The sequence below is a fragment of the Callorhinchus milii genome, unplaced genomic scaffold (genome assembly GCF_018977255.1).
Source record: "Callorhinchus milii isolate IMCB2004 unplaced genomic scaffold, IMCB_Cmil_1.0 Scaffold2, whole genome shotgun sequence".
Taxonomy (NCBI): Eukaryota; Metazoa; Chordata; class Chondrichthyes; order Chimaeriformes; family Callorhinchidae; genus Callorhinchus; species Callorhinchus milii.
Window position 1 is genome coordinate 108,897,824 of NW_024704743.1, and position 123,465 is coordinate 109,021,288.

General features: G+C 39.9%; 3 protein-coding genes across 9 annotated transcripts; 1 reads left to right on the forward strand and 2 right to left on the reverse strand.

The window, feature by feature from the left end:
* Positions 1–39,615: 39,615 nt before the first annotated feature.
* On the reverse strand, positions 39,616–59,315 carry armc1 (armadillo repeat containing 1). 2 transcript variants are annotated; one of them, XM_007896736.2, is made up of 7 exons: positions 58,979–59,315; positions 57,430–57,642; positions 49,296–49,387; positions 44,361–44,550; positions 43,886–44,002; positions 43,125–43,199; positions 39,616–40,765 (listed from the first exon to the last, which is right to left on the reverse strand). In XM_007896736.2, the coding sequence occupies exons 2-7, from the start codon at positions 57,589–57,591 to the stop codon at positions 40,574–40,576; spliced, it is 828 nt and encodes a 275-aa protein (XP_007894927.1). In that variant the 5' UTR covers positions 57,592–57,642; positions 58,979–59,315; the 3' UTR covers positions 39,616–40,573. The 2 variants fall into 2 exon arrangements, with proteins under 2 accessions (XP_007894927.1, XP_007894929.1); XM_007896738.2 differs by lacking the exon at positions 58,979–59,315 and adding an exon at positions 51,166–51,224 and having other exon boundaries at positions 57,430–57,490.
* Positions 59,316–59,518: 203 nt separating this feature from the next.
* Positions 59,519–71,650, forward strand: mtfr1 (mitochondrial fission regulator 1). Of its 4 annotated transcripts, none has more exon segments than NM_001292770.1 (8): positions 59,519–59,573; positions 60,080–60,230; positions 62,313–62,417; positions 66,965–67,095; positions 67,962–68,194; positions 68,849–69,089; positions 70,340–70,508; positions 71,197–71,632. In NM_001292770.1, coding segments are annotated over 7 exon segments (1,005 nt in total). In that variant the 5' UTR covers positions 59,519–59,573; positions 60,080–60,164; the 3' UTR covers positions 71,257–71,632.
* A 4,026-nt stretch (positions 71,651–75,676) lies between these two features.
* On the reverse strand, positions 75,677–121,500 carry pde7a (phosphodiesterase 7A). Of its 3 annotated transcripts, XM_007896744.2 has the most exons (14): positions 121,303–121,500; positions 103,886–103,948; positions 94,079–94,139; positions 91,894–91,977; positions 88,428–88,579; positions 87,400–87,463; positions 86,742–86,837; positions 85,981–86,081; positions 84,782–84,913; positions 81,543–81,634; positions 80,347–80,491; positions 79,367–79,463; positions 78,207–78,287; positions 75,677–77,500 (listed from the first exon to the last, which is right to left on the reverse strand). In XM_007896744.2, exons 1-14 carry the CDS (start codon positions 121,444–121,446, stop codon positions 77,322–77,324), a joined length of 1,491 nt encoding a protein of 496 aa, XP_007894935.1. In that variant the 5' UTR covers positions 121,447–121,500; the 3' UTR covers positions 75,677–77,321. The 3 variants fall into 3 exon arrangements, with proteins under 3 accessions (XP_007894935.1, XP_007894936.1, XP_042187869.1); XM_007896745.2 differs by lacking the exon at positions 103,886–103,948; XM_042331935.1 differs by lacking the exon at positions 121,303–121,500 and having other exon boundaries at positions 103,872–103,903.
* Between the last annotated feature and the right edge of the window lie 1,965 nt (positions 121,501–123,465).

Below are 123,465 nucleotides of genomic sequence, written 5' to 3' on the forward strand. Positions count from 1 at the left end.
ATATCTCACAAACCTGTGTACTGTGAGAATGGACACCTCTCGTATTGTCCTCACTGTCTGACGCAGCAGCAGACAATGCAGATTTGTGGGCCATTCAGTTTTTATGGTGAATAAAAAATTAAAGTACAAGTACAATGAGGTATGGAGGCCTTCAGGGAAAGTTCTTTGTAGGTTCCACATTTTAACATTGCTAGGTTTATTTTGTTTTTCATCCCTGTTGTACGCCCCTCGAAAATCCAAGGGAACATTATAAGATGTGTTGAGATGTTATATTCCTATATTTAAATCAACTGGGACTCTTAGAAGGGTTTAACGACACTGATGAAGGAGGTAGTTCAGTTCTATAAGACAATTTAAAAATACTGGAGTTCGTGAAGTATCTCCTCTACAGGACTTCTGACATCTTTCATCTAAGTTTGTTTTAATGTTCCTTTCAGTTTACGTAACACGGGTGAGAAAATATATTTTTTTAAAAAGCCAAGAATAGTCCGAGATTGTTGCAGTGTTGTTAGGCTAGTAAAATGCATTTCAGTGGTGTCCCTTTAATAGGGACTTTATTCTATCTTTCTTATCAAGGGCTTAGTTTCACATTTAGAGGTGGATTCAGGGATTGTAGGCGCTGTATAATATAGCAAACACACCTCTGTTTCATCTTCAAAGCCCCATTTGTAATGGTTGTGCTCTTAAGTTTTATGCTGAGGCACGTATTACTTCTACAAGGTAATTTTAAAGCAAGTTAAGCCATAACAAATAGGGACAGCTAGCCTAATTGAATCATTTGAGCCAAGACAGCTCAACTAGGTTATCCGCACTCCAGCCCACACTGATGTTACTGAGAGAAGCACAAAACCATGAAATTGTGTCTGCTTTTGAATTCAGTGTTCTTGACATGGCAGTGAGCACAGCCTGTCTTTACATTATAACACCAGAGTTCTTTCAACATCTACAAAAAGTTTGCCACACAGGTTACAGTTACCTGGGAATGTTGTAATATATTGAACAATTGTAAATAGTCTCCCAAAACTGTGGATTTTTTTCCTCTTCTTGCTTTTCCTTTAGTATTCTTCTACCTTTCTTTTATTCTTCCTGTACTAAACTGGATTTATATTACTGTGGGCAACAGCGGTACTCTGGCAACTTGTCCAAGCAGCTATTTTGCTGTCAGTCTAGCTCAGCTGGTAGCATTTTCTCTTCTGAGTCAGAAGGTTGAGGGTTCAAATCCTACATCGGGACTTAGAGCTCACAATATCGATCCGGAGCAGCATTGCATTGTCACAAGTGTCATCCTTTGGATAAGATGTTAAACCGAGGTCCCTTCTACTTGTTTAGATACACGTTAAAGATCCCATGGCACTAATTTCTGCTGTGTTCTGGCAACAATTCTCCACTCCATTCATTCACTCCATGACTGTTTGTGGGATATTGAATGATGTGTTCACTTACAAGATAAAGTCACTACTCTTCACAGTAAAATCATTTGAAAGTGAAAATCTACCTGCTTGCCCTGCCTGCCTGCCTGCAGCTGATAAAGATGACAGCTGTTAACCCCTGCAGAGTACTGAGTCTTTTGTGAAGCTTGCTATATGGATATATTTCATGAAGGAAAATACAGGATAAGCTTCATATCACTGGGACCTGCAAACCACACATACTTTTCATTTCACCCACAAAATACACTTTACAGTATATCCTGTGAAGCACTTTGAGACGTCTCAACAATGTGATAAGGAGCTATATCAAACGCAAAGATTTAGTTTTTGGTTATATTTGAAGGATTATAGCTTTTGATCCTAGAACTGTTTCTGGTAATACTTCTCTCATGAGCTCAGAAACACCACTGTATCTTAGCATGTATTCAATTGTAAAGAAGGTTGTAGCTACTGACCATACATTTCGGAAACCGTCACAGTGGGGTGCACACAATTAGCTGTCTACGACCTGACAAACATCCACCAGGAATACACAATCAGCTAATAATGACTTAACAACAATCATGATGGATTTGCTTGAACCAGGAGTCAACAGCCACAGGGGGAACCCTCCAGTGACCAGTGACATCCAGTTAGGTGGGGTAATGGAATACGTTTTGAACAATGAACTTTCCTTAGCCGCCAATCTCTGTGCAAATGCCCGGGTGTACACAGAATGTAGCAATGGTAGCAAAATACTGTATACCCATGCTGAAAGCAGTGATTAGTAAAGGAGTCCCAAGGGTATAGATGACAGCTGATTGAGATGACGGTTGTTAACCCTGCAGAGCATTGAGTCTTCTGTGGAACTCGTTACATTATAAAGTAAAATATAAGATAGGCTTCGTCCACTGGGACTTGTATGTTTACAAGATTATAGTTTTAGACCCTAAAACTGGTTTTGGTAATACTTCTATCCTGAGCTCAGAAACATCATTGTAAAACCGAGGTCCCTTAGTATGTATTCAGTTTTAGGTCAGCATTGCACACTCATATTGTACACCAAGGGATATTGGAAGAGGGTGGAATTTGGGGAAGTTGTAGTATGCAGGCCAAGGGAATGGTTTGGGGCAACCTTTTGATCGTAACTGGCTATGGACAAGAAAAATTGCTTTCAAGTTAAGGCAAGAATTTTACAATGTCTTGAATCACAGAAAAAAAATCATTGTACAGCTTCCACTCCACTACCTCACTGTTGGATTGCTTGGAGATTCTATGCTACGTGAAAGGCCCTATATAAATGCAAGTTGTTATTGTTAAAATTTCAGAAAAGCCCCCAAAAGCTCTGTGACTTGTGTGCCACATTTTATGGTAGTAATTTGAGAGCATTTTTCAATGTATTGGTCCTTGATATGGTTTACCTTTTGTCAAAATAAAGTAAAATGTATTTCAGCACTCTGATGCAGCGTTGAGGTGCTGCATTGTCAGAGGTGCCATCTCAGATGAGACATTAAAACTGAAGTCCCATCTGCCTACTCAGGTAGATGTTAAAAATCATTCACTTGTGGGATGTTTCTGGGTACAAATTGATTGCTGTGTTCCCCTACAAATACATAGTCATGAAAACAACAAATTTACACATACTTACACTTTTCACGTCAGCAGCATGTTTCAAAGTGCTATATCAAATGCAAGGATCATTATGCTTTAATGCATCATAATACATCATCCGATCCGGACAATTTATTAAATCCCTTTAATTCTTAAATACCAGACACACTGGCTTTAAGAAATAACTTGCAAAGATTTTCCATTTTTAAAGCACCTTACATCAAAATGTCTAAAAAATCTTTCACAATTAATTACTGTCAAGGGTAGTGAAGCATGGTTGTTGGGTCAAATGGCTTCTTTCCTCTTCTTAACATTTTTCAAGCTCAAAAGTTGCTGTGTGAGCAGTCAGTCACACATGAGTCACAATAAGCCACAACACAGACTTTGTTTTAATGAATCACAGAAACAGACAATTGACACCAGCGTGACAGTTTCAAGTCAGCTCACATGTACCTGTGCAGCATGACTCTCTCCTGCTGTATCTGTCAATATGCAGTGACCCTTAGACAATTTCAAGAGTTAATAAGATCGCTTTGTATAGCATGTGTGTTTCCTGTTGTGTTTGATGAGCATCAAAACCAAAGCCAATCGAAAAAAAATTAAAGAGACACCACTGTGCCCATGACAAAGTGACTGGGAAACCTTTTTGGCCTGGAAGAGAAGAGGGGTTGAAGAATAGGTGCATTGATTTTAACTAATGAGATCACAAGTAATCGATTCAACGCTGTGTCCCAAACTGATCTACAGCTTTGCAGCATTCGTGAATCAAACAAAAGACAAAGTTTGACAGAAAATAAAACATTTTCAAGGAAAATAGGGGCAGCTGCTGCATTCACCACACAACGCAGAGTTATTGCACTTTACAGAGCACTTTCCTGTGAAGTGCGATGATACATCCTTCTGACATGAAAAGCGCTATACCAAATGTAAGGATTATTATTGTCATCCTTGTCAGGATTGTGAATATTGCATCTTGTTAATAACTGAGCTTAAAAAGATGAACTCCATTTGGAGCAAGAGAGCATTGCGTCAGAGCTGAGTCCCACAGGTCAACGTGAAAAATATCCAGCTAGCAACATAATTCAATATTTACGGACCTTTGAAAATTCTCTGTGACTCCTGCCTTTGAGGTTCCTTTAAATGCTTCAGCGCTGATAATGAAGTCGATGCTCCCTTAAGACTTTTTTTTTGTTCTCTGAGGAATCGAAGCATCCACACAGTAAACCACAAAGAGAAATTGATTCAACAAATTGGGCAATGGTTTGTTAATAATTAATAGTTTGTTTCTAAACGTCATCCTACTTGGTTATAACAACTCAGATCCATTACAACCTGTCTTATGTACGGCCAGCACTTATTTTTTGGTCTTTATTAGAGAGGTGTAAACCAGATCCATCTAATCTGTAATGATGAAAAGCTTTTCAGAATTGAAATAAGCTGAAGAAAGCGAAGATATGCAGAAAAGAATGCTGATCAAAAAAGCAAAAGAGGTGATTTTATTTGTTTGAGGTGTTATCCTAAAGGAGAAAAGAGGACTTGGAATGTGAAGCATCATAAAAGATTCATGTGAATAACTACATTAGCAATAAAGATAACGTACAGTGGCTGCTGCTGGATGATTGCACAGAGGAAATTGAAATCTCAGTGGTTTATAGATTATAATCATTAAATATGCTTTCTACAAAGGTTGTTGTCTAACAACCTCTCAGTAAATATTATGGAAAATATTCTCATGGAAAGAAAATTTACTCAAAAGAATAAATTTTGCAAGAACGTAATTACAACAAGAGGAGATAGGCTGAGTGATAGCAATGCTGAAACCATGGTGTGCAAGACACATTGCTTCTGAACACATTGCTTATCAGTTTGTATTCTACATTTATTTACTAGGTGCAAAATGTGTGGCTGCTGCAAGGTCAACGGCAAAGTTGGATATCAGTGAAAGTTCTTTGTCGTCAGCCAGCGGGCCTGGTTGTCATCCCTGCTTGGGGTACATTTAGCTTCACTTAACCCACCAAACGTTATCCGGAGGTGAAGCCCTCTCCCCAAAACCATTTTCAATGTTGACCCGTGAAGCATTGGAAATCTGTCATAGACTCAAAGTTGTTTCAGATGAAGAAGGTCCTTCGGCCCATCTAATCTCATTCTTCCAGAACACCCACCCCACTGTTCTCCCATTACAGCTTCTTTTCAAAATGAAATCAGTGTCCATGCTTCAGCTACCCTTCCCAGCAAGCTGTTCCAGTTGTTAGTTGCTCTCCAGGTAAAGAAAAACGTCTTGATGGCTTGCAGACGTCTAGTGTTTTGCATGATACCAGATGTTCGGTTACACTGGCCTTCATAGGATATCATATCATGTCAGAGGGTTCCATATAGAAATAATCACTGTGCTTTTTAGTACAATCGTGGCTTCAAATGTTTGTGTAAGCAGGTTTGATACAGCTACAAACTTTCACAAATCCAGCTTTGGTTATGACGCAGTGTAAGCATCGTCCTGGATTAAGGTGGGAGCCTACCTTTGATTTGTGTTAGTGTCTCTTAACAATATACAACAACAACAAGATTCCATTTATAGAGCACCTTTCACAAAAGGAGGACGTCCCAAGGCGCTGTACAGTTGGGTCAGGACCCGAGCAAGGGGGAAATGGTCATGGTGAGGGGAGGGAAGGGAGGGAGCGAGGAGGGGGGAGAGAGTCGAGAGGGGAGCTAAAGGCATGGTCAAAGAGAAAGGTCTTGAGACGGCCTTGAAGGAGGAAAGGGAGGAGGCGGCGAAGGCACTGGGGGATATAGGAATCAGTGCAGTGGCACCAGCATGCTTTAATAAACCGAGTGTAAATAAACAGTGGGGTCAGCTCCATGTTTACCCAATGCTAAAGGCAACCTCTGCAAAGTCCGCAGTCATTAAGACTCCGAGTGACTAATTCTACCAGAGTCAAGATGAGTATACAGATAGACAAACTCAATTGCTTTTGTCTGATCAACTTTGTTTTCTTGAAACCTACATTTTACTTTTTCTGGATCTCTGCTGTCAGATATGTTCTAGGGAACAACAGAGAAGGGCAAATAGTTATAGCTTTGTATTTGTTCTGATGGCTTCTGAAAAATGTGTTTAATGAGCATTGCTCCTGTAATTCCAAAAAGCCTTGGATGGCAAATTCAGATTAGCAGCAAGAGCTGCCGTATAATCCAGCTCCATCCAGGCTGCAAGAGATCTAATTAAAACCGATGTACCAATTTAGTCATGTCTTCATCACAGGTGGGTCTGAATTAATGGGAAAATGGAAGTAAATTACCTACATTTGGCATGTCCAGATTGGTGGGCTAATCTGTCAGCACTGACATGCGATAAACACTGCAAGGTAACCTTCTTATTTTTTTTCCAAAAGTAGCTCGTGTTTGGACCAAATTTCTTTGCCACTTTGGAGCAGAGCAGCAAATGCAAGCTTAACCAAGCAAATCTATAAACTCTCTGTCAGCTGTCTTCAATTTAGGCAATGAAACTGGCCCTCATATTTTTCATAGTACATTCAGACATTGAGGTTGGAAAAACATTTTGAATGGTGTTACTGCAAGAAAAACACTACATTAAATAAATTATGTTTTCTGCAAGGAACACCCCTCCCTCATACGTCACTTCATGTAGAATTACACAGAATGACACTTCACAGAAACAGGCTATTCAGCCCAACCAGTCCATTGTGGTGTTTATACTCCACACAAACCTCCCACTCCCCTCTTCTATAACCCTCTATTCCCTTCTCCCTCACGTACGCATCAAGTTCCCTTAAATTCATTGATGCTTTTTGCTTCAACCACAGCTTCCAGTAGTTAGTCCCACACTCATCACCCTCTGCATGAAGACATTCCTCCTAAATTCCCTATTAGATTTAAGTCTAGCTATCTTACATTTATGCTCCCTTGTTTTGGACTCACTTCAACCCAGAAGACTGTGGGGTTCCTGATAGTTGGCATCACAGATTGCAGTAAGAAATCCATTAATAAATACTGCAAAATTGGTTCCAATTGGCTACTGGTATGATTTTGGACATTTTAATAACCTTGTGATTTAAAGATGTAGATTTAAACCTTTGAAAGGAGTCCAACAATTTTCTGTTTATGCCAGTGGGCCACAACTGATTTATTCCTCCTGTTTAAGTTTATTTTCAACCAAATCAGGATTCAGTACGTTCACTTCCTGTCCGATACACCACATATGAAATACAGAAACTTTGTTATTGAACTTATAAAGATGGAGTTTGTTTACTCACATGACCTATGCCCAGTTTATACTGCTGGAAGTGATTTGTTTCAGTGCTTCAGCAGCAATGCAATTAGGAGTGGGAGGCCCGATACATATGAACTGCTCCCTTTGCTCTCGCCAGCGTATGTGAATGTGCACCATGAAGAAAGCTCCTCTAACCAGCGCCAAACATGAATCAATTGTAATGCTATTAAGAAACCCATTGAGGCCTGAAATCTCTTGTGGTCTTAGCCCAAAGACAATTACCTTCAAATTATTTTAAAATGTAACATTTTTACTCCAAAATAATAACATCAAAATAGTCCATTGTAAAAAGTTCATTTGTGGTCCAAATCGAAGCCCACAAATTGTACTTATACTGAATCGTGGCCTGCAAGAAACATTTCCTCGAGGTGCTCTGAGCAGCCTGGCTCAGCACAAACCACCGCACCTCAAACTCGATTTAGGCTGCGTGGTTGACATTGATTCAATATGAAAAGCTCGGTATACGCTAGGCATCACTGGTCACTTATTAATTTGCCGCCTGAATCTGAACCTTTTCACTGACTGTACCATTACAATCTGACGGTGCAGAGAAACATCACTGCTATACTTTTCTTTCATTAGTGGTCGGTAAATGGGATATTTAAACTACCTCGTGAGGTTGCACCAGCAGATTTGCTTACCACAGAGTGCATTGAATTAAGGAATGTTCTTTGTTTATGGAGAGTTTTACGAGCCTCTTTAGACTGTTAAAACAATTTTGTAGATATTTGTAGATATGAAAACAAATGTGAACAAAGCTACAACCATCTTAATACTTAACAGATTAAGAGGGCAGTAAAATGTATTGTATGTTTAAATAATAAGGTGTTTCAAGTTGCAGTTGTGTGTTATTCAACCCTTATGATGCTAAACAACACATGCTTTGAATTTAACAATCTGATAATATTCAACACATCAATTGATCAATTGGCTCCTGGTATATTAGCGATGGATCTCCTCTACCCCCACCCATCTCCTTCATTGTCCTTCACAATCACAAAATTGACTTGAGTAAAGATACTCCTTCGATCCATTCAATCTCATCCTTCTGGGAAATTTATCCTGCATCAAAGTATCACAATGGTTGCACCAAGAAACTGACTCCGCCATACATTGGTCTTGCTGTCAGTCACCATTATAACAGTACATTCAGTGATTTAGATATTCAATGAAAAACAACAAAATTACATTTGTATTGAACCTTTCACATCAGGAGGATGTCCCAAGGCACTGGACAGTCAGAGTTTCAGACCCAAAAAGGGGGTCGGGATTGGGGAGGGTGGAGGGCAGAAGGGGAAGCAGGATTGAAAGCACGGTCAAAGAGAAGGGTCCTGAGATGGGTTTTGAAGGAGGCAAGTGAGGGGGCGAGGTGGAGGGACTGGGGAATGGAGTTCCAATGGTGGGGCAGAGTGGCAGAAGGCCTGCCCGCCAATGGTGAGGCGGGGGAGGCGGGGGACGTGAAGCAGGCTGGAGCCCGCTGAGCGGAGGGAGCGGGTTGGATGATAGGGGTTAGGAGGTTGCAGAGGTAGGGGGGAGCAAGGCCATGGAGGGCTTTGAAGGTGAGGACCAGGAACCAGGTTCTTGAACTGTATCCTCTGTGTGATAGGAAGCCAGTGGAGTCAGGCGAGGAAGGGGCTGATAGGGTCCTGGAGCCTGGTGAGGGACAGGACACAGGCTGCAGAGTTCTGGATGATCTGCAACCTACGGATGGAGGAGTTGAGGAGGCCAACAAGCAAGGAGTTTGCATAGTCTCGATGTTATGAATGCGCGTATGAGGGTTTCGGCGCTGCAGTGATAGACAGTGGTGGAGCCGGGCAATGTTGCACGGGTGGGGGAAGACAGAGTGGGTCATGGCATGGATGTGGGGTAGAAAGGATAGTTGAGGATGAAACAAGAGGCCAAGGATCCGGACTGGCTTAGTAAGGTGGAATGTGCATCCATGGATGGTGATGCTGTCAGGGGCTGAGGTGTGGAGGCGCTGACAGGAGCAAATCAGGAGAGCCTCAGTCTTATTGACGTTCAACTGTAGAAAGTTAGCTCTCATCCAGGACTTCATGTCTGACAGATATTCTGTCAGGACAGCAGTGGTCCTGGAGTCAAGGGTGGAGGCAGAGAGATAGAGTTGACCCCATGTCTGTGGATGATGTCAGCAAGAGGGAGCACATAAATATTGAAGAGGAGGGGACCAAGGACAGAGCGCTGAGGAACGCCAGCGCGGGGGCTAGAGGAGAAAAGGTTTGTGGAGATGAAGTGGAGGTGGTGTGAGAGGTATGATCTGAAACATTCAAGGACAGAACCATGAAGGTTGAGGTGAGAGGAGAGGCGTTGGATGAGGATAGAGTGGTCAACGGTGACGAAGGCAGCAAAGAGGTCAAGGAGGACGAGAAAGCAGAGGGAGCCCTGGGTGGAGATGGAGATAGTCATTTGTCACTTTGACCAGGGCTGTTTCTATGGTGTGGGAGTAAGTAAGGAGGCTATCATCTTACTAATATGAACTGCAGTTTCAAATCCAAGTCTAAGAGGTAAACCCAGCGTAGGATCCAACCATTTCCATACCAGTCCCACCCTCTCTATAAGGCGTGTTTGAGGAGTTCTACAAAAAACAGTTTCAGTAAAGGATTTGGAAGAAGTCTAATGTCTAGAATTAGACATAATTCTATTATTCACCCATTCGATATAAGAAAGAGTCATTCCTGATATTGTTCACGTAAGACACTTTTGATCTAGCAAATGTAAACAATTCATTTAAGATAGAATAGCATAAAATCTGCAGCATCAGAACAAGCCATTCGACCAAACTTGATATTCTTTTCTTTAAAAGGGTGCAGTCATTTATTAATCCAAACTGTATATACTGTATTTCTCTCATGTTAAATCTATTGCCTTGACAGTATATCACAGCAGCAATCTCTCTTGCTAATTTGAAGCTGGTTGGAATCTAACCAGTCGCTTTCTTCTTGTAGCGGACCGATTCTCTAAGATACTGGCAAATGTCAAATTATATATTGTACTCTACCTGCACATTACATAGTCACTACAATGAGACATGAATGATGAAATGTCATGGTGTACAGTAGTATTCTGCTAATTGACTGAAAATTCCATCTGTTAAAAATTTGTAATTAAATTAGATATCTAACGTCGCTGACCTCCATATTTAACATATAAATCACACGTTTTCCTTGTATTTGCATCCTTTTAAAGTTTAGCTGTTGCATATCTTCAAACTCAGAGTGTTGCAATGTCACGCTGAATTCAAGACACTTTGGGTCCACAAATTGTTTTCTTCTCAGCAATTGATGGGATTCAAATCGGCTGTGTGAAGCTCCGTTGAGAAACTTCCATGTATGCCAAATCAAAAGTAACCATCACATTTTATGAATATTTAACACTATAGTCATGACAAATAAAGCAACTAATTAGTACTTACCATAAATTTGCAAAGCATTACTTTTATGTGAATCTGATCCTCTTTCATATGAATTATTCAGTATGTTATTATAGGTTGCTAATTTAAATTGGTAAATATTAAATTGTAATTGTCTTGATTTGCCTTTCTATGGTTTGTGCTGCTGATATTGTAAAAATAGACTGCTTCCCTTTTTTTTCTGTCTTTAACCAGTTCCCTGCTGACCCTATTAGAATTTTGCTATTAATCCTTACATTTAAGTAAGAGTAAAGTTGAGTGGTTCTGAATTGAACCAATTATTCAATATAGTCCACATTTGCAAATTACTGCTATACTGACACTTCCTAGAGCATTGCTGGTGACAGAAGATTAAAAGGAAATGGTTAAGCTTTGCTGTTAGTTTCCTTAAGACGAAAAGGTAAGAAACCTCATTGTCAGGTTTATTTTCATCTGTATCACACTGCTGCAATTGTGAAATGGACAGGGGTGCTCCATTCAGAAGGGAGTTTCTCCCAGTCTCCTGGCCAACAATTCTCCAGATAAAAATTGGTAATTCACTTCATAGATGTTTTTGGGGCATTGCTGTACCCTGGGATTTTGAAGTGGTATTCCTTATAGATCCATTGTTACAGCCTCACGTATGATTATCAGAGATAGAGGGGAAACGAATGGTAGAAACATACACAGTAATATAGGGGCACATTTTGTGGTCATCCTTAATCCATTCCTTGTGTTAATACAATACCGCTTAACCTATTCCTTGTGTTAACCTTATGTAAGTTACCTTACTCCACATGCCTCTGTTTAACTAACAATAAGTAGGAACATGGTTGTTAGGCGTTTCGCGGATGGCTTTCCGGGGGTAATAATCCCTTCAAGAAAAAGTGATATGGTCACTCAATCCATGACTGTTTGTGGGACACTGCTGTGTACAATAGGCTGCCACGTTTCACCCACAGTCAGTTCACTTTACAGTATATTCTGTGAAGTGTTGTGAGATGTCTCAACGACTTGATAAGACGCTATATCAAAAATTCTTTAATCGATTCCTTGTGTTGGCATGATGTTGCTTAACCTGTTTCCTATGTTAACATAATATTACTTAACCTGTTATTCACAATGATCAGGTTAAGGAATATCATAAATAATACATGTAGTGAATGTGTGTAACATTGGTATATATTACTAGTGAGGATTGTCACTGGTGCAGATGAGCATTTCACACTTGCCTATTACCTATTGTAACACAAATGGTAATGTAATTGCATAGTGATTCTTAGCTACTGATGAGAGTTAAGATGCTTCCTGGCATTGCGAGGACCTTAAATTACAGTGCAGTAGTCGTTGTGAAATATTAACAAGCACCTCACTGATTAAACACCACCGCTTAAGTCATAAATACTAGGTTATTAGTTTGCCTATAATTTTGTTTCAGTGTGTGAGAGGAATACATTTACATATCATACACATGAAGCATTCTTCACTTCAAACTGAACTTCCTTACCGCCTCATCAAAGGTGTAATATAAAGCAGAACATGAAATCATTCCTCACTCAACAAATCTCTACATGGGGTCTGCCTGCTAATCTCAAAATATATTTAAAAATTATAATCAAAACCTCCAATTATGTATCTTTTTTTTAAAAAAATGTGCTGTCTGGGTAGCCGATGCTGCACTTAAATGGGTCTTGATTGTATCTCCCACAGGCCCTTGATGATGGACTGTATAACTTTTAAATGGCTCAGGTTTTTAACCATGATTTCACCAGATGGTTAGGTTTGCTTTTCCCCACCAACTACTCAGAGTCCTTCCTTTGTTTACACACTGCCAAGCATCTTGTTACCCTATTAAATAATAATAATCCTTCAGTTTGATATAGCACTTATCACATCATTCATTTAATTCAAATTTTATATGAAATAAAATTTCATATATTTTGAAATATCTCAAAACACTTCAAAGTGTAGTGATTGTATATTTGTAGATGATTGTGGCAGCCAATTTGCACACCGCAATGTCCCACAAACAGCCATGAAGTGAATAACCCATTTTATCTTTGAGAAGAAGATTGTTGCTCAGGGAATCAAGAGATGAACTATTGTCTCTTTTCAAATAGTGCTATGGAAACTTAAACAACCAGTTGAAATGGTAGACAGAACCTCAGTTAATATGTTATCCTCTGACAATGCAGCACATCTTCAATACTGTACTGGGTGTCAGCCTAGACTATGAGCTCAAAGTCCTGACTTGGGGGTTGAACCCATAGCCTTCTGACTCAGAGGTGAGAATATTACCAACTGAGGCAGACTGAAGCTTACTTTTCTTCATTGAGGAAATTACAATAGTTTCAATGGGGTTTAAAAGGTTCTCAGCAATTAAACGTAATCACTGATTGAATTGGTGTACTCACGGAACAGTGGAACGTACATGGAAGTTGCCTCTGGGAAATGCACTTCACATCCCAGAGCGTGTTTCCCATCATGAGGTGCCATTTATACTATGGTTTTCTCGTCGAGTGTTTTGTCAACCCTCAGTTAATGTTGGCCCATCACTTCCTCTGATTAACAATTTTTAAACGTCATTTTGCTGAGATACAGTCTATTTTAAAAATTATAAAAATAGGCAGTAGCGAATGGGTGTAAGGTTGTAATTTAGTCCCTGGGTTTGAAGGATGTTCATAAACAGCTCAGCTTCACATTTGTAGTTTATGGTGCCATCTGAATACTGCAATGTAGCTAGACTTATTATCAGTCTCCGTCGTGCATATGCCCATATTTTACTGTAAAGTCATTTTAATCACACTTTTTAGGTTGTTAAACCATAAAATATACAATTCAAAACTATTATATTCAAATTGATATTCTGAGTAGTTAAACATAGATACAGGAGCTGGAAACTTGTCCTCATTTTCTCTCAGGCTAAGGTTTCCTCTTATAGATTGGTCATTAATTGGTCAATAAGAGGAATTAATAAATTCAAGTTGCTGCTGTTATTGACTGCACTACACCATCAGTCTGGCTCAGTTGGTGGCACATTTTCCTCAAAGTCAGAAGGTTATGGGTTCAAGCCCCACTTCGGGACTCGGACTCTTATAGTCTAAAGTTGAGATGTCCTCCTGATGTGAAAGGCACGATATTAAATGGAAAGATTTTTTGTTTAGTACCTGTCAAATCTTAATAGCTCTGCTGATGAGAGTATAGATCGTCAGCCTTCATCCAGACCACTGTTAGAGATTAAGCACAGGCTGTGTGTTGCCTGCTTTCAGTGCAGAGTCTGCTATTGATCAATTTTAATCAATCCATAAATGCAATAATTAATAATTATTTAGCTGCATTCAATTAAATAGACCCATTTTGACACCTTGTTAAGTGTGCCATTGTTTCCAGCTTCTGCTTTTTCAGTCCACTATTGATCAATTTTAGTGAAAGATTAAACGCTACCATTGATAAAGCAATTGAGTCACATGAGATTGAAGTACATTTTGCACTTTGGAAACACTGCACATGAAACCAATTGAACTGTTCCACTTGAAAGACATTGTTCATGAGCTGAAAGAACATGAAACACCCAAAGATGCCTTGCTGGTTTGCTTTTTTAAATATGGTTCTGAATGACCTAAAGTGGGGTTGCTGATACTTGAGTTTTGCTCCTTGGTCAGCCTGATGTTCCTGAAGTTTCCTACATGAGACCCATGTTTTGTCCCCCAAGACCATTTTCCTATGGCACTTGTACGGTTTCTGTTATGGTTTTCTTGTTCAACTTAATCGTGGGAAATTCAGGGTGTCAGACTGGCTCAGTTGGTAACTCCTCTCACCTCTGAGTTAGAAATTAGTGGATTCAAGCCCACATTGGGTCTTTTAGACTTGTAAAATAAAGAAAATTTGACAATTTTTATAGTGTTTTATCACATCTAAATGCAATAATGACTTAAGTCCAGTAACTATTTTACAGGAAAATACCAAGTAATTCTGCTACCAGAATTCCACAGGCTGGAGGATTGTTATAGCCAAGACTGGAAGAAACTCACTTCTCTTTTCAAACAGGTGTTTTGGGATCTTTAACATCCACCTGAACATGCGGGTGGGACTTCATTTTAATATCTCATCTGAAAAATGACACCTCTATAATGCCACCCAAACCCCACTACTGTATTTAATAATATAGATTATTATGAGTTTCAGTACCAACCTGGAATGCATTATTGTATTAATAGTTATAAGGCAATTTGACATGATTAGGTACTTTGTTAAATATAAGGAGCAGGCAGGTCAGAGGACTACTGAACTTATCCCCTTCCTCCCCACTTTCAAAATCTGCCTTAAGACTTACCTCTTTGTCCGAGCTTTTGGTCATCTTTTTCTCCCCCCCCAGCTTCAGCTCCCACCTCCAGGCTCAGATGCACAGCCAGCTGTAAAAAGTGCTTTGCGATATTCCAATGACATGAATAAATGCAAACTGCATTGTACTACGTTGTGTATTTTGTTCTGCCATCGTATTTTGTGTTTATGAGAGATTTAAATTTGGACAGCTAAAAATAATTCTTACATTTAATATAGTAACTTTCACGTCAAGAGGATGTCTTCAAGTGCTTCATAGGATATGCCGTCCTGTATATTTTGTAGTCGATGCCCAGTGTTTGAAGTTTTAGTGGTGTTTCCTCTCTATAAAGGGGTGGGGCAAATCCAATCTGACCAATTACCATATTAGACACTTAACCTATAAGACTCCATCTGTTGCTCATCAGCTCAGTCACTTAATTGATCCAGGTCTCTTAGCATTTCATCAATCTCTTATGTACATCACTTGGCTGCATGGCTTGCTGTCGGCAGTGAAGTGTGTAACATTGCAGATGCACCTTTCGCTAAAAAGGCACAATATAAATGCAGTTTGTTGTTGTTATACATATGAACAATGAAACAGCAGGAGATGCAGAACAAGTTCCTGTGAAATGCTTTTGCTGTTTGTTATCATCTGTTTTCTTTGCTAATTTTCCATTACTTCATGTGCCTGAATCTTATTTTTAATAATAATAATCCTGGCATTTGGTAAAGTGCCTTTCACATCAAGAGGATGTCTCAAAGAACTTCACAGGAATTTACTGTAAAGGTGTAGTGACTACATGTTTTGAAAGCAAATACAACAATTTGAAACAGCAATGCCCCACAAACAGCAATGAAGCAAAATGATCAATTTTATCTGATCACTTTATAGAAGTGACTGTGTACTTTGTAGGCAAACTCAGCAACCATTTGCACAGAACCATCTCGCACAAGCAGCCATGAAATGATCAATTTTTCATTTGGGGGATTGTTGGCCGGGATACTGGAGAAACTCCCTTCTCATTTTCAAAATAGCGCTTGGCATCTTTACCATTCACCTGAATAGGCAGATGGGATCCCAGTTTAACCTCTCATCTGAAGAACAACATCTGCTGACAATGGAGTGCTCCAACTGCACTGGAGACAGCCTAGACTATGAGCTCAAAGTCCCGATTTGCGGCTTGAACCTACTATCTTCTGACTCAGTGGCGAGAGTGCTACCGCTGAGCCAGGCTGACATTCTGAAAGAATCTCAATAAAGTCATGATCTACTGTTCTAAATTCATGATGACTACTTAATGATCGAGTTTGTCTCCTCTCATGCAAGGTGATCATTCTGCTAGCACATTCACAAAACCACCAAGGATCTAATACGATGTCCACATACATTTGCTTGGGAAAACCGCACAGCATTATGAAGATCTGGAAGCAGTTTGACCATTGGCGGCCGGGCCTTCAGCCACTCTACCACCACCCTCTGGAACTCCATCCCGCAGTTCCTCCGCCTCGCCCCCTCCCTTATCTCCTTAAAAACCCATCTCAAGACCCTTCCTCTTCGGTGGAGTCCTGTAGCTCAGTGGTTAGAGCATTAGCTTTGCAAGCGAGAGACCTGAGTTCAATTCCAGGTAGGGCAAAACCTTGGGCAAGATTCCTTACTCCACACACCTAATAATAATCCCTCCAAAACCAAAAACAATAAATAAATAAAATAAATTGGTCATTTTCAATTTACGACTGTTTGTGCGATACTGCTGTGCGCAATTGACTGCCACGTTCACCCACAAATATACAGTTAATTCACTTTACAGTGTGTTCTGTGAAGCGCTTTGGGACGTCCTCCCGACGTGAAAAGTGCTATATCAAATGCAAGGATTATTATTCGACTGTGCCTTCAGTCACCCTGCTTCAAGCCCCTGCCTTTCATCCTCCCTAATCCCAAACTCTAGCTCAGGTCCAAAACACTGATTGTCCAATGCCTTGGGACGTCCTCCCGATGTGAAAAGCAATATACAAATGTAATTTTGCTATTGTTGTTGTCTGCCCACCCTCTGTGTTGGGAAATTGCCCATGGTACAAAGGAGCATAAAAGTGTGGAAGGAGGTAAGGAAATGGAATGGGATGAAAAAATCCACCCTCGTTATGCCTATGATTCCATTCACAATTCACATCCACAATTCCAGCCACAATTCACATCCACTCTAATGGAAAGATATTCATATCAGAGTTGTAAAAAAATATCTGCAGCTAACCATTTGTACAATTTTATTGTAAGTAACCAAAGGTGAAATAGATGATACTCCCTCACCTCCTCCATTACCTGATAATGAAGCATGAATACCTCCATCTGTACCCCATAAACTGCTTTCACTTTGAAGTCACTCACCTCCAAAGTCAGACACATTCAAAGATGACATTTTTAAATCTGAAGACAAAGACAGAGCTTTTAGCTTCCAATTTGATATGTAGATATTTGTGAATTTTCCCAAAATTATCCCTTTGGGTTTAGAATGTAAATTTGCTATGAGTCTAGTACATGCACTGCTAGTTACACTGAATTTGCCTGATACTGTCAATTTGAATGTTTTGGTTGTTGCCCAGTAACAATCCAGTTACCCAGTATTAGCTTTCTTTGACTTAACTATGATTAAGCCAATTCTTGCTTCACAGAAAACAACATAAAAATTACATTTATATTGCGCCTTTCACATTGGAAGAACATCCCAAGGCGGTGGCGAAATCAGCAGGCATTGGTGAATCCTTTATACTTGCAGCTCTCCAAATGTGGAGTTTCCATTGTATAATCTTGCCGGCGCGATAAGGCTCACTATCAAACACAAGGAATTATAATGCCCAATTTCACAAAAATCGTTGTGAAATTCCAATATCTGCAGCAGATTGTAAAAATATCTACAGCTTCAGTACAGAAGAAGTTGTCAGTTTTGTTTGTCTTGTTTCTCTTTAGCTGCTAGGCCCCTAATCTCTGGTAGTCCCTGCCTCAATCTGTCTGCCTCGTCCCTTCTTTTCCTATCTTACCTGAAAACCTACCTCTTCAACAAAGCCTAAAAAACACCATGCCCATTCTCCCTTGCTCTGCATCCAACCCCACCATTGTGCAGGGCTCTGATACGCTATCCTGTGAAAGGCACTATATAAATACAAGTTGTTGTTCTTTTTTACACAACAGTCCTAAATGTGTTAAAGTGATAGTTTGGAAAGTTGAATACTGATCAATACCGTCGACCAATTTATCAGGTTCCTTCTCTTTGTTAGAGGTCTTTAGATTGTTTCTTAGTTTGCCCCAAATTATAAAGTTCTGCATTGGCTGTGAGTCACTGTGCTATTTATCAACGTAGAGTGAGTGCAATGTACTACACACTGTGATAACTGATATATATTTTTGACAGCACCACTGAGCTTCAGCAAAAACAATTTTTGTTTTCTCTGTTCGTAATTGCAACCAATATGGGGCTGAAGAGGTTAATTTACATCTTGACAAAGCAGTGAGTTTGAAAACAAGTCGAAAAACAAATCCATGAGCTGGAACTTTGTGAGCACCCACTCAGAGTGGATTAATGAGGAGTACACTGCTGTGAAATTATGTGTCCTCTCAGTCAGTAAAATGGTCCTAGTGGTGCGTGACCTTGAAATGAGGTGAAGCAAATTTCACCTGATCCACAATTACCAAATCCTAATGGGGAAGGGAGAAACCGAAGAATTGTGAAATGCCCACAAAAATGCATGCAACGATACACACGCACAAACAACTACACGGTTAAAGATGAACAAATAAGACATTAGGTTAAGCAGTGTTACATGCCTGGAAATATGATGATGAAATTAACTTCTTTCAAAGACTATTGAAGTGCATTCAGAGTAGTGCAGGTAAATGAAAACCTCTTTACCGACGGAATTAGATCTTTGTGTTTCTTTTTCCAGTGTTAATAACATTTATCTGTGTGTAATTTTCTGCCCGATGAAATGTTTTCGAGAGATGATTTCCAGCCTTAGCTACCTTACATGACAGTATTACTAAGGATTCATCAAGGAGCCATCTGCTGTAGTTATGAAAGCAGGAAAGACTGGCCTCTGAGTATGGGAGAAGGCAATCTGCCTGCACCCTAAACATTCAGCAATTACTCTGCAGATGATGTCCCAATAGTACTTTCCTGAAAACAATTATTTTTCTATGTCTTGATTTTTTATTTCCAAGATTTTACAGCATTAAAAGCTTCGAGTCTATTTCAGATTATTATGGACATTCTACCTGTTAGCAGAACTCTGTTTCAAATCTGATAATCCTGACACAAATGAATATTTTCTTCAGTCCTTCAACAGAGTTCTAACTTTTCCTTACTCAATTATAGCATTGCTATCAGTTTAAATTATAGAGCAAGAAATATAGTGTTTAATATATGTACAGCCTACTCTGTGCCACTAATAACCTGTCATTTTTTAAAATTTGGATGTCATATCGTATTTCATTGCAGCAATACCAGACAGCATCATACAGACAAAATGTTTCAGCAAATTGTGAAGAATATTGCAGATCAAACCATCAGAAGGTTAATGCAGAGCCTTTCATATTTTCTGACCTCTTGATCCAGGATGTGACACCTGCAAAATGAACAGCTCGCGGACTTAAATTGTTTAACTGTGGGCTGATCAGTTTTATTATCTTGCTAATCCAGATATCAGCCATTTCATCAAAATAGAAGATATGCATATCATGAATTATTTTGACACGCAGACCTTTTAATTTTCGCCAGCAATATTTCACCGTACCAATCAGGACTCAAGTCAGGGACGCTGCTTTTTGCGGTGTCAGAGAAGAGTGCACTTGTGACAGGGCCAAATCATCAGGGAGCTATAATGAGCTATCTCTGCAATTATTATTCTTTCCCATATTCAGCCATTTAATTATAACTTTAGCAGGCCGAAATTTCACCATGGGCACAGCTACACATACGCAGTATTAAACTGATTTAATACCAAAGTCAACACCACACTGGATAGCATCCTAGACAGATATATATGAAGAGATTTCAACATCCATATATCAGTTAGGATGTTTCCCCCCTTCCCCCGAAATACATTGGACTGATTTCTTTCTACGTGTAATTACCATCTGCCTTGCCATTGCTATTAAAAACTCTGCTTAGCGTTGATAAGAACGTTTTGTACTTTTATATTTCTTTACTTTGCAAAGATCCGCCTGCTTGATTAAATGTGGAAGATTCCTAAACATGACAAACACATTTGTACAGCGCCTTTCACATCAGTCTCTTCACACAGCTGACTGGAAGCCCAAGCCGGCGGGAAGAGAAAAGATGACTGAAAGCGCAGGCAAAGAGATAGTACTTAAACCTATCTTGCATGCTAAGGACCCTTTTTATATCCAGTGTATCATAGACCCAATACATCTGATAAATGTGGAGGAGAGGTGCAATTCATCAATTGGTTTGGAGAATAATAACAAAAATCATTAATTGTCTTCTAGGACACTTGTCACATTAACACCACGTCTTATTTTTATTTTTTTTAATAAAGTAATTAATAATTTAGCTCTTATAATTCCTTCAATTCTTTAATGAAGTAATAATTGGACTCATTATTCGGTCATCTTTCCCCTCCCCATCTCCTCAGCTCCCATTCTGGGTGTCCATACAGCATTGTCAGGTGCCTTGAGACATCCACCCCATGTGAAAGGTGCTGTGTAAACGTATGGCCTTTAAACTGAGAATGAGGATTTTGAATTTGATCCTTTGAGGGATGGGGAGCCAGTGGAGTCAGGCGAGGGTGAGAGGGATGGGGTCACGGAGCCTGGTGCATGGGAGTACATGAGCTGCAGAGTTTTGGATGATCTGCAGCTTGTAAAGGGAAGAGTTGGGAAGGCCGATGAGGGAGGAATTTCCATAATCGAGCCTTGATATGATGAATGCATGGGGAAGAGTTTTGGCAGCCTGTGGGGTGAGACAGTGGCGGATAAATAAAGTAAATCATGATTTGGTTCTTTTATTACTCCAATTCCTTGGTGATATTTCTTTCAACACAGCACAATGCAAATTTACAATTATAGAGCAACTTTCACATCAGGACAATGTCCCAAGGTTCTTAACAATCCTGGCTTGGCATCTGAGCCAATGGAGGTTGGAAGAAATGGCCGAAAACACGGTGAAAAAGGTAGGTCTTGACATGGACCTAGAAAGAGCAAGTTTAAGAACAAAGTCTTAACAATAACAACATGGAGAGAGAGTAGTCCATTCAGCCCATCAAACCTGCCCTTCAACAAAGTACACAAAGTCTAGCCTATTGTGAACATTCTCTCCAGAGCAAAGTTCAGCATTGATAGGTCCTACTCACCAAACCCAATCAAGCGGATAAAACTGTGATTGTGCCATCAGCATTCTTTGACCTCACCCCATTAACTTGTCCTGCCCCTTCCAATGTAGCTAAGGGCACTGTTGCTAACATTACCTATAAAAGATCAACCTTGGAAGATGTTAACCATCTTAGGGTTGTCCTTTCACAGAATACTATCAATGTGGTGGTTCTGTTTTCCACTTTTGCATCTTGTTTCTACCCTTGGACATCGCTCTTTCTCTTTCAGGTAGTGATGCACACATATGCAGACACTGTATGAATATGGTATGTTGTCTCATTTTTGATATGTTGATTATATTTTATAGATGTTTTAGTCTATAATTAAAGGTTATTAGCGTTGGCTTCATAAGATTCTGGTCTCAGAAATGAGCCTGTCTTATTTTGGATGTTGCATAGCGTTACATAGAGTGATATGGTAGGGAAACAGGCCATTCAGCCCAACTCATCCATGCCAGTTTATACACTCAGCATGAGCTTATTCCCCTGTCCTTTACCCTCTATTCCTGAAATTCCTTTTTATATTGCATTTGGAAAAATGAAACTTTTTTTTAAAAAAAGTATAAATCAATTGTATTTGTGACAGCACTGAAATAAATAACAAAATAATCCTTGCTTTTGATATAGTGCATTATCACATCACTGAAACATCACAAAGCTCTCCAGAGTATTTACTGAAAACTAGAGTGACTGTGTATTCTGTAGGTGAAATTAACCTATGTCTCCATGCAGAATTAAGTGTCGTCAAAATGCTACAAGATAAACTAAACATCTTAAAACAGCAGAGAAGTCATTGTGGCCTTTGTTATTTGCTGTTTGATGTGTAATCAATTCAATAGCTCTCTGTTTATAAATGATTACATTTTCTGGTGCTTTAACCTCTTACAGATATGGTAATATTTGGGCAATCTATTAAAGAAAATACCACATGATGAAGTCCAATGATGGAGTTACCCATTTTGAATCAAATTATAGCAAATAAGGCACAAAAACTACAATGATTGTGTAGACTGCTGTAATCCTCGTTTCAAATACCCAGGATTACAATGTAACAAAGAAATCAATTTTCAGTTGTTAATATGCTTGTGTTTTTTACTCAAATAGCAAATCAGTTCCCAAAGATTTAAATCAAATAAAAATAGCTGTGTTTAAGAGTTGATCCAGACAGAATCTATTGAAAATTGATACATGCTTGTAATTACATGTTAGCTTTTTTTGGGTTCAGATGCCCCTGGCTTGGACTTTTTCTTTATCCAATCCATCCTTTTAAGCCAAAATGCAGAATGAACGTGGGATTGAATTGATGCCAGAGCAAATGCTCTCTTTAAGCAAACATTCCTGATGGCTGTAGTGCAGCGAGCAGTAACACAAGGATGTGAAAGGTGCTATATGAAATGCAAGGATTTGATAGATAATAATAATAATCACGTCTTTGAGACATCTCAAAATGCTTCACAGAATATACTGTAAAGTGAATTAACTGTATATTTTGTGAGCGAACATGGCAGCTAATTGCTCACAGCAGTGTCCCACAAACAGTCCTGGATTGAGTGACCAAAGTATTATAATTTTTTATTTTAGATATAATAAATAAATAAGTAATTTGTACAGTTGCATTCTGTCCCCACTGGAACTCCAACTCAATGTCCCTCCGCCTTAGCAGTCCCTTTCTCCTCACTTTCAAGACACCAGCAATAAAACGTATTGTTTCCACTGCACTTTTAGACACCTTTCCCCTCCCTCCTCAGGTCCCACCCTCCCCCCATATGCACACATAGCTCGGATTCCCAAGCAGATCTTGGGATGCTTTGACACATTCACCCGATGTGAAAGGTGCAATATAAATGTAAATTGTAATTTTGAAAGCTTCATCACATCTTCTAAAATACAGCAAAATGTAGGTACAAATCAGGGGTCAGCCTGGCTAAATTGGTAACAGTCTGGACACTAAGTCAGAAGATTGTGGGTTCAAGCCCCACTTACGACTGTGAACTCACATAGTTGCTGACACTTCAATAAAGTACTAGGAATGTGCTGCATTGGTGGAGGTGCTGTCCTTTCGATGAGATGTTTAATTGAGGTCGCTTCTACATGTTCACATGGACCTTAAGGAGCTCATGGCTCTATTCAAGAAGAGAAGGGAGTTTCTCTCTGTGTCCAAGGCAAAAATCCTCAAGATAAAATTCATCAGCACTTCCTGACTGTTTGTGGGATATTGCTTTGTGCAAATTCGCTGCTGTGTTCATTGACAAAATAAAAAAGTTTCTGAGAGATGGGGATCCAGTGAAGCTGGGCAAGAACAGGGGTGATTGGTTCACAGAGCCTGGTGCAGCAGGGAACACGAGCTGCAGAGCTCCGAATGATCTGCAGCTTGTGGAGGGGACAGTTGGGAAGTCCAGCGAGTAGGCAATTGGCGTAGTCAAGCCGGGACATGATGAAAGCGTGGATCAGGGTCTCGGCGGCCTAAGGTGAGAGGCAGTGATAGCGGAGCAGGTGGTGGGTTTCATATGGGAAATGATGAAGATGAGTGAAGAGGGGGAGACTGGGTTAAAAGTGTGAAGGGAGGGATGGGTGGGGGCTGGAAGGGGAGTGAGAAGTGGAGACAGTGTGGCGTTAGTGGGGGTCAAGGCGGCACAGCAGATCCCTTTGACTTTGGACACAAGGAAATCCATCATCTCCTCACATTTGGTGTTGGAGGAGAGGATGGCAGAGGCGTGGGAGGGTGGACGGAAGAGTTGGTTAATGGTTGAAAAGAGGATTGTGGGGTTGTCCTTAGCTTCCAAGATGATTTTGGAGACACTCTGCTGGACAGAAAAACAATGATATTCCATTGTTGTGGAGAATTCATTTTAAATGGAAATGTTGGAAATCTAAAATAAGTGATCACAGTTACTAGAAATAAAGTGGGTCAATGGTCTGAAAGAATAAAATATATTAACATTTCGGTTTTGACTGATCACCAGAAGAGTCATTAACTTTAAACTGTATGAACCTGAGTTCAAATCCCGGCAGGGGGCGAAACCTTGGGCAAGTTTCCTTACTCCTAATAATAATCCCTCCAAAACAAAACAATAATAAATTGGTCATTTTCAATCCACGACTGTTTGTGGAACACTGCTGTGCGCAATTGGCTGCCGCGTTCGCCCACAAATATACAGTCAATTCACTTTACAGTATACTCTGTGAAGTGCTTTGGGACGTCTAGAAGACGTGAAAAGTGCTATATCAAATGAAGGATTATTATTATTTTTATTACCTTAACTGAGTTGGTAGCATTCTTGTATTTCGGTCACATGCAGAAACCCATCATCATACTTAAGAGTATCCAAATCAGATAGAGTTCCATGTATGGCACCTACACATGGAAATGTCTGTATTTGGAATGCAATATGCACTCTCCTTGAGGGACGCACCTTGCTTACTTAATGTCGGACAGTATTAGGCACAGGTTGGCAAGAGCCAAAATTTGGGAACCGCAGAGTGTGCTTGGGTTATGGCTAGAGTTTAACCAGTTAAAATCACATAGCTTGCCATTATCAGATCAAATCTTTTATGAAACATCATGTACGCGTTCCAATTATTTAATAGTTGATATATTTAAAGACTTTTGCACGCTGTATATTTTTTCTGATACATTAGTCACTTAGAAATGGGAAAGTACATAGATATTAGCAAAATATTAAATAAACAAACATTAAAACAAATGTCATAATGCAACTGTTGGCTAAACATAATTTGACTTCAGAACAGATTTATCATAATCTGCCACACTTATAAAATGCCCATAGAGCACCCAGGATTATATTAAGACACACAGGCAAACCATCAATTAAGATAACCCTGCCTGCAGCACAATTTAAGTCTCAGTGAGGGTAACCAAGCTTCACTATCAACTGACCTTGATCAACTAGCTCAATAACTGCTATAAAAGATGATGCCAATTACTTTCTAAAAACACAGGAGAAGTGGCCAGGCAACACAACAATGATGTGATAATTGAATGACATTTAATACATTCAATCATGTTCCACATGTGCATGTCATCTACCATTTCCATGCAAAGGTGGCATGCATATGTGGAATTCTCGGTCTGGTTTGGATACTCTTAAGCATGGTGAGTGGTTTTTGGGTCAGACACCCAGCTGACCAAAAAAAAACAGTGCCCCAACTGGGATTATCAAACTAATTCTCTTTAAAATAAAAATAATTGACTTAATAATAATCCTTGCATTTGATATAGCACCTTTCTCAGATGGGAGGTGGAGGAAACATCTAAACACTTCGCAAGATTTTACTGTGAAGAATAAAAACTGCATATTTTTAGGTCAATACACAGCAACATCCCACAAACAGCCATGAAGTGAGTGAACAGTTTTATTTGGGGGATTGTTGGCCAGGACACCCGGAAAAACTCCTTTCTCTTTTAGAATAGTGACGTGGGTTCTTTAACGTCCACCTGAATAGGCAGACGGGGCCTCAGTTAATACATTCCACATCCTAATAATGACCATTACACATTGACTAAATTAATTAACAGCAGTTGTAAATTACAGGAGGGAAAGGCTTAATTATGAACTGAGTGGAATAAGTGCAGTGTTTGACCTCTGCGTAATTCTCACTGTAGATTGAGGTTTTATGGACAGACTATCATGGTAGACGTAGGGTTGAATCTTGCCAAATACATTCCTGATTCACAAAGTCATTATTATTGGAACAAATTGATGCTGGGGTTAATCCTTTTCTATGATGAAGGAGTGCTGCACTGTTCTCTATTTGAAATCAGGTACATCTTTGCCCAGGCATCATTGTGTAACTTTGTGATGCAAATAATCATTATTGTGAAATCACATACGCTCTATTCATCAAGTGCAATCAGAGTCTGTAGACATGAAATGAACTCGACAGAATTTTATCCCCTTTGTCCATCTAAGGAAAAAAATGGGAAACCTGATTTCTGCTCCATTCCCAGCAGCAACATTTGCTGTAAATGCTCAATTGGGTTATTTTCAGTAGAATTCTTTATACAATTAAACACAGCAGATCTTACTCATGCAGGGTGTGATGTGAGGTGATGGATTCAGAATTCAACGTCGAGACAACTGAATAATGTACACCATCCTGTTAAAACATTTTAATCCTCATAAGCATATCAGTTTATGTAATAAAAGTTATAATAATCCTGCCATTTGAAATAGTAGCCTTTCATGTCAGGAGGCTGTCTTGAAAGGCTTCACAGGATGTACTGTAAAGTGGAGCGACTGTGTACTTGTATGGAGCAGCCAATTGGTGCACAGCATTGCTCCACAAACAGATATGAAGTGAATGACTGATTTTGAGTTGTTTGGAAATTGGACGAAAGACAGACAACTTGTAGGAATTGGCAGAGGGGAAACATAATGGGTCATCGGATGGCTTTGGCCAGTTTAGCTACTCTGAATGAAAAGGTTAGAGGGAAAGACCTCTACAGAAACAGAAAAGGGAAGATAAAGCTTTATACAAAATCAATAATTATCAATGCAACAAAGGAAAATATAACTCACAACTCTCAAGGACTGAGAAAGAATAATAATAATCCTTACATTTTTCATGTTTGTGTGTTTTGTGGGCAAATGCTCCATACGTGCCATGGAAGTGTATGACATGTAAATGGAACATCGAAATGATGTTATGAATTGCTGCAACTTTGAGACTTCACTGCTGATGTGGTTGCCTTCTGGTTATACATGGTGGTGCATCAGATAAACAGAGAGAAAGACCTTATCATGAAGAGGTGTCATGAAAATTATATTGTCAGTATTACTGTTAAAACATGTAATATTAAAGCATGAAATGAAAAGCAAATTATGATGACACTGCATAGAAAGAGATAAAGAGGCATTTGGTAACTAATGGAAAGATTACTTACGCTGGATGGATGTTAGATTGTTGCCATCACTTGTTAGAGGCTATTTCAATTCTTTATCTTTTGTCAGTTATTTCCTATCATGGTGTCATTTAGTATGAACTCATTCTGCACCCTTCACCACTCGGTATGTTCTAGGATTTTATTTTTAGACTGACGAACGATTGCTTCTGTGGAGAGCCACGTAGTGTTCATTCTGACAGACAGCAAGCGCAGGCAAAGTAGTGAATAACTTGTTACATCAAAGAGCCTAAGGTGATCAAATATCCAGCTCTATAATAATGTATTCCTTACAATAAAAATATATTTGTTTTACATCCATAACTTCCTTTGCAAAAATCTTTTAAGAACAAATATTTTGTGTAAGGACAAAATATTCTTTATTACTACACAGAAGCTAAAGTAAGTATTGAAAGGATTGTGGTAAATTATATCTAAGTTATGGGGGATGAGGTGGTATGAAGCTTGAGGTTAAGATTGAATAATGCTTTCATTACGCCATCTACTGTAGGAATGAAATCTTGCATCTATGTTCATCATTATTTCAATAGGGTCCTGAATTTGAGAGCTGTAACCTGAATTCACGCAAGATTTGTATTGAATCGTGCTAATAGCTGGATACAATGAGAATTGTTCAATGTTCACAAGAATAGAGAAAGTTGAGAACTTTTGGAGGTGTTAAATTTTTAAAAGATTTAATGTAAACGGGGGGAAAAAAACTATATCAACTGGTCAGTAGTTAAACTAGAGGTTTAAGATCAGCACAAACATTTAATACAGGTGTTCAAAATTATGAGGGGTTTTGATAGAGTGGATAGGGAGAAACTATTTCCACTGGCTGGTGAGTAACCAGGGCATATAGATGTAAGATAATTGGCAAAAGCACCTGGGGGAAGATGAGGAGAATTTATTTTACACAGAAAGTAGTTATGGTGTGGAATGCACTGCCTGAAAAGGTGGTGGAAACAGATTCAATAACAACTTTCAATAGGGAAATTGATAGGTACTTGAAAAGAAAAAATGTGCAGGGGTATGGGAAAAGAGGGGAGGAGTGGGACTGTTTGGGTAGCTCTTCCAAAGAGCTGCCACAGGCACGATGGACCGAATGGCCTCCTTCTATGCTGTAGTAATATTCTATGATTCTATGAAAATATTAATTTGATCACTCAATCCACAACTGTTTGTAGGACTCTGCTGTGCGCAATTGGCTGCAACGTTTTGCTCACAAATATACAGTCAATTCACTTTACAGTATATTCTGAGACGTCTGGAAGATTTGAAAAGCACTATATCAAATGCAAGGATTATTATTAATAAAGGGAGAGAATATTAGGGACATGGAATTCCCGAGTAGGCTGAGGGCGAGTAGACTGAGCTTTGCTTGGAGTGTTAGTTGTTGACTGTGGGAGACTAAAGTAGAAACAGTATTCATTCTACAGCGTTTTTTTCTGTAGACCAGCAGCACCTGCCTACACAAAATGCAACCAATTGCAGCAATTCCTGTGCAGTGCCTTGAGACGTCGTCCCGACATAAAAGGCGCATTATCAAATGTAAGGATTATTTATTCAGGTTTGAAGTTCTCTGCTTTGATAGCATAAGGGAAGATTCTCCAATAATTACCAACATTATAATAAAAACTTGCTGAGCAGACAACACAGATATTCAGATACTGTGCTGATGCTGAGAGGTGTATGAACCCGTTCAGCCACAATGCAATAATGACTGACATACCCATAATAGAGAGTGGAAGAATTAAAAGCTTTCTGCGTTAAAGTTCATAATGTCAATAAACAGCATTGAAAATCCAGGTGTATTTTGTGGGGAGGTCTCAAATCCATTCTTCCCCAGTCTTGCTGGCTGGAAAATTCATCATCAAGTCTGTCTGTAAATAAGAGTCATTGCACAAATTGGACACTACTTTTTCCAGAAATTAGAGAATATTACTGCGGCGTGAGTGTTTGAGAGAGAGATTAAAGGAGAAAGAAAGGAGTGGCAGCCAGAGACTGTGAGGCAGACAAAGAGTCAAGCGTAGCAACTGTTTTAGAAGGAAAATAGTGAAAATGTTTCAACAAATTTTTATTCCCATCCACGATCAGGACTCACTATTTTAAGCAGGTGAACACACAACAGTGAGTTATTCTGCTCTATTCTCAAAGTGTCGCAAGTCTTAAATACAGCAAATTGATGGTCTTATACAATGGGAAATCTTAACGCAAACACATGTGGAAAGATTAATTTTCACTTAGTGTTTGGAGCATAATATGTCCCTGAGGATGGGTGTCGGGAAGAAGACCCAACGCTTGAATTTTTAAAATAAATTCTTACCTAATATTTTGCACACAGCAGGTGCCTGTGAATCTGAAGTTCTGAAAGGTGCTACCAAGTGTATGGATTATTATTATTGTCTCAAATTAATTGCAACCACCTCTGAAATTGCAACACTAGTCATTGCTGTCAAACAGAACTAAAACTGTCACTTGGAGTCTGACAACTGCTACAATTATAACAAACTAAACCTAAATCATGTCACTTTTTGTCCGGCCTCAGGAGTCTGGTCTGGATACTCTTAAGCATGCGAATGTTTAAGCTTGGAGATGGATATTCTTAAGTATGGAGATGGGTGTGGCACCTACACATAGAAATGGAATGAGGACTCTCTCCTGGAGGTACAGATCCTGCTTATCTAATTCATGGCCAACAATCCCCCAGACAGAATTGGTTCATTCACTTTGGATTGTTTGTGGGACATTGCTGTGTGCAAATTGGCTGCCATATCACTACACTGCACGCTCATTAGACTACAGTAAATCTTGTGAAGTGCCTTGAGACATTTTGACACCATAATGCAAGGATGATTATAAGGTTATGAGAGATAAAGCTCACAAATATTGTTTTATGCAATATAAAAGAATAGGTAAAAAACTGCAATATTATTTTATGAGGCATAAACAAGTAGCAAATGAAGATAGAATTATGTGCTTGCAGAAATCCAGAATAAATCAATGTTAAGAACTTACATATTAATAATAGATTACATTCCACAAGACCATGCAACATTTTGCACTGATGTAGGTTTAATTTGTGCATGCAATTTTTCTGTGAACCAGCCCCCTCTGGTGGAAGCACTTAATAATCTTTTAAGGTCAACACTTTATTCCCTTTACAAATGTTCCACTCTTTTTTAACATTTTAACTTTTGCATTTGTGTTTTGCATTAACTTTTGTGCAATCTAAGTGTTCTGTTATTTATTTTGTAGTTTTTTATGGTTTTTATTTTTGATGAATCTAATTGCATTATTTAGTGCACCTTGCATGCAAATACATCATATTCCTGTGAATCCCTGCAATTCTCAATAATGTATTCATGTCGCTCCCAAACAAATTCATTCTGAACATACACTGCACAGACTATTCAAGCAACATCAGCAACCATCTATGTAAAAATTGACATCATATATATAGAGAGAGAGAGGGGGGAGAGAGAATATTGAGTCTTCCCATTCCATTTCAGTTTTTGTTTTCTAAAACTCAATTTGAATTTTAGAACTTGAATTTTAGAACTTCTTGCTTTTTACATTCCCTGAAAATACTGCAACATAAGGTGTTTATATGGTGGATGGCAAATATGTCAACTTAAAAACTGTCACCAAGACACTGGCTAAGTCTGTCAAAGTAAATCATCCTTAAGTCTAAACCATTGCCCCTTTGGGATACTTTGATGGGTAGTGACATCATCTAAGGCAGGCCAGCATTTCCCTTCTGTCAAAGTATTAATGAGTATTTCAGAGTGTTAGTGCATTATCCAGCCCTGTATCAGGATTTTCACAAATCACTAATACTGTACTGCAAGATAAATCGAGGTTACCTGACATGCGTATCAATGCCAGACATGTCATCACCTCCACAGAAATATTTATGTAAATCGCCTATGGGACACTCTGTTGGAAAGCTGAAGCTAAACACATTACATTTATATTCATTCATCATGGAACAGGAAAAAGCCTCACACATGACAATCAGCCTTTAATAAAAATCTGCATTCGTCCATCTAAAAGCCACTCATCAAAAGAAAGCCAAAGAGGTTATGATCCGTTGTGATTACCAAAGATGTCTTTGAAAGAGATGGCAATCCCTAATGGGTGGAAAGCATTAAAATGGAGCATCTCCCTCTTTGGCCATCTGGGCATTTAGTTCTCGTTTTTCCCACAGAAATCCAAGCAGGTTAACTGCACCATCCATCCACCACTTTAGCCAGTACTAAGGAGCAATACATAGACAGAATGCTAATTCCATACTCATAAGTGAGGAAAAATCTATGGAGTCACCACAGATGAAGACATAGAACCAGTCTTTACTTAAATATCTTAGGAAGTCCTACAAATAAGAGAAAAAATGTGGATCCAAGATCAAGGCCCTCAAAAGCTTAAGAGCTAAAACGGCTAGTGAGGAGTTAGTTGAGAGGATCAGTGCAGCATTTCAAGTGTGTGACTTGCAAAGAGTGCAGAAAGATGTTGAGTTATATAGCACTGAAAGTGAAGCAGCTAAAATTTAAAGTCTTTTGACTGTATTGGAAGAAATGGTGATCTTTTTCTAAACCTAACCCTAAATTATTAATCCTTTTCTCACTTCCAAAAAAGTTTTCAACAGCTATTCTTTTGTTTAGCATTAAAATTAATCAATAGCCATACTAAGTAAATACATGATAAGAATGAGGCACTAACCAAAATAATAAAATAGTTATAGAGTTCTTATAATTGAATTTGTGATGATCCTTAAGGAAAGATTGTATCATAAGTCAAAACATATCTATTATATTGTAAAACATATACACTATGAGTCTGAGGATTTCTGAAAGGCAATCTGAATAGTTAAAGAGTAACAAATAGAATTGTGTAGAATTGTGAATTCTATGTCATGTTCATTGTTTCATTCTGTTCACTTCTCTCTGCACAGATGGTATGAATCCAGCAATGACCCCAACTGTCAATCCAATCCAAATTTCTTCCAATATATTGGTAAACAATTAATTCCATGCAGAAAAAGTCAATTATCCCTGGAGGAATTGAAACACTTAACAGCGGTGAAGGTTGATTTTGGCTTGGGGAGAGAGGGAAGGTGACCATAGGTGTGGTCAAAGAGGGATTTTTCAGGTGCGATCTGAAGACTGGCAAGGAGGGAGCCAAGGGCAGAGATTGAGGCAGAGAGTTCCAGAGTTTCAGGACATAGAGGCTGAAAAGCATGGACGCTGATGGTGGAGAGGAAGGGATGAGAGGGCTAGCTGAGCGAAGGTATTGGGGAGGGGACTGAGGTCTAAGCAGGCTGAGAGGTAGGGAGGTGCTACGATGTGAATTGATTCGTAAGTGTGAAGATCTTGAAATCGGACTGTTCTGCAATAGGGAACCAGTGGAGGCTGGCAAGGACTCAGGTGATAGCGATGCTGAATTTGATACTCTGTCAGATATTCTGTCCAGCAGATACTAAGAAATACACAGAAACATTTGGAAATATAGTTTTTTAATTATCTTGAATCTTGCCCAGTGCTTCTCCTGGATACTCTTTCCCTTTCCAGGTACCATTCCTCAGGTGCCACATCTCAATTAAAAATGAGTGAGAACAACTCTTCCTGTCTATTTTGCACACATAAACAAGGATCTATAACTGAAGCAGTAATACAACACTCTAGACATTCCCTACATGCAAACATCATTTCTAAGCAGACACTTAATTTGTCAATCTGTACACATTACTTTACAGTCTTCCACAAGGTCCCATCTTGACTGTGAGAGGGCTCAGCAGGTATTTAAATGTGATGTTTTATAGACCATATGATCATGACTGGAGGTTTACAGTTAGGCTTTGTATCCTCTGAATCACACATTACTGAAGAGCTTCACTTAAATTTCACAGCATCTAACTGCAGTGTTACCATGCATATATTAATGCTGGTTTTGATTGCTCTGTCATATTAAATTAGAGAGACGTGCTCCATAGTCCAGTCTGGTACTATACACTGATTCACCTCAAAGAGAAAGCCCATAGCCTGTTCAATTCTATCACTACGTCCAAGATATTTGATATAGTAAGTTTTCATTCAGCAGCCCATTCGTCCATCAGTCCACTGACACATGATAGATTGACATAACCTATATGGGAAATGGACGTATCTCACCAATAACATTTTTTTTATAAACCAGTTTTATAAATTGTCTATTTCTTTTGTAATGTGCTCCCTTCAGGTCTACATTGAAGATGTAGAACGGCTGAAAAATTTAAATGGCTCGTATACATTTTATTCCTAGATGTTCTTGACATTCTGTTTCATGCCTCATCATCACTCGCACATCTATGAAAGAGGCTGCAACCACTGCAGTGGGCCTTTCAACAAACCATTGCTTTAGGCACAATGAACACTATATTAACCCAGCCTGATGCACATTTATAGTGAAAGGCTTATTAAAGATAACAGAGATGGAGCAGGTTTAAAGAGTTTAAAAACGCTCGCCTGCTCGTGGATAATTATTATCATTATATAACAAAAGTTACTTTAGAAAAAATGGTGCTGTATTTATTTTTCCCAGATCAGTAAAACCAAAGTGTACTTAAATTGTCATTATTGAAACATACAAGGTCAATTCCTAGGAAAGTAATAATAATAATCCTTGCATTTGATATAGCGCTTTTCACGTCGGGAGGATGTCCCAAAGCGCTTCACAGAACACACTGTAAAGTGAATTGACTGTATATTTGTTGGCGAACGCGGCAGCCAATTGCGCACAGCAATGTCCCACAAACAGTCGTAGATTGAAAATGACCAATTTAATTATTGTTTTTTTTTTGTTTGTTTTTTGGAGGGATTATTATTAGGCGTGTGGAGTAAGGAAACTTGCCCAAGGTTTCGCCCTGCCGGGAATTGAACTCAGGTCTCTCACTGAGTACACCATAGATTTTGTACATTTAGAACCAGAACAATTTATAGCATAGGAGGCCATTCATATCATCATTCTTTATTCATCCATGGCTCTTTGAAAGAGCAATCCATTCAGTCTAGTACTTGCCTCCCCACCAATTCCCTCCAAGTTATTCATTTTTAGATATCTATCCAGTTCCCTCTTGAAAGCTAGTATAAATACTGCCTCCACCACTGCATCTGGCAGGTATTGCAAATCCTAATAATTCTCTATGTAAAAATACTACTCTCCCTCTCTCTGCTCCCTTGCTAAGTGTCTGAAATTGTTGCCTTCCAGTCACTGACTCACTCACCACCGAAGATGAAATTAAAAAATGCTGGATTTGAATTGTGAATCACAGGGAAGTTGACAAGGCATTGAGAAAAATAACATGAGTGGTTGATTTCTCAATTTAAATAGATTTATAAACAGTTAAATATACATAAGAAGTCCCCACATATTCTTTCCATACTTTTTCAATTCAACTATGACTACAATTTATTTATTAAAGATTGGCTGCAAGAGTTTTGTTGCAAGCTGTGGCATATATGGAACCTAAGAGTTTCTGAATTAATTAAGATGCTCTATGATCAAGAACAGTTGCAAAGTCCCGGTTAGCTGGCACGTTTTGTTAATATCGTTGGTCGAGCACTTCGCAGCAATACTCCGACATGTTCGTAGTGTGTTAGGATGTAGACTTGTGTCAATAATTCTTTACACAGCAAGTCCTGATCTCTACCATTCTCTCTGAGATGTCAAGATATTGCAGGGTTGAAGGGAAAATGGGTATGATACCCAGGCTGATTTTATATATCTTTTACAACACAAGAACAACAAATTTACATTTAATACAGCGCCTTTCATGTCAGGAGGACATCCCAAGGTGCTGAACAGTCCAGGTTTGCACCCGAACTGGATTGGGTGCCTAGGGGGTGTGGGAGCTGGTGGGGCTGAGAGCACAAAGATGACCAAGTGTGCTGCCAAAGAGGAAGGTTTTGAGGCAGACCTTGAAGGATGTGAGGGAAAGGGCGAGTCATAGAAACTCCTGGTTGGAGTCCCTGATAACAAGGACAGACAGGCTGAAAACTCAACCGCTGATGGTGAGGAGGGTAAGTGAAGCAGACTGGTATTCGCTGAGTGGAAGGAGTGGATGGGTTTGCCGGGTTTTACTGACCAGCTATAGGGTGGCATTGTCAGACAGGGAGAACATCTTACTGTGTAAATACAATTTTGTGCTTAAAAACAAATCTGCCTTTTCTAAAACTCTACAGAATTATTACTCCTAACTTTTACAAATGCTGCTATTTAACCAAGAGATTTAATTTCAAGCTGATTTCAAATCAATGCAAGAACCCTTCAGTCAGTTTTTTTTAAATCTTGAAATGTAGAAATCTTTCAATGTACAAATTATTCTTTTAATACCTAATAAAATAATCCTTGCATTTGTTACAGCACCTTTCACATCGACAGAATGTCTCAAAGTACATCACTGGATTTACTAAATCTGTGACTGTGTATTTGTAGCCAAATGAAACAGCCAATGAGTGCACAGCAATATCCCACAAACATCCATGAGTTGAATGACCAATTTTATTTGAGGGAATTACCACATTAAAACGGTTATGATCCACTACATTTATTCTTCCCATGCTTTACAGAAACAGATGAAGATAAGATTTTTCTTATTGTTTCTGTTTAGATACTTCAATGGTGTATTAAAGTCTCTTCACAATAAAGCTAATAAAAACAAACCAATAAAGTTTATGAAATATTCTCACAGGTTCCAATAATGGCATTTAAAAAGCACAATTTATTTTAATAATTATACACAACTTGCTCCTAAACATAATCAGGAACCTTGGTATTTGTAGTTTCTGAAAACAATTTTGATTTGTTCAGAATCCTGTCACATTCCCTAGGTTGTACTGACACGCAGTGAAGATTAGATGTGCAAGCAAAGCCCAAACCACTTTGTTTTTAATATCAGTTGATGGTTATAAACTAGCTGATAATGTAGACGTAAATACTTTATAGATTTACCAATAGTTAAAGTTGAGCATGTAGATTACTTCATGCACTACAAAAAATTATGTGCTTTGCAGAACCATTAAATCAGTATACAATCCACCATTAAAAAAAAGCATTCGTTTGATATAGCGCCTTTCACCTGAGAGGGTGTTTCAAAGTACTTCAAAGGATTTACTGTAAAGCGTAGTATTTATTGTAAAGTGTAGCGACTATTTCATAGGTAAACACGGCAGCCAATTTGCACACAACAATGCCCCACAAAACCTCAAACGTCTTTTCCCCATCTTATGAGGTATTGAATGTTGAAATCACTCAATAAAGTATCGTATTATGTTACTGCCTCTTACCCATCATGTATCAGTACTCAATGGATAGATTAAATTAGCATTTGGGAGTACCACATAATTCTTTTAAGATATCATTCAGATGTATATGCAATCATCATATGACCCATATGGAAGCTGCCTCATCAAAACATACAAATGACAAACTTAAAAACACAATAAAAGAATGTGTGTGTAATTATATCTAGCATTGCAGATATATACCTTTTAACAGACATGCATGTACAACATATACAAGTGTGCATGTGGTAGTGGATTAATGTACCTGTGTATATTGAGTCCTTCAAAATATATATTATTATATATTATATATATAATATATATAAAATATTATATATTTTATTATATGTATTATTATATATGTACATTAAAATATGCAACTTGGACAAGTGGACTTTGTAGACACCAAACACATGCACAGTACAAAGCTGTTTATAACTGATTAATAACTGACTTCAAGAGGATCAATGTGCTGAAAGGCCGCTTCATGTTCCAGTTTTCCTATCAACCAAAAATGCATTTCTCTGAAGGGGCATCACAATGCTATTTTTAAATACTACTGCAGCTCACCAATATCGTTGCTTTTACATTATTTACACCATAATATCATTTTGTTGCTTTTAATACAATGAGTTTCACTCAGTGTTTTTCCTTCCAGAAGACAGAGTGGCATCAATGTCACTTAGGCAGAATAGCTGCAACACTAATCTTCCTCTAGGAATTATTTGGGTGAGTGAACAGGAACTCCCCTCCTGAATACAGTGACTTGCCTGACAGAATTCCATGGGCACAGCTATACCTTTAGCACCTTGTCCCCTTCGCCATTTTTCGTGCCCAAACCACACAGTGAGGCTTGCCAGATTCTTCAACCAAACTGACATCCATAACAAGCCAAGTTGCAGACTTTCCACTACAGTTGCTGAATAGTGATTAGGAGTAAGAACCAAATCTGGATTTCCGCTCTCCCGAGCCCGGGCACAGTCCACAACACTAAGATATCCCTCTATGAAATCTGTATGATTAGAATTCAGTGAATACTACTGGAGATGTAATGAACATTTGGCACCGGTGCTACATCGGTGTCTTTTAATGTCAAACAATGACACCCGTCCAATTATCTCAGATTGGGGGGAGGGGAGGAAGAAAAGAATGAGGATCTGGGAGTCTTGTGTAACACTTTCTTCAGCACATTGATGGAATGAGAACATATTGCATAGTGCACTGCTGGGCAATTTCCTTGCAATCTTGCATTAGTTGCAGCATGAGTGCACAATCACCCCTTCCCAAGAGTTCTCATTATAACTCTGCCAATTTTGCAGTCATCTGAAAAAGGTACCATGAGTGAGCTCTTCACAGAAGAGTAGTTTTGTACCTCAAGCTGCATTGGTGTAAGATATATGAACATTCACGTGTACTGAAGCAGAGCATAGACAAAATGTAGTCAACTCACTGTACAGTACATTCTGTGAAGCGCTTTGAGACGTCTCGAAGACGTCATCAAGTGCTATATCAAATGCAAGGATTATTATTATTAAGACTCAAGAGAACAATCTTCTCACCCCCCTCTCTCCACTACCTCAGGAACTCCAAAGCAGGGCATGGCAACACCATTGCAACTCTGTCCCATTAACATGATTAGTTATTACACCTGCATTCTCAATAGAATTGCAACATAATGCAAAAACATCAAAATTAGCAAAGTTTTAAAAAATTGCAGATCGGGGCACAGCTGCAAAGCACTTAAAAGGGCAGTGGCAAGAATGTGGAGTTCACTGCCAGTACCAATGGTTGAAGCAAAAAGCAAAAAGAGAAAACTCGATGCAAACAGAAGGGAGAAAGTAATAGGAGAGAGGAATAGGTGGGGGGCATGTGTTGAGGATAAACACTGGTACAGACTGATTGGGCCAAATAGTCTGTTTCTGTGCCACATTGCTCTATGTAAGAGCACCACAAATTCTTTGCACCAAGGAATAATGTGGCATCAGTGTTAACCCGATTTTTCAGTTGACATTGGGCATTTGTGAATTCATGTGTACTGAAGCAAAGACTAAATGTACAATCAACTCACTGCACAGTATATTTCTGACAGAGTGGCGGAAGCCAATTCGATAATAACTTTTAAGAGAGTAATTTATTGGGGAGGACAAGTTTGCAGGACTATGGGGAGAATGCAGGATTGAATTGGATAGCTCTTTTCAAGAGCCAGTAGACATGATGGGCCAAATGGCCTCCTTCTGTGCTGTATAATTCTATGATCTATGATTTGGGCTGTGCCTTGGAGGGCACAGAGTAAAAAGTTCACAGACTGTTTGAGAGAGGAAAGGAAAACTTAAGGAGTGCTGCATCTTCCAGCAGCAGACTGTTATTGGACATAATACAGACAAAATTAAGTTATTAAATGATAATTTGCTGCATGTCACATGCCATTGTTTGTTTAGAAATACAAAGCAACTCAACAGAGCATAAAGGAATTACATTAATATTGCTGGCTTCAGGCCTCACTATAAACTGACACTAGAATGGTAAAATAGGATGTGGATTGGCAGCGCTGTTACCAGTGGAACAAAATCAATGCGTCAAAATAAAGGTTGTAGCTAGAGGTACAGGAAAGAAAACGCTGAGTAAAGTGCGTGTATTTTTTCACTTTCTACATCAATGCACATTTGTTAGTAATCTTCTGGAATTTTGACTACATGAATTAATTATTTTGTATGTAAAAGTTCTACTAAACCCAAATTACAAGCAACAATTGACAATACAATTTACAGAATTTGATTATTTCCCCTTCAGCATTGGAATGGACACTTCATACACTACCTCATCAATTGACCAAGAGATGCCGATATTGATTAACAATTCATTGTGTGCCTAATACAGTATGTTGTCTGAATTAATATCAGTTACAATCAGTTTGCATAGGACAACTCCAATATTGTTCTTGCAGTATAATGGAAAAAAGCCAAGTTTAAATTCAAATGTAGTCCATGTACAATAATTTTAATGGAAAATGTAGTTACAGTGATAAACATTTATGGAATATACAGGCTATTGATACAAACTAATTGTTAGTTACATGAATTGTTAGTAATAATGCAACTGTTTCTATGATGTATATTGTACATACCTATCACCCATGACACACATTCAAATGTCAAACCAGTTTTAATACATGTTCTGACAGGTAAATAAAATGAGGTGGTGGATTGCATGTGTATGGTCAAGACATTTTACTCAAAAGTGCAGTTAATGGGCTTTTGACAGATTCAACGCTATGAAACTCATTTAAAAGGAAACATTTCAGCTCACTTACTGTACACTAAGTAGGGCTCTACCTGTATATATAGAAATGGCTGAACAATAATAAATTACAAAGACATGTCAGTCAGACAGAAAGGGATAACAAATCTCAAATTTATAGAAACAAAAATAAAAAGGCATAAACATACAGGCTTCAGAATTATCAGAATAAGGCAAAATTAAGCAAACAGAAAATATTCAAACATGAAAATCAATAAAAAGGCATAATTCATGCAATATTCCTTATGGTAACATATCTGAGTGAGGCTTCTGTACAATAATCAAGTGATAGGTTCAAAATTGGGTACCTCGGCACAAGATGTTGCAGAAGGATCCATTCAAATGCAGGCTGCTAAAGTCTGATGTAGTTTGATACGTATGTGGACCCGTTTGAGGGAAAACAAAACATGATTGCGAGGCAATTTAACGATAAAGGCAGAATCAGAAGCAACCTCCTCTATCCCTGATGGCTTAACATCTTGCTTAAGTGAAAATGCAGCATACTTAAAGCCTCTATAAATTGTGACCATTGTTGCATTAATTGCAAATTGCACTTATCAGTTCACCACACCAATTGGAAAAACAGTCTCCCCCTTTCAACAGTCCCACTGATGTCAAGTTGTGGTTTAACTAAACCACCTGTCACCAATAAAATGACCTAGATAAAAAGTTTGTTGCTGTCCTGAACCAGCTGTAACTGCCATCCTGTGTGCTCCCAACACGAGACACAGCTTTGTCACCATTCTTACTGGGACTCTCGTCTTCAGGTAAGTAATCTGGTAAATCTGTGTTCTGTTCAACATCAACAGGGGTGTCTTGGAAATGAACCAGCACCTACAAAGAAATTGTTAAAAATATTAATAGTGATCTCAGTGAAGAGCACAGCACCTCTTTGCCAATAATCTAGAAACCATGCAAGTCTACTGCTGAGACTGTTCATGGTTTAAGAGTTAAAAAACTATTTTGTAATAAAATGACCACACAATAAAATGATTCAGCTTCATAAATCATTTTCTGCATTACATGCAGTCTGGTGCGAAGATGGGGCAGGACAAACAAAGTCTGGATTGAATCTGAATCATGACTGGCAGGTTTTTAAAAAAATCTGATTTAATTGAGTTGCCAATAATTAGATCCCTCTCCACCAAAAGATGTGCAATTCTTCAGACTATAACAAATGGCTGTCTGATCAAATCACTTATTGTATTTAAATTTCCAGGCTACAATTTTATAGGTTAAAATATCTTTGACTCCTTTTTTTTAAGTCAGGAAAACTTGTTGAAGATCCAGGATCTTTGTATTCAATTTTCATTCAATGTTGTTGTAGTACAGTATTTCAGCCATTAGGTGACACTGTTGAGAACCAATGATGCAGGAGGGACTGTGGTCAGCTCTAGATATGTGTAGTGTAGTAATAGTTAGGCTTCAAATGATGGATTTTCTACTTGTCCAACATGAATTGAAGGCAAAAGTGATAAGATATTTAAAGCAGAGAGCAAAAGAATGAAGCAAACGTTTGAAAACAAGTGGGAAGATGACTCAGCTTAATATTTCAATCACGTTAAACATTTCCGTGGAGGGAATCGAGAGCTTTTGAGTGCATTAGCTCCAAATTTATGTCCACAAGTTTTGTTCCTTTTAATCCCCCTCTCCCCAGTCACTTCTTACATTTCCTAAAGGTGTATTATCTTGCACTATTCCTCCCTAGTATAAAGTTATGTTTTGATCTGATCAATACAGTGCTCTGACTCCAAACTGCTTACAAAACACCAATAACGAGAGTGTAAGTGTAAAAGTAGATGGATTCACTTCTTTCAGCTCAATGAGCATTAGACTCTTCTTATTGTCAAGTGTAGTGGCTTTTAACAATATGCACCTGCAATAGAAAATCCCAGCACATTGTCAAGTTTGTTACACTAACAACATGAGGAATGTTTTGCCAATGTCCTACAGGACAGTTTTCTTATGGAAGAAACATTGAGTTATATTCTATAACGGAGACAAGGCAGAGTTTATTCCTAAGAGGCAAGACAATTAACATAACATTTACCACACCAAATTGAGCTGCTTTTCCAAATCTACACAGGAAATTTGAGTTGGCACAATTTTTTGAGAAATAAGTTTGATTCTCAAAAGGATTGAACAATTTTTACAATTAAAGGATTTTTTTAAGAAACTAGCAAAATACATTGACCTGTAACTGCATAAATGTTTCAATATTCTAAATTGTATGATTTGCCTTTGTGAATGCCATCTGTATTCATAGGGGCCAATACATTTTTAATAAGGCAATCTCAGTCCAAAAAAGGCCTGTAAAAATTACATTCAATGAATAAATCATGTAAAGCACTGATAATCTAAACATGAAAATGTATTATACAAATCTCTGTAAAGCAATATTAATGTGCCTGGAGAGCTTCATTAAAGTTTCACCTGCATCTTTACCTTATTCCAAGATTCCTATTTTACATCAAAGTAGCATTAAACATAATCTAACATTTCCCAGACAATGCTAGGAACAAACTGAATACTATTTTTGAGTTGATGAAAAGTATGGGTTATACAATTGTTGAATAAATACTATTGTGTCCTAAAGTATAAATCCAAATTATGTAATTCATTCAGTGAAGCTTCATGTTTAGAAGAGACTTGTTGGATTCACTAATGTGTGGAGCAAGGGATCAGTACAGCTTGGTTCATTCGCCTGGCTGTGTGAGACAAATCTCAGCCAAGCTGCTGTAGGGAAGCACAGAACAGGAGCCAAGCCAACGGGAGAGGGAAAATAAACCAGAATGAGTCACAAGTGTTATGTTCAATGCATCCTCCTGCAGCTGGTTCAGACTGACATTAGACAATGATGACTGCAGTTCTTAATAATAATCCTTTGGTATAGCGTCTTTCATATCAGGAGGACGTCTCTAAGTGCTTCTCAAGAATATACTGAAAAGTGTAATGAATATTTTTCAAGCCAACACATCAGACAATTTGTGCACAGCAAAGTTCAACAAAGAGGCATGAAGTGATGACCAATTTTATTTGGGAGAAACTCCCTTCTCTTTTCAAATAGTGTTGATCATAAACAATAACAAAAGTACATTAAAGTGCCTTGGTTGCAGTTAGTACGTGGACCTTGCAGAATAGGGTAAAAAAATTATTTGGTGTGTATATGTACAACAGTTAAGACCCATCTCACCTCTTCTCCAGTTTCATTTTTGATCACTTGCTGGGCTTTCAAAACTTTAGTTGCTGCAATAGCAGATGCCAGTGCCTACAACACAAAGAACAGCAGTGATTAAAACAAACCTTCCCATCTCTGCAGAATGTATTATTGGTTATACAACTGTTTAAAACCGCAGTCTACTGCAGACAGCAACATTAAAATGGCAGCACTGTCACTGTGAATCAAGTGACCTGGAGTTGAACTTCCTTGCAGCATGCCATCCCACCCCCCAAAAAAAATTGACTTGTGTTAGATAACTGGAGATCAGTTGTATTAAAGCAGCTACAGGGCAACCTCATGTTGAATCAATAGTCAGACCCTTTCTAGGAAGTTTCTAAAGGAAACTTGCTAGAAAATGGCCATAAGGGTGGTCGGGTTGGTAAGCTGAAGTCACCTGCACCACATTATAACCAGATCTGCCTATTTAACTTGAACTGAAATTGTTTTTGTCAGCATGCCATTGAGAGCACAGCACTGTCTGGTAGGCTTCCCACCACATGTCCAGCAAATGGTGGGACTCATTGGGGTTTTGGCTTTCAGGGTTAACAGTAACTGAGAGGGAAAAATCCCTGCTCCCAGTGACTAATAAATTGGTTGGAAAACTACCATGATTTCCAAATTGAGCATCTATACTGCACTCCAACCATAAATGTGGAAAAAGTGGTGAAGTATCAATTCCAACTCTTGCAATACGCCCCCACCACAACCCTTAAAAGTATTTACTGCTGACTTACCTCTGCTTTTAGATCGGATCGGATTCGCACAACACATCTTTTTACTCCCATTTGGAAGGTAAAACTGATAACACCTTTAATTTTCAAAAGGGCTTCTTCACACATATTTCTACGAGACTGAAAGACAACAAAACATTTAACTCAATGAAAGAAAAAGCATTTTACCCCATCACCTATTCTACGCAAATTGAATCCTTCCATCCTTCTATACATCTCCATTTTTCACCAGGGAGACCAGTGAACTACACACTATTAATATTACTGCACTTATTTCAGCATTCAAACATCTGACCTGAAATCTTAAAATCCAGAAAGCCCAAGTAAATAGCATCTCTAAATTCAACAAGATAATAAACAATCCTTTGAAAGCCCATGTTGGTGTTAGCGCCTTCATTAAAACTAACTGCAGTCATCTAATCCCAATTCTTTGATATTTCCCTGTACCCTTTTACATTAGGTAAATCAGGTTTCTTACCGCATCATCCAAACCATCTATCTGCAAGACAACGGTTTTTGCACGTTTGTTAGTGCTGCCCAGAAAGAACTGTGCTTTGCGCCTATGCGAGTTGTACTCATTTGTGTTTTCGGACTCTGGACTGCTGGATGACTGCAAGATTTCGTACACTTCGTTTGCCAAAAACTTGGTTTCGCCAGGTGTTGTAGTTCTGAAAATAAAAATTATAAATAGAAACTCAGGATCATTTTTACATAAATTTCAAAAAATATATACTCTGCAATAAAATACAAGACTTATTCTGTCTCCTGGACGGGAGGGGGGAGATTCTCAGCCAGTCTCTCTCTGTTTACCTTCACAAGTGCCACCATACATGGGAACTCCTGATCACAGTTGCAGAATTCTACTTTTAAAACTTATTGCTGCAATATCTATTCAAACATAGAACTTCATACAACACTCATATTCGCAGCACTAAACCGTTTTACACCAGATGCACAAGAACATTAATTTCACCAAACACTTTTTAAATAGAGCCGTGCAACTTAAATATTAGCGTGGTAAATATTTTAAGATCTGGTTAACAAATAATTTTAATGGAATTTACATTTTGTAAATAAGGAATACTGTTATGAGAACAGATTACTCGCTATCTATCTCAGCTTCCGTTCATTCAAAAACTTGTCTTACTGCACTGAAATTGGCATAAAACTAATTTCTCTATTATCATAATGACTTCTACATTTCTACTGTCCAATCCGCTTTGTGTTCTAAAAACCAAGTCAACTTGTCAAGAAAGGAGACACAAACGAGTTACTTAAAGTATTCGCGTTCCTGACAGGTGTATGGTCCAATGGGAGCATGTAATCACTATAGTCATTAAAAATTGCGGAAACTACAATAAGAACATAAGAATTTGCTATGCGAAAGATGACCAACAAGGTTCCATCTTGTTTGCCTTCCACCATCCTGACAGTCGCTTGACATGTCGTGTCCCAAACTGTATACTGTATCCTGAGATTATTTTCTAGCAGAAATCTATAATTTTTTCTGCTTCCACTGTCTCTTTAAGGAGCCTGTTCCATAAGTTTACTACTTGCTCACTGGAGTAGTGTTTCCTCAGATTTGTTCTGAATGTACTCCTTTCAATTCAGGCCATGTCCTCTGGTTCTACTGTTCAGTACAAGATAAAACAGCCGTCTCAAAAGTCGTATCTTAAAAGGTGTGGTTTCAGCAACTAATAATAATAATAACTAAATCATGGCCTGCAATTTTCTTATGTACCATTCCCCTTAATTCAATTCTCTGAATCTCTCCTTGCAAGTTTAGAAGCTCTGGAATTATTCTTGGGCAAATCACTGCCAAACATGTAGCATTTTGAGAAAGAGACAAGTTCTGTTTTAGGCCCCACCTGGAGCTATTCACTAACAGTGAGATTTGCACTCCTGCAGAGTAAACATAGGAGCTGTAAATTGATTGGGCCTGTATCCCCCTTGGTCTAAAGAAAGTTCTCAGATGAATCTTCTGAAAGATCATTGAGCCTTTTGCACAACAGGTTCTCCAACAACATGAAACTGAATAGCCATGTGTTAGATGGGCAAAAGATCAAAATAAGGCATGTAATGTGCTATTTTACAACTTCAATTTGATTCCAGGCCTCTTTCTATTTATCTGAATCTACTCTTCCTTAACAAGCCAGTTTTGAAGACATGTTGGTGCCATTTTCTATGAGGCTTTCAGAACAATCTATGTGATGCAGTACACTCACACAATACCACAACATTGAGGGGTGGGTGGGGGGAAATTGCCAAAATGTTGAAAGATTAGTAATTTCTTGGATTTAAGAACTGTTCCTAAAAATCAACTTCTAGCCAGAGCCAACGAATAGCACTCCACTCCACTTCCCCAACAACATAGCATAACCCCAACCTCAATGTTTTTTTTCCATTGGAATTCCTAATGGTTACTTAGGAAGATTGCTAGTTCAGTGCCAAGTGAGAGACACTGTTGTTCTACGAGCCATCACCCAAAATGAATTGGATGGAGATATCCAAGGACAATACAGTCAACAGAAGAGGTCTTCAGCCCAAAATCCATGTCCCAGTGGTGAATGGTGATATTGCACCATCCGCTTCAGTCTATGTACTCGGGGTTGTGTAACTAAAGAAAGCAGGAGAGTACATTGTGATTGATTGAAATCCTAATCATATTATAGCCTTGAACACAATTATTTAATGTATGCTATACATATAATTTATTCCACTTCACCATTTATATTATGCCACCAAGTGCATATATTTTGTTAACTCCAATTGCTCATCATCCACCATATACGGTACAATACAACTGATGTTTTTGTCTCAGACAGATGGAAGATAATAATAATAATAATAATCCTTGCATTTGATATAGCGCTTTTCACATCGGGAGGACATCCCAAAGCGCTTCACAGAATATACTGTAAAGTGAATTGATTGTCTATTTGTGGGCGAACGCGGCAGCCAATTGCGCACAGCAGTGTCCCACTAAGTCGTGGATTGAAAATGACCAATTTATTATTGTTTTGTTTTTTGGAGGGATTATTATTAAGATGAGGCTAGACCAGAATTAGAGAACAAATGGTTTGACGTCCTGTGCCCCCTACCCCACCTCTCCACATACAAACTCTGTTGTAAAGAGTGAGTATGTGTGTCCAGGAATAAAAATCTTTGTGTAAATTTTAATTACTAAAAACAATGATCTTAAATACACATACACATATTTTATATATATTATATATACTTGAAGCAACCACAATCTGAAAGTTTACTTATGCAGTACAAACATCCAACATATGTAAGAAAACCACAATGTCCTCGGGCAACAAAAGTATTCCAGAAGCAAGTAATTATATAAATCTGTTTTGATATTTGATCACAGCATAAAATAATCAAAAAAGCCACTTGGGGTTTGGGATTTTTTTTCTTGACTGAATTTGTTGCAAATACTGAAAGGATATCCTGAAATGGGGGTGTGAGGGAGGGCCGGTGGGTGGGAAGAGAGAAACTGACTTTTTTTTAAAAAAGTGAAAGGTGTAACAAGAAACCAAACATGGTTTTTGCTGTTTTAGGTTAGTTCCACACTACTGCTGGGTACAGACCACTTTCAATAGGCTTACAAACCTCTTCAAAATAAAGTTGAATTGCCATTGTACTCTGTCCTAGCTGATTGAGCTCAAGCATTTGGCAATAACACTTGATAGGGTCATTCCAGAACTTTTCACACCCTCCTCCTCAGGGATTTAAACAGCGAGCAACATTATAATGAATAGCTTATACACGTTTCTAAACAATAGTAATCTTTTACTTACAAGAACAATTTTCGCAACTTGAATGATACGAGGATAAATCAATCACAATAATAATAAATAAATCCTTGCATTTGATATCCATAGTTATTGCGGCATTGAAATATTCTGGGGATTTTACTTTAAAGCATAGTGACTGTAGGTCCACATGTATTGCCTCTATAAAGTCAAACACAACAATCTTTGATCTTGCAGTAAAAAAGGATTCTTGGTTCCTGCGCTAACGAATGGCACACACAGCAACTCTGCTGAATGAATTACATACCCGCTTCCTATCCTTGATCTCATGTTTCACCTCATATCTCAAACTCATGTTTAATCCAAGAACCAATCAGACACCCAGCCTCCTCTGTTGTTTCAGTAAAAGAATGTACCCCCTGATGACTCAATCTTATTCCTCCCCGTCCTTGCTCATCTGTAACCCCTCTGCACGCAGTTCTAAACTCCAGTTGTGAATTAACTCTTTTCTCTGAATTTGTTACTTTCCAGCAACAGAAAAGACTTAAATCAACAAAAAACATTTATGCCAGTTCGCAAATGACAAATTGATGTTTACCAAATCAAATAAAAAACAAGAAGGAGGATTAATGAAAATACAAATATAATTTTAAAAGCACGTTCAATTTTTAAAAAATGTACAGTTGTATGTAAAAAGGAACTACCTCCTTGACAATGTCAGGGACATGAATGCGTTGCACCAGTGCCCTGCCCAAGCGAGTCAAAATGGATTTTAACAGCAGCATGTAGCAGAATATGCCCATTAAAAATAACCCAAGTGACAATGTATCACAATTCTTTTTCAATAATTAATCCCTTTGGGGTACAGTACATAAGTGTTTTACAAGCAACCACTTCACCATCCCATTAGTTTCAACTGTTTCCTTTCTCTGAATTAAACTTCTCATGGAATTGATGACAATCACTGCATCAGCAAATGCATTNGGGGGAGGGAATAAACAGCCACAATACTCAATACAGTGGACAGAGACCCTTATACAGTTTCTGTATATGGCCATAAGAGATAATTCATGCACTGTATTCTAATCAAGTGCATTCGGTATCAGAAGGATTAGAAGAGGATTAGCTACATTGTATAGATCCCTATACTATAAATCATAGTTTAATCCTCACAATGTAGTCTCTAACCCACCACATACATGAGAGAATTGTTCTGAATACTGTAGGAAGCTGCCAAGCCTCAGGAATTGTATGTGCAAACCTGCACTGTTGACAAACGTTTATCAAATTGCAAAGCAGTCAAGTTTGGGATGAGCAAAGCATTCCTGGACCATTGAAAGTCAAATTAACTTATCTCATTCACCTTTAGAGCTCAGGTTTTGCTGCCTCTACTATGCCATGAAAATAATTAAAGATAATGACACTCAATCCCCTTATAAATAATCTAGAAAGCCATAATCCATACTGTGTAAGAAATGGGCACATGGGATAATGCAATTTTAAAATTACATTTCCATCGTGGGGGGAGGGAAAGCACACAAAAAGAATATTGTAACCTTTTTCAGTGAAACATTAATTTAATGTAGCATATAATTCTCAGTGAGCACAGTGCAAAATAAAGAATAACAGTTTTAGAAATGGCCTAGGCTTACTTTTGGATCACATTTTGCAAGCTCAGCAGCATGCCCAGTTCGCTCTTCATCTTTTCTCTGTTGGACCTGCATTCTGCCAAATAACGCAGGGCCTAAGGCAGAGAAGGAAAGCAAAGGGAAGAGAAGCAAAAGGACATTAGTGTAGAAACATTAGGTATGGTTCAATGCAAGCTATTCAAAGCAAAAAGTCTAGAAAGGTTTGCATTAGCAACTAAGGGACCTTACAACAGTTGCAGAAGATATTACANTTTTTTTGCAAACTCAATTTTTTTTAAGGTTTCCATGGCATTATTACACTACTATCAAATACATCAGAATAAGAGAAAAAGACTGACAAGGCTACAAAGCAAATTCTGCTAAACTAAACTAACAGCAACTTGCAATTACATAAAATAACAAATAACTAAAGAGGCTAATATTTAATAGATAGCACTGTTGGTGAATCTAATTTTATATGAGACCACTGAATGGTCTCTGCATACAAATACGATAATCAGGACTCTTTTACTTCACTGTGATGAAACATACTCTATAATAGAGTTCACAAGGTAGGAAATTGTCATATTACTGGGAAACACTTGAGAAACCTCCAAAGAAGTTACTTAAGATATCCCTCCAGCTGTCAGCCATACTGCTGGTGGAGAAGGATTAATTTTAAAATGGAACCTGATTGTGCACGTGTGAAATACTCCCATCACCACTTGGTTCCCTTCTCCATTGCTACTGCTTTTTGCTGCACTTGTATTTATTGCACGTGGCTCTCTTTGGTAATAAGAATGTCTGCACTGCTTTCTTTGATTCCAGCTGTCTATGGATTTGGTTCAATGTTATATAAAGAATTCTTGCTCTTCTCCCCCCACCTCACCAGCCATCCAATCTCAAGTCACACTCTCTTTTATCCTTACACACCACCCAACTATATGGCACCACAGGAGACCATGTGAAACCAAAGTATACATTGAAGAGAGCTCACCCCAATCGATCATCCCAGACAAATGGGCTGAAACCATCTGTAAGAGTGAAGTAAAGCATTGCTCAACATATAATTCAGCATTAAATTGGCTAGTCTAACTCAAGAAAGGAAGAGCAATTAGACATGCGGCTCTTTATAGTACCTCAATGACTGGAATCTTTCAGAATTTGTCTCAAGCCAAAACATAATGATACAGAACGTGACTTAAGCTAGTCAACAAAAAACTACAAATTCCTACAAATTTCCTCCACCCACTACCCCCTACCCCAAATTTGAACTCCTTGTGTTGCTTTTCCCAAGGCTCTGCACCGCACTCTGACCAAAAAAGCCACTAATATACAACTTCTAGCAAAAGCCACATTGGCTAGAAAGAGGGGCACAAGCTAAGAATTTGATAATTGGCCCTCTAAATTTCACAGTCTCTAAACTCTTTGCCTTCTACAGCAACTGGCTGTGTGGAAATTACAACAAAAATAATTTACATTTACACAGCTTCACACAGCTGACTGGGAGCCTGAGAGTTTTGTACGGGGGGGGGGCGAGGCGTGAAGGTAGCTGAAAGCATGGCCAAAAGAAATGGTTGGTTATGAAGAAGGGGAGGGAGGGGACGAAGTACAAGGACTCCAGAAAGTGGGGGCAGAATGGCTGAAACCTCGTTTTCCAACGGTGGGGCAAATCAGGCGGAGGACATGAAGTAGGCTAATGTTTGCTGAATAAAGGGAAAAGCCAGGGTAGTAGGGTTGCAGAATTAGAGTGGGGTGAAGCCACAGAGGGATTTGAATCCAAGAACGAGGATCTGGAAATCAATCTGCTGGATGGTGAGGAGCCAAGCGAGGATGAGAATAAAGTTACAGGTGCAAACCCAAAGCCTAGTACTTCATGATTCAGTACACTGACCATCAATGTGCATGCCATCATGCTGCTCTCAGTCATTCGAAAGCACTTCCCAAATCAACCTGAAATTAGACCATAAGCCTTTTGAAGTACTAAAATATGGCAATATGAACTTTAACTGCAATATCTGTATGGTACATTAACATGGTAAGGCTCTATATCAAATTATAATCCCCACTCCGTCTGCTATAGCACTGACTTGCTTGCATCTCTGATTTCCTGTGGACTTACTACCATACATGTTTGTTTGTGGGACTGCTGAGCGCTATTGGCTGTCGTATTTCACCCACAAAACACAAGTCAATCCACTTTACAATATATTCTGTGAAGCACTTTCAGACGTCTCAACAACGTAATACGATACTATATCAATTGCAAGGAATATTATCTTCCGAGTTGTCATATGGCCACTGTTGCTTCTTGCACATTGTGCGACGATAACTACCTGCACAGGAAGCAACATCAATGGCGACTTGATGAATTAGAAGTTGGCTTTTGAGTGCAGAGCATGAGTTAGTCAGCACAGGAAGCCAGGTGTACTACACCTCCATTAACGCTTGAGCAGAGAGTCCAGCAGTTTGAGGAGGGAACTGAGTGAGGTGGAATAAAGTGAGAATTCCGATACGAAATTTGGTGAGAGTGGGAATTCGGTGCAGAGGGGGAAAGAGGTGCATAATTATAACATAATATTTATATTAAAACAATATAAAACATGTCTGAGAATATGGCAGGACAGCGGAGACCAGTTGCATGCACAATATGTGCCATGTGGGAACACCAGGATGCTTTGTGTGCCCTGAACAGACACGTGTGTAGGAAGTGCCTCCGGCTGCTCGAGTTTCTGAGTTTGCGGAGAGGCTGGTGTCACTACATAGTATACGGGAGGCTGAAGAGTTCATGGATTGAACATTTCTGGAGGTGGTCACCCCACAGCGAGTTCAGGAGAGTGAGTGGGTGACCACCTGGTATGGAAGGGAGGACGGTCAGTGCAGAATTCCCCTGAGAGTGCAGCACTCACAAGCTGGTGCTCTGCGCTGAATACCAGTCAGGGTGATGACACCTCCGGGGAGGGGAGCTGAAAACAAACGGATGCACAGGGGATCACAGGGAAGAATGTCAATGCAATTGTCAATGGGGACACAATGGTGAAAGGAGTAGACAGGCGTTTCTGCAACCAAAGATGTGACGCTCGCAAGGTGTGTTGCCTCTGCAGTTGGAAGGGGAGCATCCAGAAGTCGTGGTCCATGTTGGGATCCATGACTTGGGGAAAAAAAGGGCAGAGTTCCTACAGGGAGAGTATCAGAAGCTAGGGAAAAAGCTAAAGAGTAGGACCTCCAAGGTGGTGATTACTTCCAGTGCCTCGTGCAAGCGAGTATCAAAACAGCAGGATCAGACACATGAATGAATGGCTGGAGAAATGGTGCGGAAAGGAGGGCTTCAGGTTCCTGGATAATTGGGATCAGTTCTGGGGCAGGTAGGACCTGTACAAGGTGAATGGGTTACACTTGAGTAGGGCTGGGACCAATGTCCTCACAGGGAGGTTAACTTGTGCTGTGGGCAAGGATTTAAACTAATTTTGAGGGGAGAAGGGAATCAGGATGCAGCATTAGAGGGGACAAACAAGTTACATAGAGGGCTGGGAGAGATGAATAACAATGTAATAAGAAGTAATCCAGAAAAAGGAGGGTTTAGACGGGGGAGAAATTCAGAACAGACTAAGTCAGTCTTGGAGTGCATTTGCATAAATGCAGAGTGTGACAAATAAGATTGGTGAGCTGCAGGCTCAAGTGGCCACGTGAGGTTATGATGTAGTGGCAGTAATGGAGACCTGGTTCAAACAAGGGCAGGAATGGGAGCTGAATATTCCTGGCCACAATGTATTCAGGAGGGATAGGGAAGGAAAAAAAGGGAGGTGGCAATATTGATTAAAGTCACAATTACGGCCCTGGAAAGGGGCAATGTGCTAGAGGGTCCAAAAACAGAATTTATTTGGTTAGAGTTAAGGAGCAGAAAAGGAGCTGTTACTCTGTTAGGTGTATTATAGACCACCAAATAGTGGGAAGGAGATAGACAAGCAAATCTACAAGCAGATTTCAGAAAGATGCAAAACCAATAAAGCATTGATAATGGGAGACTTATCCTAATATAAACGGGCAAAATAAATAGTATAAAGGGCAAGGATTCCTGAAATGTGTGCAGGATAAATTTCAGGATCAGTATGTTTCCAGCCCAACACAGAAGGAAGCAGTGCTGGATCTAGTTCTGGGGAATGAAGTGGGGCAAGTAGAACAGGTTTCAGTAGGAGAGCATCTGGACAACATTGGGTTTAGAGTACTTATGGAAAGGGACAAGGAGCAATCAAAGGTGAGGATACTCAATTGGAAGAAGACTAATTTCACTGAGTTAAAAAGGGACCAAGCCAAGGTGGACTGGAAAGAAAGATTGGCAGCTAAAACAGCTAACGAGCAATGGGAAGCCTTCGAGGAGGAGATAGTTCGGAGACAGAATAAATACATTCCCACAAAGGGGAAAGGTAGGGAATCTAAACCTCCTGGATGAATAAGGAAATTTGGATTAAAATAAAACAGAAAAAGGCAGCTTATGATAATTGTCAGGTCCAAAATACAGAATATAATCAAATAGAATATAAAAAGTACAGGGGAGAACTGAAAAAGAAAATACAAAGGGCAAAGAGATTGTATGAGAAAAGATTAGAGTTAACATAAAAGGGAAACCTAAGGTATTTTATAAGCATATAAAGAATAAAAGATTAGTCAAAGGTAGGGAGGGTCAAATTAGGGACCAAAGAGGAAATCTTCTTGTGGAGGCAGAGGGCTGACGTAATGAATGAGTACTTTGCATCTGTCTTCACAAAAGGAGAGGATGCAGCCAATGCCATAGTATCGGACGAGAGGGTAGAGAAATTGGATAAAATAAGAATAAACAGAGAAGAGGTACTAAAATGGTTGTCAGAGCTCAAGGTAGATAAGTCACCCGGTCTGGACGTGATGCCTCCTGGGTTACTAGGATAGTAGCAGACGGCAAATGGACATAGACAGACTGGTAAAATGGACAGACATGTGGCAGATGAAGTTTAATGTGGAGAAATGCGAAGTGATGGATTTTGGGACGAAGAATGAGGAGAGGCAATATAAGCTGATGGTACAATCTTAAAGGAGGTGAAGGAACAGAGAGACCTGGGGGTTCATATAAGTAAATCTTTGAAGGCGGCAGGACAGGTAGATAAAGCTGTTAAAAAAGCATATGGGATACTAGGCTTTATAATAATAATAATAATCCTTGCATTTGATATAGCGCTTTTCACGTCGGGAGGACGTCCCAAAGCGCTTCACAGAACACACTGTAAAGTGAATTGACTGTATATTTGTGGGCGAACGCGTCAGCCAATTGCGCACAGCAATGTCCCACAAACAGTCGCAGATTGAAAATGACCAATTTATTATTGTTTTTGGTTTTGGAGGGATTATTATTAGGCTCTGTGTGGAGTAAGGAAACTTGCCCAAGGTTTCGCCCTCTGCCTGGAATTGAACTCAGGTCTCTCACTTGCAAAGCGAGTGCTCTAACCACTGAGCTACAGGACTCCACAAATAGGGGCACAGAATACAAAAGTCAGAAAGTTATGAAGAACCTTTATAAAACGCTGGTTAGGCCTCAGCTGGCGTACTGTGTTCAGTTCTGGGCACTACACTTGAGGAAGGATGTCAAGGCATTGAAGAGGGTGCAAAGGAGATTTACCAGGATGGTACCATGATTGAAGGACTTCAGTTATCAGGAGAGGCTAGAGAAGCTAGGATGATTATTCTCCTTTGAGCAGAGAAGGTTAAGAGGAGACTTAAAAGAAGTTTTCAAAATTATGAGGGAATTCGATAGGGTGAACAAGGAGAAACTATTTCCACTGGGAGGTGGGTAACCCAAGGACACCGATTTAAAATAGTTGTTAAAAGAAACAGAGGGCAGATGAGGAGAATTTTTTTCACACAGCGAGTTGTTGGGATCTGGAATGTATTGCCTGAAAGGGTGGTGGAAGTCAATTCGTTAAAAGCTTTTAAGAGAGAAGTAGATAATTATTTGGGGAGGACAAGTTTGCAGAGCTATGGGGAAAGACTGGAAGAGTGGGATTGAATTCTATGAACACAATCCCACAGGAAATCAAAGATACTGGTGCTATACCAGAGGGAGTGGGGATTATGATGGAGTTCCCTTGGAGGTTCCCTCATTCCTAAAAGAATTACCAATCTACAAACGTTTATTATAATACTTACATTTGATATAGAGCCTTATATTGATGCCTCAAAAGGCTTCAGTTTTTTTGTAAGTATAGTGGCTGTATTTGTAGATGAACACGAAAACCAGTTTGCACTCAGCCCTGTACTACAACCAGCCACAAAGTGAATAACCATTTTTTTTTAATTCTGGGGAATTATTGGCCAGAACACAGAGAAATTCCCTTCTCTTTTCAAATGCCACGGGAATTTTAACATTCACCTGAGTAACCTCAGTTTAACATCTAATTGCAAGACAGCACCTCCAACACTGCAGAGTTCCCTCAGCGCTGCATCAGAGTATCAGTCTCTAGACGTGATAGGGGCTTGAACGTGTAACTCTCTGACTCCTAGACTACTAAATTGAGCGGGACTGACTCTTTAAAATATTACATTTATAGAACAGGCTTACAACACATTGAAATCACAAGCACATACTGTATTTAGCCAATAATTGGACAGCAACTGTTCTGCACAATACTGTTTCATTCAGTTAAAAATTTAGTTATTGAAAAAAAGAAGTGTGCAATTCTCTTCTAGATCTTCTTGTACTGTACTAATTTATGCATTTTCAACAAATACATACTGTCAAGGAAACATACACACAATGTCAGAGGATGCAGTTTGTAAAGTTTTAGTTAAGAGCTAGAGTTTAAGCTGCATACGTCAAATAAGAAATTTTACATACAGCATATTTTTAGCCACAGAAACAATAAACAATGATAACTCAGCTATAACTTACTATGCAATTCTTGCGTGATCCTGAAAGTAAAAGGTCGTAGTGGTAGTGTAATACAAGTACTAACCTAATGCAACATTAGCAGGACTTGGGGTCTCAAAAGCTTTGTTATTAATCTGCCAATGCTAAGTAGCGCTAATGTACTTCACAACAGACAGCAAAATAAAAAAGTACATTAAGAATATCTCACACCTCCTCGTGGCCAGCTTCAAAGCAGCTTAGTAGGTTGGGGGAAGAATGAGAGATGACAAAAAGCCATTGAAGAAAGGAGAGAACATTTTTTAAAAAAAATAATGGATAAATAGCCAAATGGTGTATAGTGTAGCTGTCAAATCTATGACCCGCCCTTTACTCACCTCCATATTTAATTTCTCCAATACCGACCTACTCAGCCTTGCCAACACAACCCTTCCCAATCCGAACCTACAGAAGCTTATTCTTTCCTATACCAGACTCCGTAAGTGTACCACTTCCATTCTTGATGGAGCCTATTTTTTCGATGTCCCCCACTATCAGCAGATGGGTCTTCAGCCTCTTTGCCTTCAGCTCTCCAACTTTCACTCTGAATCCCTCCACCGCTTTCAAATCCTTATTAAAAATAAACCTCTTTGATTGCGCCTTCAGTCATTTCCTTCCAACTACAACAACTTGCGCTTATATAGCGCCCGCCACGCAAGATAGCGTTTCAGAGCGCTTAACAGTGGCTGAGCCTGACTCGGGGGGAACATAAGCACGGTCAAAGAGGAAGGTTTTCAAGCAGGACAAGGCGGAAGGATTGAGGAAGAAGTTTTGGGGTGTAGTGAAGAACTACCTATCTTCCACTATGCTCAAGTTCCCACTCAATGTCTGAATTGCTTTGAGATGTTTAAGTTCTTGTGAGGAGCTATACAAGCACAAGTTGTACAGTAGTAGTACCAGGAAAACAATCAAATATACTGAGGCAGTTTATGATGATTAACAGACTGCCAATACAGTAGAACACCATTACAATTTGCCCACGTAATGCTGGATCACTAAAAGGTGAGGGGTACTCTGTGGTCCTGAGCATGTGGACTGACCAATTACCCAGAGGTCAAAACATAGCCTACTTCCAAGTCATCAGGTCACCACTAATGTGGTGGGACGTGAGGTCAAAACGTGGCCAACTTACAAGTCATCAGGTCACCTATGATGTGGTGGGTAGGACAGTTGGCTTGTACAATAGATTTTGAAATGGAACGCAATGACCAGTACATTTGAACTTACCAATAGGGCAGAGTAAACAACTTGAGGGTTTGGGTGATCCAAGAAAAGTATCAACCCAGGTAAACATCCCTGATCCTGGACAATTGGTCGTCTATTTAGAGGGTCAGATGCCAGATCTCGCAGCTGGTTTACTACTGCTAATGCATCAGGCTCACCACTCATTGTGCCACCATCCACTTTGCCATATGTTTGACAACCTTGTGAATATTTTTTCTGAAAGACATAATACTTAATATTTAGTACATTCAGTACCCATCGATCACATTTACCAAAGGCTACAAATACATAAAAGTCCTTCACGAAGCAATGAAATGAATGTCAAAGTCCTCATTAGAATACCACACAAATATGTCTGTTTGATCACCAATATTGTATACGTTTAATTATTATAAGTCCTTCCTGGGTGTACCGGTTAATCACAAATATAAAATAAAAACGTAAAATTTAACTTATGGTATAAACTATCATTCCCATGGTACTGGACAAAAAGAGAATGGAATGTGTCGTGGCCAATATTTCTCCAGATAAAATTGGTCATTCACTTCATGGCTGTTTGTGGGACTTTACTACACAAATCAGCTGCTGTGTTTGTCTACAAATTCAGTCATCAAAAATAAAAAAAATACGATTCAAAATTTCGCTCAAATGCCGAAAAATACGAAGGTTGTCCAAGAAGTCAAAGAAGAGGGGGGAAAAAAATCAACCTCTACCCATGTCATCAAACTGCTCAAAATAGCTTAGGAGAGGCACTGTCCCGCGTGCCTGAGGGGAGGGAGGGAGGGGGGCGGTGTCGCTTTGACTGGACAAGTCTGAGGGTCGCGCCTGTCATTCCCAGTAATAAACCACAGCGCCGCCGCTTCACCTTAAGGGCGAAAAGCAGCGATCGAGAAGCGGCCAGAAACGCACTTAGCCCAAACAAACCTCGGGCCTGCCGGGCCGGGGAGGGCAGGGCAGGGAGGCCGGGCCGGGGAGGGCAGGGAGGCCGGGCAGGGCCGGGCAGGGGGGCCGGGCCGGGCAGGGGGGCCGGGCCGGGCAGGGGGGCCGGGCCGGGCAGGGAGGCCGGGCCGGGAGGCCGGGCCGGGCCGGGAGGCCGGGCCGGGCAGGGCAGGGGGGCAGGGCAGGGAGGCAGGGCAGGGCGGGCCGGGAGGCCGGGCAGGGCAGGGAGGCCGGGCAGGGCAGGGAGGCCGGGCCGGGCCGGGAGGCAGGGCCGGGCAGGGCAGGGGGACAGGACAGGGCAGGGAGGCCGAGCAGGGCAGGGAGGCCGGGCAGGGAGGCCGGGCCGGGCAGGGCAGGGGGACAGGGCAGGGAGGAAGGGCAGTGGGGCAGGGCAGGGGGCAGGGCAGGGAGGCCGGGCGGGCCGGGAGGCCGGGCGGGCCGGGAGGCCGGGCAGGGCAGGGCAGGGAGGCCGGGCAGGGCAGGGCAGGGAGGCCGGGCAGGGGGACAGGGCAGGGTAGTGAGGACGCGCGCGGCCTTCCCTCTATCACAGGGGACTCGGCGTTTCACCTCCAGTCGGGGTAGGACAGGGCCAGGCCCCGCCGGCAACGCTTACCTTCACTCCCACCCGCCCACGCGACAACAAAGGCAAACGACGGCTTGAATACGTCAGCGGCCGCGAACCACCACCATCAGCTTCAACGGGTTCAGGGAGCTGACCGCGCGCGCGCACCGGGGGGATGGGGCGACGCCAACAGCGGCCGCGAGTTGAAGTTCAGGCAGAGCAGCGGGTGTCGGACTCTCCTCTCGTCAACCGCTTCACCAGGCCTGGCCGCACTCCCGCCATCCCGCTCATCCCATTGGTCCAGCAGCCCCGGCCAATCAGAGCACGGCTTACTGCGCTGCTTATGGCTGATTGACAATACCAGAGAGAGTGAGACGCAAACTCGTTTATTATTATTATTATTATTTACATCTGCATTTGAAGCGCACGTTTTTTTAGTATTTCCAGCTTTTTTTTAAAAAAAGACAACTTTGTTTTGTAAACAACAACAGCAACGGTGGGGGGGGGAGAGGGGCAGTGTTTGAATGTTTGCAGGTTCTGTGGGCGGTTGGTGCCGCCGCCGCTTCTGATTGGCTGAGACACACCGGAAGCAGCGTCACCGGGGTCTCGCGGCTGACAGTTAGCGCCGCCGCCGAGAGAGAAAGAGGTGAGTACAGCGCCGGCACCGGGGAGGGGGGGCACCGGGGGAGAGAGAGAGAGAGAGTGGAGCAAAGTAACCAGAGCCGCCTATAACACTGGCCGTGATTAGCGCCGGGCGGGAGGTAAAGAGTCTTTACGCTGTTGATCCCGGGGATGGAGAGGGTGATGTGCGCAGGTGGCGTGCGGCCCGCGGAGAGAGGTGTCCGGTCTGGCATCGGCGGCGGGGGCTGGACCACGAACCCCCCCCGCCCCGGGGAAGGCGGAGGGGGGGCAGCGGGATTGGACAGCGCTGTCCTGTACCTCTTGGCGGCGATGGCCGGAGGACCCGCGGCGACGTGATCGGTCTCCGATGTGTTTGTTGTCTCTGTTTGTGTGTGTGCAATGTCGGCAGTGGATGATGAGGCCGATCGTGGTGGTGAGTCTGTGTGTGTGTCAGTCTGTCCGGATGACTCATTCACTGCCCCTTTAGGAGATTTTTGAATTTGACGAAAATGTGTCTCTTTTCTTTCATAGGGGCTATAATATATAATGGCTTCCAAGCTCCCGCTTTGGCACGGGTACACTTCCTGAGGATGGTAACCTTCTGGTGCAGTTATAAATGTTTTTACTCCTCATTCAAATGATTAGAACGATGACGGAATACGCCGGAGTGGCAATGGATTCGGTAAGTAAAACACTAATCTCGTACAATTGTCCCTCTGTTCTGTAAAATCGGGATCTTAATTTGCAGCATTTATTATCCTTGTATTTGATAATCCTTGCATTTGACACAGCGCCTTATCACGTCTTCGAGAAACGCGGCAGCCAATGGCGCACAGTGTCCCGCAAACAAATGTGGATTGAGTGACCAAATTATTTATTTTTTTTAATTATTCTGATGTGATAATTATCCCAGGAAAAGCAATCTGCCAATCAACTAACAAACGGGTTCCTAGTTACTGCCAGATGAACAGACGCGTGTGGAGTAAGGAAACTTGCCCAACGTTTCGTCTTGCTGGGAATCAAACCCAGGGCCTCTCGCTTGCGAGGCGAGTGCTCTAACCACTAAGCTACATTTCAAACAACAATTTGGTAATAAGAAATCCAGTCAGAATTTACAGTGCAGTTGAATTTCCAAGGATCCTACTTTGTAGGTCTCCTGCACCACACTCTGCAGGTCCATCAACTGCTTTTTCGCTCAGCTCCATTTTCCCCATCTTCCAGCAAATCAAATTCAGAATTTTCACCCTTCCCTTTAAGTGCCTCCGTGGATTCGCCGCACCCTACCTTTACGGCCCTATAGCCCATTATTCACTCCATTCAGCAAACACTAGTCTGCTTCACAGCCCCTGTGAGCTACTTCCAGTTACTGGAAGGAAACCCTATTTGCATAAATCAGATTTCTTATTGAAGAGTCCTGTTAAGAAACATCGGAAAGGTGACACAAATCTTACAATTTGAATTTAACTTTGTTTCTAACTTTATTGATAACAACAACAAATTGTATTCATGCAGTGCCCCAGAGCTCTTTATCTATCTATAAATGTCTATGGGGTTCCATAAATAAACTTATTCATATAAATGATGCATTAATACAGGTAGCTTCAATCTGCAATTATCTGTGTGTGTGTGTTATAAGTCTCCATTAAATTCACTTTCTTCTCTACTTTCATTCCCCTCACACTCTTTTTGCTCGAACTTCTCACCCAAAGAAGGTGTTGGGTGCTTATATTTGCTCCGACTGACCTGGAATTCAGTGAGGTTAAAAGTATAACTGTTCCCTAAATGTAGCTGCTCCCTTTTTTGTGCTCCTAAACTGGATAATTCTTCAGTACATTTCTGTCTAGTGACATTGATTATTAATTTTAAATGCTCTACTTCTAAAATCATAATTCTTGATGATTTCAGTGGTTACCATCAACTAGTTCTGCTTTGCTGTTCTATTTCAGGCAGGCACTTATGCTGAGCTCATGGCATGTTGAATGATCTTAATTACCTTATTCGGATTCCTGATTTGGCTGAGCAATGCAATGAATCTCCTGGATCTTTTTCTCATCTCCAGTCTGAACTCTTATTACAGTTTTGGTGACTCATTGCTAGACAAACCACACCCAATCAATGAGAGCTAACTTGTTAACAATTTAAACTACTGCTGCCTTTTTCTGGTATTCACGTAAGAAATGTGCCTCTCTTCCCTTCAAACTACCCCCAAGACTTTTATACTTATAGGCGTTGTCTCTCAAATTATCCATCACCCTTGAGAGCTCCTACCAAACCCATGATGGTGGTTATTGTTTGATCATGCATGCTTACTGTCTTTTTATTAAGTTTCCCACTCTGCTCTTGGAACACTCATAATATTTGTCAATGGCTTGGATCTCTACACAGCCTTTGATGGGCTGGCATAGTATCCTACTAAGACATTGTCATTATATGATATTTCATCATTTTTGTTCCTGACTAGTTTTGTCTAACTTCTTACCTCCAGCCATCTCTTCTACAATCTACATCATTTTAAACTTGAACCCACAACCTTCTGACTCGAAGCGAGAATGCTACCAACTGAACCAGGCTAACAAAGATGGTTATACGTATGCTAATATGTAGAACGTTATTTGACCCTTCACCTAGTTTCCAAATTTAGAATAACAACAAGATTACATTTGTATAGCACCTTTCACGTTGGGAGGACATCCCAAAGCGCTGATAATGGCTAAAATGTAACAAATTCTTTTATATCTTTAAAAACAAATATTTTTATTTTCAGGTGCAGCTGTTTGGGTCAAAGAAGCCATACGGTTCATCTCGCAGTATTATTCGGAGAATAGGTACCAGCCTGCCACTTAGCCCATGCCCCAGGATTCAATTTCAGGTAAGGTAGCTTCATTTAAATTGGCTAGATATTATCACATGTGTGGAAAATAGTCCAGGCTCATTATTAAATCACAAGGCATAGATAAATGTCAATATGTTGTAGTATATTCCTCCAACAAATATACGGTCAATTCACTTTACAGTCTATTCTGTGAAGCGCTTTGAGACATCGAGAAGACGTGAAAAGCGCTATATCAAATGCAAGGATTATTATTTATTATCATAGAATTGCAGAACACTGGTTTGTTCCTATCATATTCTATATGGATGAGATGCACAGAATATCTGAGATCCAATCCCACATGCTACTTTAGTAGAATTTCATGTAGCTGGCTCATGATCTGTATCAGCAACTGGTCTGCCCTCTCGGTTGAAAGTGGTCTGTGTTATGAGTAAGGGAGGAAAAAAACGTGGGAGCATTGGAATAAAATCTAGGAGAAACTGATCTACAATTTTTCCTCTTTGGCTACAGTTACATCCTACATTTTTTAAATGTGGTTTGTACAACTTGTACTTCTACAACAACAAGATTACATTTGTATAGCGCCTTTCATGTCGGGAGGACGTCCCAAGGTGCTGGACAGTGTACAGAATGTCAGACCCAAGCTGGGGTCAGGTGGTGGGAGGGGAGGGAAAGGGGGGTGGCTGATGGCATGCTAGAAGAGGTCTTGAGGCGGGACTTGAAGGAGGCTAAGGAGAGGGCGAGGCGGAGTGTTTGGGGGATGGAATTCCAGAGGTTGGGGGCCAAGTGGCTGAAGGTTCTCCCGCCAATGGTGGGGCGGCGGACGTGGAGCAGGCCGGAGTCGGCTGAGCGGAGGGAGCAGGCAGGTTGGTAGGGGGTTAGGAGGTCACAGAGGTGGGGCGAGGCCATGGAGGGCTTTGTAGGTGAGGACCAGGATCTTGAACGGGATCTTCTTAAGGATAGGGAGCCAATGGAGTCGGGCGAGAATGGGGGAGATGGGGTCACAAAGTTTGGTGCGGGAGAGGACACAGGCTGCAGAGTTCCGTATTATCTACAGCCTCCGTATTATCTACAGCCTGTGGAGGGAGGAATTGAGAAGGCCGATAAGCAAGTTTATGAGGCGAAACCTTACGCAAATTTCCTTACTATACGCCTGTTTACCTAATATTAAGTAGGATCCCAGTTGTTAGTTGATTGGCAGATCACTTTTCCGGGAGTTAATAATCCCTCCAAAAATGAATAAATAACAATTTGGTCATTCAATCCACGACTGTTTGTGGGGCACTACTGTGCAATTGGTTGCCACATTCTGTGAAGTGCTTTGAGACATCTTGAAGACACAATAAGGTGCTATATCAAATGCAAGGATTAATGTTTATAATAACCTGTGGGTACTTCAAACTTAAGAGAGCTCTGTCCATTAGAGGGAACTGTACAAACCTTGCTATGACAGATTGACCTTGTATCACAATTATATGCTAGGAAGAAGGCAATGATTTAGATCTGTGATTTCAAAATACTTGTCATGTAAGGATAATGTATTTACTGTGTTGTAGATCAGTAGTTAAGACATACTGCTCTTCTGAAACCTCTGGATGTTACCTGTGGCTATTTTCTGCTCTGGCAAGTCTTTTCCTCTATCCTCTTTCTTTTTCCTTTTTGATAGCTTTGTTCGCATTATGATTGGACTATACATTGCACCAAATGAAGGTTAGTTATCTATGATTGTTTTGAAATTGAAACTTCATTAAACCTTTTTGTTTTTTATCTGCATAATTGTTTTCACAAAATTGATGTGTTACTTTTGAGACCAAAGTGTTTATGTCTCTGGCATACAGTTCAGGTTGAATATTTTGAGCAGGAAAAAAATGCTTTTGGACTCTGGTGGTTGGTTTCACAAGGGTTTTTAAGTGTTTGACTTAAAATGAATTCTACTCTGGTGTGATAATATCATTGAGCTCGAGTGCTTTATATCATTGAAAGCAATGAGATGCCTTAATTTTAGCAGTTTGCTTTGTGTACTATGAATCTTGTAACTCGTCACTTGGGCTTGCACACCAGCTGTTAGAAGTTCTACTCTCCATCTAAATTTTGCAAAGTCAAACAGTGGGACTCAACAACAACAACAACAACAACAAAATTACATATGTATAGCGTCTTTCATATCAGGAGGAAGTCCCAAGGCGCCGGACAGACAGAGTTTCGGACTCAAGTTGGAGGTTGGGATTGGGGAGGGTGGAGGGCAAGTGGGGAAGCAGGGCGATCGAAAGCACGGTCGAAGAGGAGGGTCTTGAGATGGGTCTTGAAGGAGCCAAGGGAGGGTGCAAGGCTGAAGCCTTGCAGGATGGAGTTCCAGAGGGTGGGGACAGAGTGGCAGAAGACCCACCCGCCATAAGTGGGGCGAGCGAGGCCGGGGACCTGAAGCAGGCTGGAGCTCACTGAGCGGAGGGAGCTAGCAGGTTGGTAGGGCGTTAGGGGGTAGCAAAACCATTCAGGGCTTTGAAGGTGAGGACCAGGATCTTGAACTGTATCCTCCAGTGGAGTCGGGCAAGGATGGGGGTGATAGGGTCACGGAGCCTGGTGCTGGAGAGGACATGGGCTGCAGAGTTCTGGATAATCTGCAGCCTATGGAGGGAGGAGTTGGGGAGGCCGACAAGCAGGGAGTTTGCATAGTCAAACCTCGATGTAATGAAACTGCGTGTGAGGGTTTCAGCGGCCTGCAGTGTGAGAGAGTGGCGGGGCCGGGCTATGTTGCGCAGGTGGGGGAAGGCAGAGTGGGTCATCGCACAGATGTGGGGTAGAAAGGATAGTTGAGAGTCAAACAAAATGCCAAGGTTCCAGACTGGCTTAGTAAGGTGGAGTGTGCATCCCTGGATGGTGATGCTGTCAACCCTGAGGTGTGGAGGTGCTGACAGGAACCAATCAGGAGGGCCTCGGTCTTGTTGATGTTCAACTGAAGAAAATTAGCTCTCATCCAGGACTTGAAAGACATTTGACAGACATTCTGTCAGGACAGCAATGGTCCTGGAGTCAAGTGGAGGCAGAGAAGTAGAGGGAGCATATAGATATTGAAGAGGAGGGGATCAAGGACAGAGCTCTCAGGAACGCCACATGAGACGATGCAGGGGCTAGAGGAGAAACCGTTTGTAGAGATGAAGTGGAGGCGAGGCGGTGTGAGAGGTACGATCTGAACCAGTCAAGGACAGAGCCATGAAGGTTGATGTGAAAGGAGAGGCGGTGGATGAGGATAGAGTGGTCGAAGGTGTCAAAGGCAGCAGACAGGTCAAGGAGGCAGAGGGATCCCTGGTCTATATCTATATGCTCCCTCTTGTTGGCATTATCCGCTGACATGGGGTCAACTTCCACATGTATGGGGATGACACCCAACCATACCTCTCTGAGGAAGTCCAGCATCGCCTCACAGTTGGCATTTGAAGTGAGGATGGGCGAGGCATGAGAGGGTGGGCGGAGAAGCTGGTTGGTGATGGAGAAGAAGAGCTTGGGGTTGTCCTTGGCCTCCAAGATTGTTTTGGAGTAGAACGACGATTTAGTGGAGGAGCGGTAAGATTTGATAAGGTCCAGCCAGATCTGCCAATGGACAGTTAAGTTTGATTTAAGTCAGGTGCGTTCAGTGTCACCCACCTGTGCTTTAAGGGAGCAGAGGTGGCCGGTGTACCATAGTGACTTGCGTGAATAAGAGATGGTTCGGGAAGAGAGGGGAGCAAGGGAATCGAGAGTGGAGGAGGGGGAGCTGTGGAGAAGAGTGACTGAGTAGGATAGGTCATTGCGGGACTCAGTGGAGTTCCATAAAGCTCTGTTCCAATCACTCTCCTCTTGTTTTATTTTACATCGTACTTTCTATCTACCTTTCATTCAATCATACGATTCTGTTGCTAATCATGTCAAAAATTTCTATCATCCTTTTCCTTCTGTTTTTAGTGAATTTCAATAATTTCTTGTGCCTTTGGTTTCAAATAAGCATTTTGTTCTTCAGTGCCTTCCACTCTGTATTTTGTTCATGTTTCTTTATCCTGAAAACATTTCCTGCTGTCCTGATGTAAGAAAGGCAAAAAAGATTTAACCATAGCTGTGAGATACCAGATGAGAAAATTGAACCTTCAAAATCATACCCATGACATTCACCAAAATATGGCTAATGAAGTTGGGGGGAAAAAGTACAATTAAGTCCATTGGAGATGATCATTGTAATACAGTGAAATATGATCATATTCCTGCATGGAGACGTGTTAAAGAGACGGGTATCTCACTGATTTCCTATGCCTGTCATGTTCATTCATGCCAAATGAAGAATATTTTAAATCTTAAAGATTATTGTAAAGAAATGTGTCCAAGATGCATTTTATTTGAATAATTGTATGGCCTATGACAGAATAATCCTTTCACAAGTCACCTTTAAAAAATAATTGGATTTTTTAGCCTTAGCTCCAAAACATACCTTTCAACCCATTAAAATTTGTCAGCCCAAATGGCTCCAATGCCAGGTTTTACTGTATTATGTAGGGATGGTGTTTATCTTTTTGTTCGTGAGAACTGAATAACCATTGATTTATTACATTTTATAGCTTTTCCATGCGTTTGGAGAAGGTGACCAGACTAATCAGAAATCAGGAGATGTGAAAGAAAGGGCCGTTGCTTCCCTTGCTGATGTCGGCTGGATTGTTGGTGATGAAGGTGAATCATTTACAAGGTTCATGTAAGTTCACGTTACATTATATCCTGTGAAGTGCTTTGAGAAGTCATTTGTATCAAATGTAAGGGTTTATTATTAAATAGACACAATAGAAGGATGTTGACCCTATTTTTTGTAGGTTTAGATTTCAAAGGGTTTTAAAATCCCCCAAAAAATTGGCAGGAAAGCTACCACCTCTACCGTAACAATCAAAGCTATGAGTTTACTTGCATTTCATACAATGAGCCCAACACCAATTTTAAAAACTGATTGACAATGCTAAGAGTTGATGGCGTCTGCTCATCAATCCTAATCTCCTTGATTTTCACTAATTAACCACATGAAGTGATATTAATAATTACCTAAACGACAAGGCAAGCCCATATATTAAAAAAAATCAGAAAGTACATACCCTGTTCTCAGTATTCATGTTGGTCACTCATTCCTTCGAGCTGATACCCAACATCCTCCTAAACAGCACACTACAGAAGCAACTGCAACTGTTTACTGATTCCAAATAGACATGTTAATGGATGTATCCATTGTGGGGGAAGTCTAAAAGGTGCACGGCAGTAAAATGCACCAGCTATCTTATCAAATGCACGGACATATATGTGTGCAATACAGGGAATGTAACTATTGGCAGACCAGTTTCTTCTTCTATACCAATGGTTCCCATTGTTCATCACACGCCCTAATTATATGCAAATAGTTGCTGCCACTTTAAGTGCAAAGTTACAGAATGCTGGCTAACAATTGAGCCTATAAAGGGTGGAAAATTTATACCACTATAAATGTTCCTGTTAAGCAAACCATTCCATTGATTTCTGTACAGTATAGCCTTTAACTTACTATATTACTATATTACTTCCTGTTTTCTGCACCCACAGATCTGAGGTTCGACCGATATGTGCTGAGCTTACACAGCAAACTACTCCATGTATTGCAGGATCCATTAGCAGAATCGTTTCCTCACCAAAAAATGAACTAGAACCTGCAACTCCCACATTAGCTAATGATGAAGCACTACAAAAAATCAATGTATTGGAAAATGAACTTGCTAAATTACGAGAACAGATCGCCATGATTGTGACTATACAGGAAAAGAACAGTCTTTCAGCAGGTAAGTACAATGGATCTCAACCAATCCCAGCTTTGTAGCAATTATCTTTCTATAGATGTCAACAAAGGAGACCTTGAAATTCACAAATAATCAATTTTCCATGATAGAATACATTTCCCTAATTTGTTTAAAAAAATTCTGTTCAAATATCAGTTTAAACTGCAAATATTTGGGCTAATTCTGTCAGATAGGGAATTTGGGATTGGCATTATAAAGTAAGGTAGTGCCAATCAACCATCAAGCCTTCCTATTTGTTCAGATTGCTTTATATAGCCTATGTATATGTTATATGACAAGTATCTAAAGAAATTGATTTCCCGATTTGCCTTCTAAGCTAATTCTTGTAGAAAAGGATCTGAAGGTGCTTGAGTCAATGATATATATATATATATATAATTGTATATAATACCATGGAGTTATAATGTTGCCTGGCTTCTCAATTTATAAATTATTTTAACTTAATTGGATAAGGTTATAGTATTTTATAAGTTGGTTTCAAGAATAAAGTGAAATAGAAAAATATGGTTTTTTTGTCAATAATATTTTGGTTAGCATGAAAAATGTGGATTACATCTAATTTGTAGGTGACTTGTAGAAGGCGAGTCAAAGGCAAATAAATTAATTTCTTATTTAACTTCATTAACTCTGTTCTAGTGACACCTGGTGCTGCTCCTCTCTGTGCACTTGCTCCTCCACCACCACCACCACCTCCGCCGCCACTCCCACCTCCACCGCCTTTCCAGCAGAGTATGTCTGCAATCGACCTCATCAAAGAACGAAGAGGAAAGAGAGCTGACAGTGATCAAAATCTAACCATGCCTCAGCAGCAAACCATGCCAAACATGTTGGATATTTTGAAAGACATAAACAAAGTGAAACTGCGGTCTGTGAAGAAGTGTGTATTATAATTTATTTTCTTGATACCTATCTAGGATTATCCTGAAAAAAGACAATAACAGTCTCGTCTTCTCTGCCACTAACTCCCTCCTTCGCTCACCTTCCCATGCTCAACCTGTGTTCTCCTCCAACTCTAAATGCAAGGAGATGAAGGATTTCCTTGGGTCGAAAATCAATAGGATCCATTCTGCTGCCCTGCCTCTCTCATGTCCTCTCCTGTACCAAGCTCAGTGAGCCTATCACACCCATCCTTGCATGGCTCGACTGGCTCCCCATCCCCAGGGGATGGAGTTCAGGATCCTCATTCTTTTATTTAAATCTCTCCCATGTTTTACCCACCCTACCACTAGCCTCCTTCACCCTGACCAACTTGGATGTTCTCTTCTCTAAGCCACTGGCCTATTCCACTTCTTCCACTCTATCCACCCCATAATCAGCCACTTGGTATTTGCTCTCTGTAACTCCATTCCCAGGTCCCTCTAACTTGCTGCTTCCTTTCCTCCCCTCATTCAAGGCCTGCCTCTAAATGCACCTCTTTGTGCTTTCAGTCATCTTTCAGCTCCTTACCCTTTTCAGCTCCCACCTGCAATTCCAATGCCCAACCAGAATTGTCGAACACTTTGAAATGTCCTCCTGACGTAAAAGGCACCATATAAGTGTTACTTTATTGTACTAGTGTCTTTAAGTTCATTGAAATGTGTTTTATTTGTGGTAACTTTGACCCATTTGAGGGATTTGGATTTTAGCAGGAATTGATGCAGTTTAGAAGAGCCTGAGCATATTCAAAAAGCAGATTGCAGCCAGGCATTTGATATAAAGTTTAACCAGCCAAATGGACTTGACATAACCAAAGCAAAAGTGACAACTTACCCATATATACCATTTAGGACAGAGAATGAATATTTTGAAATGCAGGGAGAATGAAGGAGATATAAGGTAGGGATTAAAATAGTGTATTTCTCCATTCGGTTGATGAATGAATTGTCTGTCAGGTAGTGCCGGAAAATACACTTGGTTTTGATAGGATTACCCAACCTTGTAATACAAAGTCTAAGACCAATTTGCCATAGATCTGCATTTCTCTGGGAATGAAAACGAATGCAGACCCGTTTTGTTCTAATCCATTGGATTCCAACGCTATGGAGGGTTTACAATGCCAATTTTGTTTGATAGAATTTCTAAAATTATATTGATTTACCAGTTATGATATTGAAATATGGTAATGTGAAAACTTTCTTTTCATTGCAGATCAGTGAATGATTTAAAGGTCAAACCAGATCAGTCTTCAGTAGATCCAACTGCACTCATAGCGGCAGCTTTGAAACGAAAATTTGCACATCGCTACAAGAATGATAGTTGTGAAATTGAAAGCCAGTTTTCAAAGTCTGACTTCATGGAAACTGCAGAACCTCCAAACGTAAGTGTAATTATTTAGGGCAACTTTCAGCAGCTTGGCTTATTCAGAACCTTAGAATTACTTTAGATTTCCTTTGGTTCACAACAATTAGAAACTTTTTTTTCATTAATCGGTTTGATTTTTCCATCTTTTTGTGGAGTTTCCCTACAAAGAGACTTGAGAGCCACTCTGAAATCTCTGCAAATGCTGCTCTATAATCTGGCTGCTAGGACACATTCCAGTGACCTGGGGCAAATGGATTTTTGAGTACGATCCTTTACCGTAACTTCTGGGTGAATCTGCCAACCTTTGAATTCACAGCCTAGGCAGATACTTTGATACAGAGTTAGAGGTGTCGTCCTTCAAATGAGATGTTAAACTGAGGCCCTGTCTGCCTTTTCAGATGGATGTTAAAAGATTCAAAAAGAGAAGGCAGTTTCTCCCAGTTACTAGGCAGCAATCCCCCATATAAAATTTGTCATTGCTGTGTCTAAATTGGCTGCCATGCTTCCTACAATAATACACAATCATTTCACAGCGAATCCTGTGAAGTGCTTTGAAATGTTCTCCGGATGTGAAGCGTGCTAAATCAACTGCAATTTTTTAAAAATGTTATCCTCTAATGTATTGTAACTTATGCTGTTTAATGGAGCAAATGGGAAATCAAGAAGCTTTGGTATAATGCTCGTCTCTTTTCTCTTTTTACTAGTTTGGACAGCACATGCTGAAGCCAGCAGGAAAACGGAAGTTATTGCTAGCAAAATCTTGATTAGAAGCAAAGTAAGAAGAAAGACTTTTGTAAAGAAAATAGTGTACTTATTCTCCAGAGTTTTGTTCTCCTCAGACTTCATTGCTTGAAGCTGTTACAGTAATTTTCTGTAGTTTTACATAAGCATATATGTGTAAAATCTGGTAAAAATATGAATTTAACTTTTGCTTATTTCCTTGTGGCAGAGGATAGTATCCATATACCCACAACAGAAAACATTCCTGTAATCAATTTTTAATGTTATTACATATTTGTGTAAAGTTCCATCGGTAGCAGAAAGGAGTAACTAAGTAGATCGCCTTTAAAACCTGCTTTGTTATAAAGCGGGTTCAGTTCTAGTAATAATAAGTTCGAGTTCTAATAATAATAATCCCTCAAAAAAAAAAAAAAAATTGGTCATTTTCAATCCACGACTGTCTGTGGGACATTGCTGTGCGCAATTGGCTGCCGCGTTTGCCCACAAATATAGTCATTTCACTACAGTATATTCTCTGAAGCGCATTGGGACGTCTAGAAGGCGTGAAAAGCGATATATCAAATGCAAGGATTATTATTGTGAATGAAGTGTGGATCCCGTTACTGGATTGCACACAACAGGCTGTCTCCTGCATTAAAATATGGCTGATGCCATTAGGTCGCTGCTAATGCCACTTCCTGGCACAGGAAACAACATAGATTGTGTCCTGACAACCCAAAGGTTGGCCAGTTTTTAGCAGAGGAATGGCTGGCTCACAGGATTTTATGGATCCCAACTATCGTCTTATAATGAGGCTTCACTGTATTAGTTGTTTTAGACACACTCAAGTGTTTCATATTACTTTTGCTTCCGCCTTTATATTTACCATTTATTATCTACAGAATGTGTGATCAAATTACCCAGCCTTAAGTGGGTAGAAATTCAGTTGTGCACCTATCCTGAAACAAGCACTCGTAACTGGATCCTTTTTAAAAATCAGATGATTTTAAAATTTATTATTGCATCCTTTTTGGGGTGGGAGGAGGGCAAGGTTGCTCAAAAAATATGTAAATGCTGAAGTAAAGGCCCTGAGGTTTGTTTCTGTGCTGAACCTACACAACTAAGATATGGAGTATTCCATACATCAGAATATCATCACCACTGTGAGCTTCAACCCCACATACCACCTTCTGATGAAAAGCCATGGAAGACATTCCCTAATCACCAAAGATAATGGAGCAGGATCTCCAGAATTTTTATCTATCCCCACCTTCCCTGCCTGGACAGTGTTCCTCACCCCACTCCAGCAGCACAGTCATCATTGGATTTCATAAATGTTTGCAATTAGTAATTGCATGTGGATAGGAATGCAAATCAAATTCAGTATTATTGTGCTGAAAAGCTAAAAAGTTTTTGAAAGGGCTTTTAAAGTGGTGCTTCACAGGATTCCGAGACTCCTGTTTTGAAGGGTGCTATATAAAGATACAAGCTATTCATATTTTACCAAAAACTGCCAGTATATTTCTAAATTGAAATTTGGTGTATTTTTTAATGTACAACTACACTGCAGCTGTTGGTATTCCCCAACCACTTTGTCCTGGAAGTACACTACATTCTGGCTGCAAGAATTCACTAAGTATTCATCTTGGAATAAAGTGTAATTTCTCACTTATAAATATGAAAGCTGCCATTCACCAGTAACCATATGTTTTATATTGGATCGCTTATGTATTTTCTTTCATCCTCATATTTGCTATAAATATCTGTATGCATCAATATGCTTTTAAATAATTTTATTGCTTGTACAAATAACATGTAGGAGAGGTTGTTTGGACCAATCAATGCTTAACACTTCACAGAATTTGTGAAGTTAAGGGAAAGCAGAATATAATCCAATCCCTGAGAAAACAAGGAAAGAATATCTTAAAAGACAAAAACAATAGAATTGGATAGTAAGAGTTATTTGGGGAAATGTTCACAATAGGGAAAAGGTAATTTAGGTAGCCATACCAATTTCTGTTTACTCTAAGTGAAGGCCCAAAATGGGTATGAGGGATATGGAGAAAATGCAGGGAAATGGATTAAAAGATCTGTCTTAAAAGAAATTCCAGAATTGAAAATAAGGTAGATCAGCCCATTTCAGACTCCACAATTGAAGTTCTCTTCCCCTCCCATTGCTGGGAGAAATGGAGTGGTAGAACCAAAGTAGCATGCCTGTTCTTCATTTCATTCCTGTTATGTGTTCCGATACACCATCCAGCATGAAGAGTGTTACATAAATCCAAGTTGTTGTTCTTCCAGAACATGTTTTTTTTAAATCACTACACTGATATTAAATGTTTTAAAAATTGTGGCTAATACTTAGCTATCCAGCATTTTTGTTTTAGTATTTTTTTGCCTAATGTTCAGTTAATTATGCCTTCCAGTGAGATTAATTTTCTAGACCATCTGTGTAAAGTTGTTAAATTTATAGCAAATGTTACATAATTTCACATCCTGGAAATGTGCATGAACCATTTATACCCGCCTCAAAAACTGTTAGCCTTTTCAAAATATAGGAGAAAATGTATAAATGTTTAGTAGTCGGTCTAAAGGTTAAAGCTGGCCTGAGATTTAAAGGTTAAAGCTTAGAAAGATTGTAATGAAAAAGATCATCACAGTATTTAATCAATGGCCAGTATTTTATTCCTCAAACAGATCAATAAGCAAGTAACTGACTTCCATCTCATAGTCTAGAAACTTATCTGATCTCTGTTCTCCACCTATTTCTGATGGCACGCCATGATTTGGATTTAATGTAGACCTGATTTTATGCCAATGGCCCATTAGTATGTTGTACCTGAACTGCCAAATCTAAAGAATAGCAATTAAACTTGATGTGATTAATTACAATCTGGCATAACATTCATTAGATGTTAAAGTCCTGTATAGCCTGGGTCACTTTCAGTTGATTACCCATCTTGGGAGGCAGAAAATGTTGGGTCAAATCCCACTACCTTCACTCAACCCTTCAACTTAAGTGATACATATTGTCTAAACGATATCCTTGGGTGGAGAGAAAGCAGGGTCCAGCTCATGTGATACCCAAGACAATTGGCTGAAAGCCAAATCACTAATGGTGGTTGCAGCTGGACAAGTGTTCTGTACTACATGATTACTGATTTTTTTCTGAATGTTAATTTCTGGCCCTACTGAAATGGTCTAAAGACAAAACAGCCAAGTAACAGAGAAGCCAGTTTTACTTTCTGAACACAGAGCATAAATAATTCATATCGATAGTTAATTTATATAAAGTCGAAAAATCTAGAACTCAATGTCTCATCTTGCCATATCAATCCTCAATTTTGTGCAAGTGAACCTCCATGGTTTGTCACAATGTTACATTGGTTTCATTTATTGTTAAACATTTGCCAGAAACTTAAGTGTTATTAAAGCATCCTCACAAATGGTTGTTTTATTCATTTGCACAAATAAATCTTTCATCAAAATGTATTTATCTCAATAAAATTGTCAATCTCATACTGTGTTTGGAAATGTTAATTTACAAGTACTTAGCATCACCTTTCTAGATGTGACACATAAACAAGCAAGAAAATTCATTTAGATTTGTAAAACTGGTACATTGATAACTTACATCTGTGTCTTGGAGAGGTGCTAAGTTTTGAATTTCTGATACTGGAGAATTGGTCCTAGTCAATGATTTGGGCTTTCTGTCCCTCTTCTCCCCCCCCCCCCCACCCCCGAAAAGGAGCAAAAGACACTGGGTTAGGTTGACTTGCACTCCACAACATTAATGTAATTCAAGTCTAGCTCTTATATATGGGGAGAGTCATGTCTGAGCAATTTGGAATGTCTGCAGTGTCAATCTCGTTCATAATGTTAACAAATGCAACTGATATATGCATGAGAGGGCAGTGGACGGTTGGCACAGGAAGTGGGGAGAAATTTGTTCTAAAGATCAGGAATAGCAGAGGGTGCTTTGCTCGACCTGATACAACAGAGCTAGGAGTGCTCACAACACTGGCGGCCTCAAATAAGTACCACAACTAGCTTCATTTTCCCAGAACTCATCCTGCACCTTGAATACAAGTCACAAATTGCCTTGGGCTTCATGTGATTATTTTAAAGGAACAAGGCCAAACCTCAAAGTTTGAATTAGTTTTGATTGCCTGAAATGTTAGGCTATTGATTTGGAGCCCAACTGTTACCAATGTGAGATTCAGATGGACAAATCTGGCAGCCACATATATATAGTAAAATGGACAAGGTTAATATAAAACAAACAACTGGGGGGCAAAGAACAGAAGTTGATATTTTAAAACGTGAAATTTACAACAGCTCCCAGCCTTAGGCAATACCCTTAAAATACTTCTGATACTTCACAATTATTTGAACAAGCTGTGCAGCAAAACATTGAATTTCAAAGTGTGTTAAAGTTCTACAGATCAAATGGGTCATTCAAAATGTATGTCAAGTTCTTTTATTCATCAAAACTTTGAACGGCAACAGGCAAATATCAAAATATGGATTATGGCAATTCTGCCAATAACCTGGTAATGTTCCTAAGCCTTTACATTGAAGCCTTCATCTCCTAGAAATGGCTGTTACAGTAAATTGTAAACAGAATTCTTTTGAAACAGTCTTGAAATACAAATTAATTTAAAAAAAGAGAAAGCACCAATTTGTTTTACTGAAAAAAGCCAAACCCAGAATACAGGTGTGCTTACTGTACATGATCAAAACCTATTTAAAACAAAATACAAAATGGAATGCTTTCAGTTTAAAATATACTACAAAGAATTCATCTTTTCACATCAAACAAGGCCCACAGTGCAGTACAATTTCACTAGCAAAAGGATAAGGGAACAATGCACTTTTTTTCCGAATAAAAACAGATTTGGTCACTTAGCTTTGTGCATAGTTTTAAGGCATCTGTAGTAACTAGTTTACAGTTTGTGTTTTCAATCTGGCTGCTCATTAAGATATGTTCTTCATTCTGAAGAAAATAGGATGATGAAAGTGGCACTGTGTGTCCTGGTATGCAGACACTTATCACTTTCTCTAATCACTTTTTCCAGAAATGCAGGAAAATATCTTTAGCTGATTTATATTGAACTACTGCCAACATCAATATAAGTGCAGGTCATTTCTGAATGAATGAAAACAACATGCATCATCTTCACTAACTAATCTGTTTTTATAACTTTTTTTTTCTTTGATTCTCCCCAAAGAAAAGGCAAAAGCCAATAGCACTATGTTCCCACACTTTGCTGAAGTGAAGCTTGGTTATTGTCTGAGATGAAGGCTGGATTCACAGTGTACTAAAGGAACACACACCATGGCAGATGATAGGCTTGTATGGAAACTGAAATGGAGTCCCAAGGATTAAAAATGAGCTGCAGCATTGTTTTTGTTCTACATTCTTACCAAACAGCATATCCCAAATTAGTGGTTGCTTTTCAACTATGCTTCAAGGCAAGAACCACTAGAACTAAAGGTATCAAAAATACAGCATTGTAAACAAATCTCTGAGGCAGAAAAAGGACTGGCTTCTTTGCATGCGTTCAGTTGCTCCAAAATTGTGGGAAGAGAATAAAAACTCTTCTTGCACCAGCATCAAAATATTTTTCAGTATCTTCATGCTTCAGCCTTCTGATAAGACCACAGAGAACCTTAAGTGCAGAAATTGTATCAGTCTGCATTACAGCATTCAAACTAATCATTAAAAAGGGTAGTTGGAACTTTTCTGGGATATTGTCACCTTCCCTTCTCCCCCCCATTCTCTTCAGCTTGGTCACCACTGCAGTTTACGTGATCAATGTCTCACAAAAGCCAGTTGAGGTATTTGTATATTGCTTTATGTTCAGGCCTGGTAAGGGGCAAAGAAGCAATATGATGCTTTGAAGAAAGCATGGAGTTACGTTAATGTTGGCATGATCACACATGCAACCGTGGCAGTTTGAGCCTGCAAATAATCTCGACCCCCTTAATCTAAAAAGATTCATCCTCATCTGCTTTTAAACTGAAAGTCATTGTCCATTTCCAGCAGAATGTGGATTGGGGTGTCGGGTTAGAATAAAAATTCTTGGCTTTCCTGAGGTAATAAGTCTTAATTTGTTTTTCCGTAAGTAGCATCTGTGACATTTCCACCGGTGGCCTGTGGATGCAGTATTTCCTTCCAGGTAGCTTTATTCAACCTCAGGTGTCCAAGCATAGTCTGTGACAGAATGGTGTTGGAAAATCTTGACCACTCTGCAAAAAGAGGCTCCACTACATACGTTATGAAATCTGTTGAACAGACAAAATGAAACAAATTTAGTTAAGTTTTAAATTGTTCTAAATACATTATAGATCACATTTTACCAAACACATCATAAAACATCATCGCTCATGTCCTAAATTATATTTTGTACAATATTAACTTCAATTTTACAAAATTCCAAATTTGCATGTCAATGTTAAAGTTGGAAAGGAACATAAATCAAGTTGTCATTTTATACAAAAAAATGCCATGGACAACACCACAGGTTCACCTCTCCATTTGGTTAGTAAAACAAAAGGAACTAAATACAGTACATAAAACGATTTCTTGGAACTAATCTTTTTTTTTACCCTAAATCGTCTACGATTATGGCAAACTGAATTGGGTCAAATAGCTTCCTTCTGCGAGGTGAAATTTGAAAAAAAATTGGATATACTAAAATCTAAAAGAATAAAAAATCTGGACATTTGCTTGCCATTCCTTCCTCCCCCACCCACTCCCCACCACCCCATTATTTTTTTCTTCTCCATTCTCTTCGGACTTTGAAATTTGACTTCACTGAGATATTAGCAAATCTTGCAGTTCAAAAGCCTCATCTTAAACTTTCCTTCTGAGTTTAGCTGCCACAGGGGTCCACCTTCAGAGATTTGCCACATGAGCCTTCCTCATCACCAACGGTGACACAAACAATTACAGCGGGGCTTGCATTTCGATGAAACAGAAAACACTCACCAACTTGAATTTTGGCTACCGTTGCTATACGGCGATCGCACAGTTGACTTACATCCAGTTTGTGCAGCATTTCAACATCCCCTGAACAGACAAAACAGTTATAGACCTTCTGCGGAAAGTCATCCATACAATATTAAACTTTTCCTAAAAGGAGAAATTCTATCGTATTCCCCAAACTGAGCTCCATAAATAGCAATATTTTACCAGTGGTTGGTAATTCATGCAAAACATACTTTTTATGAAAAGCATAATAATGCATTAAATTATCCAATCCTGTAACATTAAAACATATAATAAAATGCAAAATAAAGATGTTCCAGAGCGAATTTTGCTTTTGCCTAGATTGTGCAAAGATAATGATTTTCAAAACTTTCCTATTGTTACACTGAACGTTTCCTGTAAACAGCTGCTTTAAGGTGACACGTGGATGGCTTTTGGTGCTCATTTCTCCAAATGAGGGAAAAATAATGAAAGAAGCTACATTCCAAGCACGGATCGCAGTTTTTTATACCAGAAACCTATAGCCCAAAGAAATTCTCCCCCGTAGTGGTGCAGAAATTGACCCACATTATTTTCAATACTATCACGTGATACATTTTCTTTTAACAAGTCATCAAAGCACATCCTGGATATATTAATGTTGATGCTGAGTAGTATTCAGGGGATATAGAGCTTCAATACAATCCAGATTTTGGAGCAAAAATATAGTAGGTTTCAAAATTTAGCACTAGTTTTTAAAACCACGTTCCCTCCATCGAGATGCATTTCTGCAATGCTGGATACAGAAAACACCAGTTTTATATTGAGCATGTTACAGTGGTTTAAAAGCAACACCTTTTGTGGCTTTGTTTATTGAACACTAGAACTGTGTTGCATGATTACCAATCTGCTTTAAGGTCGCCATTTTCCCTTATTGAAAGAGGCCAGGGGAAGGTAATATTCAGTCCTGTAGAGTGACATCTACTCAGCTGACAGAAGCACAAGCTAACACTTTGAATATGCATCAGCCCATTTACTTTATTGTTAATGGAGAAGCTGGTACAGCAAAGTAACATTTTGCCTGACGCAGGGAAAAAAAACTCTTACATAGTCAGGTTTTAACTATTTCAGTTTCTTGAAGAAAATAAGGTGCAACTGGACTCAAATTTTACTGAACGTACCTTGATGGAAGAATTCTTCAGAGACTCTTTCACCCCATTGCTTACTCAGTTCCCAAGCCCGGCATGGGTTACAAATATCTGCACATTTCAAAGCTATCTGCAATTGAAGCAAAGCTAGTTTAGTTTACAAGACACAATTCTGTGTTCTAGGCTGCCTTTCTAAATCACCAATTCTTACTGGAATTCAGTTTCACGACCCCAATCATGACTTCACCTAGAGTACACACATGGTACTTTGATGATATACTCCATACAGTAATTGGAAACTTGGTATTTTTGTTTTCCCTAACCCAGGAGCAATTAAGCAAGTTGTGGCACCCTAATAAAATCTGAAATCACTTTACTCAGCTGAAATCACTGAAAGTGCTGAAATCACTTTACTCAGCACTGAACAATATTCAGATTTGCAACCTACCCGCCTGTGTAGTTTAGTGTTACACCATACAGAAGCTTTACGCACTTGGCAATAAAGGAAGCTACAACCCATTTAAAGACTTTTATAAATGCATTCCAATAGTATCCCAAGCAAAACTTATTCCCACTGTTCAACAGCGAACTGTATGGTACAAATAATCTTACCTTAGCAGCACAGGAACCATTGTGTCACATGAAATATTCAATCATCTAAGCCTATGGTGAAAGTTAGTGCTATATGGAATTTTATGGTTCCATTATAGATCGAGTCATTATCGGCGCTTACATGATTGGTAGCAGCAATGGCAAGTTCAAATCTGTAAAGTTGTCTCCATTACACCATTCATCATTTATAGCTAGCAGCTGATTTAGCAACAAAACACTCGTTTTTTTTTCCATTCCACTCTTTTGATTTATTTTCTCAGGGCTTCCAGCTAGACTTAACATTTCATCAAAATGTTCCCCTTGTGCTTTCAAACACAAACGTCCAAAAAAAATACAGGTCTACTCCTCAATATTGCAATCACAGAACTTCAATTCAACGTATTAGTTGAAAATAAGATTACCTGCAGCATGAAATGTCGATGGCCAGCATCAACCAACGTTACTCCTTCCCCATCCAAGTGAATTCGAAACTTTGTTAAAAACTCAATCTGGCGGTTTATGTCTGTGGCAAGAATTAGGGAGCCCAACTGGCGTTCTATTAGAAAGCTTTTGAAAATATATAAAATGTGTAAATACTTGAAATAACTGTTCAGCAAAGTTAGAAAGACATTTATACTTAATTGCTAGATTACTTTAAATTGTGTCAATCTGGCTCACTTGGTGGCACTTTTGCCTCAGATTCAAAGTGGATTAATTCAATCGACGACTGTTTGTGGGACACTGCTGTGTGCAATTTGTTGCCGCATTTCGCCCACAAAATATAGTCACTCCCCATTTCACGGTATATTCTGTGAAGTGCTTTGAAACATCTCAAGACATGATGAGGTGCTATATCAAGGACCTTGTACCCATATTGTTTAAGATGATACTCCAGTGCAGTGCTGGGGGTGCGTGCTACATTGTTGGAGGTGCAATCCTTCCGGTTAGGTGTTAAACCCAGATCCCATTTGCTTGTTCAAGATCCCATAGCACTATTTGAAAACAGAGGGAAGTTTCTCCCAGTATCCCAACAAACTCTCATAATAGAACTAGTTGTTCACTTCATGGATGTTTTGGGGACATTACTGTGCACAAATTGGCTGCCTCATTCACCTACAAAACAGTCACCACACTTTACAGTATATCCTGTAAAGCACTTTGAGAAGTCTTCCTGACGTGAAAGGCGCTATATCAAATTCAAGGATTATTATTTTTATTACTTTTCCTATAGATTCAAAATCCTCCACATAACTACTAGGAGGAGGTCTAGAACTTGTACATGTAAATGCTCAGTTGCTTATGGAAGCTTTGCTCTGTACTGAAACTCATTCCCAGTAAAACTGCCTTCCTCAACATTTCAAAGAAACACATATGCAGAGTTGCTCTCATCTGGGTCGAACCAGAGAACTGACCCAAATATTCCCAAAATGCTTTCACACCAAAATGTGGGCAGAGCCGTGAGACCAAGCAGTCCCAAACGCTGCAAAAGATTGGACGAATCCCCAAATTAACATTTAAAATTATTGACATCAGTAAAAGCAAAGGATTGACATAAAAAAATCACACAAATTGGCCATTGTGGATATGAAAACAATGTGGTGTGTATGATAATACTTACTTGTCTTCAACTGGAAGATGGGAAAATAACTGAGTTTCTTGAAGCATGCACACTGCTGACCTCCAATGGTGGTTTTCTAGCACTGAGGTATTCTGTAAATAGAGAAGGAAAAGATTAGCAGTTCCATGAAAACAGCACCAAACAGCATTTTAATCATGGATGGTACAAACAGCATCAATTTCACATTTATACTTTGAGGAGCAAAGCTGCCTCACTCCTAGCATGACTGTGATATAGAGCCAAAAGAGGCATTTGTACTTCCCAATTGCTTCTAAATGGCCATCGATTCCACCTACCCCACCACCATTACCAAGATTTCCATGTTCCTTATGGATAGCTTGGTATGTGTCCATTTGCTTTCAATGTTATTGAAAACAGGTGGATGTGAAACACAGTTCCAGTACATTTCAAACAATCTGAACCCTCAGTTATATCGCAAGGTTGGCAGCAAATTCCTACTAGGTATGTTGTCAATATGCATTTAGAGAGACAGTGATCAGTGATTATTTTAATAGGCCCAAGTATTAACTAGCAATGTGAGGTACAGAGATTGATCCAGGCAAGTAACAAGATTAGAGAGACACAGACACACCATCACTTTCATATCCATATTGAGACTTGCCCAATTAGTGCAGGTATTGGGCTCTCTGCTGCAAATGAAGCATAAAAGTTGAATAGCCTGCAATTATCTTGGATGGCAAAACAAATAATCATAATCCCCGATTTTTTGTTTATACAAGTGCGTTAAGACTTTTTCACATTATAATAAATTGAACTCTATTCAGCCTTCAGACCTGAGTAAGCAAAGCCTCATTCCAATGCAACACTGCTCCGCAAATGCATTTTACTACAACTAAAATCTGCCCGGAGTACAGTCTTGCAAGAGTTTAAGTTTTGTCAGTTAGAAAACTTCATGTAGAAAATGGAGTCAAGCACTTTATTGTAATGAGGTTTTTAGAAACCAACAGTGTGGAATAGTTTTCCAAATGATTTGTTGCACAAGAATTCATTCCTTAAAATCAATGACCGGGCAACAAGAGCCCTGGTCAGAATCAAGTATTATAAAAACAAAGCTCAGTGAAACATTAACACAACAGAGTAGAAGGCTGAACCTGTGTCAGACGTCTGAACAATTTTCATCCATGAAATCCCAGTGTAACACATTAACTGTGTCACGAGAAAATAAACGCTGTTCCTTTTTAGTTTCCATAAACAATGTTGCGCTCAATAAAACTACTGACCCATTACAGCGACATTATCTACAATTGATTCCAGAACAAAAGGCCCATTTATAAACAGTAAAACGTTTACAATTGATTTTCTTTTGGTCTTCTTGCAAGGCAAATTAATTTTCTAATGCACTTTAATCTATTAGGATTGCTTATTTCAACGATGCAATTTAAAACAGTTTTGCTTGATGGCCATTTTTTCAGACTTGCAATTCGCAAATATTGCAAACCAGTAATTGCAATTAACGCAACCAATCTAGTTTGCAAGCATCACAAATAAGAACCAATATATTGTTGGGGAACCATCAAATAGCTAGTGACAGAATTCAACTTTGTGGGCAAGATTTTCCAACTGACGAGATTCCCATTTCAGCTGTAACTAATATCATGAGTAAGCAAGTCAGCTGTAGAGGAGATAGAAATAAATGACATAGAATTATAGACTGTACAGCATCGAAACAGACCCTTCACCCTGGCTTGTCTGTGTTGGTGTTTATACTCCACAGGAGTATTGCCCTCGCCACCCCCCCTTTGTAATCCCTTCTCCACATATTTCCTCTTAAATACACTGACGCTGTTTTACCATAGCTCCCAGCAGTGAGTTCCATATTCTCACCACCTTCTGTGTAAAGAAGGTCCTCCTAAACTCTTTTAGATTTGCTAGCCGCTATCGTATATTTATGCCCTTGTGTTTTGGAGTCACCAACAGGTTATTTATGTATTTTTTAAATACCTCCATCAGGTTCACTCTCAATCATCCCTCCTCCAGAGAACAAAAATATTAACAATTTTCAGTCTTTCTTGATGCACACTATAATAATAATAATCATTCTTGCATATGGTTTTATATATTCACACCTGGAAAGAGCCTAGGTTGGGGTTGCAGAGTGAACCTGCTTTGAGATATTCTGTGGAAAGTCACTTATAAACCCATAATTGAAAATGCAACAACTGGGATAAACTTGTCAAGGCTGAGAAAATATCTCAATCAAGAAATAAACAGATTTCAAGTTCCACTTGTAGGAAAACAGAATGTAGAGCAAGCATCAAGTGCAAATTTTCAAGCATTACATTATGATAAATCTGATCAAACCTATTCTTAAAATCCTAAATAGTGGCCCTTTTATAAGTAACAGTAACTCTCCAGGTAGACAATCAAATCCTCACCTTTTAATGAAAAGAGTTTAAAGTAATTTTCATGAGAAACTTTTTTTTAAAAAAGATGGAAACGCAAGAGAATTATTTTACTTGAAGGACGAAAGGAATGTGGAACTAGATCCTGTAGAACTTTCAAAAGGAACTTGACAAGCTCCTATCAATTAAAAGGATTCAATTATAGTTAGAGGTAGATACACAATATACACTTTCTGGAAACCTGAATAGGTCAGTTAAATGGACCAATAGTCTGCTCTTGTAATTAGACTATATCCATTCATTAGCAGATTGTTGGGGGAATTGGGGGAGGAGGGTAAGCAGAGCAGGCTCCAAGGTGGCATGCGTCACAATGGAATGTGGGAATTGAATCAATCCTCTGCTGCCGTCTCGTCCAGTTCTCGAGCCAGACAAATCTGCAGAACTCCAGGGCATGGCTGATGACAGGCCAGGCACCCCGGCAAGAATTGGAGGCAGATCAGTGGGAGGAGGAATGAATGACTGTTTGAGGGACACTGCTGTGCACAATTGGCTGCCAAGTTTCGCCCATAAAATATAGTCTATTCACTTTACAGTATATTCTGTGAAGTGCATTGTGACATCTCGAAGATGCGATAAGGCGCTATATCAAACGCAAGGATTATTATTCCCATTTAGCTTCTGTTAGCACTTTTGAGATGTTTTCTAAACATGAAAAGCATGATATGGCATCTTGCTTATAATGCAGCTAATGGGAATAGGACCCAGCTAACTGCCTTATAATAAAGTTTTCCAATAGTTGTAAACTTTCGTCTTTCTTTTAAGGCAAAACATGCAACATTAGCTTCCTTAACAGTTTGAAATGCGATCAAAACTTACCTTATATAAACATGCTAAGTAGTGTCTGGTTTTGATTAAGAAAGGTTGGTTAACACCTGGGTGATCCACATCATGTGTGGCAGCTGCCAGCAAACTTATCAGAATGTCCCATGGGGAAAGAGACTTGGCAAACTTCAAGAAAAGAGCAAGGTGATTATCCATTCACACAAAAGTAGGTTTGAAAATGGAAACAGGTTTTATGGGTATCCAACATAAGCAACTAGCAACACTTTGCCATTAGAAGCAAATGTATAAACTGATGTTATTTCCAAATACGTGCAATAAGTTTCTAAAGCTTAAAGATTCTGAAGTAATATGTTTCTAAAGAACTAAAGGGAGTAACATGGTTTAAAACATTAGATTCCTTCTATATGGCTTGGATAATTTGGCTTTTAATTCTCTCCAGCCTAACAAACCAATTCTCTCTCTCCCACTATATCTGCAGCCTCTTCTTTTTAAATATCACTTACTACACTAACTTAAAAAGGATAATTCTGGTAGTTATTCTAGCTCTCCAAGAGAAAATCTTACTCGATACAGTAAAATCCAGTTATAACACCCCCCTTACAACTCTGGTTTGCTTACAATGCATGCACTGCCTTTGGCTTTGGCATGTGGAATTAGGCACCAGCTTTAATAATAAACATGGCTGAATTCCAGGTCATCGGGTTGACACCAACCTCACTTCCTGGATTCTGTAGCCAAGTGCAACAAGTCAGTGGCTTGACTGGGATTGTACATTGCATAATGAAAACAGTCGGTCAAAAAAAAATCAGTAGCAGCATGCACAACTGGGTACTATTAGATACTGACTGAACATTACACAGGATGCTTTTGATATCTGAATGGAAATTAAACCGGTATTCTCCATGTTTCTCAAGCCAGAATAAGTTGCTAAAGCATCAAGGTTTTCTGGGGGGAGGGTGGAGGGATAGAAGAGAGAGAAAAAAAGACTAAAGCATGCAATATGCTCTAATTTTACATTAAAATAAGGCATTATAGACAATCTTATAGGAAGAGCCGAATTTTTAAAAAATCCTGTAATTGTAATGCTCATTTACCCCACTTATTCACTTGCATTGACCCATCACTTGTTTTCTGCACTACCTCTACCTCTCCTAACAACTGATACTCAACTCATTGCATTTTCATTACTTTACACGGAGGCACAAATGCACAATTGAAGAACAACTCTTTACCTCAGGTTCCATTAAGTAACAGTGCATGGCCTGAGTTACATCAGCAGCATGCACTTCATTATGATAAGGGTTGTTTTGATGGTAGTCTTCTTGAACCATAACTGCACAGGGAAAAAAAAATACTATGTATAATTTGAATCAATTATAATTAAAGTAATGTAAGAGAGTTTTCTTGAAAGACAAAGCTTATAATTTTATAATAATAATAATCCTTGCATTTGGTATAGCATTTGGAGGACGTCCCAAAGCGCTTCACAGAACACACTGTAAAGTGAATTGACTGTATATTTGTGGGCGAACACGGCAGCCAATTGCGCACAGCAATGTCCCACAAACAGTCGTAGATTGAAAATGACCAATTTATTATTGTTTTTGGTTTTGGAGGGATTATTATTAGGCGTGTGGAGTAAGGAAACTTGCCCAAGGTTTCGCCCTGCCTGGAATTGAACTCAGGTCTCTCACTTGCAAAGCGAGTGCTCTAACCATGAGCTACAGGACTCCAAATTTATTTCAGAATTGTACCTGTAGCTATTGATTTATCTTGAATGATTAAATAAGCTCCCATAAAATAAATTTGATAAGTTTCCCTGGTTTTAAAGTTAGTTAAAATCTAGAGCCACAGGAAAGAAAAGTAAACTATGCAATGAACGCCTTAGCATTGATTAATACAATACGATGGTAACAAACTATTTCACATGCATTAGAAATAACATAATATTGTTTAGTATTACTTGCATTTTATTATTAAGAATACCACTTACCTAAAAACCTCCGTAGTTTTACCACATCCAAGTGAAAATATTCAATGAGGCCATGCAACTTAAACAAATAGAAGGTCAAAGCAACTAAACTGTTTCCTGGAAGGAGAAAAAAAGCACACACACAAGTGTGTAATTTGTAATGAATCACATTATTTTTCTTGTTGTATATTTAGAGCCAGGTTTCTGACAGGTGCAGAACTTCATCAACAAACTTTCAAATAGTTTTACATTTTGAATATCACTACAAGGCATTCTAGCAAAACATACCACAAGTATTGGTTTTATAATATTGCTCTAAATATACTTTTTGATATTACAAATAAATAAGGTTTTAATTGTTTTGAAAGTTGTAAAACTTGTTCATTATACAAATAATGGGGAGTACTTAGACTTGGGTAGAAAACAATACATTGCACCTTTCATTTTACNAAAATCTATGCCTTTGGAACAAAATGTGGGAGAAGAAGCAAGAAATTTCACCAACTGTTCTCCCAGAAACTAAATAAATCATCTTATATTAGAAAAAAAACTAATTTGATTACAACTTTACTTTCTTAAAACAACACTTAGTACAAAAATTGTTTGCTTAACTAATAAATTAATCAGCAACTTTACTAGAACATTACAATGAAACAAATGGCAAACATAACAAACTTACCATTTGTCATTTGGTGAAAACGAAAGATGTCAAATTTCCAAGTTCCAACTTTTTCTAGCATACACTGAAACCACAAAATATTAGTAGGGTTCGAAAAAAAAATCCTCTTTGCACACTCGTTCAGACAGAAACAGTAAAAGCCTATTCAACCCATAAAGCCTGCTCCACCATTATGTTTTTGGCAACTCTTTAATTCCATTTCTCAGGCTTTTCACTAACTCTTCATGCCTTTACTTACCAAGTAACCTTCTATTCTAACTTTTCACTGGTATCTGATAAGACTTTTATTCTTTGAATCTATAGTATTCTCGACAAGCCAATGGCTAGACACAGGCAAAGGAGACTGAACACGGGTAACAGAGATAATTACAGCTAATATATTTTAACATCAATGACCTCATGGTATCAGGGTCATCATGTCTCCCTTCCCACAAGTAAGCATGTATTGCAGTTTGTGCCATGAGTTCATTTATCTCTAGGAGATGGGACAAGCAGGAAACATTGCAAGAGTCCTTTCAAAATAAAAAGTTGTCAGGTGGGTGCTTTGTAGACTGCTTATGCTTTGGATTTGAATATCTGGTCACTGATGTCTGGTTGGAGAAGAGCCAAATAAACCTAAATGATGGCAGAGGGGGAATTCTCAAAGCACCCAAGCATACTACCTTAGTAAGGAATTCCTAATTTCTTACAATACCATCCATCCCACGTTAAATACTTATCAATTAGAATAGCTAATCATGAATTCTATGATGAACATTTATTCGGTAATGGCCCCATGAAGACCACAAGGAGGAAATGCTATAGAATTAGGGTAGTGTGTTTTGTCAGTACCCAATATGTAAACAAATATGTAAACAATGATTGAATTTGGTTGCATGGCTGTAAACACCAGATTATGAGCATCACCATGTCCAAAAATCTTTAAATGAATGAACATAGTGAGTCAGTGAGTTTAATATAATAGCAGTACAACAGGAACCATGCTGATTAATGGCTAAATACTAAACATTTCCACTTTAAAAATGCACCTTGGCTTGGCCACTGCAGTCAATGTCGATGATGGAAAGAAAATTCTGAGAAGAAATGACACGGCAGAAACGTTGGGTGTGAAAATATCGTTGAAAACTCAACAGTCTTTTGATCTTCCTTACTGAAGTGGTTCCTTCTGATTCTGGTGGTACTGGGAAAGCAAAAAACATATAGAAATAGAACCATAAGAATGTGTGGCAAAGTAGGAGCCTATTCAGCCTACTTTTGTGTATCTCCAAATATTAATAGCTGTTAGTCTAAACCTTAACGCACACAACCTTAAGACATCCATTCAAATCGGCTTATATAAAAACAATCAGTTATTTTCTCACTGTGGGTTAGCACACTTGATTGAGAGACGTGTGGAGAAGCACTAATTTTGTTTCACTGTGAGAGGATCAATTACATGGTCTAGATTGCTTTCAAGTCAGAGCATCTCTGGCTGATCACATGCAGTTTGACTGTATTCCTTATGCTTAAAAAAAACTAAATTGGACATCGTCCATGGATCTTTGATCTGGAAATTCTAGAGTGTCGTGGGGATTATAAACAGCTATCACAGAATACACCAATATCTCCGTATGCACACACACAACAATCTCTGTACTATAATTTTACTGCAGTGCCCCTGACAGTTAGCAATGCGAATAGTCTAGTGGCATCACAAGTGCCTTGCTAACCCATAATCATGTTCAGGTTACAGTATTCACATTTCTCATTGGGTGAAAAGACACCAGAAACAGCAATCAACATGAAGAGGCAGATCAACAAAGGCTGAGTAATAAAGAATGACATCATTGCTGTGGACTTGTGAAAACCGCCACATTATTGTGACTTTAACAAAATAAAACAGCAGCTCTTTTCCTTAAAATATGTGGTATAATCACATTTATGAGACCTTTTCAAGCTGGCAACTACCTTTTACTTTGTCACAGATAGAAATCATTCCTTCTCCCCCATCCTTATTCCTCATCTTAACTGCTAAGTAACCCAGGCCATTTGTAACATTTATAATGCTGTTGTTTGGATCTATAAACTCCCAGCCAGATAGCAAGGCACAATAGCAAATTTCACTATACGTGCACACAGCTGTCTACAATACAAAATGTGCTCAAAGTGACCTTGTGCCGTTAGCATTGCTATTTGGATGACCACCTTGACTGAAGACTGAATTTAAGTAGAAAACAAGTTACACAAAAAGTAGAATTTGAAGGTTTGAGATTCTGGAAAGGAAGTCATCAAGAAAAAAATAAGATATACTGGCTGTTTAGTATTTTTGAGGAGATAGTAGATCTTAGAAGTGCAATGTATTGCTCTTGTAATTAGAATTCCTTCTAATGTGAGTAATGGGACCATCTCATGGGAACATAAATGTAGGTCGTCTTGAGTTGCATCCCATATTGGTATCAATATGCATCCCATATTGGTATGAACTAGAAGTCTAGGCTGACACAAATGCAGTGCTGGGAGTTGCTGCAATGTTAGAGGTGTAGTTCTTTGGATAAGATATTAAACTGAGGTGGACATTAATGATCTCATTGCACTTTTCAAAAAGAGAACAACATCCTCCGGAAATGAAATTATTGCCTTAATATATTAAAGGTAAGTATTATTGTAATAATACAGAGCAAAATCTCCCCACTCAAAGCCCCACGGATAGATTTTCTAAACAGGAACACATATTGGGGGACATGTCACAAAATAGTGCACTACACCTTGCGCTTCAAAAAGCTTAGAGGTTTCACTGTGATGTCTTTGGAGAGAGAAACTTGCACTTGATTAAACTGAGCAATGCATCTTGATTCCACTTATTGCAACCTGGCAGCTGGTATTAGTCTGACTGTGGAGAGAGATGATACCTGAGCGGTATACACCATGGCAATGTCATACCAATAAAGCCAAATAACACACAAGGTAGATGTAATGCCTGGTATTAGGCATGGAGGGAGGGGGATAAAGGGAAAAGAAAGAGACAACAATAACTTGCATTTATTTAGCGTCCCTCATGCAGGGTAGTGTCCCAAAGCGTTTGACAGTGGCAGACCACGACTTTGAACCAGGGGGAGGTGACCGTAGGCACGGTCGAATAGGAAGGTCTTCAGTCACAACTTGAAAATGGTGAAGGAAAGGGCAAGGCAGAGGGACAGAGAAAGAGTGTTCCAGAGTTTTGAGGCGTAGTGACTGAAAGTGCGGCCACCAACAGTGGAATGGATATGGCATGGGGGACATGCAGGAGGCCGGAGCCAGTCGAGCAGAGGCAGCAAGTTGTGGGTTGGAGGGTAAGTGGGTGGAGGAGGTAGGGAGGTGCCAGGGCATGAAGAGATTTGAAAACGAGTGTGAGGATCTTGAAATCGACCCATTCGGTGATGGGAAGCAGTGGAGTTTGGCTAGAAATGGTGTGATACATCCACACACCCGGGAAACTTTGTGAAACCCCAAAATAAAGGGCTTGTGTAAAGCAAATTATACCTGATGCTTTTCTGTTAATCTCAACAGATTGCAACCTCATAGCACTTGTACAACAAGCAATGTATTCTTGTCCATCACCCAGTTAAATAAGGAATATCATCACACAGCACAATGGTTTAAGCAACTTAAGAATGTGTTCATTTTCTGGGTCATTAAACATGGCAGAAAAAAATGTTCCAAAAAAGGCAGTGCCTGTATGATTTTCCCACCACTGATAAACTCAATTTATCAATATCAGGAAAATTAACATTTTACCAGTTGTTCCAAGTCAATAAAATATATATATCAACGTTTTGATGATAAACAAGTTTATTGGTCTCCTGATTTATGAGGTCTTGATCCTTAACTGTTTCACCCCACTCAACCTCAGCTTTTGCCCTGGCTACTCGTTCCACTGATGGAACGAGTAGCCAGGGCAGCCTCCTTTATTCCCAAACTGACAATTCCATCCCGGAGTCCCACTCGCTTCGGTTCCCTCTTCAAAACCCACTTTACAAATAGTCTTTGTGACTGTGCTTTTAGCCACCTATCTTCCCAACACCCAACCCACACCGCCCCCACCCCATCAGCTGTGTGAAGTGTTTTGAGGCGTCTACTGGATGCGTTAGACGCTATATAAATGCAAATTACATTTGAACACACTCCAGTTTATTGATCCACTGAATTTGGTCAAGCAAGTTAAGCATATGTATTAACTGGATAGTCAGTGAACTGTTTCAAAGACGAGATAACAAAGGTTTCAACATTAGCCATGCTTCAACATTGCTGTGGTATTCAAGACCCTGATGAAGTCTGACGTTATCAGTCTGGTGTGGTTCTTTGACATGCCTTGTATAGCTCTTTGCTGCATTCCTTTTCTATCAATGTTAAAGTTCTGAACTAAGGAGGAAAATGTTACACAGTCAGGCAGAATTATTCAAGCATAAATCCCTTCCTGGGAATTGTTAACACTTTTCACCCAACGTCACAGAAATAATGATTAAATAAAGTACGTACAGTGCAAAAGATGGAAGTCAATGTAAAGATGAGAGCCTCTTCTTTCTGGTTCAAAACATGCTCGACTCCTCACTCGTACATCTCCTAGAAAAGAGCAAGAACAGGGGTGGGGAAAGAGTTAAAATAATTTAACGAGTGAGTTGGGGAGTCTGCCACCACCTGGAAGTTGCATCCAGTAACAACATATTGGAGGATGGAATAAAAAATAATAACAATAATCCTTGCGTTTGATATAGAGCCTTGTCACATATTCGAGGCGTATCAAAACGCTTCAGATTATACTGTAAAGGAAGAAAACTGGAGGTGATATATAGGGTTTATATAAATGCTTAACTAGTTTACTCTTCCCAACAGAATCAAGCCAAAACTGAACATGGTGTTCCTGTACATAGCCTCAATTCACAAATTGTCTCTTCCTATTAGTACCTCAGAGAACTTTTACGAATCAATCATTTAGTCCAAATGCAGCGCAAAAAGATTTTTTTTAAATGAATTGGTTTGAATGAGGCAAAGTGTGCAGAAGTTTAAACACCAGGGTTTTTCTTTGGGGAAGTGTGGGGGGAGAATAGAGGTTGCATTAAGGTGCGACTTATACTCAATTGTTTCAGCGATTAAAAAGTACTGCTTTGTGAACCAAATTCAGTTGATAAAAATGCCTTCCAACAGGTCCTATTTTACATCACATTGGAAACCTATGTTATAACTTTGACAGCTGTACTGTTGTATCTTTTTAAAAAAAATTAATGTTCACATACAACATTTAAAACACAAACAACAACAAGATTACAGTTGTATAGCGCCTTTCACGTCAGGAGGACGTCCCAAAGCACTGGACAGCGTACAGCATTTCAGAATGATTGCATCAGGCACATTAAGCTATGCAGGGTCATACCCAATAAATGGTGAATGCTCACTTTGTAGTCAGAAGAGAAATGAACTCTAAGCTTGTGGTGAGCATATAAACCACAACTGAGGACATTTGGATCTTCTCAGAATTCAGTACTCCTCTTAGATGTAAACATTTGTGAATGAATTCATGCTGATAAGTGAGAAAACTGTGCTGTATGGAGTCTCTTGGTTTGCATACAGCACAGAGATGTGAACCGATTTCAAGGTCATTAATCTCAGTTTGTCAACCAAGGGTTGTTGGTGCACATAATCATGCCAAGACATTAGCATGATTGTTGCTAAGTTTTGTCCCTTTTTTATATAAATTTATATAAATTGCATATTACAGTAGAACCTTGTTTTAACGTGCTCAATTATAAAGCGAATTTGCTGAATAACTGGAGAAAGTACTTGAATGCTCCAGGATACAGGAATGTAGGAAAAGTAAACTGAGTAAACAATATTCGATACAATAAACTTTGTTAAATTNAAAAAAGGGATAATATCTTCAAAGGAAAACTCATCTGTGTGGCAAATATGTGTGGCTATTATAATTTAAGTGCCTTTGAGAAAATTAGATTTGTACTTGCTATTTTATTATTTCTCTTATTCTGCTCAAGTGTTATTATGTTCAGGAACAATCTACAGTCTACTTGAAGCAGGGTGTAAATCCCTCTAGTCGAGGGTGAAAACCTACAAAGAGGAGACGAAATGTCATCCAAAATGTGACTTGGAGTCCCCTCAACCTAGCCAGAATTACTGCTGACATCTGTTTTCATGAGGAAACATAGGTTGAAAGAGCCTATATGTGTTCTACATTGTCCACAGGGAGATCAACAAAATGCAAGAGAAATTTTCAAAAAGCATGAAAGACGCTGTACAAAACGTAAAGATTTATTAATGATTATTAATATTGATGTTAACATAATAAAATGCACCAGGTCCCTCAGATTTTGCAAAATGATGGTTCTAATATGAAAATCTAATACAATCAGTCTTCTAGGTGATCTTTTGGAACTCATCTCTTCTAATGATGCTTCGATTCTGTAGCTCTCATACTTATTAGTGAGCTTTCAATTCATGACTTACGACCCAACCAAATGAGTTGGCTCTATCGGAAAGATATTTTCCTCAATTCTTCTGAAAATTCTTAATCCAGAACAAATAAAGCATAGGAATTAATCTCAACATTTTTCAAGACATTTCACTTAATGATTCTAGGTACAAAGCAGGAGTTTGTAACTCTAAAGGTAAAACATTCAACTTATTTTGATAGAACATAATAAGGTTTACTCACCTAACATACGAATGTACAAAGCAGCTTGATCTGAGCTGTCGTAAGATATTGCCCCTCGTCTCTGAAAAATAAGGCAACAATGAAGGATGATATTCTGTAAAGAAGTTTAGCTCAACTAAACAGTAAATCTTAAAACAATTAACACAATAAAACACAAAAGTATTGAAAACCATAGCACAAAAAATTCAATAAAAACATCACGACTCAAAATACAGAACCAGAAAATGCTATCCATCTCCCACCTTCCTTAGATAGCAGCATGTAGAAGATTTATTTTATTATAATTAACTCTACAAATGTGGATGGGGGCGGGTTGGGAGGGAGGTGGGGGGAGAAAGTAGAAAGTCATTACAATAAAAAAAATCTCATCCAGGGCTTTAGGTGAGAAACTATTGTATGTATATTCATATTATGTACATGAAATACACCCCTCAAAATAGCAGTTATGAAATGGGAAGAATACACCAGCAAATCTACCAAAGGTGTAGCATCCCACCCAACAGCCATTTGAGAAGACAAGGAAAATTAAAGTCCACGAGAGTGACAGTGATGGCTCCCGTAGGATAAGGAAAGGTGGCTGAGGATTCACTGGAAACTGAGGCAGGTGAATAACACAGTTTGACTGATCTGGGTGTTAATTTTGCTCTTCCGTATCAAATATGTTTGATTTGGCCTTCACTGTGTGGATTAAAATTTACAATCAAATGTCACACAAAAACTATCGAGTTCTCAAATTCAAGAAACCAACTAAATCGGCAAACATAGTACAAGCACAGAAAGAACAAAAACACATTACAGTTCATCCAGCTTAGTCCAAGAATTTAAAAACAACCTACATTCTCAATTTCTTCATCAAATAATTAATTCCCTCTTGAATTTTCTGACAGAATCCTCCCTTGACAGTCTATTTACCAGTATGTGAAATACTCTGTACAAAACAATTACATCTGAAAAGGCTCCTCACTTTCCCTCTCCCAATTTTCATATCTATATTCATAAGCTCTCATTCTGCTTTAGTTAAGCTGCAACTACAGAGGTTGGATTGGTTCCAAAGTAATAATTTCAGCTTGTTGTCTGGGTGTGGTGCACCAAAGATATCAAAAGTATTCAGTTGCTCAATTGTGTTTGCTTATTTTAAAAAAATGTGGCAGTCCTTTTGCAAACCAGTTTCTTGACTCTCCGTGGGAGGGTAACAAGCCATCTTCAAACTTTCATTCTCTATGCCAGCTATCACAACCTCACCTTCCAAACCCATTTCACAATCTCTATCAATTTTTAAAGCTATACTGGGAAACATGCAAAGAAATATTGAGGCAGAAACACTCAATTTTGTTCCTACTCTTGTGGTAAAGATTTGCTCCATTTCACTGTATTCCCTTGGTCTACTGTACTTAGCCATGCTCATCCCACTCATCCCCTTTCCCTATGATCCTTGGATTTCATCGTCCTGGGTTCAGCAAGTATAGTGAGTGATTTAATCAGAGTGGATAATGCATTTTCCCAGCCAATTGTAAAAGGTCACCCAGAAGACTCTTCTTCATTTAACATACACATACATACACACACACCACACACAGCCTCAATGTGGGTATTACATTTATCTTTTTGTAAAGTCAATTGTGGCTATTATACAAATCTAATCTATGTTAGGTGTTTTAATGTATCAATATATAGAAAAAACAAGTCAGCTAAAAAGTATAGTAATAATAATAAATCCTTGCATTTTATTTAGCGCCTTATCACGTCTTCAAGACGTCTCAAAGCACTTCACAGAATATATGGTAGTGACTGTATATTTTGTGGACGAAACGCGGCAGCCAATTGCACACAACAGTGTCCCACGACTGTTGTTTTGAGTGACCTAATTATTATTTTATTTGAAGGAATTATTACCCCCAGAAAGTGATCCAACAATCGATTAACAACCAGCTTCCTACTTACTGTTAGGTTAAACAGAGGTGTGTGGAGTAAAGAGACTTGGCCAATGTTTCACCCTGCCAGGAATCGAACCCGGGTCCTCTCGCTTGTGAGGCGAATGCTCTAGCTACTAAACTATAGGACTTCACAGCTTAGTGTGGGAGGAGGCATGGTAAAAAAGAACACAGAGGATTACGATTTCAAAAGATAAGTTAACGGGCAGAGAATCTAAAAGCCACTCGAGCACGGACAGAGTGAAACTCATTCACTCCCTGTGAAACAATAATACGACTTAACTACCTGCTTGATAAGGAAATAAAAGCAAATCCTTTATAAGATTCAAATTTGTGCAGTATTATGACAAAGGCATTAATTAGTTAGTCTTCTGGATCATTTTGAGTAGAATCAAAATGTTTTTAAACAGCCAGCAGAGGGCTCCAGTTTCCTTAGTGTGTTCACCAGTTGAGGTGCGACAATTCCAAAACTCATTATAGAAATCACTAAATTTCCAAGTGTTCCAAGTAATAATAATACATGCATTTGATATAGCGCCTTATCACGTCTTCGAGACATCTCAAAGCATTTCACAGAATATACTGTAAATTACAGTGGTATTTAAATACATTTGCTTAAAGTTATCAAGACCAGATATCAAGTTTAACATATTTGTTTTAAAGAACAGCGCCTCTAACACCCCCAGCACTGGATTGGAGTGACAATTTCAACCTGAGTTTCAACAAAAATAAATTACATTTTATAGTGTTTCACTTTAGGAGGTCATCGCAAGGCACTGGACACCCGAGTGTGATGCGAGTCAAAAGGGGTGGTTGGGTGGGTTGGGTGAGCAAGGAAAGATGTCTGAAAGCGCTTCAAAGAGGCAGGACTTAAGGCAGACATTGGAGGAGGCAAGGAAAGGAGCAAATTGTAGGGGCTCCAGAAAGGAGATCGTTGTCAATTCCAAGACTTAGCACTGGGTGTGCTAAGTTTGAACCCACAACCTTCTGACTCGGAGGCGGGAATGCTACCAATTTTAGCCAGGCTAACATACAAGGATACGGTGTATCCTAGCACCCAGCACATACTTTACTGCTTCACCACATTTTCAAAGTGATTAGCCTCTCATCTCAAAATGTTTGACCACTAGGAGGCCTTTAAAGAATTGATTCCAAGTGAAGAGAACAGTCAGCCTATAACAACAACAAAATTACATTTGTATAGCTCCTTTCAGGTCGGGAGCACGTCCCAAGGAGCTGGACAATCAATGTTTCGGACACAATTGCAGATTAAAGGAAATGAAAGAGAAATGGCTTTGAGTTACAACAGAACCAAAAGATTAGCCTCCCGTTCAAGTTTGCTCTAGTTTCGCACCCCCACCCCCACTCCTAAAAGGAAGCCACAGTAGTCAATGGTCTCAACAAAACTACAATATTAGAATACAAAACATAATTGATTTCCTATAAATCATTTTAGCAGAGAACATTCTACATGCAATTCTCTAGAAATCTTTCCTTTTCGACTGTGCTTAAGGTCTCCTCCAGCTCACCCCACCTCCCACCGCCCGGCTCGGAGTCAGGTTCCGCCACTATTAAGCGCTCTGAGACACTACCCTGCGTGGAGGGCACTATGTAAGTGAAAGTTGTTTTTGTGTGATGTATCAAGGCTTTTAGTAGCACTGCAGTGCAATTGTAAAAACAAAGGGATACTGATGGGATACAATGCAAATTCTACCAAACATTACTCTTCAGGGATATACTACAGTTTTCATGAATGCAGTTTAAAAAAAATATTTCTAGATAGCTATGGTGCAGAATGCATTTGTTATGAACACCAATTTAAGGAGTTATTCATCTACTTTAAGTTCAATGTTCCTTCTTGTATCTGTAGCTTTAAATATGGGGCTTATAAAGCAATCTCTTCCATTCTTTTTAAGTGGTTGGTACTAAAAGCCGTGTCAGAAAGATAGAAACCCACCCAATACAGAATGCTCACAATAAAGTCAGCAGTTTTCCAGATATCCATTAAAAAATCATCAGATGGGTTTGTAGGAATATAGTGTCACTCTTACTGCTATCAGTTGCTGAAGTCTGTCATGTAATCATTCATCAGCAGACATCAAGCATGACCATCTTCTCAGTAAAACTGCAGTTTCACTCACTAACATGATTAATCCATTTACTGCCAACGGTCAATGTAAAGCTATTTGCTCAATATATGAACATGCACAGGAACACCTCAAGTGAAAAAGTCTTGCATGTGCAGTAACGTAGTGTCAGTGTCTTGTTTTTTCTGTGCTACAAAAAACACGTAGCTACACAAAGCAAAATACATCCAAGAATCCCTGCATACCTCGATTAATACAACAACAAAATTACATTTGTAAAGTGCCTTCCACGTCGAGAGGACGTCCCAAGGCACTGGACAATCAGTTTTCGGACCCGAGCTGGGGGTCGGGATGCGGAGGGTGAGGGGCAGGGGGAGAAGGAGGGTGGTTAAAGGCACGGTCGAAGAGGAGGGTCTTGAGATGGGTTTTGAAGGAGGTAAGGGAGGAGGCGAGGTGGAGGAACTGCGGGATGGAGTTCCAGAGCATGGGGGCAGTGGCTGAAGGCCCGCCCACCAATGGTGGGGTGGGCGAGGCGGACGACGTGACGCTGGCCACAGCCCACGAGCGGAAGGAGCGGGCAGGTTGGTAGGGGGTTAGGAGGTAACAGAGGTAGGAGGGGAGCAAGGCCAACGCGTGTTTGAGGGTTTCAGCGGCCAGCGGTGTGAGACAGTGGCAGAGCCGGGCGATATTGCGGAATTGGGGGAAGACAGAGCGGGTCATGGCACAGATGTGGGATAGAAAGAATAGTTGAGGGTAAAACAAGACAGCAAGGTTCCAGACTGGCTTAGTAAGGTGGAGTTTGCATCCTTGGATAATAAGGTGAGGAGGCGCTGACGGGAGACAATCAGGAGGGCCTTGGTCTTGTTGACGTTCAACTGAAGAAAGTTGGCTCTCATCCAGGACTTGATGTCTGACAGACATTCTGTCAGGACAGCAGTGGCCCTGGAGTCAAGGGTGGATGGAGGTAGAGAGATAGTTGGGTGTCATCCGCATACATGTGAACGTTGACCCCATGTCTGCGGATGATGCCACCAAGAGGGAGCATATAGATATTGAAGAGAGAACCAAGGGCAGAGCCCTGAGGAACGCTGCATGAGACAGTGCCGGGACTAGAGGAGAAGCCATTTGTGGAGATGAATTGGAGACGGTATGAGAAGTAGGATCTGAACTATTCAAGGACAGAACCACAAACCATAATACTGGACAATTTAGATGAACCTGGTCAACTTTTACTGTTTAACAACTTACGTTCCAAAACTTAATCGTTGTTGATGGGTCATGGCTGTGACACATTGGCTGCCATGTTTGTCTAAAAAATACAGTCTCTAGACTTTACAGTAAATCCTGTGAAGCACTTGAAGACTTCTTCTCAACTTGAAAGGCACTATATCAAATGCAAGGATAAGGATAATTAATTCCCAGTAAAAATGTTACTGGGGGCAGAGACTCTTCCCACTCAGCTCCCATTAATCCTGCAAATTAAAGTCCAAATGGGTGGGGGATTCCAAGATGGTCAAGCAACAGGAAGCTTTCCAGACAGCAATTTTTATGGCAAGATGTGTAGTTTTAGCTGGTTAGACTCCAGCAGTGTTTAAGTCTTGCCCCAAATCAACATTCTGGGATCCCTAAGCCTTGGCTCTTCCAAACTGTGGCTAATAGTCTCTGGATTTGGTAAGTCATAGGAATTGTCATGTCTAGGTGGCATGCTACCACTGTCTGACCTTAAGCATAGCATTAGATTTTCGTATGGATCATACACCTGGCTGACCAAAACAGTATCAAAGAAAATACTACATACAAGTAGAATTTACTTTTGGCTGCAACTTTTATTTCACAATAAGTTTATTGGAACAATTCCTAGCTTTATTTTGATGCATTTCCTTAGCCATAGATTTCAGTTGCACATATGCTGGAACTATACTAAAGGTTTCAGTATCATTCTGCAAAGCAGTCAAAAAATTCCATATAACTCATAGGACAAAACAAAAACACAAACTAGTCCAGTGGAATTTCTATACTCCAGACTAACTAATCTCATTACAAATTTGGCTCACGGGCTACAATCACAAGAGATAATGAAGGCTCTTCAACTCATTTTTATCTTGTTCTTCCAGAATACTAAGCCTGCAAAAAAACATCAAGTGGTTTTGTAAGAGTCCAGTAACCTGACCTCAACAACCCTCCCCCATAACCAGTTTGAACTGTTAATTACCCATTGCACATATATACATTTCCTAGTGTGTCCTAAAGCTTCCTTCACAACCCAGAACCTGTGACCTCGTTCCTCTTCCTATGCTGAATGGAATCTGAAATACTTTTTATATTCCATTCAGCATATTTCTACCTCTGTAAAATCTTCACTGAATAAGGGTGTTTCAAAGCTAAAAAGCTCAAACCATTCCTTACAGCCAAACTAAACAACTTTGCTTTCAATATACTTAATACTGCAGTAAACAAGTTAATCTCAAAATTTGAGTAGCTTGTGCTAGTCCTTTGTTCCTCTAAACTTTCCTCTTATTCCTGCTGAACTCCAAATACATCACCTAAACTCCAAGGCCAAACTCACTGTACAATTTTCTCTATCCAATTGCTTTTTTCCATAGCTTTCAAACATACAGATCTCTTTCACTCCCTCTTAGAAGGTACAGGCCTTCGAAATCACCTGATCGTTCACCAAAATTTAGCCTCTCTCATTGCTTGAAACCTTGGTCATGTTCTGCAACAAGGCCTTTGGCCCTTTACCAAGGTTTCAAGAGTTTTTTTTACAAAAATTTAAATTCAAATAAACCACGTCAGCGACTATAATTAACTTTCACCTGTTGGGAATTGGTGGCCAAATTAAATCTATATCTACAGCCGGCAGCTCCCCACAGAGGACTAGACTGTGAGCATTAAGTCTCAACATGCAGCTTTAACCTACAACCTTCTGCCCCAGAAGAGGCAGGAGTGCTATTTTAACTGAGCCAAACTATAGTTGAAATTCAGCACCACCCCCCCTCTCCCCTCACCTATGAAATGACAAATTACACTCATAGGATCCTCAGTGAATGAAGAGTCAGCCCACAACCTTGCAGCTTTATTTTCTTTCGAACTCCACAATCTAGCAGTTGAACCTCCCGTTCATACCTTCATCACCCTTGATTTCTCAAACATTTTCTTCGCTAGGTTCCCTTATTCCATCCCTATAATGTCCAGCTCCAACAGAATTCCACACTCTCATCCTCTTCAATACTTGGCTGTACATTCCCAACACCAATTCAGACTCCCTTGGCTCTGTGTGCCACTAGAACCCAAAAGTCTTGTTCAGACTTTCATTAAATTTTAAATCATCCCTCTGCTACAATCTGCTCCAGGGTTACTCTCCCACTGTGCCAACCTGCAAACTAAGGCATGCCTCATGTCCTCCGCCACCAATCCATGGCGAATTTTCAGTCACTATACCCATGTTGCCTCGAAACTGACCGTCCCCTAAATATCTTTGCCTAACATTTTAAAAAAATATGCCCCCACCCAACCAGACATTAAATTTTTTTTTAAATCCTACCTCCTCTGAGCTTTCAGTCATCTTCCACCTACCCGCCCCTCCCCCACCCCACTCGGTGATCCACTCTGTGCCTGAAAAGCATTTCAAGACGTTTTCCTGGGTAAAAGGCACGACACAAACATGGGTTGTTGTTGTTCAAATATTCATGCACCTTCATTCTAGAACGAGAAGGTTTCACAATCCAAATTCCAAAATATTTCAATTAGTTGGCAGAAATTTTATTTTTGGACTTCTGAAATAATTTACGTGTTGAAATGACGAGTGCATAATTTCCACGCTTTACTACTTACAAATACTTGCGTTTATATATCGCCCTTCAAACGGGTAGCATCTCTTTAGCGTCATGTTGGCTGGACAATTTTAACATTTATTGAAGATGCACAAGCTTTATAATACACCCAAAGAATATTTCACACCATAAGTCAGAAGCTGCATTTCGCCCTCAAAATCTAGTCAATTCACTTTGCGGTATATTCTATTAAGCACTTGAGACATCTCAAAACATGATAAGGACTGTATCAAATGCAAGGATTATTATTATTAAGAACTTGCTTTTCTGTACTGTCATATCAAAACTGCTCGAAGGTCTTCATAATCAGTCTAATGTGAGGGTTTTTTGAAAACAAACAGTCACTATTTGCATGGAAAGTCACCCATGAGATGAATAACCAATTAACCTGGAGGATTATTGATTAGGGCACTGGGAAAAATCATGTACTCATAAAGGCAGAGTAGATTTTGCTTTTAACATCAATCCAAATGAGCACCAGCAACAATAGCATAATTCCCCTATTACTATCCAGAGTGTTAAACAATGGTTTGAAATCCAATTGAATTGAAACACAACCTAATAACCCTACCAACAGAGTCAAACTGCCAAAAAGCCATTTTGAATAACGAAACGAATAATTAAACACTGAAAACTACTAGATTACTGGATGTAATCCTAAATCACAATGCAAGAAATGCATACAAGTTCTAACTCTTCCATGGTTTAATTGCTGAAGCCATTTCCCAGTATGAAATTGAGCCATAGAGAAATAAGACCAAGGGTCGATGCTGAGATGCAAGATTGTGCAGCATTGGAGGAATTGCAATTAGCCTCTGTACATCCGCGCTGGTCAGGTGGGGAGGGGATTAGTCAAGGTTTCTGCCCCTTATTGCTATCCAATGACCCCGCTAGAAAACACATATGAATAGTAGCTAAGAATAGGACAGGTTCAACTGTATTCCCCCAAAGTTCCTGACACTTGCTTACTGTTTAGATTTATAAAGAAAGGCCACTTTGGAATCTACACATATTTCTCAAGTGAGAAATTAAGCACATAGGCAGCAATTTTAGCTGCCACTTTCCTTTTTCATACAAGCTTTAGCATAAAATTGCAACATCTACGAAACTGCCGCACATGCATACGATATTATATAAAATCTTCTCGTACAACGCACAATCAGGTCAAATATAAAGAGCAGCTACCAGAGAACAGGTACGTTTGCAGCCAATTTAATAGCCAATCCATTAAAATGTTTAAGGACAGAAAAACATGCAAGCCAAAGGGTCAATTTATCAGTACATTTGTAATTTCACCGTTTAGTTTATTGGATGTACTGGCACAGGCTGGAGGCAAAATCCTCAATGACTAGATCCGTGACACAGGGACCCCAGGATTTGAGTCCCAATTAGTGGAATGTCAGCTTTCAATGAACTCTGGAAGATAGTATCTGGCTTTCCATCAGTAGAAAACCGCAAGCGAGATCCAAATTCACAGACCCAACATTATGGAAGTAGCCAATGAGAAACTTGTTGGGGGTTGGTCTCTAGCACATCCAGGTAAATTCAGTGATAAATATCAAATGTGCTACTAAACTGATCCCATTGTTTGAAATACAAAGAATTAACAAGGGTACAACAAATCTACTATGGTTATAAAGGGGGAGGGGGAAAGAGAGAAATATAAATCAGAAGACTGGATCGGATCAGTACAAAATACACACCACAAAAAAAACACTTAAATTAATGATCATTAAACACTTAAAATTTGATCCTGGCCAACAGAAACTGTATCACTACCGTGACCAATTGAAACAGCTGTTGTTAACATATTACAATGCAACATCAAAATGCAACAAACTAAAATACACATTGAAATACATCAGTGACTCATTTTACACTTTCAAGTTGTTTATTCACCACCTTTTGAAGGGGTATTTTATAAAACAAAGTGCATACACACATCTACAATAGTACCTCCAGGAAGCATTCTCCCCAAGCAGATGAAGGGATCCAAAGATTAGAGGAGTTTGTGAAGGTCTATAAAAAAAATAAAAAAAAGTAGGTAGTACAGACATCTGTTAAAATTGTCCTCAATTTTCCTTTTTTCAAAAGAAAAACTCAGGTTTGTACACAGCCATCATGAGAACATTGGTGCAATCTCCAGTTAACCTCAAGAAATGTCTAGTAACGTGCTCATGATGCACAACAATTTGGACAGCGCCACCACTGAAAAACAGTTTGGACTGCTCAAGACACACCTCTCAACCAACTACAGCAGTAGGACAATACTGGGCCTTTAACCTTCAACTATCCACGATGCTACCCACCTGCAAATTCTACATGAATCATCAGCCGTTAAGTTCATCTAAATTTGTCACAGCGCTTCTGAACAATTAAAAACAGCCCTGATCAACACGATCTTGAAAAAGGCCGAGTTGTTCAGAATTCAGAGGAGGAGTACAGCTCTCAGATCTAAAGTGTGTAGCATCTCTGTCAAGCATTCCAGAATTCCAGTTTTAAATCTTACAAATGAAACTTCTAAAAAAAATCCTTAGCAAAATTATTTCAGTTTAGTTTAACAGAACAAATTTCAGTGAGGGCTTTTCGGAAACTATGTCATTTCTGGCTTACAAAACATGTCTTATTAGGATAGAAGTGACCAGCACTTTTCTTTTCCACCACGCTGGAGGGAATAAAAAAAAACCTTACATTTGATATATAGCTTTCCACATCTTCCACACGTCTCAAAGCGCTTCACAGGATATACTATAAAGTGAATTGACTGTTTTATGCATATTTTGTGGGTGAAACTCGGCAGCCAATTGTGCACATCAGTGTCCCATAAACAGTCGTGGGATTGAGTGACCAAATTATTATTGTGTTTTCTTTGAGGGATTATTATCCCCAGAAAAGCAATCCGCCAATCGACTAATAACCGGGTTCCAACTTACCGCTAGGTAAACAGGCGTGAGGAGTAAGGAAACTTGCCCAACATTTTGCTCTGCCGGGAATCAAACCCAGGTCTCTCGCTTGTGTGGCGAGTGCTCTAACCTGAGCTACAGGACTCCATGAATACAATGAGGGCCTCTGTACCCTTGTTAACTTTTGTTCAAAGGGAAATTTTGCATTTGCCTTTGTTCAGTTGTAAAAGAAAAAAATAAGTTGGGGTTATTTCAAAGAATCTGGTTTATTTCAAAGAAAAGTTAAGTTGCCATAATCTAGCAATTAAGATAGCCCTAATAAATCCTTTTGTTGTATAAGTAATGTACATTCGTTGTACAATTTTTTTAAAAAAAGTCTACAATAGTACCTAAAAATGTAGCGACAGCAAGTCTTATGTGGAATTTGGTTTAACCATACTCCGCTAAACTCACAAACACTAAATGAACACAGCCTCAGTGTTTCCCAATTGATATTCATCTAAATAGGATAAATCAGAGGCCAGTAAATAAATCCCGTCAACAGGAGAGCTTTCAGTGAAGTTTGGTAATTTTGTGAAAATAATTTTAAACGAATTAGATAGCTTTTGATCAACAGAAGATCAATGAATTTGCACCGTTTACTTGAGTCACTTTCACTTCAAACAAGTTCTCTTCTATCAAGTAGCTCATGAATCTTCCATCCAGCAGCTTTGTAACACTGAAACTGTATAATCACAACACTCTTGAGCTTTAAGGCTGAATTAATTGAAATAATAGATACCACTCAATGATTAAGTCATAATCTAATAGGGGGCTTGATGACAAAAGTACTCAATGCACATTCATGGTTTGCAATGTCATCTGAATTGCAGGATTTAATTACTGCATTCCCGCATCAGGTTTGAGTTATTGAGAATCATTTTACATATGAATTTCCTTAATCCTCATTGTACCAGTGTTCCTATATTTTCATTTGAAAATGCTACACATCAATAATTCTGAATGGATTTTAAATACCTTGCTGTCAGGCTTGCATTTTAAACCATAAAGTCACACAAAAAAAATTGGCACCACTGAAAATGATATCCTGCATCAAACAAGAACCTGCAATTAAAAGAATGGAAGAAGCGCTTTTAAATGGCTTCCTGTCTAAATCACAATTATTCACAATATCTGATTCTACTCTTGTGGTCCAAGTAGCTGCTTACAGCTACATCAATGTTAACTCAACATTTAAAAACCTAGTGCTTGTCTCAACACTTCTCAATCTTTTGTCCAATACATTTGAGCTTCGCAAGCTGCTCCTCAGAGCTCCACAACAATCACTTTGAAAGCAAAGTACCCCCAAACTGCACACAATATTCCAAATGTGGTCTCAACAGTGGTCTGCACAAGGTTAAAGTAACTTATTTTGACTGTTAATCAAATGCCTTGAAGATCCAACCCACTATTCCATTAAATTTGTTGATTGCAGCAGCTTCACTGACAACCTTTAATAACTGCATAAATCACACAAATTTGTGTTTATTTCCACTTCTGCTAATGGACACCACTTTATTATGCACATGTGTTCACAGCATCTTGTTAAACATGCTGCCACGTTTCTCTCACAAATATACAGTCAATTCACTTTACAGTACATTCGGTGAAGTGCTTTGAGACATCTAGCAGACATGAAAAGCGCAATATCAAATGCAAGGATTATTATTATGAACATTCATTACCTTAAATTTACCCACAAGAACATCTGCCGCATTGCTCTACATCTTCGGAATGCCTCTTATTGTGTGACTTTAAGGTACGTGACTATGCAGCTATCAAAAAACCTCAAATTATAAGTAATGCTCAATACTAAGTCAATAAGTTTTTTTTCTTGAAACCTTTGAAGTTACTTGTTCCACCACCTTCCTGGTTGTTAGTTCCACAAACCTATCAATCTTTTATAAAGGCATTTCTCCTGGATCGTCCATTTGCTTTTTTGGTCTTTCTTTTGAATCGATCTCTCTTATTTTTGAATTTTCTTAAAAAAATAATAAATTAGCCACTCAATCCACGACTGTTTGTGGGACAAAGCTGTGCGCAATTGGCTGCCGAATTTTGCCCACAAAATATGCACAAAACAGTCAATTCACTTTACAGTAGTCTGTGAAGCTCTTTGAGACATCTCGAAGAAGTGATAAGGCGCTATATCAAATGCAAGGATTATTATTATGATTATTATTATTGTTATAATTGTAAGGTGGTAAAAGCAAGAGTTCTGGAACCAACTGTTATAGAAAAATGTTGCTCACTTCTTTAAAGACTGTTGCAGTGTCTTTGCCCACCCTAACTCTGATCTAAACCCTACCCTCCGCCAATTCAATTTGCTTGGCGGGCACCTGCCTGCTTCACATCCCCCGCCCTTCCCATCCCACCATCAGTGGTCAGGTCTATAGCCTTTCTGTTCCCAATCTCTGGAACTCCATCCCGGATCCCTTTGCCTCGCCCCCTCCTTTACCTCCTTCTGGGGTTATCTTCCCAAGTCTTGGCCTCCACCACTACCGAATCCAACCCCAAATCGGGAGCAAATCCTCAACTGTCCAGTGCCATGGAACATCCTTCCGACGTGAAAGTGCTATATAAATGCAATTTGTTGTTGTTGTTGAAGGCCTCATAAGTGCAGGGTGATCATAAGAAAATCCAAGTGCAGAGCAACAACATTAAAACAAGTACCAATTTACCATGGATTTGTAAATCTGTGTTATACCGGAAGAGCAATACACCCAAAAAGGTACTGTGTAGAAGGGTCATTGACGTGAGTTTGCAAAGGGACATCTGCTGCCCTTGTGCCTTTTATGGCGACTTGCCAACTCAGAATAAATAACAAATGTGAAATAATCCTAAAATAGGGGAAAGGAAGCGGGCTAAAATTATGGACCCTGTCTACCACGTTTAACAAGTTTGTCCTGTAAATATTCACTAAAAAGCTCTAAGTTTAGATATTTCCTAACGGACAGGGTTTGTGAATCTCGGTCCATTACTCTGAAATCCATGTCAAACGTTTACTTATAGGATTGGTGTTCTTCAGAGCATTAATACCATTAATGGACAGAAATCCTTTCAAACATTTTTTCTACAACAGAGTAGGTTAGTGGAGCTGTAATCTGCTGCCGGCTGAATATCAGGTGAACATTTGGTGTTGAAGGCGACAAGATCAAGGAATTTCAGGAGGCAAAAGGAGCAGGTGGAGAATGGCACTGATGGGCTCTGACTAAGGGCAGTCTTAGTGCTGTGGGAGGGGTGGGTAGAGACTAACTGTATCGGAAGGGTTTGAGGTGGTAGGAGAAGAAGGAAGGAAACGACTCATTGCAATATGTAGGAAGAGGAAGGGCAGATTAGAAATGGGTCAGCAGTCAAATTTATTTTGGTCAGCCATGTATCTGACACATGCAGAAACCCATCCCCATGCTTAAGAGTATCCAAACCAAATTCAGAATTCCATGCATTCCACCTACATGTGGAAATTCCAGAGATGGAGGGACGCATCCTGCGTACCTAATTCTGGAAGGTATTAGGCACAGGTTGGCAAGAGCCAAGCCTTGGGGACTCCAGAGTGTGCACTGGGGTACTGCTGGAGTCTAAGCAGCTAAAACCGCATAGCTTGCCATTGATATCACTGTCTGGCAAGCTTTCCCACTGGTTGTCCAGCTAGTACCACCCAACCGGTTAGGGCTTTGGCTTGCAGGGTTAACAGGAGCTGCGAATGATAAGGGGAGCGGTTTTGATAAGGGGATGAGAGAGGGAGAGGTTGCAGAGCGATGGGAGTATCCACAACACACAGTCTGGCCTAGAGATTTTCTCCACAACCTTTTCAAGAAGATTTTAATACATGGTTCGCATTTGACGACCACTCACATAAGTAACCTTTAAGGACTATTAACAGTAGAACAAGCCTTTAAAAGGTTAATATAACAGTAGTACTAGGTAGATTAGTGAATGATAATCTTATTGGTTAGGAGAGCAACCATCAAAGGAATACTTCTGGATAGTGCATACAATGGCTATAACCACAAGCCTTTTTAAACAAAATACCTCCAACCCCAATGCTTCATTGTTAAGTGCCTTATCCTAGATCAGACATTTAATACATGGAATGAGTTCAAACAAAAACATGCTTTGTGAAGACTTAAAAGCAGGAACACTATTTAAACAAGGAACACCCTGTAGTTAATGAAAGTCAAAATGAACATTAAGACTGTTTTATCGTTTTTTTTCAAAAAAAAACTTTCAGATTAAAGAATCCCCAAAGTGCCCTGTAATTTAATCAAGTCTCCAATATGGCAAAAAAAATTATGAGTTATTGAATGTCTTGAGTCTTTCAAGGCACGGTTTAAAACTTTTCTTCGTCTGGAGATTAAACAATTGAGAAGAGACTTGATAGGGCATTTAAAATTCTGAAAAGGGTTCAATAAGATGAACATATATAGGCTATTTACACTTGTTGGTGAGTCCAAACAAGGGAGTAGAAATACAAAATAGCCATTCGGAGATCTAAATGTTTAGCAGGAACTTCTTTACACAGAGAGTGCTGAGAATATGGAACTAACTGCCGGAGCTGTGGTTGATGCAGAAAGATTAACCTATCTAAGTGGAAACCTGAGAGAAGAAACATAGGAGAAAAGGGAATAGGCAGAGGGATTAGGAGGGGTGGAGGCCCATGGAGTACAAACACACACACAGATCATTCTGGTCAAATGGCCCATTTCCATGCTGCACAGTGAATATAATTCTATGTAATTGATAGTTCAAATAATCACTCCTTTTGATATCTTGTCTTACATGGCAGGACGATGTCTCAAAGTACTTCACAGGATTTACTGTAAGCATGAATAACTGAATAGTTTGTAGACAAACACAACAGCTAATTTCCACAGAACAATGTCCCACAAACAATCATGAAGTGAATGATTGATTTTACCTCATGCACAGTTGGCCAGGACACTGAATGAAACTCTCTTTTCTCGCACGTCATGGGATTAGTGCCTCATAGTGATTCATCGCAGTGTGGCCGGGACTTTACATTTAAGATTATACCTTATAAAAGATCTACTACAACAAGAACTTCCATTTATATAGCGCCCCTCACTCAGGGCAGTGTCCAAGAGCGCTTGACAGTGGCGGAGCACGACACTGAGCCAGGGGTAAGTGAAGCACAATCAAACAATCTAGTTTTTAATCACATCAGTAGATGTCTATATGTACAAAATTAAACTCCACAATTCTAAGACCATGCAAAAACATATCATTAGAGGTCAGTACAGCAACAACCTCCTTTATGTAACAAAATTGTTTCACAGATGTACCAAAAAGCATATTTAATTGGTGACAAACCACAAAAATGTAAAAAAAATACAATTGCATGTGAGAAACTTTTCAGACAAAGGACATGTTCTTGTTCTGCAACATTTCTAAAAGAGGGATTTAAAAAACTTTGAGTTCTAAGATGGTTCTGTGTTTGGGCACCCACTGAAGTGAAATGAAGCCACTCCCTTCGTGTAACCAACATCAAGGGGGAAGAAAGAGGACGAGAAGAGGGTGAAAGAGGGAGGAGACCTAAATGACAATGCAATATTTGGAAACCTGGAACATTTAAACTTGTAACTGCTAAGACTAGTTTTGACAACAAATTTTGATAGGAGTGTACCTAATACAGTAAGTCCTCCCATTTTTTATAAAAGTAGGCGATTAGTTGCAGCTTAGACAAGCAGCAGCAGCTCAAGCTCCAAGCCTCCAACTGGTGGAACCATCATTGAATGGATAGGAATGTATAGTCTGAGCTATAAGCAGGATAGTGGCAACGCTCTCATACATTTCATGCTGAGCTTTGCTGCTCACCAAGAAGTTTGCTGGGAGTTGTCTTGCATCCGCCTTCAACTTGTGAGGAGACTTTAACAGGATAGCTTGAGACATGCCAGTCACCTTGAGGTTCGAGTTCAATGAGTGAAGAAACAGGAGAAGGGAATAGGCGGAGGGATTTGGGGGAGTAGAGGCGCAGAAAGTATAAACACCCACACACATCATACTAGTCAAATGACCCATTTCCATGTTATACAGCTTTACTCAACCATTTGAAAAGGGAAGATAGTTTCTCCCAGTGTCCTGGCCAATAATCCCTCAGTTAAAATGCCACGTTCGCCCCCAAAACACAGTCACTACACTTTAGAATGTATTCTGTGAAGCAATTTGAGATATCCGTCCAACGTAACAGCCACTATATCATACGTTTAAAAAAACGTTGATTGCTCAGTCCAGGATCTCATCTGAGGGTTTTTGGAAAACAGATGCGTTTGCTGTGAAACGGACTCCGTTGCCAAGGTATCAGCAACAAATCAGTCTAGGCCAGAGACCTCCTTCTTTGCAGCCATTTCCCCCTTTTTTAAAAAAACACTTGTGGACTTCACAAGTAGACTGAAAGAAACGCCTTCACCACATGACCAGGAGCTTGTAACCACTGTTCCTGCTAAGATGCGGACCCGTGCAGCAGTCTGTTGTGTGCCGTGCACTTAATCATTCCACCCGCTCACCTTATAAAAAGTTCAGCTGAATAAATACATCATTAGAATAAATATAATTATGTTGCAATTGTCCATTATTTTGTGCATTTGTTCTGTTTGTTATATACGCTGAATAATGTTTTTCCAAAAAGATGTTCTATTCAAAGGTTTGACCTATTTATTTTATAGCGGCTCACACAGCCTTTATGTGGGTGCACAAGCCCAAATTCATTCCTCGCATGGCCGAAACAAATTAAGAGGAAATGTAGCTTGTAACCATTTGTTGACATATACGTTTTATACGCCATAAGCTTAACTTGCATTGGGACCTTGCTGTTATTGAAGACAGACTGGAACAAAGCAGAGTAAACTTCACCCTCTCACCACAGTCCCAAAGGAGAGTTCAAACATCACAACTCTCAGGTACAACTACACATCAACAACTGGTACCAGATGCTTCTTGTATCTTTCAATCCATACCTTCAAGGTCCTGTCCCGAGCCATAATACCACACTTGGGGACACCCACCATCTCAATGTCAGCAAGACCAAGGGCCCCTTGATTGGCTCGCGCTAACGCCTCCACACCTCAGGCGCTGGCAGCATCGGCCTCCATGGCTGCACACTCAACCTCACTAAGCCAGTCAGGAACCTGCGTGTCTTGTCTGACCCTGAACTGTCCTTTCTCCCCCACATCCGTGCCTTGACCAGCTCTGCCTACCACCACCTCCACAAGATTGCCAGACTCCGCCACTGCCTCACCTCTCAGGCTGCTGAAACCCTCACCCATGCATTCGTCACCTCAAGGCTTGATTAAGGGAACTCTCTCCTCATCGGCCTTCCCAACTCTTCCCTTCACAAGTTGCAGATCATCCAAAGCTCTGCAGCTCGTGTACTCTCACGCACCAAGCTCCGCGACACCATCACTCTCACCCTCGCCCGACTTCACTGGCTCCCCATCCCCCAGAGGATCAAGTTCAAGATCCTCGTCCTCACCTTTAAGGCCATCCATGGCCTTGCCCCCTCCTACCTCTCTGACCTGCTGACTCCCTACCAACCTGCCCGCTCCCTCCATTCATCGAGCTCCGGCCTACTCCATGTTTCCTGCCCTACCATCGGTGGCCGGGCTTTCAGCCTCTCTGCCCCCACACTCTGGAACTCCATCCCGCCGACCCTTCGCCTCGCTTCCTCCCTTGCCTCCTTCAAGGCCGGTCTCAAGACCCTTCTCTTCGACCGGGCCTTTGGTCTCCCTCCCACCTCTCCCGACACCACCCCTCCCCCATGCTCTGGCCACGACACCTGACTGTTCAGCGCTTTGGGACGTCCTCCCGACGTGAAAGGCGCTCTATAAATGTAATTTTGTTGTTGTTGTTGTTATCCTCTCTGAGTGCAAGTGCACCACACTAAACTCTCAATGGGTCAATCCACAACATCACCTTTATGATCCATCTGGTCTGTCCTTGAGTAATACAGTAAGAATTCTACCCTAGATTTCTCATATACACCTCAATTTAATTCTACACCAAATAACAAACAACTTGAATTTATATAACGCCCATCACTCACGGAAGCATCTGAACGTTTACTCAGCTCATCACCTGGTAATTTGCTTTTACGATCTGCTTCACTGGATAACACACCCAAACATCCTAACTACTCCGCAAAATATTCGATGTTGAACAATGTTTTCACCATAAAACAAAAACAGAGAGAACTGGGAAAATTCAGCAGGTCAGACAGCATCTATGGAGAAAGGAAAGTGAGTCAATGTTTCGGGTCCACGAACCTTCGTCAGAACTGGGGCATGTTGGGAGGGAGAGGTTTTTAGAACAAGTTGAGAGGGGGAGGCAGGACAAGGAAGACAAAAAGGACAAAGTAGAGAATGTGTTAATTGATGGGTTAACTCTTCTAGTAACATAAAGAGGGGGAGGGGGGAAGGCGAGCTGTTATGGTCTGAAGTGGCTGAAATTGATATTGAGGCCAGAGGGCTGTAGGGTCCCTAGCAGATAGATAAGATAGATAAGATGCTGTTCCTCAAGCTTTCACTGTGGATCACTGTAACAGCGTAGGAGACCATGGATGGAGAGGTCAGACTGTGAATAGGAGTGTGAGTTAAAATGGCAGGAGACCAGAAGATCAGGGTTGACCTTGTGTACAGAACGGAGGGGTTCTGCAAATTGGTCACCCAATCTGCGCTTAGTCCCCCCAATATGGAGAGACTACACCGTGAGCAGCAGATACAGTATACTACATTGGTGGTAGTACATGTAAAGTGTGTTTGGGACTTTGGATAGTGGTCTGGCAGGAGGTGAAAGGGCAGGTATTACATCTGCTGCGCTGGCATGGGAAGGTGCCAGGGGAAGGAGAGCAGCTGGTAGTGCTGACAGCGGAATGAACTAAGGAATCCCGGAGGGAACGATCCCTTTGGAATGCAGAGAGGGGAAGGGAGGGAAATATGTATTTGGTTGATGAGTCACGCTGGAGGTGCAGGAAATGTCGGAGAATGATGTGCTGAATGTTGAGGCTGATGGGGTGGTAGGTGAGGACTAAGGGGACCCGATCTCGGTTTCGGGATAGGGGGGAAGTTGTGAGGGCAGAAGTGCGGGAAGTAGGGCGGACACAGTCAAGGGCCTTGGCTATTACTGTCGATGGGAATCCTCGGTCGAGGAAAAATGAGGACATTTCGGTTGCTCTGGTGTGAAAGGTTGCATTGTCAGAGCAGATGCGGCGGAAGTGGAGGAACTAGGAAAATGGGCTGGCGTCTTTGCAGGAGGCGGGGTGAGATGAGATATAATCAAGGTAGCTGTGGGAGTTGGTGGGCTTATAGAAAATGTCTGTGGATAGTCTGTTACCTGACGTGGAGATAGTGAAGTCGAGGAAGGGAAGGGTCAGAGATGGTCCATGTGAATTTTATGGATTCACATAACATTTAGTCTGTCCCTTTGTTCATTTGACAATATTCAACATAGGGCTTAGTTCGACTTTAGAAAATATTGAAATAAAATCTCCCTTGAGCTCTCCCTTCTTTCAAGCAAACAAATCACCTTCCTTAGCCTCTCCTCATAACTCAGATGGCTAATTCCGTATGCAGTACTACATGTAGGGTCAGACCAGTAACTTCTATAAATTCTGTATCACTTCTCGCGACCCTATCCTTCATCCCTTTAATTGTACAACACAGCACCTCGTTTAATCTCTTTACTGACTGAGCTGATGATTTCAGTCATCTATGCATTAGTACCTGCAAAATCCCTCTCCTGTGGACTAATACCATGTAGATTATATTGTCGCAGTTTATTCTCCTTTGATCTCATCACTCTGAGGTTATCCACATGATTTAGGGTTTGCCATTTGTGAATTCCTTTTTCTATCAACATCCCTCACTGTGGCAGGCCTGCTCCCTGTTATTTGCAACTCCCACAGTTTGGTCAGCAAAGATCAGCAAACTTATAATAGTGATGATAATAATCCTTGCATTTGATATAGCGCCCTATCATGTCATTGAGACGTCTCAAAGCTCTTCACAGAATATACTGTAAAGGGAATTGACTGTATATTTTATGGGCGAAACACGACAGCCAACCTTGCACAGCAGTGTTGTAGATTGAGTGACCAAATTACAAATATATTTTTGAAGAGATTATAACCCCTGGAGAGTAATCCACCAATCGACTAATAACTGGGTTCCTACTTACTGCTAGGTAAACAAAGCGGAAATTTGTCTAAAGTTCCAACCTGCCCGTAAATCAAACCCGGGTCCTCCTGCTTGCAAGATGAGTGCTCTAACTACTATGCTACAGGACTCCACTTAGTTTGGTTTCAGACCTCAGTGGTAAAACTCTGCACCCACATATGGTATAAAAATTAATTGTTAACCAGCCCAGCACAGGAGGCTATTTTAGGATAGTTTGACCTCATACTGTAGATTGGTTTATATTCGCTGATACTTTGCTCCTATATTCCTCCAGATCTAATGTTCTAAAATTTAAATTAATTACAAATATTAACGTTTCCCGGTTTCCCTTATTCAGGAAACTGGAGCAGAGATTAGTTCAACTTGTGTGCAGCGGTTCGCTGTGTAAGATACAGGGTTTGCAAATAAGTATCAATCACAAGATCAATTTGGATGAAGAAGACCCTTCGCACCATTAGATCTCATCCTTCCTACTCTACAATCTTCCCATCAGAGCATCGAGAATTTTTTTTAAAAAAAATTTAATCCAGTATTATGGCCTGAACCACTCTTACTGGCAACCTGTTTCTGGTATCTTTCCTGAAATTGCTCCCTGCAACTCTAATCCTATTTCCTCTTGTTCTTCTGTCTTGTTGCATCCTAAATTTCTGTTCTGGGTTCCTTTTTCGATTCCAGTTTAAATTTTGTACAGATAAACCCCGGCTAGCCGGACTAATGGAGCAGACATTCAGGCGGGCAAGCCAGAATTTCCGGCTAAGTGTAATTACAATGCTGGTAATGCAAACAACGCGTATGCAGTGCAAGAAAATGCCAGCAATGCATTTACGGACATTTACTGACAATTCACCTCCATTGCATATGCATTTCTACCACTGTGTTTAAAAAGAAATAGTCACTCGCCCACGCAGACACCAAACCGCAGTGAAAGGACAGTGAGGCGAGAAGCTGCAGGCTGCTCATCATGTCACTGACTCACACTAGGAGAGTTATTCTGGTGGGACTCTACACATTGGCCCGCAGAAATTTATTTTGGTTCTGGGCCAGGTCCGGCTGCAATCGAATTCCACGTACCCAAAGATTTATTGTATCTCTATTTAAGGTTCCTTCCAAGATTTCTTGTTTGGTGACTGACGAACCGAGCCCTGGCTCGCCCCTCTAACCAACATCAAACAGAATTGTTAATACTGGGTACATTCAGCAGTGTTCTTTCCAGTCCTCAGCACTAACTGCACTCAATCTAAGAGCAAAGTTCTTCTGTTTCTCTCAAAATTTGGAACCTGGATTAAGATATGATCCAGTTACACACATTCTCCAAACTTTGCAGTTATTGTATTTGAAGGCTCTGGTAGTGAAACAGTCAATACGCACTATTACAACAGCGAATTTATATTTGCGTAGCGCCTTTTACATCAGGAGGATGTCCCAAGGTGCTGGGACGTCCACATGTAACAGTATTATTACACCTATACTCATGATTAAGATAGAAGCTAGATAACACGTAGAGTCCTGTAGTGTAGAAGTTAGTGCATTCTCCTCACAAGTGAGAGGATGCGGGTTCGATTCCCGGCACGGCGAAACCTTAGGCAAGTTTCCTTACTCCACACGCCTCTGTTTACCTTGCAGTAAGTAGGAACCCACTTGTTAGTCGATTGGTGGATCGCTTTCCTGGGATAATAATCCATCCAAAGAAAAATAAATTTTGGTCATTCAATCCATGGCCATTTGTGGGACACTGCTGTGCCCAATTGGCTGCTGCATTTCATCCACAAAACAGTCAATCCACTTTACAGCATATTCTGTGAAGCACTTTGAGACATCTCAACAATGTGATAAGGCGCTATATCAAATGCAAGAATTATTATTATTATTAACCCAAGGCATTTTTCTTCACTAAACTACTGGTTTATTCACAAGGAAGTAGATGGAAACAAAAGCAAGACAGTCACTCCCATGCAGCTCTTGTGTATCTCCACACAGCTGGGTAAAAAGCAGTGATTACAAACCCAAGAGAAGGGATCAGCTGGGAATAACATTTGGCACAGCAATAAACAGGCAGAGACTTCTTTAAAAAACACAAATACAAACAAAACAAGTGGTTTATAGAGTGCAAAATTGCAATAGGTTGTTCAAAACACTAAAAAAAAACGATAACTTTATTCTCTTCACAGCAGGAAAGGGGCAATGTTAATGGTGTAAGGTAGTAAAGGGTTAATGAGGTTCCTACAGGGAGGGACGGGGTCCCAGGTGCTCAGGGCTGATAGGATGGGAGAAATCCCATGGGGGAAGAGATGGGGGGCTATAAAAGGGAGGAGTAATAGTGGGAGTGTCTGAGTGTTAGTCTGAGATTCTGATAAAGGAACATGGACTGGAAACCTTGAGTCACTTTCCACTCTCCATAGATGCTGCCTGACCTGCTGAGTGTTCTCAGCCACTTGTGGGGGTTTTTTGAGCGTTGGAGTTTGGTTAACAACACCAACAAACTCTTAACACTGAAAACCCGGACCCTCAGGGAGTGACACAAGGATTAAAATAGGGTAAGATCATTCTATTTGTTCCTGGGGTCTCTCCCAAGCGTTTGAGGCCCAGTAGTTACGTATTATAGTTTAGCTCGTTTTTTTTGCAAAGTCTTTTCCCGAAAGCTGGAATAAATTTACGTTCAATTATGTAAGTTTAATAAACACAAAAAAACACAGAGAAGTCTCGAGTGTAGTTGGTGAGATGGTTTTAACCGGCCAAGTATCTTAGACAAAATAGAGATGTAAATCACGTTACAGTGGACACCCAAAAAAATTTAACCTACCCATCAGGATTTGACAGGAGTCTCTATTTTTTTACATTCTCAAGTACATTTCTGAAAATACATGCATTAATGTAGGAAAATATCATCAGTGAACCATTTTGTCCAATTACAAATCACACAGTACCTCAATACTGTATCCTAAGCTCCAAGAATCAACCCGGCTTGTGAATTATTCTAAATAGCACATTTCAAATGGTTTACAATCTAACAACCACAAAAAGCATTGGCCTTCATATATACATTCAAGTTCAGTGTGAAATTTTTTTTTCTCATCCCATTAAATTTTTCTCCTAAAAGATACGAGTCCTGTGAGTTCACATTGCCCTTCAGTACTTTATCTAAATGATCACTCCTCATGTAAGAACCTTGCTGGCAAGCTAGTTAATCATGGGAAGCATGCAGTCAAAACCAAACCTATTATCCAATATTCACACATGTTTAATTTGCTGTTTGATGGGAACCCCAGCTTCCCCCCCACCCTTCTACCCAGGGACACTAAAGCTACTTGTAGCACCTCAACTACATGAGCAAACGCAGACCTTCTTGGCTTGTATGGCATATTTCCATCAGGTCAGTGAACCCATAAGCTATTGAAGAATCCTTTGACATGTATAAATAAACAAATTGAGTGGGCAATCAGATACAAACTGCACTCGCACACTGTTATCTTTCAGTCTTTCCCCTCCTACTCAATTGAGCTTCCACCCCCAAGTCAGGTGCACAGCCAGCAGTGTCAAGCGCTTTGAAACGTCCTTTGACGTGAAAGGCACTCTATAAATGCAATCTTGTTGTGAAAGGCGTTACATAAATGTAAATTGTAAGAATATTATAATAGCAGTTGTTCCCATCAATATTCAGATTCACAGGAATTTGACTATCTTCTTACAAACAGCAGGAACCATTCACTATTTTGACTTAGATCCCTTTTGCAGTTAATAGGTTTTTAAAAAATATCAAAACAAATTATGAATTCATGACCTGGGATCAGCAGTTCAAATCGATTAGACAGCAATAGCACACACAGGTTTACAATGGTGTTGACGTTGCCAAGCTGACTCAAAAGTATACTGAATTTACTCAAGCACAACCCCAACACTATTAAAAAGGAGAGACAGGCTCATTATCCTCTTTTCACAAGTCACATAACATCTGAAAATTCAAGAATCAACCAACCAACTCAGTAACCATTCAACCATACATTCAATAAAACTTACTTTGCACGAGAACTGAAATAACTACCCAGGGAATTAAACACACAGCAATGAATTTTTGACAATTTTTATACAGGCATTTAAGGGCTCAGTGAATAAAGACACTGCTTGGGTATAGTAATTAATTATGCAGAGGAAAGGGTTGCCCGTTTGATTCCAAGTGTGCACTGAATTAGCTGATCCAACGTAAGTGGCACCCTACAATTTGATTCAGCAGCCTGGATATAATAGCAGCTAATGTTCGTTAGAGTGACCTCTCCTGGAAAATCTGTTTGTAGATGTTGGAATGATAAGATTGCCTCGATTTTGAGTTAATAGGCAGACAATAGTCCCAGTCTAGTGCTCTATTGATACTGTACTGTTAATATAGGCCGTTTCTGCATTGAATTAGGTTATGTCTACCTATAAATCTACTAAAGATTTGAATTTCCCTTCCAGACTTTTTTGCATGATTATTTATTCTGTTAAAGTGAGATGCACAACAAAACCAACTCAGGAGTCAGTTTCAGGTCTATAAATTAAATCATGCATCAACTATGGTTTGTAATGCAGCCCATTTCAAATAAATTTAATTAAAAATAGCTTTAAAAAAGGCATCCAGCTGTCCCCTGGACCACCTATAACTTGTGCTACCACCTTAAGAATATTACAAAAGAACTAAATTGGCATTCATCACTGGTTCAGTTTTATCTACCATGGTGAAAACAAGATTAGAGCAGGAATACAAATCCTATTTGCCTCTTCTGGTTGCTCTACTGATGGAAGAGATGACAAATTACTCCAGCGTTGTAAATATGCATCAACTCACAAATAAGAGCGTCCCATTTTAGCAAAGCACAAGAGAACCCCCGGCATCTGTAGAACCATACCCCATTAAATGACCAATGAAAATCAGCAAAAAGGGAAAGAGGCAAGAAAGGAAACACATTTGCACTTATATGACATCTTTCACATTGGAAGAACATCTAAAAGAACTTGGCATATATGAAGTGGAAGGGAGGTTAGGGGATAGGGGGAAAATGGTCAAAGGCACAATGGGACTGGCCTTTAAATCAGTTCTGAAAGCAGAGTGGGAAACAATGGTCAAGGGGCAAATTAATGAAAGCTCTTCCAACAATTGCAGGACATCAAGCAAACCAGAGTTGGTAGAGTGAATATCAGTGGTAGGATGGGACAAGGCCATAGAGACATTTGAAGGTTAGGACAAGGATCTTAAAATTGATCCGCTGGGGGTTGGGGAAGATTGTCTTGCAAAGCCGAGTGCAGGAGAGAAACCAGCTGCGCAGTTGTAGATGATCTGGAGCTTTTGAAGGACAGTGATGGGAAGGACAGCAAGCAGGACATTGGAGAAGTTGAAATGACAAAGGCATGGATGAGGGCTTTAGCTGTGCTGGGGATGAGATAGTGATGCAAGCAGGCTTTGCTGTAGAGATGGAGGAAAGTGGACTTGGTCAAAACCTAAATAAAAGGCTTAGAGAGCCGAGGGGCAAATAAAACGAAAGATCCCACAGAGATCCCACAAGTTTAGTGCGAGCAACCAGGAAGGTTGTTATAGTTTGGTGTCTTAGGTGAGGAATCGAGCAGTGATTGTCAATATTGCATTTGTTGGTGACTTGTTTTTACAAAGTGTAAGAAACACCACTGGATCAAATAATGCATACATAAGCAATGACCATAAATGCAGCAAACATATAGCACAGTGACCCAACTGCTGAGAATAAAAGAAAAAAACGTCAACAAGAAACACCCCAGATTAACAAGAAAAAAATGAACTCTAATAAAAGTGAATCAAACGAGATGGAGCACAAGTCAAAAAAAAATCACACAGGATCTGTGAGCAACTGCTGGTTGATGTCTATGGGAACCGTATGTGCCCCAACCAATGCCAAATGGAAATTAGCAAAAAGGGGAGGGGGGATAAGAGGAAAGAAAAGCAACACATTTGCACTGATATAGCACCTTTCACATTGCAAGAACATCTAAAATCGTTTCGCCCACAAAATACACAGTCAATCCACATAAAAATATTCTGTGATGCGCTTTGAGAAGCCTCAACGAGGTGATAAGGCGCTACATTAAATAATCCTTGGATTATTATTATTATTATTATATTATTAAAGAGCTTAAAGAGGGGAAAAGGGAAATAATCACAAGAAGAGACAACTTTATTGTGGACATGTGAAAGTTGGTGAGGGGAAGCTGGTGGGTGAGCTGTGCTCAGCCTCTGTCTTACCTGCGACAGGAGCCTGGGGTTGGCACAGCCGAAGAGAGACGAGCTGGAGCTGAAGCTGATGGCCCCTCGGCGGCTCAGGACATGCTTGGGCACCGGCCGGTCGAGAGGCAGCACCGGCAACTGGCACTGGTAACATACTGCCATTGACCCGGCCAGGGGGCCTCGGGGAAGGGAGAGGGAGAAACGGGGAGACTCCCCCTCCCCTGGGGAGATCCAGTTCCAGAAAGTCCCACAAATTTTGCATTTGAATCAGACCAGGAACATTAGCCAATCACACTGCTTAGTTGTGCGCACGCTCCTTTGAGTGCTGAATGAGGCTGAAGACAGAAATGTACGGATTGGCAAATTTTCATACGCACACGTGACAACAGTGGCAATACTTTTCACTGAAGAGGACATTAATTCGAAATGAGTTTATCAAAGAAGCGGAAGGTGGTCCCTGAAAGCCGAATATTCAATAAAGAATGGAATCAATTTTTTTTTTACCAGTGTGGGTGAAAAAGCTGTGTGCTTAATTTGCAAAGAAAGTATGGCAGTGCTCAAAGATCTTAACTTGAATCGCCATTTTGAGAGTAAACATGCTTGCAAATATAAGAACATTTCTGCCAAACAAAAAGGCAAGAAAGCTCATGAGATGGTTGTTTGAATTCAAAAAGAGCAAAGCATTTTCACAAAACAATTTGCGTCCCAGAATGAGATTACAAGGGTGAGTTACGTTATTGCACACAAAATCGCCAAGAACAGCAAACCTTTCTCTGAAGGAGAATTTATAAAGGAATGTATGGTTGACTCTGCCTCGATTTTATGCCTAGACAAGAAAAACCAGTTCAAGAACATTAGCTTATCAAGGCGAACTATTGCGAGACATGTTGAGGATATCTCTGAGAACCTGTATCTGCAGTTACAAAATAAAGTAAGCAATTTTGCATGTTTTTCACTGGCACTCGATGAGACTTGTGATGTCAAAGACACAGCCCATTTGATAATTTTTATTCAAGTTATCACCAAACATTTTGAGCTCACTTAAGAATTGGCATCAATGCAGTCAATGAAAGATGCGACAACTGGAGAAGACTTTTTGGAGGCAGTAAATAAGTGTAACTTAAAATTAGGAGGGAATGGAAAAATTGGTGAATGTGACCACTGATGGAAGCCTAAATCTGACAGGCAAAAATGTTGGGTTACTGAAAAGAATTCAAGATCAAGTCAAAGAAACAAATCCAGAACAGAATATTGTTTTTCTACAGTACATTATCCACCAAGAGGTCCTCTGTAAGAGTGATCTAAAACTAACAACAACAACAAAATTACATCTATAGAGCGCCTTTTACGTCGGGAGGATGTCCCAATGTGCTGAACAGTCAGGTGTCGGGGCCAGAGCATGGAGCAGGGGTGATATAGGGGTAAGGGAAGGCAGAAAGGTGGGAGGGCGACCAAAGGCACGGTCGAAGAGAAGGGTCTTGAGACTGGCTTTGAAAGAGGCAAGGGAGGAAGCGAGGCTAAGGGACCGTAGGATGGAGTTCCAGAGTGTGGGGGCAGAGAGGCTGAAAGCCCGGCCACCAATGGTAGGGCATGTCGGGAGGGAGACATGGAGCAGATCGGAGCCCACCGAATGGAGGGAGCGGGCAGGTTCGTAGGGAGTCAGCAGGTCAGAGAGGTAGGCGGGGGCAAGGCCATGGATGACCTTAAACTCGATTCTCTGGGGGATGGGGAGTTGGGCGAGGGTGGGAGTGATGGGGTCGCGGAGCCTGGTGCGTGAGAGTACACGAGCTGCAGAGTTTTGGATGAGTTGGGAAGGCCGATGAGGAGGGAGTTTCTGTAATTGAGCCTTGATATGACAAATGTGTGGGTGAGGATTTCGGCAGCCTGAGGGGTGAAGCAATGGCGGAGATTGGCAATGTTGCAGAGGTGGTTGTAGGCAGTGCCAGTCATGGCGGGGATGTGGGGAAGAAAGGACAGTTCAGGGTCGAACAAGACAATGGTGTGGGCACAGTTACAAAAGTGGTCAACTACATTCGAGCAAGAGGATTAAACCACAGGCAATTTGTAACTCTGCTTGAGGAATTGGAATCCAAGCACACGGATTACACAAATTATTACACAAATTATTACACAAATGTAAGATGGCTTAGTTTAGGAAAGGTCTTGAAAGGTGTGTGCAAA

What these genes read in the sequence shown, in the direction of transcription:
- armc1 (XM_007896736.2), bottom strand. Translation starts at nt 57,591, where the DNA reads ATGAGTGGTGAGCCTGATGCATTAGCAGTAGTAAACCAGCTGCGAGAT. An exon ending in TTGCAAAATGTGATCCAAAA is followed by an intron (nt 44,551 to 49,295) that starts GTAAGCCTAGGC and finishes TTTTATTTTCAG; the next exon opens with AACTACAACACCTGGCGAAA. An exon ending in AAAATGAAACTGGAGAAGAG is followed by an intron (nt 40,766 to 43,124) that starts GTGAGATGGGTC and finishes ATTTCTTTGTAG; the next exon opens with GTGCTGGTTCATTTCCAAGA.
- mtfr1 (XM_007896741.2), top strand. Translation starts at nt 60,165, where the DNA reads ATGTTTTTACTCCTCATTCAAATGATTAGAACGATGACGGAATACGCC. An exon ending in CCGGAGTGGCAATGGATTCG is followed by an intron (nt 60,231 to 62,312) that starts GTAAGTAAAACA and finishes TTTTATTTTCAG; the next exon opens with GTGCAGCTGTTTGGGTCAAA. An exon ending in GCCCCAGGATTCAATTTCAG is followed by an intron (nt 62,418 to 66,964) that starts GTAAGGTAGCTT and finishes TACATTTTATAG; the next exon opens with CTTTTCCATGCGTTTGGAGA.
- pde7a (XM_007896744.2), bottom strand. Translation starts at nt 121,446, where the DNA reads ATGGCAGTATGTTACCAGTGCCAGTTGCCGGTGCTGCCTCTCGACCGG. An exon ending in ACTGCAGTGGCCAAGCCAAG is followed by an intron (nt 87,464 to 88,427) that starts GTGCATTTTTAA and finishes TTGTGGTTTCAG; the next exon opens with TGTATGCTAGAAAAAGTTGG. An exon ending in TTTTCACCAAATGACAAATG is followed by an intron (nt 86,838 to 87,399) that starts GTAAGTTTGTTA and finishes TTCTCCTTCCAG; the next exon opens with GAAACAGTTTAGTTGCTTTG.